This window comes from Melospiza melodia, chromosome Z (assembly GCF_035770615.1).
Source record: "Melospiza melodia melodia isolate bMelMel2 chromosome Z, bMelMel2.pri, whole genome shotgun sequence".
NCBI lineage: Eukaryota > Metazoa > Chordata > Aves > Passeriformes > Passerellidae > Melospiza > Melospiza melodia.
The window spans coordinates 72,538,061-72,640,738 of record NC_086226.1 but is presented as its reverse complement, the minus strand read 5'-3'; the positions used below and the strand labels follow the sequence as shown (position 1 = coordinate 72,640,738).

The window sequence follows — 102,678 nt, the reverse complement described above, 5'->3', positions numbered from 1 at the left end:
AGTCACTAAGCTCCTATCCAGTTTTGCATCTACTTTTTCAGCAGAATCATTTTCAAAGTCATGTATTGTCTGAGTGAGTGGAATGAGGTAGAAAGCAGTTGTCTTTCCCTAAATTCCGGCTTCTATCGCCTGCTAATGTTGCATTTATGTGTCTACCTAGCTGTAATGTCAGCAAGACAAGTAAATTTAATGGAAGGCACACTTTCAAAGGGTCTTCACAGGCATTCTGAGTTGCAGAAGTGATGCCTCGTGAGGGAAAGCAGGGGAAAGCAACAAAATAAACCAAGTGGTTTGGCATGAGCAATATTGGCTGCTATGAGTAATATCACTTGCTGTCACTAATATTATGCAGGGAATGATTATAAGACTGAGCACATGCTTAGTATTCTGGGCAAACAGTTGAATTCAGTTAAATTACTTCCTTGATTCTAAAACTGTAGTCTACTAACCAGTTGCAAATTATCTGCATTTTGCTTTCAGAACAGCAGATGTGTTGGGAAGGTATTGTACTTCAGATTAATAGAATTGTTTGTTAATAGAACTCTGGGTTTCCCAAAGAAGTGTTTTTCAAAATTGCCTAGAGTAAGAAAGAAAATGTTACAGAATCAGCTACAGGTTCCTTCTCAAGAGAAATGATCATAGATAGCTACACATCATTAATTATTAGCTATTTTATTACAAACGTTATCTCTGCAAAACTGAAGGAGCACCAGACCTCAGTTGTTGGCAGTTGTCAGTCCTGAAGCAGCAGAAATTATAATAATCCATGTAGGAAGACTCAGACTGAGGAGCAGGAAAAAGGCTTTGCAGGCTTTGCACACTGTCACATCCATCTCTGACCCAGACTCAATTACCTGTAAAACTTTAGAATTTTCAGTGGCAGTTCCATTTCTCTCATACAAAAGACTGGCAGTTGAAAAAAGAGCTTTGTATTTTGAGGATTTATTTTTATTTTTCAAAACAGAGTCATAATTTTATATATCAGCCCAGAAAGTGCTGAAAGAAATTCTGAAAGAAATTGTCAAAAAAAAAAGGTAGCCAGGAGATGCCCATGGGACTAGAGAGGGTGAGCGAGCAGAAATCATGAGTGCCTGGCTTGACTTCAGGTGCCATCAAAGCTGCCTTCATACATAGCTGACTCCAGAAGGCCTTGACTCAGGAATAAAAGTCTGGTGTCAAGAAGTGCATTGTGACCAGTTCAGACCAGTATTACCACAAAACCAGTATAGATCAAATCTTGGGTGCTTAGACGCTTCACAACACTTTTATCCCCATATCATGATCAGCGCAGTAAATTCAACAGGACTTGGAGAACAGACTTACTCTTGTTTATCCTGGAAATAAGGCATAAGCGTGAAGAGAAGACTCAGTGAAAAGACAAGTAGTTAATGTTTATTTTGTATAAGAAATGCCAACAGCACAAAAAGAAGAACGGATGGAAGTAATAAGAACAAGACAAAAGTACACTAAGAAATATATATTTTCAGCCCAGCTTTCTATTTCCATTTTCACTTGAATGCAAAAGAAAAGTGGTTTTAAAGTTTCCCATTGACTGCATATAGCCTTAGGGGCTGCTGCCATTGACTCTGAAAGGAGTAAGGATCAGACGGGATGACATAAAATGCAGTCTTTAGTAAAATTCTAGTTAATAAAATACATCTGGGGCGCTTTGTTTTAGGAAAAATAGGTTCATACCGTTTCACAGATTAATATGCTCAAAAGTTGCTGGTATGAATCATGGAGGCGTAACCTTTTTGGGGAATGTTATAGATTGCTTAATTGCATTATGTTAAATTTTATTTACTCCATTTTCCTACCTTAGTTCAACCACTTAGGAAAGCAGCACAACTGGACTTGGGGAAAAATGGAGAGATACAGGGAGAAGTCACTTAGATCTGAGTAGAACACTCTTTTGACACTAAAGAAATTTTTTCTGCAGAAGGACTGAAGTAGGTGTTTCAAAAGTTGCCAGTCAAGAGACACCTAAAACCTAATGACAGAACTATCTTCCTCTTCTTTCAATGTGGCAAAACAGGAGCCTGAGAGATGAGTCTTGTAGATAGATTTCAGCTGCTTTTACTGACCCCCTTTTTTCCTTCTTGAGTGTAATGTCCAGTAATGACCAAGAGCCATCATTATTCAGTGACAGTTCTTGAAAGTTTTCCTGACTTCACCAGCCCAGGAGGTAATTTTATCATAGCTGCAAGGCTATGAAGTTATCATTGTAACATTACATCCTAAGGTCATCCTACTGTTTCCTACTGCGTCTCAGAGGAAGGGAAAGGGGCATTGCAAGATCAAGACTTTCTGTGTTTACTCCTAATTGCTCAGAATATTTCAACAGATGATCTCTTTTGTAGTTAGGATTGTAGAGGAAAAGGTAACAAGTCTGAGTAACTCACTCATTAATGATAAACTAACCTCCCATTTTACATGGTGTCTCTGTGTGTTGCTGTAGGTTACCAAGGGATAGGCAATTAATAACAAAAAAGTTATCCTTTTTCTATGTAATTGCAGCTACACTTTTTTGTTTGTTTGTTTGTTTCATAGTCTACTCTTCCTAATCTCTTTTTTCTCCAAGGCGTTTTCCCTGTTCATTGAAAAGGGGAACAAATACATGTGTAAAACTATGATATGGTGCAGAACTAACACATAGCCCATAACATGGAACTGTCAGTGATAAACCTCTGGGGGAGGCAGGGTCTGTGGTGTGGTATAAAAAAGTCAGACTTCTGGGAGCGCTTATGGGTGCAACAGACTAGTCAGAATCAGAAACCACATTGATTACATATTCATTTTTAGGATGCCCTTTTGTGTTGTACCTAATCTGACTCAGTTGTGGGCTATTGCCAATAGTGATCCCATTCCTCCTTCTCTTCCTGTGCTTCACAAGTGACAGACTCTATCTGGTCCTTTATGTCATATGAAATACTATTAATACAGCTATGCAGCAGGTCGTGTAAAACTGCTGATCCGACAGAGAGTGTACCCTTCTTCTTTGTAGATCAGTTATTAGATGGATCAATGAACCAGAACACCTCAGTCAAAGGCCTCATTATTAATAGATCCAGTTTTACATTAGTGAAAGAAAGAGAGTAGAAAAGTAGTTTATTATGTCAGATCATAGAGAACATGTAGATGTACCCTAAAAAATAGCAGGACAGACTCAGTTCTGGGGTCTCAAAGTCTGTTGGATCCTTCTGTATGCATTTTCTTTCCACTCAACAGAGTTGAGTGGACCAAATGGTTTTGGTTTTTTCCTTGCAAAGCACTGCTAAAACAAATGACTGATTCAACAACATCATTTCTCTCAGAATTTTTGTAGATTCTGGTGTTAGACTGCAGAATGGGACTGGCTGCAGTGGGCTTTAATTCCTCTCTCACACAAGTGAACACTGAGACTCTTACAAAAGGTTAAGTTATATAGATGTTAAAGGGTGCTGTTTGGTTTGGTTTGGTTTGATGAGAACATTCAGGTAGTTGAGCTAAGGCATGCAGCTATGCTCATACATACCATCCTTGATAACAGCTTTCATGCTGCTCTTGCTTTTTCCCTCAAAACTCTTCTCTGTTACATCACTTAAACTTACATTAAAAATTTCTATTAATTAACACACCAAATCAGGACAATGAGATACTATTTGGCATAATTTTATTTCTAAAACTGATTGCATCCCAGTTGAGGACTTCCCAGTAAAAGAGACCCAGACATACTAGAGATAGTCCAGCCATGAAGAGGATGAAGAGATTGGAGTATCTCTTCTATGAAGAACATCTGAAGGGCTTCCTCCTGGAGAGCAGGAAGCTCAGGGAATCTCACCAATGCATGTACATACTGGAAAGCGCAGTGCAAACAGAGCCAGGTGCTTTTCAGTAGTGCCCATGGACAGGAACAGAGGCAGTGGGCACATGCTGAAATACAGGAGGCTTTGTCTAAACACCCAGAAACATTTTGGTACTGTGAGGGCAACTGAGCACTGGCACAGGTAGCCCAGAATGGTGGGGGAGTCTCCATCCTTGGAGATATGAAAAACCTGATGGGCCACAGTCCTGGGCTGCTGGCTGTAGGTGTCCTGCTTGAGCACCTGATGATCTCTGTCATATCTGCTCCACAATACCATAATCTCCTGCTTTTACTGAGAGTTTGAACTTCTATTACTTACTGCTTATAACCCATCCTATGATGAATTACAGAGTAATTTGGTTTCCGAATGTGTCTGATGTTCTGTGTGATTCATCCACAAGAAGGAATACCAGAATTGCTGCTATATGCACACTGTCTTTAATCTTACCAAAATAAACTCTGAAGGCATCGATGGTGAAGCAAATTGCTAAGTTTCCTAAAATAGAACAAACAGCACCATGTTATCCTCTTCTTCTTCATGCAGAAATAACTGAAGAATTCTCTGTTAGTAATTAATATGGTAAAAATGTAAGAAATACAAGACAAAACTTATATGAATGTCAAGGCAGTTTAGGAGAGGTTTTGGATTATACAGTTAAACCCCAAATCTTACATGTCCCATTAGCTCCAAGAACAACATTGTGATCTGTCGTGAACAGAACTTTCAGTAGCTTTACCAAAGGCTGTATTCATCAAATTTAGGCACAGAGGCAAAGGAAATATGCCCGCTTCTGGACCACTTTCCTCTGAATGTTTAACTGTACATATGACACTTATTCAATTGGTTTCAAAGGATATATTATGTGAGAAGTCTAAAGCCATACTTAATCCATGTAGGTTCAACACCTATTATTTTCACTGACTTGAGGTCTTCATCAGGAGGATAGCCATCTACAGTTAGTGATACTGATAAAAGGCTTTGTAGATAAAAATTGTGATGGAGGTGCTAATTGCCACTATTTCTTTTTTACTTATTACTACCATTTATTCTTAGCCAAATAAAAAGCCCACACACACACAAATAAAAAACCCAAAACCCATGCACACTCACAGAAGAAAAAAATAACACCAAAACCAACAACACCCCACCTCTCAACCATTAATGAAATAAAACCTAGATAAGGTTTGTGATACCTTAGCTTTCCACTAATTTTTAACTGAATGTAGTTGTCTGCCAGATCAAAGCAGCTTCCTTTTATACTATAGGATGTTTCAGATTTTCTCTTAAATATATAATAGCTTAACCATCCTTATAATGTCCTAAAGGGGATACCAATTCTGTGCACTTTCTTTTGGAAGATGTACTCAAAAGTGAATGTTCTGGGCTGTAAGTTAAATGGTGTTTGAAGACTTCTTGTCTGCACAAACACTTACAAGTTTGTGCTATATAAATGTGTACAGAGATGTTTTGAAACAAGCCAGATCTGCTTATTATTCCAACTTAATTGCTGAACGGGCAGACTGCCCTACTTTCTTGTAACTTTTTATTGCAGGGAAGCTGACTAATCTGGCTCTTCCTCCATCAACAGAACTTTGTGAACTGTTCACATCCCACTTTGAGAACAAAATTAAGATCATTGTGCATTACTTGCCCCCTAACAAAGCTGCCAACACTAACAATTCTCTAATTCCAAATCTTGAGCCTGTCAGAATTTTCAAACTACAAATACTTTTGGCATTTTATGTTCCAAAACCTCAGGGCACTATTACATTTTGCCAAGTCTTTGGTCTAAACAGTTACAGTTTTTCTTCATTCTTTAATCCCACTGGGTTCTCACATTGTTAATCTTTCTTTGATGGTGGGGAATATCTTAGTAATGGCACAAAGTAAAATAATTATCAGTCCAGTTTTAAGAAAAAAAACCAAAAAACTGCTACCAACAGAAGATGTTGCATTTGCTATTTAATATTCAATCTTTTTTTTTTTTTTTTTTTTTTTTTGGTGATTGTAAATGTGCAGTGTTCTTTCAAAGAACATTTCTTGGTTTCATCTCAAGCTGGACTCTGTCCTCTGCACTGGGAAACAGTGTTCTAAATAGTTAATTTTTGGTCTTTGTACCCTGACTGGTGATGAATTTTTGCTGCTGTTGCTTGACCTCTCAATTTACTTTGACATTATTTTGATCACAATAGAACATTAGGTGTCTTGGCAACTCAGATTGGTTTTGTTCTAGTTTTCACTGAGATTTTTCATGCACATAGTGGTTCTGCCTTTCTCTTTCTGTCCCTCTGTCTCATGCTCATAGTCACAGGCGCGTTCTGGAGTACTTTACACATGTCATGGCACAGATCAGGCAAGAAAAGGGGGTCTGGTGGTAACAACCAGCTCTCCTGGCCAGTGTACGGGCTCATTGTACATTATGCCATTCTATTAACAGATTATATACCTAGCACACACACCGTTTTTCACCAGATGACATCAAAGCCTTTTGCAAATCTGTAATAACTAGTAGCTCTGTAGAGACGACATTGCTGCAGACAGGAAGGTTTGCCTATTACCTTATTGGGGAAAGTAGTTAGCCTGGGTTCAGAAACCAGAGATAGAGCATCATGAGGAACGGAGGATCGTTACTGAACTCTCATGGTTTTTCAGCCATCCTGTCTCAACCTATTTATTTGACACAATTTTGTGCACACTATTCAGGATATAAACAGGTTTAAGTCCTGGTTTTCTCATTCTCTATGTCTCAGTGCAAATCTTTTGTGTCATTTTGTTAGTTTCCGTGACATTTTACGTGGACAGCGCTGTCAACTGGGTGTCCATCTGCCCAGATATAGTTTAATTCTATACAGTGTAGCAGGTCTGCTTAGGTCTTCAGGTGTTAGAGCCCTTCTTCTTGCAACACAGAGTCTATTTGCACTGGTCTTTTTCTCAGCTTTTCTGGAGATGTAAAACAAAGACATGTAAAGTGAAACGCCGGCCATTGGTTCTCAGAAAGTTCTTGCACTCAGTTACCTTGATTGCATTCTGTATTGATATTCCGGGTGTTCCTGCCTTATAAACCAAATGCCCTCTTTTACCAGCCCTTATAGACAACTAATAACTACTATCCTCAGCCCTTTATTATTTAAGTTATTCTTGGAATTTCTTATGTGCAACAGACCCAAACATCATGTGTTTCCAAAAGGCTACCAAAATACCGGTCCATTTCTTTTTATAAAATATATTATTTTAAATCCTTTACATAACCAAGTCCTCCTAATGTCAGTATCTGTTTGCCAGATTGTTTTGAAAGTATGTGGGATATTTAAGGAGTGATCTAACTTTCTTCAAGTCAAAAAAGAAGTCTTAAAAGGTTAGAAAAAGGAAAACTTAATTAGATTCTTCTTGGGTCATTGTTTCCATGATTCGTAAGGCTGTATGAAATATTATGGATGAATTACATAAAAATATATATTTTAGATGAGTCCAGTGATAGAACACCCTAGGTCTATAATATTGGTGATATTTTATAACAGACTTTATGTGGAAAAGTGCTTAAAATATGCATTTTAAGTGACTGTAACTATACAGTACAGACAGTTGTGTTTTATATTATTTCTTAGATTTTCTACCCTGTATTTATTATTTTGAGAAATCCAAAATTGTTTTAATGTATTTATTCCTGAAAATACTACCTGTAGTTATTCCTGAAAAATCAAAGCTGGAGGGTTTTTTCTGTTCACACCATATCACAGTTAATGGTGTGAACAGAAGATTAAAGAATCAAAGTTTAACTAATAATTCTCCTTATCTTACATAATGGAAAACTATCTACCTAATTCTCTTACCACTGTGTTGATTCTACACAATTACCAGAAATTAAAAGTGGTGGAAGTATATATTTTAATCACAGAAAACAGGAGAAGGAAAAGCAGCTATGACTCAGTGAAGACCAGGAGTAAGGCTGTTGGAAGATGTCATTTTTATATTGTCACTTTCCTGATCATAGTCACATTTTGGTTTTAAAATTGTACCAATCTTAGAGTAAAAGGCTCAGGGACAGCTTTCAGCACTGTGTCAAGTTCCCATTAAATGAGGTGAAATTAAGTACACTTAACAGTAATAATTTTCTTTGAAATGGCAATTTTCACATGTCTACTCAAGCTAGGGGATGGTTAAGTATAACAAACTAGTCATCTCTATATAATTCGGATACTTTTATATTCCCTCTGTGTGGGTCTCTGTGTGTGTGTCTGTGTGTGTGTGTATCTGTACATCTCTCAGTATAAGTACATACTTTGGTCATTTGGCAAGTGAAAATATGTTCCAAGATTCTACTGAATGCTAAACCAGATGTAATAAATCCAGTATCATACTCTGTTTTATGCAGAGTCTATTCCTTCTGACTGAATCCCTATTGATTTGCAATCTGCCTCTTAGGGTACAAAGGTAAAATAATGCATAGCCGTCAGATTAATTTCCAGAATTCTATATCTGTCTATATGTGCAGATTTTAGCAGAAGTGAATGGAGATGAATGTGCTGTGACTCAAGTTCAGATTGTACTCAGGGCCCACTATATTGCCTGCTCACACATCAGCATGCCATTCACCATTCTAAAAAACTCTCTTTTATAAAAGTTATTGCAGAAAACACCCCTTAAGCACCCTTCATACACTCAAAAAAAAATGTGTTTTTGAAGGTTTTCTTGTTCAGACTAAGCAGACTGTATTGAAAGGCTCGGTTCTCATGCTGAACCTAAAGGAGGTTCTTAGGCCTATTCTGAATTAGTCTGTGAATATTGTCTCCCTTTGTACATGATTAGGAAAATTTCAAAAGAAGTAATAATGTTTCTGTAATTTCTTCAGGTCATGCAGTTTTAGCTGAGGAATCATTTTCCCTCCAAATGACTCAAGAGAATTGCTGCAGTCTTTGGTTATGACATAAATCTATATTAAAGTGATTCTTATTTTTTTTGTCTAAAGCATGTGATCAAAGCCACACCTTGCAAATCTTCAGTCTTTTCTAGGAATAGGATGGAAAATGGACATTTGATTTAAAAATGCAAGCTTTGTGCTCTGAGTTCCTGGTAGTGTTAATTATAGCACTTGTCCTGCTGCAATCAGTGAAACTTGGGATGCACTGATGTCACCAAAACTTGCCCGCTCTTATTAATCTTCTCTCTTGATTACCAAAAACTTAAATAGAAAAGAAGAAATTATGTATGGTACATAAGGGAGTTTCTCAAAATGTATGTTTCTTTCTTTGTTTGAGGTACTTGCTTTCTTCCAGCCCTATAATTTTTTGCTTTGGAATTATAAATATAATCATAAAAGGAATGCTTTAATATAACATTTTATTATGGTCTCTACTACCTACATTGTTCTGCATTCACTGAAGGCAGTCTGATATTGCAGTCCTATGTTAAATGTGTCAAGCCTTTATTATGATGCTTTGTGGCCTGAAAGAATTCGGAGGTACCCAAGAAAAACATCATCTGTATTTTTTTTTCTAATTTTTTTTCTGGGCACTGCTTCTGTATCTTTACATTTCCTCATGCTGCTTTCTGAAAGTGGTGTCACTGGCTCTCTTGCTGGCTGCTCAGCTTTCCTGCCTCTGCTCTTCTCTAATGGCTTTGCAAATCTGAAGGACTCTCTGGACGCCCCATGAAGAGCAAGACTACGTGTTGGACAACCAAACTGGCAGTGAAAATGACAGGAGGAATACGTTTGAAAAGGTACATGCCAGGGTTGCTCAAGGAGTGTGAAGTTTAACAGAGCAGAAGAGCAAGATCAGGAGCGTAGTCACCTCTCCTCCTGGAGATGTAAATGGAATCTGCTGTTAAGGAACAGGAAGGACGGCAATCTCTCAACAGACAATGTAAAATTAATTTCTTCCTAGAACCCATTTGAGCTTTTAAAGTACTGGAGGTTTAGTTTAGATGTTTAGGACATGTCATGGTTTAGATTACACTGGATTTGTGTGATGACTGCATTTGTTTCCTCTCCATGTATTGGTGTAAACATAGTGTAGTACAAATACTATTAGCTAAAGCTTAATATTTTTATGTTATCAGCGGGTTCTAGGGCATTTTATCTTAGGTAGTGTCATTGTATTGATATGTGTGGCATGTTTTAATAATCCATGCAGGTGCAGAATAGACAGGAAATTACTCTGAGGTACAGAAGTTTTTGAATGTTGCAGGACACCCGGTCAATTAACTTGCCTGGCATGCATTATAAGTCTGTTTCACCAGAAAAATGGGTTGTTTCATATGAAAAGTAGTGATAACATTCCTGAATTTTATAAATCTATTTCACATAAATAGCCCAGTAATCCATTTATATTTAAGAAGTGTGATTTGGTTTCGTATGTCTGAAAAGAGGCAACACAAGTAATGACTTGTGTGAGAACTCCACTGAGCTGAGTATGCTGCTTGTCCCTTAAATTCCTTATCATAAATGATATCGACACTGTGACTTTGATTATTTTACATTCCCTGGAAATATAAATATAGCAGGTTGAATTTATTAACTTTAGAGAAATTTAAAATGTATAAAGGCTCCAGTGAAAACAATAGTCCTACTAGGAATTTACAGTAAAAAATTAATGCATTTATATGACTAATTAGCTTAAAATATGGTAACAGTAAACTAATTTTCAAGTTTAGCACTAAGTACATTCTCTCAGGAGAGAGATGGTCTTAGTAGAGCATTTGGTAGACAAGGAAATTTTAAATAAATTCCAAACACTTTTCTGTATAGCAGTAGAGGTCATTTTTCTAATTCTCGTGGCCTTCAATGTCACATAAAGACCATACGCAAAGACTTTCACTTCCATGCAGCTGAGAAGAATTTACCAACTTTTTATAGTTTTTGTTTCACCTGACAGCTAAAAATTACACCGTGTTCAACCAGCAGAACAAACAATATGGGAGTTCCCTTTCACATTAATCTGCCTCTGAGGGTCATTTTCTTCAATCTGGCTGGCATGGACCGACTAAGGATGTGATTCCTTCTCATAAAGCTGATTGTAAGCCCAAGAAGAAATGTGATATAGTTATATCAGGACAATAGCCCCTCACACTCTAAGAATGAATTTCAAAGTGAAAGTGTAATATTTTGGTTAAGTTACCAACATAAGGAACACCTGTACCTTACTACTCAAGTGTTGTCCTATAAGTTCCCTGAAGTAACTGTTGAACTTGTCTTAAAGAGCATCTTCTCATGCTTTAAATTAAATAACCAACATAAAAGGAGCATGAGGAAAACAAATCTCATAGTTTGCCAACTCCAAGAACCTCCAGGCTCTGCTGTCACGAAGATCAGGACAATTTACCTGCAATGAGTTTCTTTCACTGGAACAGAAGAAGCAGTGGTGATCCTCTTGGGGTTAAGTGGAAGGAGATTTCCCTCCCATATATGTTCCTAGAGGAGCTGTTTGCATGCCAGAAATGGAATGTAGGAGGAACAGCATTTCAAGGTTAGCTCTTGGCTTTAGGATGGAACTGAGGTCTTGTGACCACAGCAGTGGCCACAAGGGATGTGTCATGTTCTTGCATGGAAAGTGGTTTAGACAGTGGCTCTAATAACTGAGATTTGTCTACAGGGGTTGTCAGGGAAAGCTGAAACTTTTGTCCATGGTGCTTCACCCAGGCTCCACATGGAGCAGCATGCTGCCTGAGTCCTCACATTCCAGTCCAGTTCCTCCTGCCCTGCTGGCCTCTAGCTGTTCTGTAGACAGAGTGCCCAGCAGGGGTGCAGATAACTGCTGCCTGAGCCTCTGATGCTCTCCTGCATCGTTTATTGTCAAGAAGTTAGATGGAGCTTTATTGCTTGTTGTTTGACTCTTAGCCCTTTTTTTCCCTCAGTGGTTACCCCAAAATACCAGGACAAGTGTTGCCTGATCACTGCTGCTATAGGCTGAGTCTCATCCCATTTTTTTTTTCCATTGGATCTTCATACACAGCCATGGCTTGCTTTGCATCAAGGCTTTTTCTATTTTTTCTTGATACAAAGTCATGTTCTGATAAGTTATTTGTGTTTGTCTTTCTTTCAAATATCAGGAATTGATAAAAGTGCACTGATGTGCTTAATGGCTTTAAGTGATCAAGCATAAGTTTCTAAGTATATAAAATAAACCTGACCATTCCACTTTGACATTTTTATTTCCTCTGTTCTCTGTGGGGTATTGACTTTCTAAGGTCCCTTGGGCATTTCCACCCTTGTCTCAGTGTAGAGGTCCACAGCATCACTTGTCTTTCCATTTCTTTGTGTATTCTGAAGTTTATGGTGTTTCTTTCCTGCCTTTTCTACTGAAAGCTCTGAGATTGTTATTGGGTATTTTCAGGGGAAGGAAAGGGTAGAGCTCTTACAGCATACAGTAGAAAGAAATTATTTCTTTTTAAACTTTTTTTGGACTTAACAGCTGTTCCGCAGTTGACTGCAATGTCAATGTACTGAACTCAGTAACCAAAGTGTTTCCTCTCAGTCTATACTTTCTCTTCTTTCTAAACCCAAAATATGTACTTGCACTGCCAGTGTAGCAGAACAGCTAACCTGTTCCAGCCAAAATGTAGAATAGCTCACAAAACCATGTGTCTCTAGAGCTTCACCATTTAGGGTTGTCTATTTTTTTAATATCAGTTTGGCTGGATGGAGGCCAAGTACCTGTGATAAGCTACAGAAAGCCTACTTGGTTTCTTTTGATCAAGGGGTTAGCTCCCAGAATAGCTTTAGCTCAGGTGCACAAGGTGAAATAACAAGGCCAGTCTGATTGTCAGAAGCCAAACAAGAATCTGGAAAAACTGAATCTTCTTAGTCAGAAAGGAAGAGTTTAGGATTTCACAAGGAGGTACTTAGGCAACTCCTGGAGTGTGTAGTCATTCTATATGTTTCCATAAATCAGCTGTTTTGGTTTTGGCTCCCTGCTTTTAGTGATTCACACTGGACAATGTTAGAATGTAAACCTTGCTGCAGAAAATTGCCAGCTTCAGTACGCTTGCTCTCTATTGAAAACCTGAATGCTTTATCTATATTGATTTTGGGGTTTTTTTAATATCTGTATTTCTGAATTCAGTTTTGGACTTCTTTAGTTCTAGATAACTTTATGGGAAATATTTAAGAACCGCAGGAAAAACTGAAATAAACATCTGTCTGATAAAGCATTGGAAACTGATCTAGAGCAATTGTAGTGGGATGGCAAGTACTCTACTGTAGTTACTTAGGTATTCCAGTTCTTGTTTTAGGCATTCCTTGAGAATTCATCTCCATATAATGTTCAGTTTTACTCATTTACCTAGAAAACCAGAGGAGAGCAACGAGGCTGGTGAGGGGCTTGGAGCACAAGCCGTATGAAGAACGACTGAGGGAGCTGGGGTTGTTCAGCCTGGAGGAAAGGAGACTCAGGGGTGACCTTATAACCCTCTTCAACTTCCTGAAGGGTGGCTGTGGTGAGCTGGGGGTCGGTCTCTTTCTCCGGGCGACAACAGACAGAACAAGAGGACACAGTCTCAAGCTGCGCCAAGGGAGATACAGGCTAGAATTAAGGAGGAAGTATTTTACAGAAAGAGTGGTCAGATACTGGAATCATCTACCCAGTGAGGTGGTGGAGTCACCATCCCTCGAAGAGTTTAAAAAAAGACTGGATGTGGCACTTGGTGCCATGATCTAGTTGAGGTGTTAGAACATGGGTTGGACTTGATGATCTTACCGGTCTCTTCCAGCCTTGAATTTCTGTGATTCTGTGATTCTGTGAAAACTCTGTTGCTCATGAGGTGCCATCTAGCAATAATGTTGTAGCAGGTAAAATTTTCTACGTGGTGCTAAATGAGATGAGATGTTTATCACAGCACACATGGTGCACAGCGTGGTGCTCCTTAGCAGCTCTTGCAGGACTGTTACCCTCTCCCAGTTCCTTCTCTATACACAAAACCTGGCCACTGGTCTGGGTTTGGCTGGGGTAATTTCCTTCACAGTGGCTGGCATGGGGCTGTGTTTTGGATTTGTGCTGAGCACAGGGTTGATAACACAGAGATGTTTTTGTTGTTGCTCAGCAGGGCTTACACAGAGCCAAGGCCTTTTCTGTGTTTGTGCTGCCACTGGTGAGAAGTTGGGGGTTCATGAGAGGCTGGGAGGAGACACAGCTGGGACAGGTGACCCAAACTGACCAAAGGGATTTGCAGACCCTGTGACACCATGCTCGGGACATAAACTGGGGGCGGAAGAATATGCATTCTTGCAGTGATGGCATCTGTCTTCCCAAGTCACCTTTATGTGTCCTGCTCTCCCGGAGATATCTGCCTGTGGGAATCAGTGAATTAATTCCTTGTTTTTCTTTCCTTATATGCATGGCTTTTGCTTTCCCTATTCACATGTTTTTATCCCAAAACATGAGTTTTCTGGCTTTTACCCTTCCCATTCTCTCCTTGATCCCACTGGTGAGGGAGGAGCAAGTGGCTGCTGGCTGGGCTTAAAACATAAAACCCAAGGTGGCTCTTCCTGAATAATGCTGCCAGAATGAACAATTGTATTCAAGAACCTGACTTGCTGAAGCTATTTTGACATATAGTCTTATTTTAAGCAAAAGATCATCTACCAGACATAGACCAGTGAGAAACAGTGAGCATTGGCAGGACATATACTCCAGAATTGCACCTATAGCCTTTTACCTTGTGGTATACAAAGCACAGGAAGATACAATCCCTGCTTTGAACTCTTGTTCCGTGGGACTGTCAGTCTTTTCCTTTCCCCATCAAGAGATTCAGTGGTGATTTATAAAGATAAAAAAAAAAAAAAAAAAAACCAAGAAAAACCAAACCAAAGAAACCCCCAAATCCCCTCCCCCCTAAAAAAAACCCCACCAAAACAAACTACTAGAGTTCAGGCCTGGATAAATCTGTTAGAAAAATAAAGGTTTTGGAAAAGTACTTAAATGGAAAACAGAGAATGTGAGGTTTTTCTGTCCAAAATATTGAGTCACGATTACAATCCTGCACCAAAATTGGAAAGAAACCCCATAATCTCAATTTATTTCTGCAAATATTATGGCAGTGTTGTCCAGACCTTATCGTTCTTATGTCACATGCAAACAATCATGTTTAATAGATTCTGTATTTCTGAGAGCTATTTTTAGATAAAGGAAAACTTTCCAGACTGTTTTGCTGCTTGAAGTAGCCACCCAGAATTGCATTCAAAATGTTGAGTCACTTGATTTGGAAAGATTGACATCAGGGATTTTAAAAGAGGTCTGCCTCTCAGACTGCCCCCTTGAACACTTTTTAAAAAAATTGTTGAATTAATTACATGTAAGAGTGCACACTCAGCTGCAAACATCAAAAACCATAAAAGCTGGGCTTAAAGATGTCAGAAATTATTAACTTATTCTGCCTATTAATCCTGTTATTACCCAGAAAATGGATTTTAAGTTCTAGAATTCTATCTGGAAAAACATATTGAAGTACAGCATTATAGATCAAACATTGGTTTGGGGTTTAAAAAGGAAAAAAAAAAAAACAAACAAAAAACAAACAACAAGAACAAAATCCCACAAAAATAACAACAAAAACTAAAACCCAACCAACCAAAAAAAAAAAGAAAAAACCAAACCAAACAAACAAAAAACCCATAACCAAAACAAAATCAAAAAACCCTATAATTCTCAAATAATTGAGAGCACTTTCAGATGGGTTCTGTGTGAAAGGAAGGAAAGAAATTAACCCAAATTTGTCATGGCAACTTTCTCCATGCCACGACTTGATTTATTTTTAGTTGGTCTTTGCAACTGAGAATTCCTTTTCTCATCCCATCTGCAGTGTGTCTTGCTTGGAGCAGTTTGCTTTGTTGATGGGCATAAACGTTTGAATCTGCCTGCGAGGAGGATTCGGTGGCCGGGGGAATTGGAAATAGACTGTAGCTCGTTTCTCCCCCTGGGTCACGAGTTCACATCCGCATCAGGTCAATAGTGGCAGAAAGTCATTACGGATCCGGCTGGCATCTGCCTCGTGGCCGCTGCCAAATCATTTAGCGATCGCTATCCAGCTCCCCGTGCTCAGGTGCTTTCCTTCCTGCCCCGCAGCAGAGCCCCTCGGGCAGCAGGGACACGCTTCCCTTTCCTGGGGAGCCCCCTCGGCCCCTCCAGAGCCCCGGGACCGGCGGCTCCGTGTCACACTAAGGGCAGGGCAGTGTGTGTGACCCGTGTGTGTCACAGGGCTGTGTGACCTGTGTGTGTCATGCTAAGGGCAGGGCGGTGTGACCCGTGTGTGTCACAGGGCTGTGTGACCCGTGTGTGTCATGCTAAGGGCAGGGCGGTGTGTGTGACCCGTGTGTGTCACACTAAGGGCAGGGTGGTGTGACCCGTGTGTGTCACACTAAGGGCAGGGCAGTGTGTGTGACCCGTGTGTGTCACAGGGCTGTGTGACCGTGTGTGTCACACTAAGGGCAGGGCGGTGTGTGTGACCCGTGTGTGTCACACTAAGGGCAGGGCAGTGTGTGTGACCCGTGTGTGTCACAGGGCTGTGTGACCTGTGTGTGTCACACTAAGGGCAGGGCAGTGTGTGTGACCCGTGTGTGTCACAGGGCTGTGTGACCTGTGTGTGTCACACTAAGGGCAGGGCAGTGTGTGTGACCCGTGTGTGTCACAGGGCTGTGTGACCGTGTGTGTCACACTAAGGGCAGGGCGGTGTGTGTGACCCCTGTGTGTCACACTAAGGGCAGGGCGGTGTGTGTGACCTGTGTGTGTCACACTAAGGGCAGGGCGGTGTGTGTGACCCGTGTGTGTCACAGGGCTGTGTGACCCGTGTGTGTCACAGGGCTGTGTGACCCGTGTGTGTCACACTAAGGGCAGGGCGGTGTGTGTGACCCGTGTGTGTCACAGGGCTGTGTGACCCGTGTGTGTCACACTAAGGGCAGGGCGGTGTGTGTGACCTGTGTGTGTCACACTAAGGGCAGGGCAGTGTGTGTGACCCGTGTGTGTCACAGGGCTGTGTGACCGTGTGTGTCACACTAAGGGCAGGGCGGTGTGTGTGACCCGTGTGTGTCACAGGGCTGTGTGACCCGTGTGTGTCACACTAAGGGCAGGGCAGTGTGTGTGACCCGTGTGTGTCACAGGGCTGTGTGACCCGTGTGTGTCACACTAAGGGCAGGGCGCCCGTCCCGGCCCGCTCCGAGGGACACGGCAGGGCTGACACCCCCTCTGACCCCCCCGGCAGTGATGCCCATTAACACCCTCACTGACACCCCACTAAGTTAACACCCCACTAACCAACACCCCACTGACACCCCACTGACACCCCACTAACCAACACCCCACTGACACCCCACTGACACCCCACTGACACCCCACTGACACCCCCACTGACACCCCACTAACACCCCACTAACTAACACCCCACTGACACCCCACTGACACCCCCACTGACACCCCGATACACCGCACTAACACCCCACTGACACCCCACTAACACCCCACTGACACCCCACTAACTAACACCCCACTAACACCCCACTAACACCCCACTGACACCCCACTAACACCCCACTGACACCCCACTAACACCCCACTGACACCCCGATACACCGCACTAACACCCCACTGACACCCCACTGACACCCCGATACACCGCACTGACACCCCACTGACCCCCCGATGCACGGCACTGACGCCCCACTGGCAGACACCCCGCACTCTGTGACGCTCCCGCTCAGCGCTCTCGGCCCCCACGCCGTGCCCGGCCCGGGGCGCGCTGCCCGCGGCTCCTTCGGGCGATTTCCCCGACTCCGGCCGCGCCTCGGCCGCTGGCCGATCCCGGGGAAGCAGCAGCGGGGGCGGCGGGCCGCGGCTCGGGAAAGGCTCGGGAAAGGCTCGGGAGGCGCCGCCGGGCCGCCCTGCGCTCGGCCGCCGCTCGGGCCTGGGGCTCGCTGCCCCGGCGGGGCTCGCGTTGGGAGCGCCACGTTTCAAACACGTGTGTAGAGCATTGTGTAGAGCCTTCCCCTATCCCTTCTCCTCCCCCTCTTCTTCTCTTCGAGAGGAACTGGAATCCGAACGGTGAGATGTAGAAGAGCGCGAATCCCCGTGAATCCCATCTGAATAAATGTCTATATTAATGAATTATTAACTCGGCCGCTCGTGACCTTAAAACTGGAATGAGGAGACGCCTAGGGCAAGAAGGAAAGCTGCTGAATCCTTTATCGGACTCCTGTCAGAGGTAACCGACCATTTGTCTTTCCCAGATCAGGAGAATTAATTAATATGAAAGGCAAACTTTTTAATTGTGTGTCAAACGAAATCAGATAGGGTGTCCCCGATTCAATCCCTTGCTAAAAGGGTTTTAGCTCCCTTTTCTAACTCAAGCCTAAAATAAAGCCTTCGAGTTTTCAAAGAGAAGGGCATCCTTCATAGGTGTTGCTTACAAAACAAAACCCAACCAAGCAAGAGAAAAAAAAAGAAAAGAAAAAAAAAAAAAAAGAAAGAAAGAAACCAGAAAACCCCACAAAACACAACCAAATACCCTAAAATGGGAAAAGAAATCGCACGGAAAATGATGAATTTGGGTAGTTAATTTATCGATCTTGGCTCCTCTTCCCGCTTGTTTTATTTTAGAGGTCATTAATCAATGAAGAAAAACACCACCGTGTTCCCCCTTTGCATTTAATACATTTACCCTCCTTATTTATTTCTTTTGAACAAATTCCTAGCAAATATTCACCAATCGATTCGTAGGCGATGGATTTTTATAAAGGTTTGATCGCCTTCTAAACGGTCAATGTGATTTGTTTCAGCTCTCCTCCTCTAAATAATGAAAAAGCCTGAGAGAAGAGGAAGGAGATGGCAGCAGTTAAAGCTTCCTTTCTTTTTTCCCCCTCTCATCTTTACATCCAGGAGCAAAGAAATGAAATAATTTTTAAATTTTTTTTTTTTTTATTTTAAAGCCAAACTCACAGCAAGAGCAAACCCAAGAAACAGTAGCAGAGCAGCTCGGGGGAGCCGGCAGGGACGCGCACGAACCGCTCTGCCTGGGGGAGCGAGAGCAGAGGTCAGGGCCGGCCGAAGCCGCCCCGGGGAGGCGCAGGTTCAGGGCTGGGAGCCCGGCTGGCGGATTCCCGAGGGAGACGAGGGGCCGGCAGCGGAGATGTTTCGGAGGGACTGGGCGAGAAGCCGCCCCCTGCCCGTCCGTCTGTCCCGTCCGTCTGTCCCGTCCGTCTGTCCCGCCCGCCGCTCGGCAGCGGCGCTGACCCGCGCTCGCCGACCCTGACCGCCGGTGCTCTCGTCCCGTCCCACGCTGCTCCCGCGGAGCTCCCCGCGGCCGGGGACAGCAGCCGAGGGACGAGCGCGGCGTGCCCGCAGCAGAGCCGGCCCGGTGCTGGGGGCAGCGGCTCCCTCCCCCCGTGCCCTCCGCGAACCCGGCGCGCCGAGCCTTGCTCCTTCCTCTCCTCTGGTCCGGCAGCGTCTCGGAGCGCCAAGGCAGCCTGTAAATCCCATTCTGCCACCTTGATCGCTCAAAGCGCTTCTTCTCTGTCTGCTAAAAAAATGGCAGAAGCAACAGATTGAAGTACTCCTGAATATGAACCCTCATGGAATACTTCTGTTAACAAGTCGAAGCAAATGCAGGTATTGACAATGTACTTAAATCCATTAGTTGGGCTCTTTCCTCTACTTCGTCACATTTTTCTAGCGAGAAACGAATTTTTCAGATTGCTACCACCAAAAGAAATTCACTATTTTAGAAAGAAGTCCAATAAGGAAGACAACCATCGCACAGATGTGCGCGTAAAGGTAAAATAAAAATAAATTAAAGAGTCAGATGGGGCGGAATAAAATTGTGACCAGGAGGGAGGTGGGTAGGAACGAGACGTTGTTTTAATGCAGTGAAAACGGAGAAAACCAAGCGCGCCCACTGCCAGCGCGCCCAACACTGACGGCCAGCGACGGTGCGAACAGACCGGCAGCCCCACCTCTGTCCCCGGGCTGAGCGGCAGCGCCGCGGAGCTACAGAGAGAGCATTGAGAGGGCGAGAGGGATGAAAATTATTACATATTGCATCATAGAATTGATCAAAGACTTAAAGAAGGCTTTTATACCCAACTTTATAACCCCTAAAAATGAATGCTGGGGGTGCTCCTACTCGTGTTTGCCTTTAATTTAGGTGTTATCAATCTATACAGCAGATGACGGATGACCATGTCAAAATTACTCCAGTCAAAACATTTTTTGCCCGAGCCGTGTTCAAATTTGTGTTAAAATGTCCTGCCTTAGACACAGACAAAGTCTAAACAGCAGCAGCTTTCCCAGGCTCTGCGAGAATGAAGGGTGGGAAAGAAACAAACTGGAATCAGGGTGGGGACAAGGGTGAAAACATATTACACGCTCACATGTTACTTTTGTGGGCAACTGTGCATTCAGTGTGCGTATAACACCTGTCTACGAGGGTTCTTCTGGCACTAGAGAGATGTTTTGGTAAGATAAACAGTTCGTGCATTTTGTCCTCAATGCAAGGCATAATATGTACGAACCATATACCTGAGAGATTATAGTTCTTGTCTGTTTTTTCACGTGGTCTAGGAAAGAAACTGAAAAAAGCCCCAAACTTGTAAATACTCACTGATATGTGAGCTCAACAACTGAGCAGCGGGGCGGGAAACCCAAGTTTCTAAGCAGAGTGGGGACGGAAAGTCACTAGAGATGAGAAGTTTCTCGCCACAGGTTGCATCTCCCTCATGCATGCTTCTTGCACTGCGCTGTAACCCGGTACAAAGAGCAGGAGTGAGGCGTGCTGGCGGTGCTCGGGGATGCAGGGTCTGAGCAAGGAGAAGCTCTGGGGCGGGGGGGTCCCTCAGCCGCGCTGGGACCGGTCTCGGGCGGCCGAGGGGAAAAGGAGGCATGTCACCCCGCGCACAGCACCAACTATCTGAGACAGCACCGGGACAGGTCGGGTAGGTGCCTAAAATCCGCCCCAGTCCCCGAGGGGCCAAAAGCCAGTGAGGCAAGAGCCTCGTAGCTGACGGGAGCTGGCCGGGTGCGGGGCGCTGGGGCCGGGAGCTCCCGGCGCTCGGCTCCGGGCTGGGCGCAGCGGATCCCGCTCGGGACGGGGCCGGTCCCCCGCTCCCCTCCGCCGAGGAAAAAGCCAAAATCCCAAAATCCCAGCAGCTCTTTGCCTTTTTTCTGGGCGATTTTACTTCGGAGGTGGGAGCGGGGGAGGGGAGGGGGGAGAGGAAAAAAGAGAGGATGGGAAGGAAACTGGAGAGAGGGAAACAGGAGAGAGGGAAAGAGGTCGAAGGCTGGGGGGTGGGAGGGAGGGAAGGAGGAGGGAAGGGAAGAAAGGGGCACTTTAAAAGTTGAGCAAGGAACAAAGTGGGGGAAGTTGCCAAAAAAAGAGCTCTGCATCCAGACTCGCTGGTAACTTCCCGATCCCTCCCCTCCTTCTCGTACACACCACACACACTTGTATTTTGCGCTGTCGTAAAACCCACGTGTCTCGCCCAGAGCCTGCCAGAGCCGAGCCGAGAGCCCGGCCGCGACTGCGATGCGCAGCCACAGCAGAGGGAGCCCGGTGGCTCGCAGCTAGCCGTCCCTCCGGTCCTCGGAACCTGGAGAAGGATCAGCCCCCTCCCGCGTGGACAAAGATCGGAGAAGTCTTTGCTCCCGGCCGCTGTCCGGCTCGGAGGCTCCCGGAGCAGCCGGCCCCTCCGCACGCCGCCCGCGCAGCAGCAGCAGCGGCAGCAGCAGCAGCGCTCGCCCCGCTCAGGTAAGGCAGGCGCGGCCCGGGCCCCTCCGAGCTGCCGGCACAGCGCGGCCCTCGAGCCCGGGCAGGGAGAGCCCGAGTGGGGAACAGCAGGGAGAGACCCGCGCGTCTGTGCGTGTGCCTGAACTTTCCTCCGCCTCCGCCTCCTCCTCCTCCTCCCTGTTGTCAGAGGACAGTCGTTTGCTTCCGCGGGGAGAGGGAAGGAGTGGAAAGGGAAGGCAGTGCGTGCGAAGGGGACGGGGTGAGCGGGGGCTCTCGGGCCGAGGGCGGTGTGAGGGGCTGCCCGCCACCGCCCGCCTCCTGCCCGGGCTCCGCCGTGTCGCCCCGGCCACCGCTTTTCTCGTCCTGGGGCTTTTCGGGACGAGGCTTTCTCCTGACGGATCTGGCCACGGACCGGAGAAGCGACGGGCGCGCGGTCCCGCACGGCCGCGGCGCAGAGCCCACGCGTGGCACAGCGTGTCCCAGCGTCTGTCCGACCGCGGGTCCCACCGCGGGGCCGGGCGGCCCTGCCAGGGCGGGGCGGGGGTCTCACCTCTTCTGTCCCCTTTCTCCCTGCTCCACAGGCAGAGCGATGCTGAAGCCCGGAGATCCCGGCGGATCCGCGTTCCTGAAGGTGGATCCCGCCTATCTGCAGCACTGGCAGCAGCTTTTCCCGCAGACCAGCCAGCTCAAAAGCAGCGGGCCCCTCGCCCAGCTCCAGCCACCCGAGAGAGCCGAGCCCCCGGCTGACAGCCTCCGCCAGCGCCCGACCTCCCTCTCCTCCGCCTCCTCCTCCTCTTCCTCGTCCACTCCGTCTTCCTCCTCCACCTCGTCCTGCGTCGCTGCAGCCGCGGCTTCTCTGGCCGGCCTGACCTCCCTGCCCGTGACCCAGGTCCCGGTGTTCGGCCCGCTGCAGAGCTCGGAGCTCCCGGCCGGGGCAGCGCCCGTTCCCCTGCAGGGCAAGGATTTGTGCGGGGCCGGCGGCGGCAAATGCGGCGAGCGTGGCGCCGCTCGGTACCGCTGCACGGCCGAGGAGCTGGACTACTACCTGTACGGGCAGCAGCGCATGGAGATCATCCCCCTGAACCAGCACACCAGCGACCCCAACAACCGTACGTACCGTGCCCTTCTCGCCCCCTCCGCCGCTTCCCCTGCGCGCCTGGGGCCGGCTCGGGGACGCTCCATGCTGCGGTCGGTGCCTGCACCGCTCTCACTCCACCAGGAGCATCCTCCGTCTTGCCCTTCCCTCCCTTTAGTTTTTGCCTTGATACCAGTTGTTTCAGGAGACGGGCTGCAGCCCTTCAGCAGCAGTTTTTCTGGTCTGAAAGCCGTGTCCCTCCCTGGAAGGCACGCTTCGCCCGAAAGGCTGTGGCCGGGGTAGATTTCTTTTGGAGGGCTGCTTAGGAAAATGGATTCAGCAAAGGTTCAGGGCGACTAGCTACAAAGCTGGTCCTTTCTCGCCTTGTATGTCCCATTCCATTCCTGCCCGGAAAGCCCGGGCTTCGCTGAATATCCAGAAATCAATTACTCCTCCGAGGTGGGCAGGGGAAAAGTTGCAGTTTTCATCAGATGGTCTAGGGCAAAGTTTTTCTCTTTCTTATCTCGGAGTATCGTTTCCTTTCAGACCTCGTTAACACCTCGTTGGTTTTAGTTTCCACCCCTACGGAAAAGCATGACACGGTCATTTAAAGAGAAAAGCCGATTTTCTCGACGAAAAAGTCTGCACGAGTCAGAATTAATTTAGGACTTGGAAGTTCTAAAGAGTTTTATACTGCTGTTGCCTATTATACAGCTGGGAGGGTTTTTTGGGGGGGGAGGGGGCTTCCCTATCATTACACATCTGTACGGATGAATGGTTTGTAATTTTAGAAACTTCTGTCTTTTTTTTTTACCCTGTATCTATCAATACGATGCGACCGAGGAAATTCACGACATGAAAAGAACTATATGAACTCCTAATAGTTCGTCAGTTTCATAACTAACATTCAGAGCACACGGATCTGGATCTGTCCCTCTTAAAACACATGGCCTCGACCCATGCACTTTAAAAAAAATATTATTGTTTCAAACACTCTCTTTTATCCTAAGATTTCTTAAAACTCTTTTTTTTTTTGGTTGTCCTTCTCAACCACCACTCCCCAAATGTCGGTTTAAGGAAGGCTGTTGAACAGAAAAACAGTACCCCAAACCAGCAATCCTGAAACACATGCCCAAGCAAAACGCGGATTCGTTTAATTCAATTTCAGACGAGAAGCTTGTTTTGAAAGTTTCCATGACATCCTGCTATGTATTAATTAAACTGGGTGGGTGCTAGCACAGTCTTCAGCGATGCGCATATGTTGGGGGGGAAAGCTGAATCGGGGTTTGGTGGAGATTTTTCCCGCCTTCTTAACATTTCAAATGTTTCTATATTGGTTGTCGACTTTATTTTGAGCGACTTCCTCATGCTTAGTCTTACCTTGTAGTGAAACTTGTTGTGTATTTTGTGTTCTCGGGTGAAGAAAACGTGATATTATAAATTACATGCAGAAAATGGTATCCGAAATGCACTTCTAATCGACAACCGAAGGTTCAAACAATCCATGTTTTACTTCTCGGAGCCGCTCTGTAAACCTAAAGAGTAAAGGTTGTAAAAGGAGAAAGGAATATTAAAAAGCGTTTGCAAGGGGGGGGGGGATATTTTTAAGGACTGAGTGGAATAAGAGCACCCCGCAGAGTCGGAGGCGAAGCCTGAATAATTTCTTCCCGAGCGCGGTATAAAAGGTGGAAGCTTCGGGGAAGCAAAGGGATCGATCGCGGAAAGGCCGCTTGTGAATCGCGTCCGGCTCTGGCGGGGCAGCGCTCGCCGTCGGAAGGACGGGCAGGGGGCAGCCAGCGCCATCTCGACTTTTTTTATGTTTGTTTTTCTTCAGCTAGATCTAAACATTCCTATAATTTACTTGTTTGCTAGGCGGCTTTCGCTCTAGCGGTTATTAGCTGCCTCGGAGCGAAACTCGCAGCCCGAGTGTTTCTGTCTTCTGGGACCAAGCGCAGTTGCAAACTAAACTGTCAGTGAGGAAGGAGTGCCGCAGCTACAGCCCGTGCCGTGCCACGCACTCCCAGCCCTCGCACGGTCGGGGAACAAGCTGCAGGACACGGGCCTGGCTGCCCGAGCGCGGCCGGGGTCACGCTAGCGGTGCGTGGGCAGCGGGGTTTCTACCGCCTTGACTCCCACCCTCACTCCCGTTTCGCACCGTTCCCACCCTCACTGCCCGCTTGAGGGGAAGGAGGTGGGGGCTGTGGGTGAGATGAGGCGCCGTCTGTTTAGTTTGAGTCGTACTTGCTTGCTGCGCTTCCATCTGCGGACAGCCCCAAGGGCAGCCCGGGACGGGCGGGCTCTCCCCAGCCCGGCACAGTCACCCGCCTGCCGGGATCCACGCCCTGCCCGGAGCGGGGGCGCCGCTCTGCTCCTCTGCCCGGCCCCGCAGGCTCCGTCTGTGTCTCTGGCTCTAATCCCAGCTGTACCTCCTTCACCAACCGAGCGGGTGCCCTGTTTCCCCCACTTTCCCAAATAACACCCCTCTCTCCATGCCGAGCATCCCTTCCTTTTGCGGCGCTCCCCGCGTGTCCCCGCTCCCCGGCAGGTCCCACCCGCTCCGCAGAGGCGCCGGCAGACTCCGCGTGTGTCCCGCTGGTTCTGCGGGGCCGGGGCGGCGGCCGGGCCCGCCGGGGGAGCCCGAGCGGCGGCCGAGGCTGTCCAGGCTGCCGAGGCTGTCTGTCCATCCCATCCCGTCCCGTCCCGGCTGCCGTGGCTGTCCCGTCCAGGCTGCCGAGGCTGTCTGTCCATCCCATCCCGTCCCGTCCCGGCTGCCGTGGCTGTCTGTCCGTCCCGTCCGGTCCCGTCCCGTCCCGGCCTCCCCGCCCGTTCCCGCTCCCCAGCGCTCGGCCCGGCCCGGCGCCGGGCGGCCGCCGTGGGAAGATGGATGGGCGGCGGTTTCCCAGTAGACACACGCCTTGATCGTCAAATATCAATGAATATGGCACGGTCTTGGGCGAGGGAAGGGGCGGGGGCCGCCTAGGAGCTGTGGGTTAAGCGTCTGCATGTAATTGCTTTAAATTGAAAGGGAATAAGCTAGGGAAAAGTAATAATAATGATAATAAAAAAGAAGCAATTAAGAGGCAAAACCCTGACTAGAGCCCAGCAGTCTTTACCCGTAGGGAAGTAAAGGGGATTATGCTAAAGCCCCGATAAAGTGGCTGGCGGCTGGGGACCGTTTTCTTTCCAGCCTGGAATCTGGAAGGACGAGGATATTTCTGGGCGCTGGGGCGGGCAGGAGCGATGTCCTCGGGTGAGCCCGGGGCTGCGGGACCGGCTGTTCTCCCGGAGGCTCGCCCCGAGCTCCTGGGGAGGCGCGTCCGCACCGAGAGCTCTGAGCACCAACCTGCCGCTGTAATAAATACGCCGTGTAAAACTGAAGTGTCACGCCACCAAGCACTTTGCACGCCTTTTCCCATTCAATTTATGGGGAGACAGAGTATATGTAACATGCTGTGAAGTGGATCGGTGTGGAAAATATTCGGACTTTTTTTTTTTTTCCTTTGGACTGCTGGTAACCTGTATGATTTAGCTATTTTACATCATTAGTTACCCAGCACCCTTAAACATAGCAGATAGCCATACATTAGATTGAGGTTAGAGAAGGTGGTGACTGTTTATTTAGGGTGATAAAATGGTCCATCAGCAGTAATCTCCATCGATATGTGCCACCAGGAGATGAAGGATGAGGGGACAAGCCACAATTAATTGCCCTATAGTTTTGTAGGAGAGAGTGGAGCCGGTGCGGGCTGAACTTCGATCTCCTCTCCTGGCGCCTATTCATCATCTCTGCATTGTATATGGGGGTCTCTCAGGGGCAGAGGGTGGCAAGGTTTATCTACACACAATATTCTCCTACCCTTCTCATACCTGACACGGAAATTTAATTCATTCATACCTACAGTAGAAGGCAGGGAAAAACAAACCCACCTCCCTCAACCCGCCCCACACTCGCCTATTAAAAATAACCCGAAAGCCCCTCTGAAGGCGGGGCGGGCCCCCTGACCCGCTCCGGGGCGCTCTGGCGAAGGAGGAACCACCGCGGGGTGTGCCTGAGCCCCGGCCGGAGCGGCGGAGCCCGCGGGGGAGCGGGCAGCGAGGCACTGCCCGGGGCCACAGCCCTGCCAGAGGGGACCGGGACAGCCCCGGGACAGCGGGCCGGGCTCGGTCCCGCTCTCGGCAGAGAGCTGCTAGAGTTAATAACTAAATAAATAGAGGGCACCCCACGGGAAAACGCATCCGTGTTTCGTGGCCCCGAAAGTCCGCCTCCAGTGAGGCAGTCTGATAGAAACTGCCAATAATTTGGTGAAAGGAGGTGGATGCCAGCTCATCGATGAGGAAGCTGAAGTACGAGGGAGGCTGAGCTTCCCTGGAAAGCTCCAGCCCTCAGGAAAGGAAGGGAAACAGTCCCTTCCAGCCCTGCCTCCTGCTTAGCTGCGTACCCGGGCCCAGACAGGGATGCAGGGCCAGCCGTGGTGATTTATACTTGCAAGTGAGTAATACCATGTGAAATGATGGCCACTTACACTGGATACCTGCATGCTTGCGGTGAATTATGGAGCAAAGGGTCAGAGGCCGCCCTTCTTTAATACCAGGAAACTGCAGGTATCCAGTCTAACTGCACCTTTGAAGCATATTATTGCTGAGGAAAAAATGTATTTCTCTCATTTATTGTTACAGCTGGTTTGCTGGTATAAACACTGTGTTAAACCCTAGTTTCACTGACGAAAGGTTTTTCCTTCCAGATTTGCTTTAAAGTGTGCAGTAGTAGTGTTATTTATGTTGGTGTGTGTTTAAAATTACATTTTGGGGGCAATGATATGTCCTTTTGCCTAGGTTTAGTACTTTTAAGTGTACTCACACGGAGTTATAGTATTGGCATTACACTGTGTTCATTTTTCTGAAGGCACATAAACAGTAACATCTTCCAATCCTTCCATAAGAACCATGCCAAACAGCTCCTCTAGGAAATCCTTTAATTTTCTTTTTCTTGCATCTTCCTTTCCTTAATCCTCCTTATCTATAGAATACGAAGGTATAAAGAAGGAAACTGATCTCCTTCCAAAGTGTTTGGCTGTATCTGGGCTTGCAATACAGTATTCCCACTGACTTTACCTTCTACATCTCTAGATTTTATCAGGACATACTCTGCTCTGGCTGCAGTCCTCCTTTATTTTTCCATTTTCAGCAAGTCCTCCAATTTTGTTACATTTCTTTCTTCTTCTTGACTTGATTTGGGGCTTGACTGATGCTATTGCAGAAAGCAGAATTATCCATTTCAGCCGCTCTCAGTGAAGCCCTGTGCTCACACTCAGCTGCTCTCCGAGGCCAAAACTGGAGGAAGGGCACAGGACAGCTCTCCTTGACACCCTGTCTGGCCATGTTCTGGGAAGTTCACACTTTTAGAAGCATCATTTTCGTGTGAACCCCCCCACAGCAGTGTGGGTGATAATGGCCACTCTGGTGATGTCAGGGGACCTCAACACTGCCCCTCTCAAAGCCCTGCTTCTTTTCCATGTCTTATTAAGCATGTTGGTGCAGCGTGCCACATTGTGCTCTGCAGCACACACAAAAACGATGCTTTTCATCCTGCTATGAGGCAGGATAGTGTGCAAGTCTTGGAGCTCTTGATTTCTTTCCCCAAAATGATATGAAGGAAATCCTTCCCTTGTCCTCTGAGGCAAAGGAATACATTGCCTACAGTGGCAGTCTTTAAATGGACGCTTTCATGTATTACATCATTACACAAAAGTTAGTTACAGGACAGGAAAAGATGCACAGTAGCTTTTTACTCCAGGCATGGTAAAATATAGCTAGGATGGTTTCCATTCCTTATAACATTTATGAGAATTTTTAAAGATTTTATTTGTGCAATTACATAGCAACTAAAGCTAAATGTATGAAGCATGAAACTAAGAGGAATTTCAGTACTGCTTAGTATTAAAGACAGATTCCTTCCTTCTCATCAACAAGACATTAGCCAAAACAGTTTCAAAAGATGTTCCATTTTCCAAATTTTCAGCTTTGGCAGGACAAAGGGGAAAGGAACACAGCGGGGGATCAGATACTGTGACTGCCAAGCATTAAGACATTACCACTGTTTTTGGACACTGGAAAATAAATATCACCATGTGTGACTTTCTGTAAGGGTAAATGACAGTGACACGGGGTTTGTTTGTACTCCTTGACAATTTCTTAGTTTCTTTTTCTTGGAAATGCAGAAATAAAATGTTTAATCCAAATCCATGCACACATATTGTCAGAATTAAGTTAAGGAATTATTGTTCTAGGCAGGTACTGAAATTTTTGTGCATGAAAAGTTATGTATATCTGGCGGCCGTATGCAGGAACTCGACACTGAGATTGTCTGACTGGAGTAAAGAAGATATTGAGCAGGTTTAATGTAAATTTCTCCAGAGATACAATTCCTCTAAGAAAGACATTGTAATCAGCTAGTTATGAGGAGGGTTGTGTATCCAGAAAATATTAAAGCAGTGCAAATAATTAAAATTCAAGGGCCTACCCTGGTGCTAACTGACATCGTGGTTAGATATCGTTTCTTTAAGCTCTCAGTTTTCCTGTAAGATGTTTTCTTTCTGACTTGCATGGGTAGATTGAAATCAATTGATTTCATAGAGTCATAGAACAATTTGTGTTGGAAAAGATCTGTGAAGTCATCAAGTCCAACTGTAGATTGTAGAATTCAGCCATAATCTGTTTAGAGTGTATCACATGCCAAAATGTTTTGGGTTGTGGGCTTGCTTTTTCATTGTTTGGGGTTTTTTCTTCCCTATTCCTACTTGGGATCCTTTCCTATGTGACCTCTGGTGCCAAACTGCAATGCTGCCCCTAATAGCTTAGGACAGGCCAAAACCACAAGGTTTCTTGATGACTGGTTTTGAAGAGGAAAGGGAAGAAAAGATGCTGTGGTGATACCTCACTTTCCAAACTAGCTGTGGAAATAATAACAAAAAAACCCAACCGCCCTGCCGTCCCATTCCCTCCCTCTCCAGCATATACTTGATGACTTTTATTCATCATGCCTCAGAACGGTTGTAGGAATATCTGCTGCATTCTTTTAGGACTAGCCAGAAATATCTTCCCTGGGCTCCTGCAAATCCCACCCACCATCCACCCCCAATTGGCGTGACTGGGAGAGCAAAACCCCTCTGCCGCGGCGCTTCAGCCCAAGGGAAGCCGTTTTGTGGCGGGGATGATGTCCCTAAGGCAGGAGGAGCTGCGCCCTGCGGCCACAGTCGCGCTTTGTGGCGGCGTGAGGGCCGTCCCTGCTGGGTGGCTTTGTCCTGCTGTGCCGCCTGGGCCTGCTGGGGAGGGATGGATGGATGGGTGGGTGGGTGGGTGGATGGATGGATGGAAGGATGGATGGGTGGATGGATGGATGGGTGGATGGATGGATGGGTGGATGGAAGGATGGGTGGATGGATGGATGGATGGGTGGATGGATGGATGGATGGATGGATGGATGGATGGATGGATGGATGGATGGATGGGTGGATGGATGGATGGATGGATGGATGGATGGATGGATGGATGGATGGACGGATGCATGGCCTGGGGCCAGTTTGCCATGCAGCCCCTCTGCAGGGGCACCCTCTAGAGTGATGCATGCCTCAGGGCTTCTCTCCTTGCCTTCTGCTGGGACCTGTGAGCCATGCTGCGGGTGGGGAGCTCAGACGGACAAGCACCAGGTGGAGGCAGGTGTTTTCTGCAAGACTCAAAGGTGTAATGATCTTGAGGGAAATTATCTTCCACACGTGACTTAGTAATCATTTCTTGTTGCTGAATGCACCACTTTTTTAATGGTAAAATTTAAAAGAGGATGACAGGAAAAAGTGTTTATGTAGAGTGTCTAAAACTGCAGAATACACATAGAAGCCATAATTTCAAGATGCATCTTTTACTGTCCTTTAGCAGCTTTTGATGAAATGAAGGGAGGGTTTTCCTTTGAAGGATCTGTAGGAAAGAGACCTACTTAATACACAGTACATCCAGTTTGGAAAGAAGAACATCTGAGTCAGGGCCCCTGAGAATTGAGGCTGTGGTTGCAGGCAGTCTAGCAAGTCTAAATCTGTGGCATAGACCAAGAAACTCCTACTTCTGTAGTGAATGCTGTGCTCTGTTTTTATAAGGAGTGGTATATAAAATTATTAAGGGAAAGATGTAGGACTTGCTACAAGAGAACTACGCCATAATTATTGGTTTTTCTTTGTATTTCTGGAATAAATTTATATGAAAACATTTATTGTGTTACAAAAATGAAATGTGAAGAAGACAGCAATTTATTTCAAGAGATTCATTGTTATGTTAACTCGGCATATCTCCAGAGAAATTAATTTCTTGAACATGAAACATTTTCCTGGAAGATGTACATTTGTGGCATGTGGAATAGTGTGCAGTGGAAATACTTAACCAAAATTTTCTTTGCTCAGAAAAGAAAACCATGGTAGGATCTTCCCAAAATAGAGACACATCATTCATTATTAACAACAGTTAGGGAAATTAACAGTTTTACAAATTGATCTTTTTCACAGGAATTGTTCATGAACTCAGATATGCTGTTTTGGTCTTTTCCTAGCTTCATTTACATTGTACAGGCAAAGAACGTGCATTCTCATTCAATAAATAAAATTTCAAGCGTATGCCCAGAAATATTTGCTGCATAATTTCAGTTTTAAGATTAGATTTGTCTTCAGTAAAGTAAATGTGCATGCAGGCTCCAATTTGTCATTCATGAGGTTCTGGTTTATTTATTTTATTTTCCAAACAGACAGACATGCACACACACATGGTAATGTAAAAACCAGAGTGAATGTTCATTTAAAATAAGGATTAAATTAAATCTTGTTCCAATTAAGCCCTTGGGCTGAGCTGTGGTAAGGCAGTTGAGAGGGACTTGTGACACGCTATGACTGCGTTTTAAAATGTCTCGCTGAAACACACTGGGATGGTTTAACTGCGCTATTTGCATTAGTCAAAAAATTCATCTTTAAAAACATTGTTAAAGTAAATGAATCCTGGCAGGTTTGTGAATACACAAGGCTTGCAAATTGTCTGCAGGATTTCTGCTCAGCCTTTGGAATTTTTTACTTAAGGCTTTGGCGAGATCTGGGAAAGAGCCTACGCAGCGCTCAGAAGGGCACGGCGTGCAGGGGCACCGGAATGGCAGTGCAGGCACAGGGATCGGCGTGGCACGGCCGTGGTGGTGGTGGTGGTGGCCAGCAGCAGGGCACTGACAGCTTTTCCCTCTGTGTCCCCCAGGATGCGACATGTGCGCGGATAACCGGAACGGCGAGTGCCCCATGCACGGGCCCCTGCACTCCCTGCGCCGGCTGGTGGGCACCAGCAGCGCCGCCGCCGCCGCCCCGCCGCCCGAGATCCCCGAGTGGCTGCGGGACCTGCCCCGCGAGGTGTGCCTGTGCACCAGCACCGTGCCCGGCCTGGCCTACGGCATCTGCGCCGCGCAGCGCATCCAGCAGGGCACCTGGATCGGGCCCTTCCAGGGAATCTTGCTCCTGCCAGAGAAGGTTCAAGCTGGTGCCATCAGGAACACTCAGCACCTCTGGGAAGTAAGTTATCGTGTTTCCTTCCTTGTCAAATTTGATCTTTTCGAAGTAAACATGGAGTGTGATTGTATGTAGTACTAGTACCAGAGCTAGCCGTGAAGAAAAGCAAACAACCCCACAACTCAAATAAACCAAGTAAGCAGGTTTGGAAACGTAGCCAGCGCAAGAAAAAGCCTTGCTGTGATAAAGGTGGCCAGAAAACCAGTGGGCAGCACAGAGCTCCAATTGGTCTGCATGAGAAGAGCTGACTGTTGCAGGTGCTGCCGTGTGTAGTAGAGAGTCTTGGTCAGAGAGATCTGAAGCTTTTACAGCACCCGGCGCTTTCTATATTTTGACCTGAGTTACGAGAGCTGATGGAGCTCTCAGGTCACAGCACCAGCTGTATTATGCTAGAGCAGTGCATGTGGGTTGAGATGGAGTGCTGTACCTCTGCTGTGGCCCTCAGCCAGTCCAAGAAAAGCTACTGAAATAAGCCCAGGATCCTACTCCACAGCCTGACCCTTTGCAGCGTGACAGAGTTAGTTCTTGCCCAGTTTAGTTCAGCTCTGGTCCTGTACCTACTGTGCGTTCACCAAAGGAGGTTTCCAGTGCTTTATGAAAGCCACTTTCAGATATCTCAAAGCTGTTGGTTTTTCTTTTTAAAATATTTGTCACTGTCTTAGAGACTGACAGTTATAACTCAGGAAAAACCTATGAACTCTGTGTGTCAGAAAGAGCCTACTCTCTTCCTAGTCTTCTGCCATTAATTTCTTTTGTTTGTACTGGAAGGTATAATTTTTTAGTTCTGCTTAGTCCTCTGTAGCTGCAATCTCTGCTTCCCTCAAAACTAACTGCAACAGTCAGTAGAGACAGGCCCACAGGTCTGTGGTATTTGCTCATCCACACCAGATCCAAATCTTCAGAATATAAGGAATCCATGAAGATGCAGTGTTTTTGCTGTCTTCAGCGTGTGTACAGGGAAAGTGAATGGATCTTTGAAAGATATTTGGGGGTATGGAAAAGTTGGAGCTCCTATGCTTTTCCTGCATGTAAACAAGTAATAAACAACACACCAGGGTCTTTGTCTCAAGGTCTTTATCCAAAAACATCATAGTGGCAAAAAGATTTTCACATTGAAGAGATCAGTCTCATAACACACTTGAATGTGATCAGTAGAACTGGATGAATTGCAATGACTGGGAATTTTGCTGCTGCCTCCAGTGGAGATGGAATTTCTCTTGTACAGCAGATATTAATAACTTGGATTTTAACCCGTTCGTACCAAAGCCCAGTGATTATAATGGCAGTATTTTGGGATATTTATTAATCACATATTTTTTATAGACCACTTTATAATGATGTTGGAATTCGAATTGTTAAGAAGGGTATTGTGATTTAGACTATTCCAATTAACAGAATATATAATAGTGAAATGAGATTGTCAGATCCACATATTACAATAAGAACTGAAATTTAGATAAAGTGAGGCAGATAATTTTTCCATAAATATTCACAGCATGAGTTTAATTTATAAAAACATATGAATTAGTTTTATGCAAGTAAACTTGCAAATACTGACAATACCTTTTTAAATAAGCAAGATTTTTATCATATTTCAGGTTATCTTAAAAATGGATTTGAAGCAATGAAAGAAGCTAGGGCTTTTAAAAAAATTAAAAACAAAACCCAAAAAGATACTAAGGAAAAAAAAAAAAGCCAGTACTATTGTATGTACCAGATTCAGGCTGTAAGTGCTTGTCGGCTGAATTTTTGTGTGGGATTACTCTTGTGCTCTTAACACACAACACAGATTTCCTGTTGGCTAGCAAAATGAATGCATGTATTTTAATAGAATTATCTTAAAAATAAGAATTCAATTTGATTTAATAATAACCTGTTGCTCACGGTCTTGAATTATTTCTGTTAATGACAAAAACTGTTATCAAAGAAACACATATTCTAAGCTCTAGCCAAAATTTTGCTGTTTCTCATTTGTTTTGTCTTTCAATTTGGCATACTTTATCTGTCAGAAGACCAATGTTCAATTAAAAAAATGTATTAAAGTAATCAGAAAGTGTAATTTTACAGAACCTGATCTATGAAAATACATAAAAGCAAATGGCAGTATATATCTAAATAGTCTGTATTCATTTAGTCTACATGGTATAGGAGTGTGGATTAAATCACTGTGAATGATAAATAAATGTTTCATCATAGTCCCTTTTTAAAGTTGTGACCTTAGTCCATTCTCTTTCACCAATATTTCCCACACAGCTGCAAATGCAAGTCTGTCTACAGATCAGCTGTTCAGCATTAGGTCTTGATAGACCTTATGGAGAGAATTTCACATTTTTAGTATCAGAAATTGCATTTTATTATTTTGCCCTCGGAACTGTAAAGTTGATAGATATTTGTTTTAGTTTACAGTCCTTTGTGTACACCAGGCGAACAGAAGGGCAATTGCGAACACTTTTAAGCATAGTTACGGCTTTGGTTGCTTTTTTCTTTGTGCTCTTTGTTGTGGGAAACATCAGAAGCACTGCATTTGATGTATAGCTCAGTGCTATGGAAATATGCTTCAGACTGTCTGCACAAGTGCTCCCACCACGCACTCGGTGTTTGCTCTGAGTGCAATGCACACAGCGCAGCGCGGCTCGGAGCGGGTTACTCGCCACTGCATTGCCTCACAGCAGCCCCGGCACCTATGGGCGCTCAGGGGAAATCAGAGAGCTCTCTCACAATCAGCCAAGATAATTTTTTATAACTTACAGAAAGATCAGTCTTTCAGAAAGCCAAAAATATTAGTCATTTCAGTTGTACTGCCTTTTTTCCCCCCCCCCTTTGGCCCACTTCTATAACCAGAGTTTGCTTGTATTTTAAAAAAATACAATAAACTCTGATTTGTTTAAAACAAAAACAGGACTGGGTGTATTAAATAAACATTCTCTTTGGTAATACAGGCATTTATTCCAGCAGTGCTTCATAATGTTTCTGATTCCTTTTTTTTTTTTTTTCTATTTTGAAGTAGTGAGAATAATCCTTTTGTTATTGCAAAGAAACAGAGACTTTCTTAGCAATTAGGTCTTACTGATGAGAATGAGATAATTTTCCGCTAATGTGTTTTCTAATAAAGAAGTGGAAAGGCACACTTGATTCCAACATATATGAAAACATTATCTCAATTATTAATGTGTCCTTACTCCCTGGAGATAAATTAATCTAGTTGCACATGGTTTCCCCTTTCTGTTTAACATCAAAATTTAATAAGAGTAGACTTAAGGAATGTATACGATATACACTTAAATTCTATTAGAATAAAACACTGAGGTTTAAACATGCATACATTTTAGTAGTCAAAATTTTTCAGGCTCCCAACTTTAAACTGTGAATTCTGGAAACAGCTAATTTGTAAATGGTATTTTCCCCTGCAAATGCAGCTTAGATGAAAAAATTTTACTGACAGACGTATCAAAGGATACAGCCTTATCGTTTCCTGTTCTTCATGTGCCTGATAAAGAGTTTGCTATATCTTTTTTTTTCTTTTATGTGTGGTCAAACAGCTATTTTTTTTCTTGCAACAGCCTAAAAATATCAAATATATGATTTTACTTCATTTTGACTTTACTTAACTGAAATTTAGCACTTTTGGAAGTAATTTTTTATTATATGCGACTTCTTTTTACAGGGATGAGAAAAATTATATGTGTGTATATATATATATATATATATATATATATATATATATATGTATCAGGGTGTTCATTAGTAAACACAAATTGCTAAATCTGTGTAGCTGATTTTCCCCATTAAAAATTCCCCCTGTCCCCCTGCTTCCTTCCCCTCACCAAATTAACTGGCACAAGAAAGTTTGCATGTCATCTTAATAAAGTATCATATGGGTACTTTTTGGCCTTCTTGTCTTTTGCTTCAACTGAAGCAAAAGAAAACATTGCCTTTGCCTTCTGCTGGACCAAGAGCAGGCTTTTTGCTGGGATGCACTCTGGCCAGGGCCCATGCAGCAATACTGGACATTTTGGAACAAATTAATATGCACAGAGAATCCTTGCGCTTCAAATGAAGCACTCATTGCAGTTATGGTGATAGATTCTTATCCAGATACTCAAGGCTGCAGTTTTGGACTAAATTTGCTGTTACAGAAAAGCACTGGGGGATAGAATTATGTGCATGCTGTCGTTCTATTAAAGTAAAAATTATGTTTCTCAGCAATCCGTCATCTAGTATTCCAGACTGCTTGTCAGCTCTGTTTTAAATTTGTCATGTGCATGAAATTCAAGTAATTTTGTCTTGAAAAACCTCCTTAGTTACTTTCCTATTGTGTCTTAAGTTATTCAGAGTAACAGCTGGTGCCATTCTGTTATTTTGTTGTTTTGCCATTTCTGGGGATTTTGTGTGATGTAGCACCCTTGCATTTATTTTCCATTGAAAAAGACCAATAATTTTTATTTTTACATGGATTTCAAATTCCCGTGCTGTGGGAAAATATCACTAATGTTGTGGTCAGTAGCATGCTTAACTGTAAGCTCAGTAAGAAGACTCCATTTGTGTACGTCAGAAGAAAATTGTGCTAAGCATCTACAAAGCAGCCTTCTATGATTGGTATTTCTGGGTCATTTACTAACACATTTTCCCAGATAACTTCTATAAGTTACAAACTCCTTTCTTAAGGTCCATAATAAGTTAGTGAGATCACAAGTGTGGAAGGTATTTTATATTTAATAATTTTAGTTCTTAGAAGAGCTAAACAAAACCCTTTTAGAAGACCTATGACTTTTATAAGACTTTGTTATGCATTATTTTAGTGTATCTCCATGTTTTTGGTATGTTCTTTCTGTCTACAGAAAGTATGTATAGTATGCCTAAATACATGTGCTACAAAATTAATCTAATTTGGTGTGGGGACAGATTCTCTTCCTATTGAACAAAGTGAAGTTTGGAATACACTTTGGTGTTTGGAGTTGGATACAGGCCCACAATTTAAAGAGTGTTACTGAAAACAGGAATTCTGAGGACTGCATGGAACATGTACACGTCTGGACACACACTATTCCCAGAAAAAAAAATATTTTCTAAATCACTAGATCATGCAGGGACTATCTGTTTTTCCATGGCACATAATCTCACCTTGGAGATTTCATTATGTAATATGCAAAAATACTGAAGTGGAACACAAATAAACATAAAAGCTCAATTCTGTCCTTATTTGACCACTACCTTTCTGCATTGCTGACTGGGCACCAGTGTAATGGAAACATTAGACCTTTTAATTTAATTAATTATAAAAGTGATTTCCACTGTTGTACGAGACTAGTTTGTAAGGCTTGAAATTACAATTAATTTATGATACTATTAACAGGTAATTACTTCGACTGACTTTTGATTCAAAATTGGTAAATAAAGGCAGTAGTTTAATGACCTATACAAGTGTCCAAAATGTGCTGTAGGTCTGATGTCAATAATGTATTTATTATAGATTTGACTAAGTGAAACAGTGCAATGTGCTTTTCCAGATGGTGGTGACACTCAATATTCTGCAGAACTGCCTCAATCACTGCTCCACACACTTTGGTTCCCCAGATTCTGCGGCATCAAATGCGCGTAGACATTTAAGTGCAGACTTTTGAGTAAACCCTTAACATAAAAGCTGGAAAATTCAGCCCAGGCTATACCTTCCCTCTACGCACTTGGCACCTTTTCCAGATAAGTTACAGAATTCCATTATCCAAATTGTTACACATGTGTGACAGAGGTTGACCTTTAGTCATGTCAATCCTTTTTGCCTAGGCCTGGGGCTCCAGCCTAATGGCTCAAAGCCTGATTTACTCACTGTAATAAGGGCAGGAGGTCGAGCAATTGTCAGCTCGCCTGCTCATACTCGTCTCGGAGCCTGGTTGAAGGCTGTTAACACAAAGCTTTTCAAAGTGAATTTACAACCACCACCACTGACATAGGCCAATCAGTACACCATAAATGTCAGGTTAGTGAGATTGAGCAGTAAGTAAAGCACTGCCAGCCCACTATTGGCTGAAATCAATTGCTTAAGGTTTAACTGAGAATAGCAATGCGTACAACTACGTCTGCAGAGCCAGCTTCAGGGTGGAGAGTGAGTTGGAGGGTGGTTTAGGTAGAATTACCCACCAGCCACAGCCATGGCATCATGACCTACATTTGTTCTCCTTCCTTTTGAACAATGCCTGCCCTGCCAGTATCTGTGGCCAAAAAGTTCTTAGATCAGCCTTTTAGTTGTAGAAATAAGATTATTCTGTTTTTCTACCTATGGGGGAAAAAAAGTGTGTGGGGTATGTTGCCTTCTGATGCAAGGCAAGGTAACCTGGTTCTGAGGAAACGGCACGGCGACCCAAACTCTCCAATGTCACTCGAGCCAAGAACACATGCAGGCACCAGTATGGTGGATGGTCCAAAGGCCTTTATTGTCCCGTCTCGTCGGGTTTTATACTCAGGAAGGTTTTTTCTCTACGTCAGGGGGTCTTACCTTACTGTAATTGGTTAATAAGGAGTCGAAAGTTACTAATGTTAGGGGGGACTACATTCTTGGGTGATCCCTTATCACTAGGCGTTAAGGGGAGAGGAATCCTGCTGCTTTCTGTGGCATCGCAAGATTTTCCGAGCGCCTGACCCTATCTCCTACAGGGGTAGAACAGTGGAAAGGATGCTAGGAATATTTTTATTTTTTATTACTTATTTCAGTAATTCTCAGCTGTTTTTACTCCTCAGCTCCTAGAAGGCTTTTTCATAATGAAACTGTGGCCTTTTTTCCATTGGCTTGTAACTGGAAACTATCACAGGTTTCACTAATGAGTGATTATGTACCTGATGGTCTGAATATCCATGAGATGTAGTTACCCGCAAGACTGAATGTTTTTATCATTTTGTGTAGTGACAGCTTGGACAACAATTCATTTGGCTTTGAAAGCATCAGCATTAAAATGTAGAAATCCTTTAAAATGCTGTATGCCAGGATTTATAAATTAGGCAATTTCCTTGATTATTGCAATCATTTACAAAATTGATTGTCCCAGTGTGGTATAGGCAGATTTCAGCAATGATCATTGACAACAGGCACATCCTCTAATACCTATACTCATTGTTCTTTAAAAGAAAAGCCACTCTACTGTGAGGTTATTCTCCATCTCAAGGTCAATTATGCATTGAAAAAGTCCACTAATGTAGAAGATCACACATCTTTAAAGTAGAACCACATCAGCTATTTATAGCCTGTAACGATAGCCGGAACACTTATTTTTCCTTCTGTTTGTAATTTGCTTGTTGACAGCCAAGGCATTCACTTGAATCTGTAGCACATATACTTTTTGTGATCTGTTATTGAAAGGTAAATAATTTTGGCAAATTGCAGCTGTAAATATTTATTTGATTGAAGATTTAAAAGTCGATAGTGTGTTTTATTTGTTGCATCTTAAAGTTCTAATTAACAAATAGATATGGAGTACAGTAACTTGATGTGGGTCAATTATTTCTGCAAGACACAATCAAGAAATGATGCCACAAAGCAAATATGCTCCAGAAGTTTTCCTATATTAAAACTAGTGCAATAAAGCCACAAAATGCTAGCTACCAACCACAAAACCACAGTGCTTTCTACTTGCATGGACATAAGCAATGTTCATGTTAAAAACTTGAAAATGCAGGTGCTTTCAGGAGGCTCTTTTTGCAAACTGTACACAAGATCCAGTCGTAGCTGGCAAAAAGCTGTTTTGTATCATATGCATATCAAGACTGATATCCTGCAGTTGTTAATCAGTCCTTGCCTGGACAAGATAGCCATTGATGTCACTGTGAGCTTTGATTTAAGGAGGTCTTCAGGCATGACTGAATAACCCAGTACCAGTGTAATCACAATTCCTAAATCTTTTTTTTTTTTTTTTTAAGATAGGTGAGTAGCTTTTTCAGATTGGCAGAACCACCTGAATATTTTGTGCTGGGGTCTACAAACAACAATATTGCAGTAAATGTAAAGGGACCTTTGTGTAAATGTATTCATTCGACATAATGACAATATTTTGCTGTGAAAAAGTGAGGTTTGCACTGCTGTGTAGCAGTGCATTGTGTTTAGTTAGATGAATATTAGAATAAAAGAAAAACATTTTTTTCCTGTATCTTGTGAAAAATGTGTAGCTCACAAATTTGTTGCTTGTACTACACTGCATATTAGTTGCCTGGATTTAGCAAGATGTACATAAACAATTCTGTATTTTATCAGTAATTCAACCTGATACTTTCGGTGTGGAGACCAACTAGGGTATAAGAAAGCAAATTTATTGACCTGAGGGTATTTCTGAAGATGTTTTGATTTCATTTGTAGAACCACAAAGTAGAGAAAAGTGGCTTTATCACAACTACCAGTTCCTATGAAATAGAGGCCAGAGGGAGGCTCTGTTTTTCATATTGTTCACCTGTAATGGAGCCCTGGATTTTCATTTAGGCATTTTCATTTTTTAGGCAAATAGCGTAGTGGTCAGTGGTACAGTCCTAAACTAGTAATCCTGCATTAACAGAAGTGTCATCTAAAACGCATATGAAGTTAGCAAATCTAAGGTTCACTGTTTTCACCTAGAACTAAACTTCTAGTTCTGTAAAGATCACTATTTTTGTCTTTTAAACTATTTTATATGTACTTATTGCTTTTGCCACATCAGCATTCACTGTGGAAAGCAGGGTATTAGTTTTTATCAATCTATGGAAGGAATTTTATAGTAGTATGGCTGACTGGCAACATTTGAAGACCATCATTTTGCAAAAAGAGCTCACCATTTCAGTAAAAGTAATTTTTAAGAAAGTAATTTTAAATTCTTAAAAATTAGATTCTAAAAATAGAATCTCTTTTCTAGATTCTATTTTTATTATCTATTTCTGTTTCTGTTTCTCTATTTCAATTCCTGTTTCTAATCTCATTCCTATTTCTATTTCAAGGTGTCTTGAATGGTCTGTCCATTTCTACTGCTCCAGTAAAAGGAGATGAAAGAGATACTCAATTACTTTGACAAAAGTGTGAAGAACTCAGAGCAGGATTTTTTTTTGTATAATCAGTTTCTAATAAAGCACAACAATTTCCAATTAGAGAAGTGAAGAGAGAGTTGTAGATTTTAGCCTGGGTTTGTGTTGATTCATTTTATTGTGACCAGCAATATTTCAGTGACAGCTGCAGTAGCAAAGTGACATTTTTCTGCCACTGAAAATATTATTTGTCTTTCAGAGCAAATAATATGACATATTGCATTTGATGAAAAAAAAACAAAACCAAAATACCATTTAAAAAAAGAAAAAAGATTCTTATCCATGACCTAAGGCCATGGCAGGAAGACTGGTAGTGTTCTGAGATGGCACACATTCAGAAAGTTCAGGAAGAAATAGGAACATTTAATGAACATAAACATGTTTCTTTTTAACTGATGCAAAAGTATCATCGCAATACTTGCACAAAACACAGATTCCTGAAAAAAAGATTGATTTAAAAAAAGGTATGGTTTTCATCCAAAAGTGCAAATTGCAGATTAGTTTTGAGCAGTTCTAATAGAAATGCACAAAAAGTTACACAAACTTAGAAATTTCACCTGAAGGTGTTGTAATCCTTTGGGGCAGTTATTGAAGCGTACCAAGCTGGGACTTCAGCTGTGTTTTCAGCAGAGTTCTTCTTTCTATGGACCCAAACCTGTACATTGTTAGGAACCACACCCTGATTCTGGCATTTTTCTTCCTGATAAACATTAGGTCTTCTTTCTGTGTCGGGACCAAAGCTTTTTACCCAGGTGAATCTCTTCTGTTGCTCATGGATCAACATTGTAGAGTTTAATTTGTTGCGTATCTTTCAGCATGTTTAAAAACCAGAGTTTAGAAAGCTCTGTTTCTGCTAAAATTTTATCAAAAAGATGAGGAAAATGAAGATGAACACTGGCATTTCCTTAGACTGCATATTAAACATGAAAATGTATAGGAAAAATATGGGTCCCAAATAGACAATTAAACCTTCTAATCTGCGTTGCCTCATCCGAGTTCCATTCCCTATTCTGATCAAACCTGGATCACATTCAGGTTACTTGGAATGAAAGGTTGTATTTTAGGAACATTGACCTTTCTGCTTGTTTCTCCTGGATGGTGCTGGCGTGGCCCCAGTCTCAGGGTTTGGTGAGTTTTGGGCATGGGGACCCTTCAGCAGCAGCCCCAGCCCGGGCTCAGGGGTTGGGCAGAGCCTGCCTTAGAGGGAGCCATGAGCTGAGCCTGGGTGGGCTCAGACTGCAACTCTGGCTGAGCGCTGTCTGACCTCGGGGTCTGCCATTCCCAACAAAAGATGGCCCAAGGTCAGGCTGGGGTCTGTAGCCTCCCTTTCCTCCAAAGACCATATTTGTCTGCCTCTTTTCTTAACCTTTGTGAGTTTTTGTTTATTCAATGAGATGTTAATTTTCATGCCCAAATTACACAAAAGTGACACAACCCAGCGGCAATAGCATTGCAGAAGTTTTACCTCATTGTTTAAACTGATTTTGTTTTTACTTTTTAAAGGCTAATTTGTGTGCAATTTTATAGTTTGCTGCCAAGCCAAACCAGATGGTCTCTCATTCAAAGATATAGTAACTGCCATTTTGCATCACTTTGAAGGCTTTGGTCGAGTCTTACTCTCCTTAATCCTTTATTCTTGATTTATATTTCTTCCAAATTATTACTTATCTCTTCTGAAATCTCACAGGTCCACATATTATACTTTACACTAGTCATTTATATCCTGTGGGCCTGCATGTTGTAGTGGCTGTATTTGTGATCAGAAATAGCTAGCAATGCCTCTCAGGATGCTGTCAATCACAATTGGGAATAACAAGGAGTGCCACTGAAGAAGTTTGCACAGTGCCTCCTGCCCTCTCTGAAGGTGAGCAGAATAATGCTCCTGTTGTGTGCCCAGCCACTGGTTGGTAAGCTGGTCAGGAGAAATGCTCCTCCCTCTGCCATGCTTGGCTTTCATTCATCTGTTTAAGGGATGAAAGGATCAAGAACTTAATGCTGCTGCTGTATCTGCAGAGAAAACAGCAGGCTGCAGGGATAGTTAAGGCAAGGTTATTCACTGTCTTGGCAATTATGATTATAGACAACTCAGTGTCTATATGGATCACCACTGTGTGTGTTTAACAAATTTTTAACTTTTCTTACTTTTGTTTTTTATTAATTTTTAATTTAAAATTTAAAATTTTAAATTAAATTCCTATTTATTTTATTATTTGCTTCTGTAAAAATCTGACATGAAAATTATTCTTGTGATTTTTGTGCAAAAGAATATGCTTTTATTTTAGGGCTTCCTACAAAGGGAGCAAACATTTTGGCATTTTCCTTCTGTAGTGATGGTGATTTGATTTATTTGAAGAATTAACTGTAAGTTTGCTGTTGAGAGTATCCATTCTAGCTGTCATCTGGCATTAAACCGGGAACAAAGATTTCTCTTTGAAAAGCAAAGTTGGTCTGGATGTACATTAATATTTCTACATTAATATTTTCTTTCCATTGCTTTATTAAAATAATGCTACAGCCATCCATTGCAACTTGATACAAACTTATCTGGTAAATATCTAACAGAATTAATGTTGAGAAATTTTGTACAAGAGAGCCTGTGTAGTTCAGCATCCAAGGATCAGATTGCCATAGACTGAAAGGCTGACTGAATTTCTCCCTCCTTCACACCCTTTAAAAGTCTCAATGTGAAAATCAGAGAGCTAGATATCTTTTTTCCAGCAAATTCAAGTATCTATATAGGCTGAAAAAGCAGGCCTTTAGATCACAGGAAAAATTGGTACAACAGAGAGATGCAGGCACCTAAAAAGAAGTGTTTGAAGAAGATGAAGAATAAGACAGCAAGGCAGTGTAATGCCAATGACTTTGGAGAAAGAGACAGGGCTTTCTCTGACTATGAGTGTTGTAGAAGATTACTGCTATTCTTTCTCTTTGTTCTCAAAGATTACAGGAAATTTTAGCACTCTCACAAACCAGGCTAGACTTGTCTCATGAGCATTGCACTGCTGATCTATTACTCAGTTTTTGTGCTGGTGCTGTCTGATGATAAGTCATGGATATCTCCCAGAAAGACATGGGTGAAACATTAAAAAATGATAACATTCAGAAATATTAATTTTCATGCTCATGTTCTCCTCTGGACTTTCCCCATTCTCTTGATGATGAATTGAAACATTTCATCTAGGTCAAGGTTTCAAAACCTTAAAGGATAGCTTCATGGATATATTTGCTCATGCAAGGTTTTCTTAAAAATCTTAGTGTCCTCAGCACTGTACTAGGAGACATGGTATCCCACCAAGGGTGGGCCATGGGCAGGAGCACCTGGGCACCAGCTTGCTGTGTCTCTGGTCCAAGCTGAGCAGACAGAAGCTTGCTGTGGACTGTAAGCCACGTGGGTGTATGTCTGCTAGCACAGTGCCATGCCCAAGGGTGCAAATCCTTGCAAGTGTAATTGTCTTATGGGCTGACACCCCATTGTGCCCAGACTGTGTTGGCTGTGATTAGAGGGAGCTGGATCTCCACGCCTTCTGGCATGACTCTGCGCTGTGCCCGTTGGAAAAAAAATTGCAACTATTTGACCAGCACCTCACTGGGGTTTCTGAAAACTGAGGGATAATTTGAATCTTCCACTTATAGCTGCAGGTGATTTGTCCCACAGGTAACTCTGACTGCGCTACTCACTGGGATTCAGTTAATCAGGAGCAAAGGATACAACTGCAAATGCCAGAAGAGGTCTTATATTGTATGCTTTATATTTGGGCAGTTTTGCATATGTACACAGGCTGAATCAGTTCTAACATTTGCTCAAACTGCTCACGAATCTTATGGGTGAAAGTAGAATATGGTAGAAATATTAAGGTTATGAAATATTAAGAAACATTAAGGTTATTAAGAATATGGTTTCATATTAAGTCTTGAGAGCTCCAAATAAACTTCAATATTTAAACCAAACAGAAAATTAGTTGCTGTGCCTAACTACAACCAGTTGGGTTAGAAGACTGTTCTCTTGAGTGTGTGACAACTGCAAATACTATGAATGGAGGCCTGGGTGTTTAAGCTCGTATCAGAACATGGCTGCAAAGCTCTGAGATTTCATTTATTCCTTTCAGCTTTGATGGAAGCTGGTGGTGTTGAGGGGCTTACAGAAAGTATGAAGTGGCTTCCAGAATCAGGACTTCCGAGCTTTACCCTGCTGTCAGACTGGAGGATTTTTTTTAGGCATTTTCATTCTGCGTCTCATGGTTGTTTGTACTTTGTAGTTAGTAAAAAGACTCCAGTGTTATTTTCCATTCAAGCAAAGCCAAAAACGCCAGGAGTTTCAAAGAGAGACAAATATTTGAAATTCATACATCAGTCTCTTAAACTTCTCATCCTGGAGGGAGTCTGTTGGAAAGGCACCAAGGGCCAAGGAGAGAGAAGCTGGCTTTGTGCATGAGCATAGGAATTTATGTTTGAGTTGCCCATGAGCATTACAGCAGTTAATTCTCCAGCAGAGGGTCATGGTAGCTATAAATTGTATAATATGACTAGTATCATATGAATGAAATGTCTTTGAAAAGTTACCTTGTGTCTAGAGACCACAACCAGAGTACTGTGATAAAAGAGTACAAGGTGGTTGTGGAGGTGATCAACTTCTGGAAAAAAAGGCCTTTGAATATAGTTCTTAATGGAGTGTGATGTATTGCCTTCATTATGGAAGAGCTTAGAGTTGGTTTGACTTCTTAGTTTAGACACTTACATATGTAAAAGAAAATCCAACCTGGCAGAAGGGATTTTCTATTTAATGGATGAGATGTGATAAACAAAATACCATGGCTAGAACCTGAAGCTAGATGAAATGCATCTCAAAAGAGGAAGGTAAATATGTTTAGCAGTGAAATATAAGAATATCTTGCTAAAAGAGTCTGGCACCTTTGACTTTTAAAAGGTCATTAGATGCGTCAAGCTGCACATCTTCGTATTCAATGATCTCAGCCTTTGCCTTCTTGGCCTGTGAAACTCCAAAACCTTTACTTTACCTCCCGGGGCCTACATGAGGATGTCTGCATCTTCCTTGTAGTACTTTACACATGAATCTCATCTTTACTGGGGTGTTCTCTGAGAATTTCTTCCCTCAGCTGCCCAGACAGATTCTGCCTTCTCCGTGGTTTTTTGGGAGCCAGAGAATTGCGGCAGGACCTGGAGTCGGGGCAGTGGTGTGAGGTGTTAGCCTTCCCTTTCACAGGCAGCTTGTTTTTCCCCCAGGCTGACTGCCACTGTCCTTGCATGCATGTCACAATCTCTGCAGCTTCAGGGATGGCTGTCCTGGCTTTGCCTGGGCATTAACTCCCTTAGCAATTCCCTGGCATTATAGGGGCATCATGTCACTCAGTTGTCAGGCCTATACTGGTTCTCTCCCTTTTTTCTGTATGTTTTCCTGTATAGAAGTTAATGGCCCATGAAGTATAGTCTGGAGCAAATGATCTAACAGTCCCTGCTAGCTTTGAAATTCATAAAGCCACAAAGCCAACTAAGAAAAGTTACTGTGTCTGTGTAAACCTTATCAAAAATGAGTTCTGTTCTTTCTCCGAAGTAAGAGTTTCTGTGCTTATAAATTCCTCTCAGCCTCCTTTTATGACAGAGTGCAGCACATCAGAGGAACTGTCTGATAAAGATGGGGAGAGAGGAGAGGGATTATTATAAAAGCTGTCCCCTCGGTTCTGCCCGGAAGTCTGCATATTTCTCTTATACATGAAGTGGCATATACAGACAGCAGCTTAACCCAGATTTCCAGGGAAATAATAATGTGGAAGAAATTGCAACAGTAGCTCTGAGTTTTCTTGCAATGATCCCATTGCAAGAATGCTGAATGGACATGCAACCACGTACTGCAACCCCCACAGCTGTCACTTTGGCCAACCTTTTGATGAATTGGATCTTGATATTTACAGAATCTATTAAAATACAGCCCATCATGTGTTTGTTTATATGTTGACAAGATGATGTACACCCTGCAGGTCAAGGGTGATGTGAACTGTTTTGGTGTTCTTGTCAAGGCAGCTAAAAAAAGAGCATTTAAATAATTTTTGTGGAATAATTGTCTAAGAATGTAAAAGCAACATACGAAATTCTTACTTTGAAAAAAAAAATCTCCACTGATCTGACACAAAAATCTGAACTTGTTATCAATCAAAAAGACTTTCCTACTTCTTCCCTAATATGTTAGAAAATTGGCAGCTCAGATAGAAAAACAAATAGCAAAATTAAACAGAAAGGAATTGATTTAACTACTTGGGTGGGTATCCAGTACTATATAAAAATTTTAATTTGGCCCTGTCACTTGTTAAATATATTTTTTGAATGAATAAGTTTATGCAGCACATACAAAACCTTGCACTCTTTTGTTATAAATATTTTAAGTCAGAATTAGCTTCATAAATTTAACTTTATTTCTTTGAACATCATTCATTTATGTTTGATTTTTCCTTGCAGTTAAGAAGAAAAAGTACTGTCTGAAATTCAATCATTTCAGGCTAGTAGTTCTCACAGATATGCCTTGCAACTCCAAATGTGGCTGTATTGATGGTGTTACTTGTGTGAAATTAGACCCCAAACTCATATGCTGAAGGATTTCAGAGCAGTCTTTCAACTTCACTGCATTGTTATTAGATTTTATTCTGATATAGCAGGCTCAGAACTAAGAACTAAGCCAAGTTACTATAGAAGAATCTCTTTCCATCTCACCTTCTTAATGCTAGCTTTTTTCAGCACCTTGGAGTCACCTGCATGATAAATATATGAATCATGTCCCAACAAAAGTCTAGCTTGTCATCATTTTGAAGCCATAAAGGAAATAATGGAAGAGGGCAGATGAAGAGGATGAGTTTCAAGGCAACAAAAATACCCTGTTTTCTTGGGTTTATTAAGTGCAAATTGACAGATTGTTGAGGCATTCAAATGCGCCACTGTTTTGGAAAGGAATATTGAAATCTATATATCTATATCTATCTACATTGGGAATGCAGAGTGGAGCTGGGATGAAAAGCCTGAGAAAGAAGATGGTGTGAAGGTGAAAAAGAAAGAATAGGCGGATAAAGGGAGCAGGTGGGGAAGGACTGAAGAAATGGATCTGGGTGGTGTGAGAAAGCAGGGATCAGCAGTATTGCCGATGAGAAACACGAGGTGACAGTGGGACATGAGCTGTCCTGAGATATTGTGCTGAAGGACTGGTGGTGCTGGCCCTACTGCTCCCCTTGAGAAGGGGGATCTGAGAACAGCTTTTGATATCTTGGGATTTCCTCTGCCTAAAGGCAACAGGCTGTGCTGCTTCAGCTTTGGTTACAGATTATTCCTGGGCCCTGGGTCCCTCACTAAGTTGCTTCTTGGATCACGTCTGGGAAAGGATGCAGAGCAGCCTCTCCTTTTATTCATAGTACAGAAAGGAGGTTCAGGATTTTTCTTTTCTTTTCTTTCTTTTTTGTTATGGATTTCTAAGACTGTTCTGGCAAAGCAAAGTGCTTATAACTTTGTTTCGAAATGGAAGCCAAGGGACTCCTTCACGTCTGGAACCTTCTTTTTTCTTCTTTATTCTTTTAACTTAACCTTGTCCTAAAAGCATTACTGTAAACATTTTCCTCTCTCTTTCCCTCCTCCCATGTTTTGGTTTTACATTTATTTCCTGTTGTGTTGCCAGCAATGAACCACTTAGAACCAGTTGTGGGATTGCTGTGTACAGACACTTGCCTTGAGAGAGCTGAGCTGATAGCACCAAAGCCAGAGGGTTGGTGCTCTTCAGATGTTGCTGCCCCTTGGTCACCAGGGGTATTTGTACCCTCTATGGTGAGGTGCTGAGCTGACTTATTTCTGAACGAGCCATTGCACCTGCATAGCACAGAATATCTGGGTTTTCGCTATTGCTAGCCTGGATGAATCCTTTTGGGGTGCCTGGGTGTGATGCACTAAACTGCATTGACAGGTTAGCGGGGCTTGAGATTCTGGAAGCACCCAAATTAGTGATCAGGGCTCTGAGCAGAGCTCGGCAATTAAACTGATCACAGGATTTAAGTGCCCTAGGAAGACAAAAGTTGTCCTAATTTGCCTTCTGTTCTGAGCTATTATTATGATGGTACCCAACTGGATGCCAAAGATGTTTCAGCCGCATGGTAAGTACAAAGCTCAAGTAAGAAAATCTGAACAGGGATGACAACCCTTATAAAATTTTCTTGTGTGTGTGTGCATGTGTGTTAAACTCAATCTCAAGTATCAAGCTTGCAGCAGAATCAGAAAAATTAACTATCAAACCAATGACAAAACTTTTTCTTAATTTTCTGGAATGTTACATTAGGTTTTGATGTATATCATTTAAAGCACTAGGCAGTACAGTGTAAAGCAAAAGAAGGAAGTGAATATGATTTGAAAATTAAAGTCTCTGCAAAAAAATCCAATGCACTTAAACTGCATTTATTATATTTTATTTTTATTTACAAAGGGGTAATAAAGATTGCAGTGCAGTTAATACCCCTGTAAACTGCAGCATGAATTATAGACAAGCGTCACACTGGCATTACATTTTCCAGATTTTCCAAGTTTGTCAGAGTGAATGCTCTTTGGACACTGTTTCTGACAGTTTAATTAATTATAATGGAAATATAACAAAATGCTCATGCCTTTAACTGTATTCTTTGGCAAGTATTGCACTTTATGAAGAACTTCATAACTCTAAAAAGGAAGGAATCCAGTATATTTGTTAAACTTTTTCATTTTTATTAATGGTCTTTGTTATGTGGTTGCTTGTGTGGGTAGCTGACTTTTAGGCAAGAAGAATTGAAAAAATGGAAAGCCAAAGAAACAACTCTCTGGTGTCGTGCTAAAGGGCTCTCATGAGTCTTTTGGGCAGATTAGTTTGCATTCAGTGAATGTGCTTAGAAATAAGGACGTATGATATGGGATTTAGTCACTGGCTGCTGATACATAATCATAGGATGGTCTGCTCTTGGAGGGACCTTAAAGACCCTCTGGTTCCCACCCCTCTGCCATGAGCAGGGACACCTCCTTGGTGACCAGGTTCCTCAAAGGCCCCATCCAGCCTGGCCTTGAACACTCACAGGGTAATCCTCGGTATTAGGGTCAGATGATAGAAAGGAAAAAGAGGACAAGTACGTTGCTGGCTTGTAGCGGTGGGTGCTTTCACCACAGGCCGCTGAACTGCTGTGCACAGCTCCCTGGTGGTCTGCAGGACCTTGTGAAGTGTCCTGCAGATTACATGCAGGACTGGGTTCAAAGGAGTCTCACTAGGTGGTGTAATCACGGGCTGTATTTCAGCAGCATCATGACAGATGCTCTCCATGACACAAGACAGGACCTGTACCATGCCTAGCATTGGCATTCCACTCGGATTTCTACACATGGAATTAAGGATACCTGCACACTCACCAGACAGCTGTTTGCAAATGTCCTATTTGTGTGTGCATGCTCTCCGTTTGCTTGTGAAGCCTTGCCACAGCTGAATGCCAGGTGTCAGTAGAGGGTGTGGGCACAGCTCACTTCAGCAGGGTAAAAACCAGCCTCCCCTGTAGCTGGTTGCACTGTCAGGATAATAAGATTATGGCATGAGTCACTAGATGACACTGTTACATAGTTTCACAAAATAATTTTTCTTAGTTCCTGTGCAGATACACTGTACTCTCTCTTGCGTTTTAGCTCCTGTCAGCTTATACTCGTGTAAGCATGATGCCCATTTTCTCTCTAATTAAGACTTTCTAATTAGACTTTGCTGGAAGGCAGAGCTGGCGCTTTATTTTGTACAAGGATGAGTATGTTTTGTGTCCCAAAGACCCCATTTTGACAGCAGCGATTTCTCCGCTGTTAAGAAAAGGCTCTGCAGAGACCTCGGCCTTTGGAGAGCTCACAGGACAGTCACGAGCGCCAGGGGACAAGGCCACGTTTGCACAGGGTGACCTGGCGCGGTGTCAGTGCAGAGAGAAGGTCAGCAAGGGCAGCCACAGCTGCTTTTCCAGCATCCCGCCCGCTCTCCCACAGCTCTGACACGGAGTGATGGGTCCTTTGGAGCCGCTGCAACCTCCATGTGGAAACCATGTCTGCCCTTGGCCCTTCTCCCACTTGAGGAATTAGAGCCTCTGGTCCTCAGTAAAGGCTTTTTGCTCCTCCGTTTCATAAGGATGCAATAGTTAGACTCACCAGGCTTTATTATTTTATGCTGCCATTTGTAATGTCAAGACTTTTTTGCAGCTCAAGCAGTGGTATCCCATTCTTGTCATGCTCCAGACATTCTCGTATTCTTGCCACCACATATTATCTCAAAGCTTCCATTAAATGACTTGAGATGTGCCAGCTTGTCAAGACTTGAAATTGAAATTGAGTGGAAGAGGAACACTTTTATTTATTTGTTTATTTTAAGTTTTGAGCATGCATCTGAAAAGCTTCACCAACATAGTTTTGTGAGCAATATGACCAAAAGATGTGGTTTTCCTTTTGCTTTTTTTGCTTTTGCCATGCTGTAATCATTTACTGGGTAGGAAAGGTCATTTTAGGGAAGCAGCTTTCAGCAGCCTTAGAAATCATAGCTCTCTTAAAAAGTGCTGTTACTGCTGTGTATTTAATTAAAAAAATAAGGGGAAAAAAAAAGAAAAAAAGGGAGAAGCATATTTTGGAAAAAATACTGAAAAAATTAGAAAACCCCAAACTCCTGATTGGTTGACAGCACGCTTTCATAATCATAATGGTGGCTAACTGTTTTAAGACTGATATGATTCTATACATTTACTTATAAATGTATTTGTACAGAGAAGGTATTTTTGTTTTTCTAGTAAAAAGCGTACTACAAAAGCCACACTTCAATGCTGAGATGATAAAAATTGTTCGTGCCCTTTCCTTCAAGAGCATGAGAAAACAACACAAAAAATGGCTGAATTCTTTGAGTAGCAGTCTCAGAAGGAGGCCAGGGTCCACATCCAGTGTGTGACAATGGACAGCAGGCTGTGCTTGCAGCATCAGGCTGTAGCATTGGGTATCAGTAAGTTCCTGATGCGAGGGAGTTAACCTTGGCTACCACGTGCTGCCCTCTGATCTTGCCTGCCTCTCTCTGCTGTCTCTACAAGGATGTTGGGCAATAGAGGGAGGTTATGTATTTAACCCTAGTTGGTTATGGCTGTGTGAAACCAATCCTACCCTCAAGTGAGCAAGAAGCTTCATTTTATGCTGCATTTGAACAAAAGAAATCACCAGTAGTGCCCCAATATTTACTACCAGCTTTCCCCGTTGCAAATTCTCTCAGAACTTATTGCATTGCCTTCAAGGACATTTCTGCACCTCTAGGCAGACGCAAGCAAAATAATTTTAATCAGGGTAATTATTTCAGTCTTATGAGTGATGTAATTCCAGCAAAAATTAGCTTACCACAGGATAGCAAACTCTCAGTAAGGCAGAGTAAGTAGCTGTAAGCACATCCTCTGCTGTCATGACCTAGGTAACTAATTCACACCCACAAAACAGACTCGTCTGTACCAGTCCCAGTCTCTTTGATTGCAGTGTAGATATGCTCTAAATCAGTAAGCCTTTTTATCTCTGATTATGAGTGATATATATGAAAGACTGGTATATTTTCCTTTACAATGCATCCGACGCATCTACTAAAACAAGGCTGCTTAAATTAATTGTCCTATTTTTTGCGAATAAAAGGCTGCCAGTGTATTTACCGGGTAACATTTGTTCCCAATTGTAGCCATCAGAAGGTCAAAAGAAGTTCAAAATTGCATTATAGAGTTTTTTGTTTGTTAGAGATGGGATTTTTTATATTAATGCCACATTTAAAATGTATTTATAAAACATTTGAGCTTTGACTATTTTAGTTCAGATCTGTGCAGTTTTGTAACAGAGACATTTGCAAATTTACAGTTAAAATTATTTTGTCAGGAACCAAGCAGAGATGCATTTTAAAAGGAAGACTTTGGATAATTGCATCATGATGGATCTTTTGAGTCCTGTTTATTTTTAGTCTCAAGGATATTAAATCAATGCAAATCTCAGAACTGACTTTATTCACTGTGTGAATGACATCTGTGATAAGATTTGGATTTTTTTCTCATTTATGTGAACAGTATATGTAGATGTAGCATTGAAGTTGACCGACTGTTTAAACAGAGTTGCAAAGTTAATGGTATGGTTTACATTCGGTGTAAAATGGGAATTGCAATACATATCCTTGTAATATTACAGGTGAAAAGTGCTGCAATCATTTGTTATAACTGTGGTAAGGTCCTCCTGCTCTTTTTCTCCCATCACCACTATAATTCAAAAATCTGCTAGCTATCTTCTTCTGCTGGTTATTATTGTACTGAGTTTTAGAGGATTTACACTGCAATTAAAAGACTGAAATACAGATGCTCTGCACTGTGGAGCGTGACATCTTTTGACACTGTTTGTAGAACTTCCATGCAATTTTGTGTTAAGAGCTGCTCACAGTAGTACAATTTTGGGTCACATTCAGATCATACTTACAGTGTTCAAAACTCCATTAGAATCTGAGGGTTTGTTTTCGTTGTTGTTGGTTTTGAACATTTTTGGATGAAATGCATTTTAGATTGAGAAAATGTCACAAAACATGACATTTAAATTTAATACTTACAGAAAGTATCTACAATTGAACTCTGTTATTGCTAATGATTTACCTGTAGGGATTGGAATGGATTTAATTAAGAGTCAGAACTATATTGGTAGGAATACAGTAATTGCTCCTGCATTTTCACTGATTTTGATATCATGAGTAAGAAGGTAAATCCCCTGAACTGTGGAAAAAGTAGGGGGGGGGGAAAAGAAGAAAACAGGAAATGTAGTTTTTGTCTTTTAGAAGTGCCAGACAGTGTGAATAATACAGGATATCCTGTATATATAGTGAAGTCAAATATGAAAAGCATACAGGGCACACTTTTTTGGTATTGTCATGACAGCTGTACTTTTCCAAATATGCAGCAGCTTAAATTTCCAGAGACTGGGGAAAACAATACCTGCAATCTTGGTAAAACACATGAGGTTTGGTGAGCATGTGCAAACTGTACACCAGGACTTTTCTCTTCTGCAAGGTTCCAGATTTCACCTTCTTGCTACTTCACATTTCACGAAGTGACATCTAGAAGAAGTTACGTGCTGTTGGGATGCTTTCAAGAAAAAAAAAAACAACCCTTTGGGGCTCAGCAAAGCTCAGTGACTCAGTCTAAATGTCACTGTTGAGCAAAAGCCGCTGGATATTTTTGGGAGCAATTTCAGTCACCACTATAGCTATCTCTACTTGCCCATTGCAGAGCACAGTGCCCCGGGACACCGTTCCTGCTGCACTCACAGGGACAGACTGCACTGAGCATTTGGATCTTCTGTGTGCTGAACCTCCAGCAACAGCAGCAGAACTAAGTGCATAATAACTGAAAAGTATTTATGTATCAGTGTATCATACACTGGAATCAGTATCAAAGTGGAGATTATTACAGCACTGAATGTTTTGGGGACAAAAGACACACACACATCCGTACTAAAACCAGGCCTCATTAGTCACACTCACTGCAAAACTACCCTTTAAAGTATGGAATGCTCCTGAATGTACCTCATTATTAAGACTCTGGTAAGTGTCTTTTCCTCTCAGTCAGTTTGTTTATTCATCCTTGATTCCAAGGATTTGCTCAATTTTCTAGTAAGTATAATATATTTCCTATCCAGATGCCACATGGGATTACTAGACAATTTACTTATCTGGACAAAATAAATGTCTTTCCTTTGAAGCCTGGAGTAACTCAGATCCTTCTCTGCTCTCTACCGGAGAATGAAAAGTGTTTGAAAAAAAGAAGCAAAATCTGCCACAGTGACACACTATCATATTCTGTTGGAGGAGCCTCAGTATTTCTTGACAGAAAGAGTCAGCTGAGGCTAGAATCACAGTGCATTAACCTCTCCTGTCTCACTCCTCCTATACTCCCGGTTTCTTGGAGAATTTTTAGACCAATTTGAGCAGGCTAAGACGACAGTCCTGGAATTGCAGCAGCTCTTTGGGCTGTCTCCATACAGTGTCTTATCTGAAGTTGGCAGTGATTCTGTAATAGTGACTCCCTAAAAGTGAAAGCACTTTTTCAGCTTTGCCACTCACCTTTTACTTTGACTTTCTGCAGAAAACATTGGCCTCTTTAGTTTATTGTTGTTAGGTGGAGTGAGTTGAATATACTAAGCAACCAAGTTTGAGTTGAGGAATGTTTTCAGAATAACTATAAAATATTAAATTTACGTTATCCACATTATGTTGGAGGTCAGTTTGCCCTCAAAACATAATGTCTGACAATTGTGCTTTCTTAGTGTGGGTTAGAAAAAGAATATAGTAGACTTAGGAAAATATCATAATTTAAGAAGTGACACATTTCAACAAAGACATAAAACTGTAGGCAGTACAGAAAAGAAGCAAAACCTTAGGAAACCATTACTTCATTAGGACAAATATTTTATGTTTTTTAAAAGACTCCTTATTAAAAAGGGTGAGCTCTAGGATATTCATGCTTGCGTGAAATCGTAAATCTGTCATTTGAGAACAAGAAGTGCTTCTTTCTGTGGATTAATTGATTTTTATTACAGCTTCATCAAATTCTTTGAAAACAGTTAGTCTGAGGGTATTGCTAAGAATTGGCTCACAGTTATTTTTAATACACTCTCATCTTACAAATATAATGGTCAAGCCAGCCTGGAAAGTCAACCACATACAGTAAGTACACGGTCAGTGAGGCATTAAAAAGAACTAGGACTCATTTGTTTACTATCAGCAAGGGGTTCTTGAGGAACCCCTTGCAAAAATACCTATTTTCTACATTGTTTAGTTTCTCTGCCCTTTCTTTAGTATGTACTCCCTTTGCCCTCAAATGCCTGGAGTAAGGCACATTGGACACTGCCTGCCTCCCCACCAGCTGGCCAGGAAAGGGCTCAGATTTTAACCTGCCTGCAGATACATCCAGGGTTTATTTTCCCCAGAAAAGGAGGGAGCTGGTAGGGATCTGTGCCCCACTGGCAAACCAAAGCTTTTCTATCAGGCAGAGGGGAAGCAGGCCAGTTCCTGCTTAACTCGGGAAAACTGCGAAGTCGTACTCCCTATTACTCTTTTGTTGTTTAAGCAGAGAATTTTTGTAATTGTGCTTGAGGGAGAAAGATACAGGGAAGGAGTGGAGAAAGGTTACACTTTCATCACGTTTTCTGGGTCTCTCAATTCATTCGGCCTTATCTATATCTTTTAGATTGCAAGCTCTTAGGTGCCATGACTGTTTTTATGTGTGTCTTTAACTGGGGTACAACAGATAACTGGTTACAAATTGTTGGAGTTTCCCAAGGAAACAATTTTTTGTTTTCACATGAATGCTCAGAAAATAAAACTTTTTGCAAAAAAATGTTAGTTTCATAGGAATTTCTCATGAATAAAACTTAGGGAAAAACAGTTCAAAATGATCTAAATATGAAGTACCGACATTTTCTAAACAAAATATGTATTTCTCAGTTCCAAATTCCTTTAATTTTTAAGGCACAGTAAGCTTACAATTAAACTTTATATTTTGGTTAATAAAATCTTGAAATAATCCAAATTGAAAACCCCCCCCAAAAATAAAAACCCTTGTTCCAAAATATTTTGTTATTTTTATTGCTTTGCAACCATTGTGATGTTTTGAACAGATCCAGCAAAATAATTTTATAGGCAGCCTTGCTAAAAAATTATTAGTTTCCCCTTTGCAATAAATTTTGAGGATGCCGGAAAATCATCAAAAGAATTGATTTATTTTAATTTTTTTTAACTTAGTCTTGAGGAAAAATAAAACTTGCTTTGCATAAATAATTTTATTGCTAAAATATTCAAGATGGATTACAATCACTGGTTCTATTGGTTTCAAATTATTTTATCTGCCTTGAGTTTCTTTGTAAAAAAGTGGTCATTTAAGGCCAGCAGATTTGCTGCACAAACCTCTCAACTACTTCTGCTTCACCTGTGTTGGCCTATATAAGCCACCTATACATTTTCACTTACACCTGTTTGGGACAAAAATTTCCCTTTTACAGAAAATTATTTTTGGCACAGGGAGGAGAGTTGAGAAAAGCTGGAAGGATAAAGGTAAGGCATATGCTGTTAAAGATGAAAGAGAATAATGCAGAATAAGTAATAGTGAAAGAGACCAACACAAGTCTTTGGAATCAGTCCTTCGTTTTCACTCTAATGAGGTATTCTTGGATGTTTTATTGCTGCCTGATAGACTGAGGGACAGAAAAAAGGAACATGATGAAACAGTGGCTGATGGGAGACTAGAGGCAAGCAAAGAAAATTTTGGGTAACGTTGCTTAGCTAAATAAGAGAAAGTTACAATTATCAGTAAAAAAAATATTTCTTTAATTATTTGGAAATAAGGATAGAGAAGGACCATAGCAGCATAAACTATATTCATATAACAAAGTCTCCTCTTTGGAACAAGAGTCATGGAACCAGCATAATGCAGAGATCCAAATGTACCATTTGTAGAGCATATAAGTGCTGCTTGCAATTTTAGGAGTGGCAGTGATTGATTCATTCCAGGAACAAGCAAGCCTGCCTGCTGTTGAATTGCCAACACCGTTGCAAGCCAGCGTCTCTGTGTTGCTTGGACATCTCCAGTCCCAGCACTGCCTTTGTTAGATACCAGAGAGCTTTTCAGAACTGCCTGAAGCCCCTCAGAATGCAGCTTGGCTCTCTGATAGCCTTTTGGAGAGAGGCTAATTCCTATTTATTTGTAAATCTGCATAATTCTAAAATTTTTTTTAAAAGTATCCATGAGTTACTTGTACTCCAGATTAAGACACCTTTACTGCTTATTTCTAGGTCAAATCTATCTAAATATACCCTTTCTTCACATGGATCTACAAAGTTATTACCTAAAGGGGAAGTGCTTTATTTTTACCATTCGTGTAATTTTCCAAATTAAGTGTTTCCATTCTCATCCTTTGAGGGTCTCAGTCAGGTTTTCATTTTCAGAGCATGAAGATGTCATGAGTACATGAGCAGTTATTCAGATTTACTGGTCATAGCCTGAGATTAATTACAGAACACAGGTTTGTAATAATGACTTTGCCAAAATCCATCAAACATTGATCTTTTTCTGTATCAGCAAATATGCAAATGAAAATGATTATGGAGAGCTTGAACTGAAGAATACTTGGAACCTGTTGCATTTCATCCACCTCAATGGACAGACAAAATGTTGTAATGATGAGTTCAGCCTTTATTTACTGTATACACAGTTGGTGACAGTGGTTTTTATAACTCTAAAAATTACACTTAATAAATATGAGGAGAGACAGATTTTCTTGATTACATAAACCTAAATATTTATTCAAGATTTCATGAGAAGTTTGTCTTAATTTAAACAGAGCCAGGGCTGCTGAATGGGTGCCATTTTTTTGATGTGGACACAAAACAAGTTTTAGTAATGTCCACACACATTTAACCAGTAAATGTTTTCTACTAAGGCTTTGCTTCGGCATGGTTTGCCTACTGCAATCAAAATGAAACTGAAGTCAGTTTTCCATAGATCATATTTAAGGGTTTTATCCTTCATTGCATGAAGGATCGCTGGCTTTAATTAAAAAAATCAGAAGAGGCATGTAAATATTACTGCTGTAGTTCAGAGAAATGCAGCATTACTTGTATTTTCCCTTTTGGTATTGATGTATGTAGAAGTTGGAGACACTAACACATTGTGGATACTGCTGCTGAGAAGGGGAAAGGAAAAAGATAGGCTTGAAGCACAGTCTGCGAGATGGCACAAGGCCAGCACACTGAAAAATGGCAAACGTCACATTTAACAGCTGGACACAGAAATATTTCTCTTTAATTTGGAAGGAGAAAATTTTCTTCACAGCAGGGCACTCTCAAAAGAGTACAACATCAAAGAGGGTGGGTCTCCCCAGTCAAACATCATCTGGCTCCAGTGATGGAGCAAAATGAATGAACTGTCAGGACTTTTTTCCAGTGTGTATGCTTTTGCCAAGTGAAAAGTAAAAGGTTTAGTGGCTTGTTCTGATCACAGACCAAATCCTGATAATGGAAAGCTGATTCCCTAAAGTCTTCCTCTGATCAGCTGACAGGCAATGTCTGAAGAAGACCCCATATTGATTGATGGTCCACTTTGTATTGATGGCCCCTGCCACCCTTAGAGATAAGCGAGATATGCCAAATGCTTGACAGCTCTGGAGGGCTCCTGTGATTGTGTCTCAAGCAATGTTCTAATCTAATGTTGTAATCCTCACAGAAACAAACACACTTCTAAAGAAACTTAGCATGATACTTACCAACACCAGACCTGCACTTGGGAATGAAAAAAACCCTTTTCACGTTCTCCACTATGACGTCCACTAGCAACATCAGCACTACTCTTTACTGCACGCCTTTTGTTTGCTTCTTGACTCTGATTTTAGCCCCAAAGAGGCAGCAAACTAGCCATTCCTATGCTATTTTTTTCTCACAATCCTATAGTTTAACAATTTTGAATGAATAATAGACTCTAGGAATTTTTTGATATGAAAACATGGCAACACAGTTTGTACAGCCATTACTCATTAGTTTTATGAGAAATCTCAGGCACAGTTTATCATATACTTTATTACTTGACCTTTTAATCATCATCTGGGGAACTTGACATTCCAGACATTCCAAAATATTCCAAACTAAAAATATCACTGTGCCTCATTATTGAAAACTCACAAAGGAATTAAGTATATTTTCTAAGGTATGTAATTTTTACTGAAATTCCTCATTTATGGTAAGCCTTAATGAGAAGTTTAGAAAAGGATTCAAAGAATTATCTGTGGAGCCTGTACTGTAGTAGTAAATGGGTGTTCTGCTGTGATAGATGTTCTACACATACACTGTAAACACAGTCCCTATCCATATTTACTTACAAACTCAGAGTGAAGATAAGCAAATGGTGCAGAAAAAATGTTATCAAACTCCCTGTTTTCTACAGCCGCAGGATCAAGACTTTAAGGACTTGCTGTAAGCCATGTGACAAACCATTTTCAGGGCAGGAGCTAAACCCAGGCATCTGCGGAGCAATTCAAGTGCCTGAATGGAGGTGTTTAGTGAAATTTTAAATCCCGGAAAGTATCTAAGACATGCAGACAGGCCTGACAAGTAATGCCCAGTACTTTAGGATAACTGCTTGTCTGCTGGAGCAGTCACTGGAGCTTCAGTGGAATACTTGAACTCACCAGAAACACTAGTCTACACACCTGAACTTAATTTTACACTCTTAACCTGAACTTAATTTCACACATCTGTAGTCCAGGATTTTTCCCTAGTCCAGGAACAAACCCTTATCAGTGATCACAACTCTTACATGAGGCAGCAATACATATTTAGAACATAGTAATGCTCTTGACATTTCTTGAAGAGGAGGCTACTTGTGGACAGGCTTTCTTTTCAGAGAGTATTTTCACATGTAATGGATTTCTGCATTAGTGTTGGGATTTTTTATCTAAGGTTGGATGAGACCATTTGAGTCACATAGTCCAGCCTGTTCAAGGGGGGCTTCTTAGAGCATGGTACTCAGGATTGTGTGCAGACAGCTTTTGAATATCTCCTTAGAAGGACACTCTGCAACCTCTTGGTTCTTCTCATTGCTCTAATGATCCTGGTAAAATTGCTCATGGTAAAATTTTTCTTCCTATTCATGTAGAACTTTCTGTACCTCAGTTATGACCATTGTCTCTTGTCTTTTTGCTTGGCATCACCAAGAAGAGTGACTCCATCCTCTTGACACCCTCTCTGCAGGTCTCAGAATCTCAAGCAGTTCTGTGCTTGAGAAGAGAAGCTCCTTTAAAATCTAGTTCTTAAAATGCTTAAAGGAACATGGTGTTGGAGCTTTTAAAAATCTAAAGGTAAAGAAGATAATGAAAAGCCCCACGTGCTGCTAACTGAAGCCAAAGTTAATTACAGAATGATAATTGTGCCATATGTTCTATGCAGTGTATTTCAGTATTTCTGAAAATATCCCTAAGCACTGAGTCTGAGATTTTACATCTAAGATCTGCTACCTCTCTAGAAGTACTGATTCATGCACAAAACTACAAAAACACAGTTTGGAGCAGTGTTTTGAAAAAGTGCTTTACAGAAATTATAGGAATGAGGGACAAAAAGCTGTGCCATTCTTGGGCCATCAGCTTCCTCTTACAAGCAAGATAAGCATTGAATTTGAAGAACACTCTCCATACTTTTGTTCTTTCTTATGTGTAAGAATCAGGGCAAATGAGAATGATTTTAATTTATGAGTTTCTTTTGGTCCAGAGTGAATTCTCTGAAGATGACTCTGAGTCACCCCAGGAGAATATACAGGCACACTTTTTTCAGCTGCATTGTCTAGCTTGATGGTGAATGATTAGATCTGCCAAAATCATTCTGGGATATTTGGTTATGTAAGGGAATGAAAAAGAAAATGTAACAAACACTTTTTAATTTCACTTTTCAATGTCTAGTGGTTTGAGAACCTCCAAGAAAACAGCCTAAGCTCTCCCATTACCTTGCAGAGGAAACAGTGCTCTGTCTCCAGAGGCACTGGGAGCAAGAAAGAATCGCTATAACTGTACTGATTCTCTGGCTCCCAATATAATTTTAGGAGCTTTATTACTGAGTATGTTCATTGATTTTTTCCAGTCAAGTCAGAGTTTTCAGTTATTGGGCCCTTACTTGCAACTCCTTCCCTGTTATACTTACCAGGATTTGCATTTACCAGTCAACAGGTGTGAGAGTCTTTCGGGGTTATCTCAGCTTTGATAATTTCCCTCTCTGTTCTTAAACATCTTTTCATTTTTAGTCTGGTTTCTTTCACAGTCTTTCTGAAGAGTGACCAGAGAGCCTAGATTGGTAACTCTTTTCTCTTCATGCTCCATGTCCCACATAGAAAAGACTGGAGAAAACCACTTCAGTCTCTTGCCTCCACATGGAATTCTGGTACCAGGGCTGCACAGGAAGCCAGGGCAGTGAGCAGGGTAGTGAGCAGGAAAATAACAACGTTAAACAAAAATGTCTCCATTGCAGAATGGCTTGTGGCTGGAGTACCACACCTTTCTTTGTCCTGTCACTGGACCTGTCAGGAGAGTGCAAAATCGCACTCAGGGAAGGCCCTGTGATGTCAGTGGGTACTGCAAGAGCACTGGTATTTTACAGATCTGTTTACATGTGTTTCCAGCTTCATGCATGGAGTTTTTTTCTGCTCTGCGTCTTCCTCGCATTGCCCTGGTGTTGAGTAACACTGTTGCATTACATGAAATTCTTTCCTATTCCAGGACCTCCACGGGCTAATGTCAAAACAAACCGCAGAGACTTGACTTAAAAAAAAAGTAATTTTATGAAGTCCACATAATCAGCAGGGCATTGCTTTCATGACACTTTCTGGAATAAGGCCCCAATCCTCCGACTGCTTACACAGATGCTTGGTTTCACACACGAGTAGTCCCATTGAGATCAATGGGACTACAACATGTGCAGAAGTGTTTGCTGGACTGAGGTCTAAGTGAGAGATGAAGCCTTTCACCTAGCACAGACAGTTCAAACCAATGTTTATAGTTTCATATGCCATAATCCTTTGAGAAACATTAAAACTAAATTGCTTTTAATATTGTTTGGCAAGTATTCTCTTTTATAAAATTTGCTAGATGATGCCTGCTAGATTAAAGAGAAAAACATTGCGTAGATATTATAAGATGTACACTCTGTATCAGATATGGTTAATTTTAGAAAATTGCTTTGCACTGTGTGAACAGCCAAAGAAGACCATTGGCTGTCAGGATATATTTCTGTGCTTTTTCATAGAGAGGTTGCATCCAGTTGGACAAAAATTTTCCTTTGACTTTAACTAGTGAGGCTTCCTGATATTTCCCCCTTGCTCATTTATTTCAGACTTTTATTTTGTCAATTGCTTTGCGAAACTTGATGATAATTCTACGTATAAACAAATTGCATGTGCCACAAATACTCCAACAAAAAAAAATCATACTTTGAATGGACTGTTGCATTTTCTACATGGCAAGGAAATACCATCAATTGTTATTATAAAAATAGAAGCACTTCAAAACAAGTAACTAGTTATTGGCATGGATTTATTTCATATAGATATAAAGATCACAGTAACTGGCTTTCATTTTCTACATAATAATAAACCAAAGCATTCTTATCTCCTCCTAAGACAACAAGCTTGAATGTTATCTGAAACATATTTATATTTTTGATTCTGCTATCTGCCTATAAATAATCTGAAGACATACTTTAGCTGGTAAAGCAAATCAATTAGTCTTATCAAGAAACAGTGAAATGTATGAGAAGTATTTATAATTAATGTCTTTCTGAAATAATGACCATGCAATTGAGCAGGGAACCTGTCCAAACATTTCCACTTATAGAATGAGGTTGATGACATGCATACTACTATTGTTGGGTACCAGTTTTACATGTATAGTTGATTATTACAGATACAATAATATTTATTAGGCATCAAACCTGGATTTACCAGAATGTGATGAATATTTTCTTTATTCGGGCTGTTCAGCCTGTTTGCTGTATAGGCATTATAAAAGATAGTGCATAATTTGCAATATATTTCAATGTTTGAGATGTGGTTTTTGCAAAGGATGTGATTATATAATATTACTATTGTCATAAATCAGCATCAATTTTTCTTTTTATTAAACTGTTTGGAGAGTTTTCCATGCATTTTAGTTTGTGTCTGAGCTGCATTATATTTCATTTTTCTTTTATACAGTGGGACTAAAGAGTTCTTAGAAAGCTTGCTGAATACCCTTACTTGGTTATCAAGTTAGTGAAAGAAGTGAGAGAGAAGTTATGGCTATATGCATGATTGTTTCATTCAGTGTGTAACAAGGAGAAGACACACACTTAGAAGGGCCCTCCTGTCCTAAAGCAGATGTCCAGCACCTAATATTAAGGCATGAAAAGCCTACAAGCATTCATTCTTTGAGCACTTGTTACTATCAATATGAACCCAGCTGTATTTTGATTTTCAGCTTAACTATGCTCCTTAAATTTAATATTTTCAAGGAATTGTTAGTATCTTCTCTCTTTCAGTTCATGCAGCATCTTCTGAATGTTTCCAACTTTCTAGATAATGAGGTCCTTTGGCAGTGTGCTGATTTCAAAGCCAGCTGCTAGGCACCTGCACACTACACAAAGTCCAACCTAAATGAGTAAGTTATCAAGTCATGCATACAATCTAGTTTGCTTTCAGTTTGACATGATTAGAAGCTCTAACAAATAAATAATGTATCGTGTCATAATAAACTCTGGAGTTCATTGGCATTTTGCTTAACAATAACTGCCTTAAGCAAGTCAAATCACTGAATTTTACTGTTCACTTATCTGAGTTTCAGGGCTTTTCAGGAAATAGACAGCTATTTCTTCAGCTGTATGGGAGAGGTAACCATCCTTGTAGTTTGTTCTGTTGGCTGTAGAGCTGTCTTCTACCAGTAAAGCCACTAACACTCTTCCCCCCTCTAAGACATCATACGTGTATCCAGCTTTACTTGCAATACTAGTTCATTGCAGACAATGAGTAAAGTGCTGCAGAGTGAATTTAAAAAAAAAATCAATGAAGATATGGCAGTTTTCTTCAAAAGGAGATGATGTTAATGACAGGATTGAGTGTTTATGGGCAGGAACTAAGAGGAAGGCCAATATAGCAGATATTCTGGTGGAAGTCTGTTTTAGACCATCCCGCCAAGATGAAGAGGAAGGTGAAATATTCTGTAACCAGCAGGGAGAAGTCTCATGATTGCCATCCCTTGTTCTCCCTGGAGACCTCACTTTAGCCAATGTTTGTGAAAATGGAACGGTGTAGAGGGGAAAAAATCCAGGATGGTTGTGTAGTGTCTGGAAGAGAACTTCCTGACACTGATGGTGAGGGAGTCAGCTATGGAATGTGCCATGCTGTTTGTGAACAAAGAAGGATTTACAGGTTATGTGGTGGTCAGAGGCTGTCATGAGCACCGTGATCACAAAATAATTGAGTTTTCCAATCTCAGAGATGTAAGGAGGAAGATCAGCAGAGCTGCTATCTAGGACTTCCAGAGGGCAGACTCTGGCCTGTTGGGGGACTGACTGACAGAGTCCCTTGGGAGGCACTCCTGAAAGGCAAGGAGTCCAGGAAAGTTGGATGTGCTTTGAGAAGGACACCTTAAAGGGACAGGGGCAGGCTGTCCACATATGCTAAAAGATGAATTGGTGGGGGAAGAAGATTAGCCTAGTCAAACTGAGAACTTTGGCTGGAAGTTAGGGGAAAAAAGAGAGTTTGTGACCTTTGGAAGAAAGGGGCAGGCAGCTTCAGAGGATGTCATGAAATTGTGCAGGGAGACAATTAGAAGGGCCAAAGCCCAAGTAGAACTTACCTACTGTAAAAGAAAATAAGAAAGGTTTCTATAAAGTGTAGCAACTTAAGGAGAGCCAGGTAGAATCCCTTTGGTGGATACGTGAGGAAACAGTGACAAAAGATGAGGAAAAGGCTGAGACTTTGCCCCAGACTTTAAAATTAAGACCAGTTCTTCTCTGAATAACCAATCCTCTGAGCTGTAAGACAGGTGTGGGAAGCCAAATGAAGCCCCTGTAATCGAGAGAAAAATTGTAAGAGATCTGCTCCATTTGGATTTACACAAGTCTGTGGGGTCAGATGGGATAGACACAAATCTTGAGGAGCTGGGGGAAGAGCTCACTAAGCTATTTTCATGGCTCATCAGGGAGGTTCCAGCTGACCAAAACAAAGTTACAAGAGGGTCAGGAAGAAGGATGCAGGGAACAGCAGGCCTGTAAGCATGGTCAGGGTGCCAGCGGAGGTCATGGAGCAAATCATTTTGAGTGCCATCGTGCAGACAACCAGGATTGAGCACAGTGAGCAGGGATTTACAAAAGGCCTGCTTGAATGATCTGGTGTCCTTCTGTGAAAGTGTGACATACTTTACAGATGAGGGAGAGGCTGTGGGTATTATCTGCCTGTTCTTCAGTGAAGCCTTGACACCATTTCCCACAGAAGTCTGCTGGAAAAATTGGATGTGATGGCCTGTACTCTTCAAGTAAAAAACAGAAGATGGCCACGTCCAGAGAACAGAGATGAGTGGTGCTAAATCCAGCTTGTGGCCAGCCACAAGTGCTGCTCCCCAGGGCTCAGTGTTGGGGAACAGCCCTGTTCAATATCTTTATCCATGATATGGATGTGCAGATCAAGTACATCCTTTGCCAGTCTGCAGATGACTCTAATTTACACGGCAGTGTTGATCTGCTGGAGGGTGGTGGATGGGCTCTGTAGAGGGGTCTGGACAGGCTGGATTGACCAGCTGAGGCCAAGTCAGTGAGGGCAAACAAGGGCAAGTACCAGGTCCTGCACTTTGGTGACAACAACCCCACATGATGGCACAGGCTGGGGGAAGAGAGGCTGGAAAGATGTCCTGGTGGAAAAGGACCTGGTAGTGCTGTGTGACAGCAGCTGAACATGAACACGAGCCAGCTGTGCCCAGGTGGCCAAGAAGGCCATGGCATCCTGGCCTGTGTCTGCAGCAGTGTGGCCAGCAGGAGCAGGGCAGGGATTGTCCCCCTGTACTGGGCACTGGTGACACCACACAAGTCCTCTGTCCAGTCCAGGGTCCCCCACTACAAAAAAGACATTGAGGTGCTGCAACACGTCCAGAGAAGGACAATGGAGAAAGGTAAGGGTCTGGAGCACAAGTCCTGTGAGGAGCAGCTGAGGGAGCTGGGGCTGTTGAGCCTGGAGAAAAGGAGGATTGGGTGGGGGGACCTTACTGCTCTCTACAGCATCTGAAAGGAGGCTCCAGGGGTGCGCAAGCTGGGGTCTTATCCCAAGCAATGAGCAACAGGAAAAGAGTAAAAAAACCTCCAAATGTGTCAGAGGACACAGTTTAACTTGGATGTTAGGGAAAAGCTCTTCACCAAGAGGGTTGTCAAGCACTGGAACCGGCTGTTCAGGGAAGTGATAGAGTCACCTTCCCTGCAGGTATTTAAAAGAAGTGTAGCTGATGCACTTAGGGACTTAATGTAGGGACCTGCTTGGTTTGGCTGTGCTGGGTTAAGGGTTGGATTCAATGATTTTAAAAGTGTTTTTGCAACCTAAGCAATTCTATGGTTCTGTAATTGCACCCCTTTTACAGACTGTCAGCTTAATAGCCAGGCTTGTAACCATTATCCTTTTTGGCATTGTTTTCAACTTCTGTTCAGGTTAGACACATTTAGAAGATGTATTGTTTTTACATGAAAAGCAGGGTCTCACAATAGTGAGATTTGCCTAATATAGAGCTTATTGAGTTCTGATGTCCAAGATAGCAAAGAAGAAACTTCCAGTGTAACTGTGGCTTGTAGGCTCATACACTGTTACAGAAAGGACATAACTCGTATGGATGCTACCACATCTAACATGTCTGGTTACAACTTTTTATAACATATTACCAGTAGTTTTGGGCACATATTTACTATCTTTGCATCTTGAAGGCAAGAGTAAATCTTCTTTAGAGAGGACAAGACTCATAGTAAATGATTTGAAAATTCTATGATTTTATGCATGTGGTATCAATGAGAATAGCAGTGAACAGCAAAATGCCAGAGTCTCTACAATGGTTAGAATAAACTCTTGCATAATTTGTGGCTTTCTTCACATTTCTTTTGATATCCTGCAACATAAAAAAAATATTCTAATAGCTACTTTTACAATATAAATGTGTCTTCAAAGAAACATTTTATTTTCAGGATCACTCCATTCCCTGACTGCCTGAAGTGAAAATGAGCAGCCAAATAATTATCTGCTAATACCTTTCTTACCTGATTAAATGGAAAAATAAATGCAAGAATTTCTAAAGATGTAATAGCAGGCCATGGAAAGAGAACAAGGGAAGGCAACTGCTAGGGAGGGAAGAATTTAAAAAAAAATATTTTTGTGCTTGCTGTTGCTTCTGTGAAATAGTTTTTAATTGCTTCATAACTTAGCTTCCTCTGCAGCTGTGCTGCTACATTTGAACTTTTTTAATCTAAAATTTTGTGGCATCAATACCAGAAACTGGGGCAACAGTTTTAGCACTAGAATTAGATTTGCCCCAATGATCCAAGTAAGCAATACTGATTCTATCAGTACTAAAGTTATTGAAGGTTCTCAGAAGTCTCTTTAGCACCCACCTTGTCTTTTATTACTGCTTAAATCTTAGATGGTTCATGTTTATATTACTTCTGTTATTTATGTTATGGCTGTTCAGAGATTTTAAAGCATCACTTATATGGCACGCAGTGCGCTTTTGAAGTTATGTTATTACTGCCATTGTGTGTTGCTCTTACAATTACCATTAAAGTATCTATGTCCTCCAAATAATTATCCTCAACCAATCCAGCCACTGGAAGAGGAACCTGACCTTTATTTATGTCTCAATTACTTAATAAAGGGGTGTTTCCAAGGAAGGGAACAGAAAATACTGAAGAGAGGACTCATATTCTGATGACTATGCTTTGGACTTACTTTCCTGGAAAATGAAGCAGTTTCTGTTGTATTCTGAAGTCAAAGGGTGAAATTCATAGAGGAGAAGTATGTATCACATTCTGAGTCTCTTGATCTGCAACATACCAGTAAAATATCTGTAAACAGTCAAGAACCTATTAAGAAGATAATTAACTCTAAGGCAGCTGCTAAGGGGGACCATAATGCAAATCAGATGAAGTTAGTGCAGACCTCTTTTATCAAATTCCAGTCTGTTCCACAATCTGGTTCATTCCATTACAAAACAAACAGAAAACCACAACAAAACCTGGACCCTTAATATCCAGCAAAACCAAGAGTTATCAGAGGGCAGTATGAAGCTTAGGTAACACTTCCAAGTGCAATCAATGTAGAAAAATGAAATAACTGTGTTTCCACTACTTGGATCAGTGACTATGTGAGATACAGAAAAAATAAATGCAGAGTCTGAAGGGACTTGGAGAAATGGTATTCTATTTTGTCATGAGGCTATTGCAATGTGTAAGAAATTTATGCCAGTGTGGATGGATGCAATGATCAAGTAGTCAAAGGCTTCCAGTAACATAAGTTTATCACAGGTTTCTGCAGTATTTTCTGTAATAGAAAGTATGGCTTTTAAGGATGTATGCTTGTGTAATAGAGATGTGGGTAAGTATGTAAATCCATTGTTTAATGTAGTGCCTGTGCTCACAGCTTGGGCTACACGTTTGTTTTTCCTCTGTTATGGCAGATTATGCTTTGCTCCCTCATGAGGGTTTCTTCAGTTATTTCTTCACTGGTTTTCTGATTTATATAACTGTAAAATGAATAAGAACTCCTTCATAATGGTGAAAAATAATAACCATGTCTGAGTTTTGGTTTTGTTTTTTTTTTTTTCCTGATTTTAACCTGTGTTGTGCAACTTGACAAATAGATTCAACATGGTGTTGTTATTTACCTTCCAAGCCTAGGGCTTCTTCTTCTTTACAGATGGGTTTACAATCCTGTAAGAAGAGGGCGAAGAATGTTGTAGGATAAATTATGACTATGCAGCAATGTCAGTAATATCCCAATATGCCCAAGGAGGGCAGAGTGTCATCAGTGCTTGCAGAATAAAGTATTTGAAAATACTTAGTCTTACAGCACAGTCCTTCCAATTCCAGACCAAGGCCCAGGAAAGACCCAGTCCTATGTTATCATGACAGATTTTAATATTTCATATCATTTAATGACTGTCTATTTATACAAAGCTCTGCGTAGAGCCCTGTGTGCTAAGACATGAGTGTCACTACTGGTTATGGTAGACCTCTTTGTCTTTCCTGTTTCATATAATCTGGGAATTAGGAAGTTATCAGCTCTTTATTTATGGGAATTGTGTCTGCATCATGTTAAGACATATATTGTTATATGAATAAGCAGCATGTAAATGGATAGGCAATAAACACTGCTGAGAATGTTTGCATAGATATTGCCAAAATGGTTTCAGCCAGGTACTGTTAGTCATTAATTTTTCCTTCTCTTCCTTTTTATACGCTGATGTCCTGTAGAACTTTTCTGATTTCTTCACAGATTTATATAGTTTAGCATATTTTGCTCATATATTCAGCATACATTAAGATTTTTGCTTAAGAATAGGTCCTTGCTGGTAACCAGCATGTTAGCATTTATACAAAAATCAACTTAATCACTGGGATTAAAGTATTTGTTTACTTCTGAGGATTCCTGATTCTCTGACTTTATTCCACTCAGTGCATGTTGGGGTAGCATCTTGCTTACCCAACACAGGAGTATCTGGCCAGGTTCCACCTGATCCTTGTCACAGACACTCAGGAAAAAAGCATAAGAATCGCCACAGATACTTGATTCCTGTGTCTCTCCTGCTCTTGCAATGGGCATATTGCTCCTGATTACTCACAATCCCTCTTGGCCAAAAGCAAAAGCAATGCTGGTTCCTGAATTTGACACTCTCCTTTGGTGGAGGAAAAAAACTAGCTTTTGATTCCTGTGTATATTTTTGTGTGAACTATAGGAAACCCTCTTTTAAAGGATCAAATATAGTCACACAGTTTCTGAGATTATTCTCTTGATAATGAAATAGATATTCAAGATTGTTAATCTGCATAAGCTAGAAATGTTCAATTCAATGTAATAAATGTGCTTCCTCTTTAGTTAACAGAATTAATACTTTCAAGAAGATATCAATTTAGGTTCATACCATTTCAAAGGGAATAACATTTTTGGGGAAGGATGTTAAAGCAAATGGTGTTCATAGAGGAGCAAAAGGCATGAAAATGAGATTTACTTCAGATAGGCACCTAATTGTTCAGATGTATTTGTGAGGTTTGCCAAAGTAATTGTGTAACAAGTAAAAACCTTTTGAGATCACACGCTTTTAGTAGGATTAGACCTATCTAGATAACATTTTGAAGCAGTCAGGGGATAAGTATGCATGATACATTTATCTTTTCATTTCAAAATCTCCAGAGCAACTCTATTCTTGACTTCAGAAGGAGCATCCACTTTTGAATACAAACATATTACCTTTTTTTTAAAAATCAACATAACTGGCTCTCATGTCCTTAGCAGGGATGTAATGTTTAGGAAAACAATGATTCCCTCAGGACTGGTTTCTCATTTGGTACTTCAAAAAAATTGTGTGTCTCAAGAGACATCCAAAAGGCATCATCAACTCCATTTTTCCTTCTAGTCTCATTTGTTTTGATATTATGAATCCTATAACTCCCTAACATATCATGTAAGGCTGCTGAAGTAAATACTCTTGCTGCAACTGAGATGTGAAGGAAGGGGTCCTTGTTTAGGGATTGCTACTGCCCCTTGCTCAGATGTCCCGGCCATTTTATTGCACACTTTACATCCAGATTTTCTTGTTTATCTGGCAGTTCATTATTTAAGGCCAGCTTGTCAGAATCAGTTAAATATTCTTTGGGAAACATGGTCACATCTTTGAGACACCACAAATATTTTTAATATGAAAAGATTGGCTTGATAAGAGAAACAAGATAAACTTGCATCCCCTAAAAGATATTTTTCTGCTTTTTCATGTATATTTCTAAAAGTATCAGTACACGGATGACAAGCCTCATGGCAATAAAGTCCTGGAAAGAGAGACACCAGCAAAGCAGTGAAAATGATTGCTGATGACTTGTTCTAACCACTCGACCTTGTGCCATCTCCCCCAGATATACGACCAAGACGGGACACTGCAGCACTTTATCGATGGTGGAGAGCCCAGCAAGTCGAGCTGGATGAGGTACATCCGCTGTGCCAGGCACTGTGGGGAGCAGAACTTAACCGTGGTTCAGTACAGGTAAAGTGATCCTTGATTCACCCAGTGGCACTAAACGAGGGTGTTTCATCAGGCTGTGATCATCGGGAGCACTGCTGCCTTTGGTTGCAAAGAGAGCAGCCCAGCTTGGGAGGATGTGCTGGCGCGGGGCAGCACGCATGGGGCGAAGCTCCAGGGAGCGAGGGCAGCCCTGTGTCCCTGGTGTGACAGAGGAGAGATCTCTAAACCTCTCTTCAAACAGCCTCGTCAGAGGCAGGCCAACACAAGCAGTGCTCCACCCTTAAGAGGGATGCATGTGATAGGGGAGGGGGAAAAGTGGCACCCAGAGGCATCCTGAGGGTCAGCCACGAGCCGTGCACGCACCTCGAGCTCTTTTGTCGAGTGCACCTGCTGGCCAAGGCTGCTACAGCTTGTGCCTCTTATGCTGCTGGCTAGAGAAAGTCAAAATGCGAAGAAAAATGTAAAGAAATTATGATCCATTTTGCTTTGTACTTGCGAATATATCCAGAAAACCCAGACAACACATTACATAAATACATGACCTCAGCTATAAACAACCCTTTTGCCTTAGAATCAGAAGCGACTGCTTGGCCTTATTAAATGTGGTAGGAAGCACATCAAAGAATGCCCCAGGCGTGCCAGTTGCAGTGAGCAATGATTTTTGCTGGTTGCTTTTGAGAGCAGAGTTTCTTTTATTTAGGAAAAATCTTAAACTTATTTAAACTACCTTTAAAATTAAAAATAAAACATACAAAAGCAAGCTAAAATGAAATATATAAAGTTTGATTATCCCATAGGGATCCAATTTAACAATGGTAAAATTGTTCAATTGCATTTTCAGCTTTTTTATTCTCTGGCCAGTTGACTAAACAATGCTGCAGTTAAAAAATAACAATCCTATTTATACATTACAAATCTTTTATTATATACTTAGGTATCTGCTATCTATAGCTTAAATACCATAGGATTTGAAAGAAACACACTGGGTAATGAATAAAGATTGTTGTGATGAAAGAGTATTTTTGTAGGTATCTTGTGGACTATTTCTCTATGTGCTGATGTGTGCGTGCACATACATATATAAAAATAAGAAAAAATATATGCGTACACACATATATATAGATGACAAAACTAAATGAAAAGTGAACATGAGAAAGTCATTACACATCTGTCAATATTAAGTGGATTTTACAACTCTCCTTTCATGATGGAGTTTTTACTTAGAGTTCCCTCTGTTGATCTGTTTTCGATTACTTCAGATCTTTATAAAATGAACTACAAAAACACAATTTAAAAAACTGGCATCCATCACCAGTGACTGCATCCAAGTGTAAGAAAATAGAAAAGTTGGACACTGAAAAACCAGCCTAATTTTTATTGTACATGGACGTCCTCCTCACAGAAAGTCAGCTGGTTTAAATTCATTCTGTTATGATTTGTAATATCTAAATGGAATTTTCTTCAAAGTGCTCTTGATTGATTGACCCTTAGCTGAACGTTTTGTTTTTATTTTGAGGCTGACAATAATGTTTGTTGGCATGTGTTCTGCTTCAACTGCGTTGGGACGCCATGAAGCTATCTTTATGAGTCATCCAACCACAATACTAAATACATGTCAGCAAAGGAAATATTATCCGAAAAGGGAAAAATCCCTTTGATGTACTTCAGCATGCAGAGATTTCTGCGAGTTTTGGAAGCTCTGCACACTTGTAAGGGACGGTGTACACTTACACTTTTTTTTCCCTGCCTACTCCAAGCCCCACAGACCACCCATTGCTCAAAAACAGTTCTGCTCTTTCAGCGGCAAAGTGTGTCATTTGGTTTTAGCACATTCATTTGCTGGGCTGCTGTGTTTATGTTAAGGGAAGCCAAACTGAGAGATGAAATGTTACAAGGGTGAAGTACAAAGTAGACTCAATTTTTCTCAAGTTAAGAGATGCCGGTAATTTATAGCGCAGCTCCGATTTTCATTTTTATGTAACAGTGGAAAGAATTAACTAAAGGCAAAGCTCTGTCAAGAAAGAGAGACAGAGAAGAAGAGGAGGAGAGGGAGGAGGAAAGATGAAGGGGAGACACAAAGAGGAGAGTTTTTGTCAGATATTCATAGAAGGCTAAGAAAACCGTTCTGCTTAGCTAGCAGTGCCCTCCTGAGACAGGGTGGCAGTAAGCGAGGAAAATAACAAGATAAATGAAATTTTTGCAGCTGCTAGTAAAATATTGAGAATCTGCACTTTTTTATTGATCTTTATGATCCTGTTGCCAAGAGCCACTTTGCGGTGACAAAATATGTTGACAAGTGCATATCTCACTGCCATGAAAAATGTGGTAGAAGATTCTCCTTATGTCTGCAGTGTTATACAAGGAACAAATTGCATTGCTACAGCCAATTCTTTATAGAAAGTCTAAATTTAAGGCCTACCAACCCTAAACACTTTTATCTTGAACTTCAGAATAATGTTTGTAGCAATTCTTCACTCAGAAAACTGGTTGAGGCCTAACTTTTTTTTTTGGTCCGTAGATGTTTTTCTGCCTTACATAAGCCGTTATAAAAAATGTTCATTTCTTGGTACTTTGACTGTATCACTTTGGTATGTAATCCTTCAGCAAGAGTGGACTGTTCTTCTTGTATATATTGAATTTCTATCCATCTCAGAGGAGTGTGTTTTACTGTTCCATGTGAAGCATAAGGGAAAAGCCACTGCAAAGTGATAACATTTGTCTTTTATCCTGTGTCTGATTCCAATCTAGCACAGTTTTTGCTGCCATGTAAATGTCTTAACTGCAGAAGTATCACTCTGAAGCTATTTACATCAGTGCAAGATCAGGATAAGGCTCCTGTTTTTATGCTAAAGACATAAGGATTTTTCCCTTTCACCCCCGTGTTCCCACTTCAGTGGTCTAGAAATACCCAGTGTTCTATCACAGGAACAATGTGTACAATAAGTTACACACTTATGGTAACACTCATTTACACATACTAAATTATTGGCACTGCCCTCACATTCCATGTAGTGGAAGATTTTAACACTGCATGATCCAATTAATCCCATTATTTTATTTCCCCCAAGTCAAAGTCTGTTTTTCTCAACAACCCAAGGTCTCGCTTTTAAAGGTATATTACTGCCATGACAGGTCAATCCACACACTATCTCAAAGGTCTTGCTGAATGTATTTATTCATTTAATTTCTCTTCACAAAAGAAATGTTGTCTACCCTAAAATATGTTAACTTTTGCAGGTGACAAATGCAAAGCTGTTTAAATGGCTGTACTTGCTGATCTGTGTACATCACTCAGATGATTATACCATGTAAGCAGAAAGTACCATTCTAAAATCCCCCTGAAACACACTTTGCAAGAAAATACCTGTATTTTAATGGTATCTTGGTCCTTCTGAAACCTTAGTGTTTAATATATCCTAGATACAACTTGTCTGTAATGTCGTTAGCCTGTGTTACAGGAACGAAGTCCTTCTCTAATGACAGATTTTGTTTTAACACAACCAGTAGGTTATTCATTTAGTTATCTGCAGAAATGCTTCCAAAACAATGAATTTCTACTATAATACCATGTACTATAAGATGAGAATGCTCTATTCCTAAATTATGCCATGTTTTCTTTTTTCTTGATCAGGTCAAACATATTCTACCGGGCTTGTATAGATATCCCCAGGGGCACTGAGCTGTTAGTGTGGTACAACGACAGCTACACGTCTTTCTTTGGAATCCCTCTCCAGTGCATTGCACAAGATGAAAATTGTAAGTTCTTTCTTGCATTTCTATCTGTGTAAGCCATAATTCCTCTTTTGTGTCTAACCAGATACATCATAGAGCATTTTAGAGGGGGCTTTGTCCCTGGAACTTCAACACCTGTCTGGATGGAGCTTGGAGCAATCTGTTCTGGTGGTGTCCCTGCCCTTGGCAGGGGAGCTGGAACTAGATGATCTTTAACCATTCTATGATTCTCTGATTCTATGGCATTTAATGAAAGTTGCAGTATATTTAAGGTGAGGTGATACACTTACACTGCAAAATTGTGGTATGGTTAGAATCACTGTTCTGCATCAGTGATTAATTAATGTATTGCAAACAAGTTTGTTTGGTTCTCTCAGTTGTTACTAGACCTATCACAAAACACTGTATTGCCAAAACAGTAATGCATTGCAAGCCCACAGGGCCTCTGTTGGTGATTCTTTTTTTCTATTACCTCTGAGCATATTGAGAAAAGTTTGACTGACAGATTAAAGAGGTTAGATCCTTGTGGTTAAACATAAAACCCTACTTTTAAAAATACCAGCTGAATGTAAGCACACTGAAATGACAATAAATCTCTATTTCATCCTGACCATCCCCATTTTCATCCATTCTTTTACCTGTTCTCAACATTTCATTTCTTGTTTGCTAGGGATACTCATGAAACTAAGCATGAATAGTTACTTTTATTTAACACAGACAAAATCTAGTGCTGGATACCTATGTCTGTAATAAAAATGGGTGATCCAGGCACATCCTTCAGTTCTACTGCTTGTGTGTGAGATTTGGTTAGAGCTTTTGGCAACTATATGTATCTATATAGTGGGAGAAAACAAGAGTGGACTGTTGACTTTGGTCTAAAATAACTCTGTGACTGCCCACACTCAGTAAATGCTGTATAAGGTGTATGTTTTTGGTCCTGGACTTGGACACTTTAACAGCCTGAACCGCTAGGAAGAACTAGGGTCTTGTAGCAACTTAAATACTGAATCATGCAGCAATTAAACAGCAAGATAGCAGGGACTAGACTGTCGAAAATAAACATCCTTTCTCATCTTGAGTTTTCTGTTGAGTCTGTTGAGTTTGAGAAAAGTTAAAAAGAAATTTAGTTTCTGGCAGAAATATTTGCTGATAAAAGCCATGCTCTGGAGTGTACAATTTAGAAATATTATTTTTTCTTTCAGAAACTCAAGACTACAAAAATTTTATTTGAAAATCATTATGGATAATATCTATAAATATTGTCTCTTGCGATTTCTCTGTGAGACAAACCAGAGTTTCATCCATAGAGACAGTGACATGAGTAGATGAAATTAATCTCTTGGAGCCATCTGCAGACTGGTATAGGACTTCAGTCCCACCTAAACTTCCAGAATGTACCTTCTGCTTATCTTCTGCACAAGGGTATTGTCAGCAGCACAAGTTCTGCCTATATTCCTTAGATCTATAGTAGCCTGATCTCACTGCTTCTGTGGACTTCTATGACCACAATCTAAATAAAATAAAATAAAATAAAATAAAATAAAATAAAATAAAATAAAATAAAATAAAATAAAATAAAATAAAATAAAATAAAATAAAATAAAATAAAATAAAATAATAAAATAAAAAGGTGATCTCCTTCTTCTGACTATATTGAGGCAAAATGATAGCATACAAATTGCTCCTGATACTGAAGAGACATAGAAGATGAATTCTGTGTCTGGAAACTTGAGATAGACAGATACATGGATGCAAACCTACTTAGAAATGAGGTTCTCAGATACTACAAAAAAGAATAGATTAGGATGGACCTCAACTGATATAAATTAAATATCTTCTAATAATATAATATTTGAATTGTTATGATTGATCATAGATATTAGAACAGAACTCTAAAGCAACTGGCATAATTTAAAATATTACTAAATATTAAGTTGTGGTTGTTTTGGGGATTTTTTTTTTTTTGTTGGTTTGTATTTCTTTTGCATTAAATAATATTGGCTGAGTCCGGCTTACAACTGAAATTCTCATGTTTGCTCTTAGAAATCATGATTTGCTCATATTTGCGCTTATCATCATGATTTACCAAAACACAGCTGTAGTTTCTAATCATCAGTTTAATACTTGCGATGTACCTATTTGTACGTATAAACAGTTTGTAACCAAATTTGTGTACAGAGACTTATATGTATATAACACATTTACTTTAAAAATTTCCATGAAAATAATAGCTCATGGGCCTGAGTCTGCCAAAATTAGAAAGCATTAGAAGTTACTCAGTCCAGTGGCCTAAATTATGTTTATTTTTGCATTGTGGTGCAAGCTTTTGTCAACTGACTATTTTTCCACAGGACCCCTGCCTCATTCACTGCATGATCTACATGGCTCTCAAGGTGTGAGGCAGCTGTTCAATTTCTTCTACTTGCTTGACCTCCTGCCTTTCTTATCACAAAACATTCAAATTCAGCACTAAATCACTTCTCTGTGAAAATCATATTGCATTTGTCGCTGAAATATCTGAGTGCCTCATCAGCCATAGTTAATTGACGATCATAAGACTAGAAACAATTTACATGGGACTTTAAAACATTTTCATACCTGTTTTGGAGGTGGGAAACCGATGCACAAAGATCTCTCTGCCTGTACTTTGCAGTGTTTCATGGTGACCTACCTGCTATTAACCTCAGGCATGAGATACATGATGAAGTCCCTGGCTTCTTACTGCATTGGCAGTGTGACCATCTGTGAGATGCAATGGTGTAATGTCCTCAGAGGCCACCCTTTTGTAGGAAGAAGGAACTATTGCTGCAGTGGATATTTAAGCCCTCTTGTATCTCAAGGAGGGTCCTGGCAGGGATTTTTTTCTCCATGCTCTCAAAATTCATGCTTGCCTGTGAAATAGCAGTCAGACATGCTGACTGCAACATGCAGAGTCAGGGTATCGCAAGAGGTGCAGCTTTTTCTTTCAGATGACAATCCCATTGTGTAATAGAAATATATCACAGTCAGGCTTCTCTGGGTCCTTTCAGTCTCAGACACTCCCTTGCATGAATTTTCATTTCAGTGTCACAAAATCAGCACCATCCATTCAGATCACTGTCTCATTCAAGCCCTTCTTTTCTTTTTTTTTTCCTTTTTTTCCTTTTTTTAAAATTTTTTTTTGTACTTTGTTAAAATAAAACTGTTTCATTGTAGTGTCAAGAAAATGGATGTTGATTTTTTTGGTGTCCCAAAATTGTATTAGTTTTAAAAAGGCATAAAAAGAATCTTATTTACTTTTCTTGTTTTCTCCCAGTGAATGTCCCTTCAACTGTAATGGAGGCCATGTCCAGACAAGACACTCTACAGCCATTTAATAAAAGTAGCAAACTATCCCCTGCCACTCCACAGCGATCCATAGTATTTCCACAGACTCCGTGTAGCCGAAATTTTTCTCTCCTGGATAAGTCTGGGTCCATCGAGTCAGGATTTAACCAGATCAGTGTCAAAAACCAACGAGTTCTTGCAAGCCCAACTTCAACAAGCCAACTAAATTCTGAGTTCAGTGACTGGCATCTTTGGAAATGTGGGCAATGCTTTAAGACTTTCACCCAGCGGATCCTCTTGCAGATGCATGTGTGTACGCAGAACCCCGACAGGTAAAGCCCAGGCTCTCTTTATTTCTGTATCTACTGATAGCCAGATCCACTGCTTTCTTCTTTTATCAAGCTGTTATCATTTTCAAAACCAAACCATTATTATGGGGAGCCTGTATGACATAATTCATCTGCAGCTGCATGAAGTAAGCTGATAAAAACTATTGCTTGCCTTCACTATTTGTAAAAACATTCAGTGCCTAAATGTGCAGATAAAAGGAAATAGCTAAGGATATAATCTTGTTTTTAGAATGGTTTGGTACATCTGATGGAGGCAACAAAATAAAATGAAAATTTATGAATATCATAGATGGAAGAAATGAGGTCAAGATAATTAAAAGTCTCTCTGTCTTCCAAAGATAATCTAACTTGCTGCTCAGTGGCTGTCACAGTCATTTCAGGGTTCACCTATAGTGTGCAATGCGTATGAACTTAATTAAGTACTAAGAGGTAATGAATTGGAATTTTTTGCTTAGTACTATTTTTCTTCATAGCATGCAAACCCATAAATCGTACAAAGCTGTCAAAAGGAAATACCTACTCCACCAGTGATGTGGAGGAAAACAGATGCCACTTATTCAATAAACTAATATCCACACAGAAGAAAAATGTTGACTAGATACCTCAGAGTCAAAGTTGGTTTGAAAGTTTGTCAATACAGAATTTTATGGCTGTGAACTGAGGATGAAATTTAGCTGAACAAGTGAATTAAAATTTCAGGTACTCTGACCGGTGGCACAGTAAATATAATGGAACCATTATTTATGAATCAAAGCTGGTTTATTTGACAATTTTGATAGCTGGCAGGACAAAAGACAAAAATCAAATTAATTCAATAAAAAAAGGCTGCCCGTATTTTGTCTCTTCTTCAGCTGTGAAGATTTGAGCATAACAGCTAAATCCCTGAAAGGTGTTCCAAAAAGCAGCATTTAATTGTGAATTAGAGTTAAAAATACCACTACCAAAAAAGCAGCAAAGACTGAGTCTGTGTATGTGTTTGTGTGCATGTCTATGTCTCCTCATGTACTTTGTGTGCTATCTACATGTACACAAATGCTTGTGTGATTCTATGGGTATGGAGAGAATAAATCCATTTTCCCGAAGAAATGTCAAGCATGTTAGGGACTAATTGGATTCTAAGCTAATATTAATAAAAATTAAAAATTGATAATATTGTGAATGTGAACAGGCTCTTTCAACACTTTTCTGGATTTCATGCTTGCCTCAGCAGAAGCAAATGCCTTGCTAGGGAAGCTGTAGGACAAAACTGGTAATTTAGGTGTACAATGTAGAATATGAGTCCTGAAAATTCTGCTCTCCTACATTCCATGGGCTTTTGTGTTTCTGGTATTAAAGCATCCTAAGCATACTGTAAAGCATAAAAAGGTGCATCCTGGAAGAATCTAGACACTGGAAAAGGCATGTTGTGAGGTCCTCCACATACTTTTTCAGTGATTCACCCAATCAGGTGTGGCACCTAGATTTCACCCTTTGTTTTAGCCAGTGACTTCCTTTGTGAAGAAGCAAGCAGATAATAGTTACTGCAAGAGGGATCTCTCTTAATGGCACTATTCTCCGCTCTAAGTGACAGCTAAATATTTATTTTGTCAGAGAAAGGAAATGAGGATAAATCTGTCTTACCATTAGATCTTTCATTGTGGAGGTGAGAGATTAATTTTTTAAAATTAATTTTATTACTTTTTTATTTATTTCCTCCTAAGCAGCTTGTGTCAAATATTGTCTGAAACACAGACTGGATTTCTGGTCCTCAGTCTTAAAAGTGATCATTCTCATTAGTAGGGTGCTGATTCATGGTGTATTACCTCTCAGTCCCTCCTGTGCCTACCCAGCCAGCAGCTTCCTCAGGGAAGTCTGGAGCATTGTCAGCATTCAGAATACCCTAGGGCATAGTAGGAAATCATCTTGCTATGATTAAGGTCATTGCAATTCATTCCATGCTTGAAATTACCATAAATAACTGCCCTAGGATCTGGGTTATCACATCCTTACAGTCTGAGCTTACATCACAGGAAACTTTTTGTCTTTAGTGGGTGCCAGTTATTTAGTGATACAGTGTCTAGAAAAAAGGGGCCTTTGGTTTCTTAAACACTTTGCATTTTTCTAGATGAAAAATTTTTACAGTGTTGTACAAAATTTCCAGGAGACATGAAGGTAAGGTATGATTTGTGAAAGAATACCTGCTTGCCAGCCCCAAGTGCCGGATGCAGCTCTCTGGTTTTTATTTTCTCAATGACATCTGCAGCACTGCTCCAGCTGATAAACAACTCCTCATTTATTGTCAGCAATTTGTAAGCACACCAGCCACTGCATCTTTGATGTGACTGAAACAGCAGGGCCTATCATCTCTAGGAAATAGACTTTAGTCTGTCTGCTCTGGCTTAGTATTTGTTTTGCAACAGCGCTGTGTGGGGAAAACAACCTTTGAATCTGTACAGGAGTCTAATTCATGGTCTGAAATACAAGAAAAGCAGACCACTTCAAACTTGAGAAACCCAAACAAAGATAATACAACAACTGAGATTAAGAAAACATCTAAATGAGAGCAGACATAAATAGGCCATAATATCCGTAATTCCATGAAGTAGTAAGAAATAAATGATCCTATTTATCAGACAGATCACTTAATAAGTAAAAATAATTTTAAAACATGATGAATCCCAAATAGGAGACATTATTAAAATCTTCTGCTGTGGTTTTTGTTTTATTTAAAAATTAAGAATTTAATTTAAAATCACTTTTAATTTTTTACTGGTTTACTTATATACTTCTCTCTTTCCACAAAAAAATTTAAGTTTGTTACATTTTTTAGGGCTTCTCTTTGAAATTAATGGTAATTGGGGTTGAAGTGTGTGTGAGAGGTGGAAATTTAAATTTGTAAAATCTTGAACTCGAGGACCTTCTGAGCCTTTAAGACTTGCTTAAGCCTTGACCAGACAGAAACAATTTGAGAAGATATTTCTGGAAGCAAGAGTTGGAAATCTTTTTTAGTAGGGTTTTTTTTTTGTTTATTTTGTTGGGGTGGTGGTTTTCTTTTGTTTGTTTGTTTTTGTTTTTTTCTTTTTGAAATTTTTTTAGGTTTTATTATTATTATTATTATTTCCTCCCTTCTTCTGCAGAAATTCCCAACAATCCTGTTTGGAAGGCTCAAAAACGAGGTTACCAAAACTCCTTATTACAATGAACAATTTTTATTTGGTTTTTTTAACAGCAACAACTTTTCTGATAATGACACAGTCTTTTTTAATGACAGCAGTCTTCCACATCACTCTGATCACCAGATTCAGGATACATTGTTGTTCAGGGAAGTCAGAACGCTTCAGTTCTCAAGACTTCTATGTGTCATATTTTCATGTACAACCTGTACATCTGTATGATATATATTCTCATTGATTGCCAGGGATTCAAGCTGAGAATCTGAGGGAAAGCACAGTCCATAAATGTGTTCATGGATGATAGATTATGGATGTGATCTGGCACTCACAATTTCTTTAGTCAAAAGATATTATACTCATGTTTTGCAATATCACCTCAATATTAAATAGTAAGCATGTTTTGTTTTGTTTTGTTTTTCTTAACAGGAAGTTGAAGATACCAGCTTAATAGATGTTTTTCTCTAATATCATGGCTTAGTCCATTTTGTGTTTATATTTTCTTTATAGGTTCTTTGTCTTTGATGCTCTCCCCAAGTCCACTAATTGATTTGAACCTCTCCAAAACAGACTTCTAAAAAATAAGTGTTTTGAGCAAGAGTTGTCTATTTCTGTGTATTGAGTATTGCTCTGTTAAAGTCCTGAATTTAATGCTGGTTCTTGCATAATCTTCACATAAAGGTTTGCAAGCGCCCAGTACTCAGAGCTAGTAACAATAACAGGTCTACAGAGCAGAAACTCTCCCTGACAGCTTCAGAAGCTTGCATATGCTCCAGTGCTGGCTTTCTGCTTTGGCCGGTTTCTTCCCAAGCATTTGTAGCAGATGATTTGTAGCAGATGAACTCCCAGCAGGTCCAGCTCTGCCATCCCTGCTGCTGCGTGGTACCTGTGGTGCTCAGGACAGCAGCTGTGCTGCTTGAGGGGAGCACCAACCTGGCAGGGGATGCGGAGTGCAGTGAGAGTAACCCCCCGTGGCTCTGCTGACGATTGGGATGTGGCTGTGTGCAGCTTAGCAGTATCCTGAGGTGTCACTTTGCTCTCCAACCTTAATTCCACTTGCTAGAAGAAGGCACTCCTCAAAAATACCTTCCTTTGAGAGCAACTGTGACCTAACTCCTCTGACTGCTGCTGTGCTCTTAAAAAGCTGAGCATTGCATAAAGGCCAGACCCTGAAAGCTGATGCTGGCCCCACCTCAGACTGCGCTGCTTGTGGGGTTTGTGCAGAGGCTGTGGCATGGCATCCTCCCCCCTATACCAATGAGAAATGCTGTCCTGGATTCAAGGGAGCCCTGTGCCCCACTCTTTGAGACTGTGAGATCAATCACCTTTTTGAAGCTCAGGAGCAAAGAGGAAGTCAGGAAAAACCACCAGGACACCTTCATGGATGAATGGGGAACTCCTGGATTAATTCAAAGGCAGAAAGGAAGCCTCCAGAGAATGCAAGCACAGACAGGTAGCCTGGGAGATATACAGACAGGTTGTCTAAGCAGCCAGAAATCCCTTTGGGAAAGCTAAAGCCCTGATAGGATTAAATGTGGGCAGGGACATCTAGGACAACAAAAGCTTCTATTGTTACATTAGTGATAAGAGGAAGACCAGGGCAAATGCAGGACCTCTCTAAAGGGAAGCAGGAAGCCTGGTGACCTAGGACATAGCAAAGGCTGAGCCAGTCAGCAACTTAACTGGCAAATGTTCCAGTCACACCACCCATGTCACAGAAGGCAAAAGCAGGGACTGGGAGAATGAAGAGCTGGGAGTTGTAGCAGATCAGATTGAAGAACATCTAAAGAATCTGAAGATGTGCAAGCCCCTGGGGCCTGGTGAGAAGCATGTGCATGCCCTGAGAGAAATGGTGGATGAGGTGGCTAAGCCACTATCTGTCATATTTGAGAGGTCATGGCAGTCTGGTGAAGATCTGCTGATTCAAAAAGGGGTAACATAACCTCCACTGCTAAAAAGAAAGACCTGGACAACTACAGGGCAGTCATTCTCACCTTGGTACTTGGCAAGAGCATGAAGCAAATCGCCCTGGCGACTAGGGTAAGGAACATGGAAAATAATGGGGTGACTGATGACAGCCAAGGCGATTTCACTAAGGGCAAATTTGTCATGCCTGACAAATTTGGTAACCTTCTACAGCAGTGTTTACAGAGTTGGTGAATAAGGAATAGAGACTGAGGTCATCTACCTGGACCTGTGCTAAGTGTTTGCACCCAGCAGCCTTGTCAGTGAAGTGAAGAGACATGGATTTATTTGATGGTCAGATCTCTCAATGGATAAGGAATTGGCAGGAAAGTTGCACTCAAAAGAGTGCAATGGCTCAATCTCCAAGTGGAGACGAGCTATTCCTTAGAGGCTGCTATTTGGGCTGATGCTACTTAGCACAGCAGTGTTTTTTGGTGACAGGGACAGTGGGACCGAGGGCGCCCTCAGCGAGTTTCCTGATGACACCAGGCTTTGCAGGGCAGGTGACATGCTGGATGGAAGGGATGCCACCCAGAGTGACCTTGGCAGGTTGGAAAGGTGGGACTGGGTGAGCATCATGAAATACAACAAGAGCAAGTGAAAGTGGTTCAGGGCAATCTCAAGCACAAATACAGGCTGGGTGGGGAGTGGACTGAGCACATTCCTGAGGAGAAGGACTCAGATATGTTGGGGGATGAGAAGCTGGACATGAGCCAGGTGTGCACTTGCAACACAGAAAGGCAAACCTGTCCTGGGCTGTGTCAAAAGCAGGATGGGCAGGAAGCGATTCTCCCCCTCTATTCAACTCTTGTGAAACCCCACCTGGAGCACTGCATCCAGCTCTGGGGATTCCAGCATTAGAAGGATGTGGATCTCCTACAGAGAGTCCAGAGGACGATCCCAAAAATGATCAGGGGCATGAAGACAGGTTGAGAGAGTTTGGGCTGTTCAGGGTAGAGAAAAGAAGGGCACAGGGGCACCTTATATGAGCTTTCCAGTACACATAGGGGCCCACAAGAAATCTGGAGAGAGACTTTTTTTATGATGGCATTTAGTGATAGAACAGGGGATAATGGCTTTAAACTGAAAGATGGTAAATTTTGATGGGATGTAAGAAAGAAATTATTTAGTGTGAGGATGATGAGACAGACTTGAAATTTTCCCAGAGAAGTTGTCAATGCCCAGTCTTGGGAATGATCTAGGCCAAATAGAATGGGGTCTTGAGTGGAAGATGTCCTATAGGAATGTGCCCCCACTTGACAGAGTGACAAAAATATCCTTTGTCCCCTTAAAAAGGAAATAAGCACAGAAGTTTCTCTCCTCAATTAGGTGAAAAGACATCTCATAGGACCCGGGGGTCTTCACCTCAAACTTAAGGATAGCTAATTGGACAGGAGTCACAATTTACTATAAAAAGAAGAGAAAAAATAAACTAACTGCTTTTGTGAGGTGTTTTACCGGGGGCAAGGACCTTTTGCACCTGGTTCGGTTTTTCTCTGCAAAGAGTTTTGTTTATTTTGCCTTTTATTAAAACCTTTTTGTTTCCAACACTGCCACAGAAGCCATCCTGATGATTTTATGCCTTCTGAGGTAGCTGAGCCATCTTGGGTGTGAAATAGATCTCAAGAGCTTATGAGACCTGGCTTGAGGAGACTCATATTTCACCGTGTCCCTGCCCATAGCAAGGGGTTGGAAACAAGATGGTTTTTAAGGCCCCTTTCAACACAGACCATTCTATAACTCTATGGTCATGCTGGCTTTTTACTTCTTAGTCATCAACAGGGAGAAAAACACTTTCAATCACATGCCAATCTCTCCTTTCAGCTGGTGCTTTTCCAGCTCTTTCTGAGGGAAAAGAATACAGTGCTGTGCTATTTTGTCTCACTGGGCTGAGTTTCAATGACAAAGTTACAAGTATTCAGGAGCTTGCCCTTACAAGAAATTTCTAAGATTACACTAGAATTCCATATGCCCCTTGAAAAGAGCAAATTCACTTCTGACAAGGCCACACTAAAAACATATTAATCATAAAGGAAATAGTTTGAAAATGCAGTGGAACATAATGATTGGATTCTCTAAGGTTCTAATAATTCAAAGAGTTAATAGTTTATGATGTAGAAAATAAATTTATAACACTTAGATATACTTAGGAGTCAGAATTTGGAAAATATATTCTTTTGACAGAGGAATAGTAAAAGACAAATAAAGCTATGTCAAGTTTGCTAAACGAAAATCTAGAAAGAATTAACCTAAATGTACAGCTGTCTCTCAGTAGCTATTTCAGATGAAAGCATATGGATTTTTCTAGTCTTTTAATGTGCTTTGTACATATTAGGGGTTCTACATTCCTTGCCCAAAGCATGAGCTTTGGTGAGGTTCAGTAAGCCTTATAGGGAAGCCTGACTTTTTTACTGATCCCATGCATGATGTGGTTTCACCCAGAAAAATATCAGCTGCAAAGTAAGGAAATTTTAAGAAAGGAAAAGACCTCACCAAAGAGCAAAATCATTCAAGAGATTGTCTATCTTAGAGAACAGAATTTATTCCATAGTGTTTTAATTTTGGAAAATGCTTGCACAACTTGGAAAAGCTCAAATTATAAATTACCACAAAACCTGAAAACTATTACATTAGAATTGCTCTCAGAATTTCAGTTTGGATGGCCTATATTCCTATATGGGCCATCATAGAGTCAGAGACTGTAGGATTAAGGTTTCCAGAAAAAGCTGGTGGATTCTGAACGTCAGTAAACCTAGATAGCTTATCAATGATGCATGGGATTAATAACAACAGTGTAAAATTTTTCCAACAGGAAAATTTTCTTCTGGGTAAGTAGATTTCCCTTCTTTAAGCTCAAAAAGAAAGATGTGAAGCTAAAAGCTCCTATGTAACTAGGTGTTCTATAAAAAAACATTAGAACTACTTTCGATGATTGTCAGAACATCACTCTCATCTGCACATGGCTGTAATCAGTTTAGCTGCTCTTAACTGTAACTTAAAATTATGATCTGGTAAGATTTTGATTCACGTGAGTACTGTGAAGCTCAGGAAAGTACGATATGTGTGTTGGTTATTCCAAGGAAATTAGTTTTTCTGAGCTGCCAGTACATTCAGTCCACCAGCGGATTTTTGAAAGCACAGCCTACGAGGACCAACATTTCTGTCCCTTTGTTGCTGCTCCTCCTTGTCTGCAGAGCTCTGTGACAGCGAGGTCACCATCTGAACTCATTGTCCCGGTGCAGGCAAAAGTGATGGCAGAAGACACAACTGCTGCATCAAAGGCAGGCGTGCTCTGCCCATGTCAATGCACTCGCTGAACCGAGCACAGCTCCTGCTCAGGCCTTCAGCACCACTTTCATTTTTTTTTGAAAAATAACATATTGATTTTATCTTCTTCCAAGAAAAAAAAAAAAAAAAATCCCGAGCACAGGAAAATTGTTACCAGAGAACAGAATGATAACTTCTGTACTTATTGAATATAATTATTTCTTTTCTCTTTGAAAAATAGTAGCGTCCAAAAGTTGTCAGAAGTTGGCGTATTTAAATCTGCAATTGTGCAAATTAGAGCATTTTTAAGATGTTACAGTATTTCAATGCATTTTTAGGCTCTCTTTTTAAAATTAATTTTGCCTAATGTATGTCATTTACATAAGCTTTAAAAAAATTAGGCATTTTAGCATTAATTAGAATTACTTGGACATAAACTTGGATAAATTCATCCTCTGCAAAGAGAAGGGTAACTTCTTTAACAGTTTTTCTCTCAACATGTGGATCAATCAGAAAAATGGAGTCAAAGTAATCTAACAATTGGTGATCTTTTGCAGGGATGATTTACTTGAGTGTAAGCCAGTGAAATATATTCCGAGTATTTTGTAAAGAAGACATTTATTTTCAGGCAATGAACCCATATTTTTTGCCATGACAATGTTCACCTGTATCTGGTTAGAAATTTTGACTGTTTACAGACAAGTTGCAGTGTGAATTTTCACTGCATTAAGTTAATAACATTGATTTATTTATCACTTTAAAAAATAAAAAGATTAATTATTATTATTTATTAATTCATTCATTCATGAATTCTTTATGTCGCATTGCATCATTTTTTGTGGTTGCTGTTAAAAATAGATAACCAGAGGCTAATAGATGTTAATGGTCTCCTTCACTATTAAAAAAATCAATGTTTCTTGGATACAGAATATATTATTGCTTTATTTTGCTTAAAAGTGCTTGATTACTGCATTCACCAATTATCTCTGTTTTATCAGCTCTTGAAATTTCTTACCAAATTTGATAAATATTTTCTTCAAATTAACTTTGGACTCCAAGAAAGGTGAAAACTGGACATGTTACTACTTGTCTTTCAGTAAGAGAAACAGAAAAACACTTTCTTGGTTTTTGGTTTTTTAAATATTATCTTACATATTTCTGTGTATCTTTAAGGGCCACATCATCTAAATTACCTTTCAACAGCTTTCATACCTTACTTTCAAACTTGTTAGAGAGTAGTTAGATTTTCAAATGCAAGTAATTAAAATTGTAAGCTATTGAGTTATTGATGAATACTGAGCTATTAATCAAGCTAAAAAATTCTACAATCAGGGTTCAGTGCTCTGAAGCACTGTAAAATAATAGTATTTGTGTTCAGTGATGCAAGTAGCCACAATTAAGCAGTTCACTTGACAAATGAGATAGTTCACTTTATTTTGCACTTAATTGAATTGTACATGCCTGGTCACCATTGTCTCTTTCCCTTTAGTTTTGGTTTCTAGCTATTTAAACATATACATTTATTACGGAGAGAGCAATTAAGTTGTGTGGGCCATTGGCTCTGGAAACGCAGACACCAAGAGTTAAAATGTTGTGTAGGGTAAAAATCATTATTATCCCTCCAGAAAAAAGATCTTAATTTTCTTAGCAAGCAGTCTGATAAGCACTTAGGACTCTGCTACTAAGTTAAAACAAATGTGAAATAGAAAAAAAACTCTAGTAGGGTGTTGACATAAAGCCACTTTTATTGAAGAGAAATATATAGACATGGTTTCTTGGCATTTTATTTTAGGTAGCATTTCAGAAGACCAGTGTCACATTGTTGTTGTGTATCCTCTTTTGTCTGTGTTTGCAGTCTGCTTGTTATGATTCTGAATTTGTAACATATCAGTCATTTTGCATGTTTGTTTGTTATGTTTATTTTTAACAAGATGTGTTGTTGAAAACCTGAGTTCTGCGTTTCTTTCCGAGATCCCCAAAGCAGACATTTTCAATCTAGATGGGAGAAAAAATGTTAATGAAATGTAAAGATTTTCAACTGAAATAACAAAAATAGAAAGATAATTTAAATACAGCAGTCATTTTTTCCAAGTCTCTTATTGAAATAAGTGATCTCTAAAATCCTCCAAAGCAATATGAGGAGTTTAATTGTGAATATCTACAGAATAACGACAGGATGTGCACACAACCATCAGATATGCATTTGCAAGTAAGGCTGTAGCTCACACCAGCAGACAGGATTACATGGATCCCTCAGCTCCATGTGTGTGGATCTTTTCTTTTTGACTAAGGAGTACCGTCGAGTTTGAGAGAACGAAGGCAAGCAGCTGTGTACTGCAGGCTCACTGGTTTGCTGATTTATGGCTTATGGTCCCATAGACTCTCTTTTAATTCCTGCCCAAGAGTTTCACATTTGCTAAAGAGGTTGTGAAGTTTTGGGTTTGCGCTTCCCAAGAAAGACCCAGAGAAGCGCGCCCGCTTTTCTCTTTGGAGATCCTTGGGAGGATCAGGAGCCCCCGTCCCGTGTGGTTTCCTGCTGGTGCCAGCAGACAGCACTGACGCTGCCGTTTCCCTTCCCACCGCAGGCCCTACCAGTGCGGCCACTGCTCGCAGTCCTTCTCGCAGCCCTCGGAGCTGCGCAACCACGTCGTGACGCACTCCAGCGACAGGCCCTTCAAGTGCGGCTACTGCGGGCGCGCCTTCGCCGGGGCCACCACGCTCAACAACCACATCCGCACGCACACCGGGGAAAAGCCCTTCAAGTAAGTACCTGAGGCCAGCGGCGTCTGCCAGCTGAGATTAGGGGGGGGAAATGCATTGCTGCTGCTCACCAGCATCGCCAGCACTCGGCTGATGATCCCTTGAAAGCCAAGGTCAGACCATGAGGTGCCGCAGGGCTTGCAAGGGTTGCAGGATGAAGAGAGAGGCAAGAAATGTTGAGTTCATGTTCAGAAGGCTTGATTTGTTATTTTATTATATATATTACATTATTACTATACTAAAAAGAATAGAGAGAAAGTTCTCAGAAGGTTAGCTAAGCTAAGAATAGAAAAGGAATGAATTACAAAGGTCTGTGTCTCAGCAGAGAATGAGACTTAGCTCTGCTGTGAGTGGTCGGTAAATCTAAATATCCACCTGAGACTAATCACGGATCTACCTGTTGCATTCTACACCAGCAGCTAACCACTGTTTACACTTTTTTGCTGAAGCTTCTCAGCTTCAGCAGCAAAAATCCTAACGAAAGGATTTTAATGAAAAGAAGTCTGTGACAATGAGGTGAAACAGCTAGTGGTGCTGTTAAAATCAGAATTTATATGGCTTTGATTTTGGGTTTCTTGAAAACCTTGCACAATCTTCTGTTCTCTAATGATACCTTGATTATTTTAATTAAGTGACAAGCTGCTGCCAGAGAACCACAGCTGAAAATATGATCAAGAGTGAGACAGGCCATGTTGTAAGAACATTAATATGATTCTTTGATGTCTATATACTGAGGTAGATGGAGCTTCACTTAAAAGCTAATTTGGCTCTAGTTATATATGGGGAGGAATATGCACCTCCTTTTAGTCTCAGAATCACTGAATAGAAAATGTAACTCTGTGGCATAAGTTTTGAAAGATCATAGTAATAAATTGAAAGTGTTCAGCTGTCCGAAGTATAAGAAAAAAATGTCGCCTAATAGAGATGATTTTACATTAAACAGATTTCGTTAATTTCTGAAGTTTTCAATTACTGATATTAAAGCTAAGCACATACCTGTCTCAGAAATCTTCCAGCAGTGCTCATTTCCAGCAATAGTACAGCTGATCCTGATATTTTACCTTCTGTTGTGCAAGACTCTGCCTACTAAATAGGAAGGGCTCTCCAAAGCAGAAGAAATATATCCCATGTTTGTGTCTTTGTCTTGGCTGAACCGACAGGCTCAGAGCACATAGATGTGGTCACTGGAGCAATTCCACCTAATGTATCGATATCACTTCTTTTGGAAGCTTCCTGGATGTTCCTAGGAGGAAGGGGAATATGTGTAGAAGGTGTGTGTCTCTCCCAGTTCTGCGAGTACTGTCTGTTCTCTTTCTACTTTTCTCTGTTTGACCTTTTTTTCCACTTTTGCCAGACAGTGCTTTTGATCTGGTTAGTGTAAGGGAGCTCGGCCTGTCAGAGCCCCCCATAACAGCCCCACAGAGATACTGGTGAGCACACTTTGCCTCCATATAAGGCTGGAAGGAAGCACAGCCTCCACATATGTCTCTGCTGGGGGCGAGGGGGCAGAGCCAGGAGCAAAATGCTGCATATCCAGTACAGAAGAATTGGCATGGCAGGAATCATGGCTAGGACGTCGTGGAGGCTCAGAACATCTAAATATCAACTTCTCTTGAGCCAGTCTGTTGAATGCTCAGAGCCCACAGAAAGTGAGCCAAAAATGGTGCGAGCAATCAGATTGATTTTATCTAGTTGCTGTGTAAATAGATTTTAGTAATTAATGGAAGGGGTTTCCGGGTCAAAATGGAAAATAGATTTCGTTTAATGTTAAGGTGTTACTTATGTGTAACCTTGTTGACTCCACTTAATTTTTTTCCTTAACGTCCTCTTTTTGTCATGTTTCCAATAGATCTGCTATTTTGCCCAATTTAGAGTCATTATTTTTCCCCTTTGGTATACTAATTTTTTACCCTTTTCAAAAATGGACTCGATTACAGCACAATTTCATTTGTGAGAGAGCTTAATGTATGTAATACAACTAACAAGAGATCTGGGTTTGTTTTTTGTTTTGCTTTGTTTTGGTTAGTTTTTGTGGGTTTTTTGGGGGGTTTTTTTGTTTTTTGATTTTTTTGTTTGTTTGTTCGTTTGTTATGTTTTGCCCTGCTTGAGTGGAAGCATTTAAGTATTCCAGGATGTATCTGACTGTTCCTTAAGTTGCGGGACAGAGCAACAACAAAAAAAAAAGTGTATACTTTATACTGGTTCATTATGATGCATGGCATAATTTCAACTGTGCAAGGTGTTTCTTTAGTTTCTTCCTCAAGCACAAGAAACAGTAGCACCATTTTCTCTCTGGAAGTCTTGTTGAAGGTATTTTCACTAAGCTGACTAGTAACTTCATGTGAAGCTGAAACTGGAGCTGCAGGTTTTCCCATCCCGCCTAGTCAGATAAGAGGACACACAAGCCTTGGTCCTGGCAAAGCTGTTCAAAAGGGCAGATTTGTCTCTCATGCAGGACTACTTGCATTTGAGAGAGGAGGAGCAGAAAATTATCCAGAAATCAATCTATCATCTCTGCTGGAGAAAAAAGAAAGAGCTGCAACTCCTCTTGATGTCTCATCACTGTTTGGATCCTCCTTTGGAAAAAGGTTGCACAAGATCTGGTTTTAAGAAAGTTTAGGAAAAGGCGCTCAACAAATTCTATTAAGCAAGAACCATAAATAGAACAAGCAAAATATCTGTCTCTTGATCATGCGATTTAGGTTTTAAATGTTTGTTTATGAAGAATTTTGAGTATACACTTACACACAAAAACAAAAAAAAAAAGACAGAAAAGTCAACTGAAACAGTGTTACTGTACCTCAGAGAAGTTTGTATTTGTGGTGATGCACACACTTCATTTAACTAATATTTTAATATTAGGAAGAATTGCCATGCATGGATAGTGATAAATTACTTAAATTCTAGCTAATATATTTAAAATAACTTAGCTAATTCTAGCTAAGTTATTTTAAAATAACAGGTACAATTTTGAAGGTGGTTCTGCTGTGAATGCAATCTCATGATTACTAATGCAATAGGGCAGCTGTTTTCATATGTGCTTATAGACAAATTACACTCAGCATGGATTAAATCAGCAATGTTAAAAGCCAAGTATGTTTGTATGCATATTATTTCCAGAAGCTGGTTTTAAAAATGGTGAACACTGGTGACAGTATTTTCAAAAATATTTTAGATTAATTGTTTTGTGAGAGGATGTTTGGGATTGGTTGAAAAGCTTTTTCTGTGAGAGGCCATTTTCTTTGTAGGTCCTAGGTAAATTTGGATGTATGGTCGAAGACTTTTCTATTTTCTTTTCATTAAGATAACAATGCTAAGTGAGGTTATCTGTAGTCAAAGCTTTAGCTGAATTTGACTTTTCATGTCATCACAAGCTATCAAGCCAGCCACACCACTGAAAAGTTTTTGTGTATTCTTATCTTACTGAAGTCTCCACTACGGCTGCTAGTCTGGGAACAAAGATCTTAAGTAAATTAAAATACAGGAGAAAAAGGAAAATTATTTGTTACCTCTGTTCTCCTAATTTTTTCTCACCCCCTCCCAATTCTCATTTGCCTACAGAATCAGGCTTATTCAAAGACCTAAGATTTAGCAGTCAATCCAAAATAATGAAGAGGAAAGATTCTTTCAGCCTCCAACAGCTCACATATTTTTTATTGTTACTTACTGAAATACAAAAGTGCTCAGCATTCATTTTAGGTTGAATATGTACGTTGTACCTGCAGCGACATCTCAGAGTTGTCAGGAGGGATTCTCTTTGGTTGATAGTTTTTCTTGGATTTTTTACACCCTTCCAAAGGAGTTTAAAATGTACTTGTTCAATGAAATCTTAAAATGTTTATTTTGAGAGTATCAAATTAATGTCTTTTTTTCTAAAATAGGCCCTCAGCATTTTCTCCACCCAAAGCCTTTCACAGAGGTTGACATAAATGTGCAAATTAAACCAATCCTCACTGTCAATGTTTTGAAAGCACTGTGAAGAAAACAAGCAGACCAGTAACAATGAGGGCTATCTAAACAAAATCAGAAACCCCAGTACTGTAGAAATATCCCAGGACTATTGGTGCACTTTGTGAACTTAAGAACAATTCTGTTTACCACCTCCACCCAAGCAAATCATACCAGGAAACCCTGTGGAAGAGTGAAGCCTTGAGGCTGAGGAGGCTGAATGCTTTAGGACATTGCTCCTTACAATTACAGTGTACGCAGACATTGTAAAAGAAGGCAACATGGATCCGGTTTTCACTGGTGATACCTAATTGTTTGAGGACTTTGGAATTGCTTTGGACCTAAATGCACCTGGGGCTGTTTAAATTCCATTCAAATGCCATCAGATGGCCCTAAGTGGAAATTAAATTGTATCTCAGTTAATGTGTCATTATTGCCAATACATGTATCTACAGTGCAGGCTTAGCCAAAATTTTGTGTGTCTATCATTCAGGCTTGGGCTCAGTCCCATAGTGGCTTGGTGTGTGGGCACATGAGCTATGGAGTCTTTTTCCTTTCTGACAATTTTGTCCACTGTTCAACTGTCCAACACAACATTAAACACGTCTGGGTTACATACAGGAACATGCACATGAAAACTCACCAATCTCATGGGCAGAGCTTATAGGAGTGGTTATTCTGCTATGATGGGCTGGGAAAGAATGGTTAGTAGATTACATCACAATCCAGAAGAAAAATATTCCCGCTCCTCTTCCCATTCCTACCTACTGTGAGACAGTAATGCTGACTGCTGTGACACTATTATCTTCACCTTTTCTATTAGTTTGTATCCAGCAACAACTTCTCTGGACCACATTGAAAAGAGGGATCAGGAGCCTAATACACATCTCTGCCCATAAGCCAGGTACTTATATATCCAAAACTATGGTCCTGAAAACACCACCCACATGATTTGGAAGTACCTAGAAAATCCCAGGCACCTTGGGTAATATCTGAAGGTTATCCAAGTACAAGAGAAAGACAGGGGAATTAAGTGCTTTGTCAGAGGCTTTATTCTGACTTTTGCCCAAGGGCTGTGTAAATGCAGACATCACAGTTTGACCAGCAGCAACACTTGGCGCCCACAGCCTTCCTATTCATAAAGGGTAGGTGCTTGTATCAAGAGATTTACCCCTTTTCTGTTCTCTCTTTATCATCCCTCTTTCCTGTGCTTGATGTTAGTGTATCAACCTGTAGCTGGGAAGGTAGAGCACTCCTACAACAGAGGAATCTTGTGGGTAAAGGATGGGAAGTTGTGTCTTAAAGAACTGTGGTAAACCTTGCTCTGCACTTTCACTAACAATGCAAGGTGCCGAGTGAATGCCTGCCCAATTCCAGCCTCCCAGACAAGCCCCAGAAAGGATAAGGAGGCCTGCCACAGCAAATGGTTTTGGTGGGTAACACTGTCTTTGGATCACTCTATAGCCTTCATCCAAGTCACTAATGGTGCCTAAGCATCCTGTTAGCCCTTATTTCCTTTATTTGGCCAGGCTCTTAAAATCAGGGCATGCCACACCTGCTTTTATAGGTTATGTTGCAACTGTATCACTTACAGCTTAGTTAGGCAAGGATCCAACCCTCCTATTACTCATCAAGCAAAGTACTTGTCTTTGTGGACATCAAAATAACCAAACTATCAAGTTCAAGTAGAGAGTAATATCTCATACAGACTAAGTTAACCCCCCAGCCTTAAAATTGATTATAATGCCTCTGTGATAGATATATATGTATGTATATAAAAATAATACAATAATTTGCAAGTTTGTCAGGCAATGAAAGGTAGTATATTTTGACACACTAATCCAGTAAGTAATCAGTTTTCTAATAAACAATCAGCAGTGCACTAATGTGTCATCAGCACTTCAGGAGCTCTGGAGAGTGGATGATCTGCACATAGACGTTAATGAATACCCCAAAAATCATTAAGTAATCAATACTTCTGAGTTATTTTCATTGAGCTGATAGGTCTGATACATTAAAGCTGACATTTTACATTTGTCAAGATCACAGTGCAGTTTTTAACAGTGGCATAGGATGCTAAAAATATTCCATGAAAGACAATCAAGGAAATACAACTTAAAAGTGTTGACATTTTAGATTGGTACAGTAACCTGGATGAATGACTCTGTAATGTCTGTGCTAAATAGTCCTGAAGCAGAAATTTATCACCAAAATTATTAATGTGAAGAATATCCACAGTTATACATGTGTGTAAATATCTTCTTTTTTTTAATAAGCAGATCACTGACAGTTCACTTTCTATCATTCACATGATAGAGAAAGATTAAATGAATTAGCTGAGCCCGTTGTTTTTCTCACTTCTCCTTTGAAAGTGAACGATTCATTGCAGTGATACTTTTATGAAAATCTTTTTTGGAGATAAGACATCACATGGTACCATTAAACTGAAGACGGCTTTTGGAGCAAGCACCATACAGAAAGGGTCTGCTCCATCCATGTTTGTGACTCATCAAACCCTTCTCTAATGTTCAGAATGCAAATCAAGAAGGCAGCATTTGGGAGATTAGGTACAGTAATGTGTCTTTAGAGCAGGGATAAGGGATTAATTCCAAGGCAACCGTAGCCCCTATTCTATCCTCTGCAAAATTCAATGGCTTTGTTCATTCGTTCATGCAGTATTTTTCTTGCAGATTATGGTTCTCTAAGAGAGAACAGGGTAGAAAGGGAAACAGTATAAAAGCGAAGCAACACTGATGGCTGTTAGGAGTTCTTCCTCAACCCACAGATTTCGCAAAGAGTGTGGATGCACGCAGATAATTAAGTAACCACTATCTCTATGTGCCTTTTAAAAATGAATCCTACTACATGGTCAGATCAGATAAACAAAGAGTTTTCTCTTGTTCTAGGACTGAACGATTACTGCTTTGTGATTTCTCATCCTCCAATAGGCAATTGTGGATTTTAAAAAAGCAGAAGGTGAAATTCTATTTGTCATCAATTTCTCTTAGGGGATGCAGAGCAGAAAACTGCAGACAAGCTGCCTCTTTGATGGCTCACTCCTAAAAATCTCTTTTTGTTCTTTATCTATTTGAACTGACAGTGATCAGAGCTACAGCAGGACAGGCCTCTCTGGAGAAATCACCTTCCCCCTGTCTATTGACAGATTCCTCTGTTCTGAATCAGACAGGCCTTGTCCCATCATAGGCATCAAGGCCTTGGAAGTAGCCACCAATTAAACCTCTCGAGCCAGTAAAATCTGAAGCCACTTTTGAGTGTCTGTTCTGATTAGGCAGGATGAGACAAAGCCCATCACCCCCCCCCAGAGCAGCTCCCTGGTCTCAATTTTCTCTCTTGCCTTCACCAGGTGCGAGAGGTGTGAGAGGAGCTTCACACAAGCCACCCAGCTGAGTCGACACCAGAGGATGCCCAATGAGTGCAAGCCAATAACAGAGAGCACAGAATCAATTGAAGTGGATTAACTGATTGACTGGTTGGAATTAAACTGCAAGGAAAGTCATGATTAAATGTCACGGACACTTAAGCAAAACCAAAGATTTCCTCTGAGCAACTTTCAATCAGTCCCAGAAAACCAAAAGCAGTAATAAAATAAGTAAGATGTTAAGAGATATTGATCCTGGCATGGAAGTGAGACCAGGAAAGAGATTATTTATTTATGACTAGGGATGAGTCTTATTTCAATTGACAAGTTACTTGGGACTGTTAACATTTCAAGTCCCTTCATGTATTGCTTTAATTCTAAAAGCCTTTATAATTGTTATTTAATGCCAAAGTGAGGAGTCTCAAGGGTTCTTCTGCTCATAGTTATGACTGAGAATGCACATGGACTTGTTTATTGTTGCACCTTTTTTTGTAGCATGACTCAAAGGACCCAGATGTAATCTGTACATTTAGCTGGGCTGGGCTAAGTTGATCTTGACATGGCTGTAATAGAAATTGCTGTGTGGGATGGAAAGTGATGGCGAGCTATACCTGGGTCAGTGTCAGCCACCTCAGACCAAAGGGCATTCCATTTCCATAGTCTCATGCCTCACACTGCGTGCACTTTTTCATGCAACTAGTTTGCATTGGCATTGCCATAGATATTCTGGGAAAGAAAAACAACAAAAACAAAAAGAAAAAATAGTAAAAAAAATGGAATGTTGTTTATCTGCAAATACACATTACATAAAGAAACAAGTAGGAAAACTGTGTCAAACTAATAGAGCTTTCAAATTTAGTCTAATAGCTATGAAAGACAGAGGTGGTAAAAAGTATTTTAAACACTAAATATTCCAGTCCATGTGTAAATAATATTACAAGGAGCAGAAAACCGAGAAGATACATTTGGTTTGGGTAACTGATTTAATGTTCTAGGAAAACCAATCAGAAATCCAAACTATAGTCGATTGATATTTTCAGTCTGTTATCTGGATCAAATTGGAAATGCTCCTGTATTAGATGAAGCTTTCAGTACCGTTGGGCTGAGCTTCAAAACAAAAGATAAATATGAATAGAGATACTTTATCAATTTCTTGGAGGCTTCATAGCATTCACTTCATAGAAATTTGCCTGGTAAAGTGAATGAAGGAAAGCCAAAATATTCCCAATATAAATGTAAAAAGCTCAGATGTCATTACATTGGGTTGATTTAACAATTTCCATATTGGCTTTTTCCCATGCTTTTATCCATGATGTATTTCAGATTTCACGATTTTGTCTAATCAAATTATGTTTTCACTTCTAGAAGCCAGCGGCGTTTGTTTATATATTGATTGTTTCAATGCTAGAGCAGTAGGTTGACAAAAATGTTTAAAAAAAGGAAAAAAACAGAAAAAAAACTAAAAGAAAAAAAAAGAACAAGAAAAAAGAAAATAAATTAAAAGAAAAGAAACAAAATCACAACTACCAAGAAGCAAAACCTAAACAGTCTGAGGTCATGCTTTATCGTAAGGTAATACTGCAAAATACAATTGTGGAGAATATGGGGATTAAAATAGATTAATTCAGTTTTGCACCAAAACTGAAGTGCTGAGTAGCTCATAAGGGCTCAGTTGATTATATTAAATATTTTAAACACATTTATGGGGATGATTTTAAATATGTAGAGAATAAAGTATCCAGTTCTGTAAAGGGCTAGACAGAATCAGCTACAAATTTGACACCAGGTTCAGACCATTTATGAATTCTGCAAAGAGCTCAAGCAGAAAAAGAGCTTACAGTAAAATTCAAATGCATTTAAAAGGAGTTTAAAAGCTAAGACATCCATACTGCATGGTGTTCATCTATTATATTGTAAAAACTACACTGCAGAATCTGGAGTTTCCAAAGCTTTGCAGGGAATTACTTCAGGAGTATTTGTGTTTGGCCATTGAAATGTAAAAATCGTGATGGGGGAAAAAAGATTTTTTTATCATTGTTCTAGCAAATACCAGATTATCTCATAAAGAAGGTATTCCTATGAGTTTTCAGCTCTATTTCTGAATGCAGAGATATGGGGAGTGAGCGATTCTGTCACCTGCCTGATTCTATCCTCAAAACTATGAGAGACTCTTAGCTACTATATAAATGTGTTTGTTTGTTTGCTTATAGGTTCAAAGAAGCATGGGAAGCTGGGTAGGAAGACTTGTAACTTAAAGGTGACTATTTGAACATTGTTTTGTTTCTAGCAAGGTTAATGAAACAGAAGAAACCAAAATAAAATCCTAAACCTTTCAAACACTCATGCCAGGTAGCTCACATTTTTCGTTATTTAAGTGACTTAATATAAAGTAACATTCTGGTGGGGCACCAACTTTTAGTTAACTATTTGAACAGTATCTATTGATCATTTCTGCAAGCAAACAGTTAAACAAAGAACAAGAGATCAGAAAATTTATAAACTAAGTAAGTGGGAAAATGTCATGCTCTGAAAAGCAAATGTGAGCTATGTTAGATTAGTGAGTTGTGCTGCTGCATTATCTAACCCTGCTCCCATGGTCAGGGATGAGGTTTGTGGCAGTGAAGAGACTCCACTATATTTGAGTCATGTAGTGCAAAGAGTACCTAAGTATGTGCTTACAGAAATGGCAAGTTCCCTGCTGACTGCAGGTAGGCTTACTTGTATGTTTTCATTTAAACATGTCTAAATATTGTTCTGAATGGGTGTGAAGTAAAGGTCAATTGTTTCAAGATTTTATTGGATTTTTAAAAAAATGCACTAGAGTAGTATGTCTGCAGAACTTATTTTATTTTCCTTCCAGATAATTCTTTCTAGTGTAAACCACTATGTTGTTCCATATGCCTAAAGACAACTTCAATTATTGTATTATTTTATACATTGTATTTTCACAACAACACATTTGGCAGCATACAAAAGCAATACATTGAGAACCCATGATTCCATAGTGGCATCTTCTTGAGTATCACATTTGGCATTCTATTACAGTATGGCAAATGTAAAACCAATGTGAACACAAAATACATTCTAGGTTTGGACTAAACAGAATTCAGTTCCTGTCTGGACTTCCCAAATACTGAGTGAGTTTCAATTAATGTTTCAGCAGAACTGTACATTTAGGTCTATTATGCATACAATATGTGTTTGCACACAGTAATCTGAAGCAGTAAGTGTAATTCAATTATCTTTAAATGTAGTGATTATGTGCCTGCCATTTCAGAATTTCTGAAGCACTTGGCATCTCTGTTTTGTAGTCTGGTAAAAAATACAAGCTTTTGGTTTTTAATTTTTTTTTGTCCAACCCTGAACATGTTGGAAATCATATTTAAAAGTTGTGCCTAGTTCTGATTCTTTTTCAGTGTGGAATTAAATTTTATATGTTCATAGAGCTATACCTTTCAGAAAGACTTCGGGTCCTTTATAAACGTACTTATAGCCCCTAAAGATGATAATTTTAAATACAATTTGATTTTCTTCCCATGAAAGAAACTTGAATTGGGAATAATATAATAATTACAGCACATTACATACTAGAAACTTACAAGAAATTATGTGTATACCTTTTACTTTTGGTAACATCATCTCTCCTTTAAATTAAAATTTATTTTTTGTATGGTGCCATTGCGTTATGTGATGCTGTCTTATAGCTGAAAAAACAGTGTGATTTCAAACAAATAAATAAGTGAATGTCCAATATTAAGTCTTCATTGCTTTTAAGAGTAATTAAGTTGCTCTCATTTTTTAGAAATTACAATTAGAATGCTATTCTGTTCCTTGCAAGTCCTTTCTGTGGAAAGATTCCAGAAAATATAATATTCTGGGACTCCATGACATTTTTTTTTCTTCCTAGATTTTGGAAGTTTCGACATCATGAAGTCAATCTCAAAAAACCCATAAATCCACCCTATAGATGTAGAGTATGCTGAAGGGGTCCTGTGTTGTAATAAAAATAAAAATGACACTGTAATTAGAAAGATCAACAGTTTGCTTGCATTTTTTAAACTTCATTAAATTGCCTCTTTTTTACTGTAAAGGACCAATTAAGTCATGCATGTAGCTGTATTCTTGTGATATCAAATGTAAAGATTACGTTGTGTTTAAATGAAAATAACAGGCACACATTTAAAAAGAAGATGAAGAAATGTAAATATATTTGATTAATAAAACATTTCTATTACTGTACCCTAAGACTTTGTTTTATGTTAATATTACTTATGGAATTTTGTCTGTGCTCTGCAGAAAATTAAATATGCTAGAGTGATTGTGCATTGAAGGTAGACTCAAATAATCAGCATCCCTTGCTGAGGTTGTCATTATCAGCTTCCAAAAAGTGTTGGCATCTTGGAAGTTGCAACTCTTGCAATCAGAAGAGAGTGAGATCAAATTTAGGTCTCTTGGTCACTGAGTCTCACAACTCCTATGGATGTATTGCTGAGACAATGCCACAGTTATGCTCAAGCAAATTCTCAAATGTATTTTGGAATAGTTGTCTGTAGATTATGATGTAGATCACACCATATAATAACTAGGTGTTTCTATTTTGTCTACTCTAGTGCTGGGCTTTTTTGCGGCTGAGTAATTTTCTTTTACCTGAATCCTGATTAAAAGGACCACCATCTAATGGACTAAGACAGAATTTCAAAATTCTAGTTGATGAGGACTTGGAACTCATTCATCAGAAGTCGCTCTAAAACCATAGCTAAAAACAGTAG

At 40.7% G+C, this 102,678-nt stretch overlaps 1 protein-coding gene across 3 annotated transcripts; it reads left to right on the top strand.

The window, feature by feature from the left end:
- The first annotated feature begins 22,082 nt into the window (after positions 1–22,082).
- Positions 22,083–102,126, top strand: PRDM6 (PR/SET domain 6). 3 transcript variants are annotated; one of them, XR_010031221.1, is made up of 8 exons: positions 22,083–22,654; positions 31,897–32,204; positions 71,947–72,074; positions 75,685–75,809; positions 79,081–79,423; positions 90,408–90,584; positions 97,895–99,481; positions 100,120–102,126. XR_010031221.1 is itself a non-coding variant. In XM_063180521.1 (7 exons), the coding sequence occupies exons 1-7, from the start codon at positions 22,135–22,137 to the stop codon at positions 98,007–98,009; spliced, it is 1,716 nt and encodes a 571-aa protein (XP_063036591.1). In that variant the 5' UTR covers positions 22,083–22,134; the 3' UTR covers positions 98,010–102,125. The 3 variants fall into 3 exon arrangements, 1 of the variants encoding a protein (XP_063036591.1); XR_010031220.1 differs by having other exon boundaries at positions 97,895–100,166; positions 101,817–102,124; XM_063180521.1 differs by having other exon boundaries at positions 97,895–102,125.
- The last annotated feature ends 552 nt before the right edge of the window (positions 102,127–102,678 follow it).

Excerpts from the sequence above, each read along its gene's own strand:
- PRDM6 (XM_063180521.1), top strand. The coding sequence starts at position 22,135 with ATGCTGAAGCCCGGAGATCCCGGCGGATCCGCGTTCCTGAAGGTGGAT. Across the intron at positions 75,810-79,080 it reads CATTGCACAAGATGAAAATT|TGAATGTCCCTTCAACTGTA; the intron begins GTAAGTTCTTTC and ends GTTTTCTCCCAG. Across the intron at positions 79,424-90,407 it reads TGTACGCAGAACCCCGACAG|GCCCTACCAGTGCGGCCACT; the intron begins GTAAAGCCCAGG and ends TTCCCACCGCAG.